We start from the raw sequence: 141,297 nt of genomic DNA on the forward strand, positions 1-141,297 counted from the left end.
CAGACTTCACATTTAACATGTGCGACTTCAAAAGGAAAACTGTACCTCTGGAATCTACACTTGTGGAATTGTGTGAAACAATGTAATCCTAAAAAGGCTTGGTGCAAAGGCTTTACCTTTGCACCAAGGATTCTGTGCCTTCTTCAGATTCATCAGGGGACCAAGAGCTTTTTGAACAGGTAATGTATATTTAAACACAACAGTTGTGTCTAAAGATTGGTCATGTCATAAAATATAATGTTCTAAAAGTCACATTTGAAATTTGTGGTCATAATGTACCAACTAAAATAAAAAAAGATTTTGTAAATATTATTTTTGAATGTACACCTTAGGCAAATGTGCAAAGACATATTTGTCTGTCTAAAATTGTTTATGATTGCACAATCTCATCAAGATCTATCTGGGTTTTTATTTTTATTTTTTTTATAAAGCCTCATAACAAAGACAGAACATCTACTCAACACAAAAGACTTTCTGTCCCTTTTGCTGAGACCTCAGCTTCAAAAAACACTTTCCAAGGCCCTACACCCGGAGAAGCAGGGCACTCAAGCACATTGCAGCACCTTTTGACAGATGATGAAGCCTCCTGGAGTCCACAACACCAAGCTTCACCAAATGTTGTAGAATATCAGGGTCCAGTGTATGTCCTTGATGAAGATGTTGCTTTTTTGTAACCAGGCTTACATTCAACACCTGATTGGGAACAACAGAGTATTACTATGTAGTTGACAACGCTGAAAACCCAGAAGACCCAATTCAAGATACCCAAACAATAATGTCGAACTTCATCAACATTGATAATCTGGATGACACCAAGGATTCTGGAGTGGTCCAAATAGGGCCAAGGTCAGATCATTATGATGACGATCTCGCATCTACTCTTCCATTGATGGACAGTCAGTCTGAGACAGATGATGAAAGCTTTTCAGAAGTTAGTTTCTTTTTTTGCAAAGTTCAAATGTATTTTGCCACTGCATAGGTTTCATTCCCATTTTGACATGGATATTTTACACTAATGAAATGTCAAAAGTTACTAATTGAGTAACTAAAAAAATTACTCAATCCATGTTTTGATATTCTTTCATAAACTCAAAATGTTTTGTGTGCAGTGACCCACATGGCCACACACTGTAACAGTCTACTCTATATTAACATAATGGAAAAGTTATGCACACACTGAAGCACCCTTTTAAAAATACTTTAGGATGTCTGATCTTTAAGCCAATGCTTTAAGCCAATGCTTTTAAGCCACTTTGGGGTGTTTTGGAGGAGCGAGTCAGGAAACGTTTTCCTCCACCAGTATCACGTAGTGACCTGGCCACTATCCTGCAAGAAGAATGGCTTAAAATCCCTCTGACCACTGTGCAGGACTTGTATATGTCATTCCCAAGACGAATTTACGCTGTATTGGCCGCAAAAGGAGGCCCTACACCATACTAATAAATGATTGTGGTCTAAAACCAGGTGTTTCAGTTTCCTTGTCCAACCCCTGTACATCTAGATGCCAGGGTATGGTTAGCCTGAAAGACACATTCATTTCTGCACAGCTGAATATGGTCATTTTGAACTGGTGCGAGGAAGTTTCTTGTATTGTAGAGTTCAGGCAGTGCATACATCACATTGGGCTGACCACTGGGAACTTGCATGTTTGTTTTCGGAGGGCCTGATGTGGTGTGTGTTCCAAACTTGTGCAGTGTCATCCAGCTCATCCTGTAACAGATTAAAAAAAGGAATAGACTAGGCAGAAAAATAATGTAATAAACGCAGTTGTTTTCCAGAGTCCAACTTTGCCAAATTTGTATGATTTTTTTCTGATTCATAAGGCATACTTCAGTTAAATCAATTACCCCTACCCCTTATGATGTACAATGAATCTTTGGTTACCTCTGCACATCCGAGGTGGGTTTTTTTCTAGTTTTTTTTACTATTCTTTCTTGGCCGGAGATGTGCGGTGATGTTTTGTGTTTTTTCTGGAAGTGGAACTCTTTGCTGTACTGTTTGATTATATTATTTTGAAAGGCAATCTTATATTAAAATATCTATTAGTGAAACCGGAAGTTGTATATATTGCTAGGCAACTTGGCAGTTAGTTGAGGGACTACATGTGCGCACAAGCCCTGACTGGAAGAATAAAGATTACATTAAATTGTTCCTGCATATGAGTGAGGACATTATTTTCTGACCTGGAAAACACAACATCTGCTTAAACACCTATTTCAGAGCATATTTATATTTGATCTGAAGGATGTAATATATGTTAGAAAATAATCTAGATTTAGACTTGCATGAGCTCCATTGAGTTAGCAGTGTTAATAATCTGAATCCAAAATAAAACTTATTAAGACAGGACTGAGAACTACATTTTCTCGCATTGAACTGAAAGTCCAGAGATTTTCACTATGAATAATAAAAAAACAATAATATTTACAGCACAGATCAGCGGACTAATGCTATTAATTATTTATTTTTGTTTTGTACTACTACTACTACTACAATAACATCGACAACAACAATAATAATAATAATAATAATACTAATACATTCAATTTAAGGCGCCTTTCAAGACACATAAATTACTAGTTCGAACTTACCCACCTGTATGAGTCCCATGCAGCAAAACAGCAGGATGCTTTTGTCCAGAAAGTAACCATCAAAGTATCTGTTGTCTCTAAAGTCAGCAAACAAGGACAGCCAGAACTCTATGCACTCTGTACGAAGAAAGCGCCACCAGTATTCTATTCGTTGATTTGCAGTGCCTGCTTTTTTCAGGTAACTGTCCGAAGGGTCGTTAGGTTGAGTGAGATGGAGCAAACCCTGGAAGTCTCTGACAGAAAGGTTTTCTGTACCTAAATCTCCTCAAACAACTCTCGGGCAATCTTCCAAATGCTGCACTGCATCAGTGTAATATCCACCAATCAACTTCGGATCACTGTTTGTTGTGTAAGATTTGCGCCAGATAATTTTCCTTGAAAATCCATCTATTCGTCCATGAATACAAATGCCATAGGGCTTCAGTTTATCATAAGAGTCAATGTGCCAAATTAAGTTCGGACTGTTTGAGAAGTAGTTCCTTCTTCTAAGACATCTTCCTTGCCTTAAGGACACTCCGGCTGGATCCAGTTCCCTCATGACCAGACCTACGTCCTCTTTTCTCACACAAAGTCCATGTTGCCTGCTTTTGGCGTACATCCAACGATAACCGTGAAGCTGTCTAGAAGACTGAAGTTCTCTCCTGACATATTCCACCACAATTGCCAAGTCAGAATAATCCTTGCGACGACTGTGGCCTTTTCCACTAAGTGTTATTTTTAAGTGTCACTCACTGATGTAACACACGTTGCAAGCACTGACAAAATATCCTCATATTTAAGGCCCATTTCAAAATAAAACTCAATAAACATCAAAAACCGGTGTGGTGTTTGTTCCATTGTATGTTGTTGCTGTTGTCTGGTTTGGAAACTATCCCACAAAGTATTGCGAGATAACTCAAGAATTATTGCGTGGGGATGCAAAAGAAAAAAATTCCCTCATGTCCCCTCATGGGCTCCGTAGTTTCATGATTGATAATTCACATTTGCATATGCTCCTCCCAGTATTTTACGCATTATTTTAACCAACATATATTCTGCATATTCATGAAGGGCGAACACACTGAATGGCCTGCTACCCTGCTCATGTGTCAGAAGCAATCGTCGGTGCGCCTGGTTAGCAGATCAGCTTTGCGCACTCTTTTTAGTGCATGTGTTTTTATACATGCAAACCTTTAATAGATCAGGCCCTATGTGTGAAAGAAAACTAACACTGCACCTCATCTTGAACACTACATAACCTCAATGACACTTTAATAGTGGCAGCATCATGCTGTGGGGGTGCTTTTTTTGACTGCTGGAGCTAAATACAGGGAAATCTAGGAAGAAAAGCTGTTTGAGGCTGCAAAAGTCTTAAACCTGGGGCAGAGGTTCTCTTACAGCAGGACAAAAATCCCCCTGACTGCATGTTTGGTGTCTTTACCAAACATGCAGCCAGGGGGATTTTTGTCAGTGAACATTCATGAGAGAAGGTGAATTTTGTATAATTTACAGTATTACACAGCCTTCTGCTGGCCACATGTAAAACAGTTCAAAGGGTATGAATAATTTTTGAAGGCACTGTATATGCATTGTCCCTGTGTTTTTATTAAGATCCTAGGGCATTGTTGGCAGCTTGTGAAAAGGTCTGTATATGAAAGCAAAGGTCAACGTTTGCCTTAGCCTAGCCAAGCCAACCCAACTTTATTTATACAGCACTTTAAAAACAGCAGACACTGACCAAAGTGCTGAACAACAAGAATGATTAAAATAAATGAACAAAACAATAACAAGAAAATATGACATAAACAGGAACAAATCAAACAGTCAAGGGGAAGATGTGGTTGTTAAGAGCAGATTTAAAGTGCTGTTGCTCAGAGAGGTAGGGAGAGGCAAGAGCATTTAAAGCCTATATAACAAACAAATAAGTTTTAAGATTATCTCTCCAATGGACAGGCAAAGAGTGCAGAGAGAACAAAACGGAAGTAACTGTGCTCTGAAGTAAAAAATCATGACTGGAGAACAAAAAAAAAAAAAAAACACTGCAATATTAAAGATTCAGCCAGATTTATTTTTCCTGCTTCAATACATTTAAAGAGCCACAGTCAGATGACAGTGAATAACCCCAACGTTTAAAAGAAAACAAATACTGAATACTAGTTTAAAGTTACTGTGTGGCTCTGTACCTTATTTACCATACAAAGATATAGCAAAAGTGAGAGAGCCGCATTCCAGACAGAGAAAGAGTGGGTTTGGTTGACGTAGCTGAGCTATAAATACAGTGTTCCAAAGGCCATATTGACATTTAGGTACTGATTTATCTGAGATCTCCACTCTGGTTTATGAGTTCTTCACCACTATTCAAAAGGCAGATGTGATGCTATTGAACCCTCCTTCAGCTGGAGTTGTGCGAAAGTATAGTTTAATTGGCAAAGGCTGCTTTTGTGTTTTTTTTTTTTTTCACTCATGGGTAAGAAGAACCAAAAGCTGTCTTTAAAGAGCACTTTAACAGTGATGCTAGCCAAAGGTGTTGTTATGAAGTACGGACTAGACATGCTGCACTTTTCTATTTTTTAACTATTTGAAACTGTGGGACACGTTAAGCAAAATTTTATCTAATTGAACAGTATAATTAGTTACTATTCAAATTTTATTGCATGCTTGCATTTTCAGTAGCAATATTGTCGATCACCTAAAACTCCACGTTTATATCCCTGCACCCTTTAGACAGCTATTTTGTGCATGTTGAAACTGAAAACGAATGGCTACAACTACAATCAGATTTAGTGTTTTCTTGTTATGAAAATAAAGTTGTTTTGCTGGTGACTGCAAAGAGCACAGTGCTCCCAAAATCCTTTCAGGTGGGTTCAACTTGATTCTGACATATTGTCTTCCCTGCATGTCTGCACACACAAAATAAAGTCCACTGTAGTCATTGTCAGCAAGGTCACGTATTTTTTTACTGAGAGAAGTTTGCATCCACTGCCTCCAGCCATGACTGCAGTGGCTCACACAGTGTTTGTGCTCTTTCTTCCCTCTTTCACTGGCTTGTCTTCATTATGCTGCCAAGGAGCATATGGCTCTGTGGTGACATAGTAATTATATACATTTCCACCCCGTCTTTTATGTTCTCTTGCAGCTCATTTTGTGTGTGCTGACTTGTGTTTAATCTGACATGAAAAGTATTCATGTTGCAAGTCTGTGTCAAAAACAATCTGACTACTTGAGAATAAAACTGCCTCAGGAGCAGCTGCATAAAAGCTTGGCTGCTGATTCTACTGAGGGTAATGTTCCATTTTTTTTAGTTTTTTTTTTTTACTTCATTAAAATAAATCATGAAGTCAATAAATCTCCAAACTCAGTGAACGGATTCCTTTTCTGAAACTATTATCTGTCTGTTATTGTAAATAAATTGCAGATTAAAATAGGATAAGTACTGTAACTTCTCAACAATTAACAGAACTTTAAATCATTATAGAGATACCAATACTGACATCATTCTTGGATTGGTTTTCAGGCTCAGGTCATTGGTCCTGTGTTGCTGAAGGGAGCAGCTGATTTTTCATAAACTGTACCTACACAGTTTTTTCTACACTGATCAGGCATACAGGTATGACCAGTAACAAGTTAAATGAATACTGATTATCTCGTCATAATATCTGTTAACATGTGGAAAATATAAAGTACCAAGTGAACATATTGTCCTCAACACTGATTTCTAGAAGCAGGAAAAATAGAAGATTTTAGCTAAACTGGCAAGGGTCAAATTGTGATGGCTAGCCAACTGGGTCAGAGAATCTCCAAAACTGCAGCTCTTGTTAAGTGTTCCCTGTCCACAGGGTCAGTATCTGTTGAAAGCAGTCAAAGGAAGGAACAGTGGTAAATCATCATGACTGACAATGTCTCATTTGATGCATGTGGGGAGCGAAGGCTGGTTTGTGTGGTTGGATGTGACACACAAGCTGCTTGAGCTGAAATTGCAGAGTAAATTAATGATGGTGCTGATAGAAAAGTTTCAGAATACATGGCATACAATATGCATACAGTTTTATGTAGACGAAGAAGAATTAAAATGGACAAACATAAGGTCCATCACTCAAGAGGATGGGAACTTAGGAGAGAGAGAATTGCTTTTAACCTGTTATAAGACTGAAAATGGTAAAGAATTTTTACAATCTTTCAAATAAACAGAAAGACCAGTGTCACAGTTAGCCATTCTAACCGTGCAAATTACAAAAATAATTATTAAAGACTATTGAATATGAAAATATCATTGTGTGTTCTTGAATATTTTATTGGGGTAGGTTGGTTTTACTATTCTTTATTTCTCTCCTACAAAAATGGTGTAATCTCAACTTTGCTCATAAATAATAATGACACTGTAAAGGCTCTTTAAACTGCACAATTTCCAAGTAATTTTGCTGCTGTATGCAGCAACATTTCAGATAGTTTTCATAATATTTCCCCTAAAAAAAGTTGTAAGCAGCAGCTTTTTGCACAAAGATACAGTTTTATTTATTGTGCCCCCACCTCACCACCTTTACAGCCACTAGTTTAGATTTAGCAGTCAATACAGGCTTCAAAGGGTCATTATGAAATGCTTGAAATGTACAGGTCCTTCTCAAAATATTAGCATATTGTGATAAAGTTCATTATTTTCCATAATGTCATGATGAAAATTTAACATTCATATATTTTAGATTCATTGCACACTAACTGAAATATTTCAGGTCTTTTATTGTCTTAATACGGATAATTTTGGCATACAGCTCATGAAAACCCAAAATTCCTATCTCACAAAATTAGCATATCATTAAAAGGGTCTCTAAACGAGCTATGAACCTAATCATCTGAATCAACGAGTTAACTCTAAACACCTGCAAAAGATTCCTGAGGCCTTTAAAACTCCCAGCCTGGTTCATCAATCAAAACCCCAATCATGGGTAAGACTGCCGACCTGACTGCTGTCCAGAAGGCCACTATTGACACCCTCAAGCAAGAGGGTAAGACACAGAAAGAAATTTCTGAACGAATAGGCTGTTCCCAGAGTGCTGTATCAAGGCACCTCAGTGGGAAGTCTGTGGGAAGGAAAAAGTGTGGCAGAAAACGCTGCACAACGAGAAGAGGTGACCGGACCCTGAGGAAGATTGTGGAGAAGGGCCGATTCCAGACCTTGGGGGACCTGCGGAAGCAGTGGACTGAGTCTGGAGTAGAAACATCCAGAGCCACCGTGCACAGGCGTGTGCAGGAAATGGGCTACAGGTGAACCAGAAACAGCGGCAGAAGCGCCTGACCTGGGCTACAGAGAAGCAGCACTGGACTGTTGCTCAGTGGTCCAAAGTACTTTTTTCGGATGAAAGCAAATTCTGCATGTCATTCGGAAATCAAGGTGCCAGAGTCTGGAGGAAGACTTGGGAGAAGGAAATGCCAAAATGCCAGAAGTCCAGTGTCAAGTACCCACAGTCAGTGATGGTCTGGGGTGCCGTGTCAGCTGCTGGTGTTGGTCCACTGTGTTTTATCAAGGGCAGGGTCAATGCAGCTAGCTATCAGGAGATTTTGGAGCACTTCATGCTTCCATCTGCTAAAAAGCTTTATGGAGATGAAGATTTCATTTTTCAGCACGACCTGGCACCTGCTCACAGTGCCAAAACCACTGGTAAATGGTTTACTGACCATGGTATCACTGTGCTCAATTGGCCTGCCAACTCTCCTGACCTGAACCCCATAGAGAATCTGTGGGATATTGTGAAGAGAACGTTGAGAGACTCAAGACCCAACACTCTGGATGAGCTAAAGGCCGCTATCGAAGCATCCTGGGCCTCCATAAGACCTCAGCAGTGCCACAGGCTGATTGTCTCCATGTCACGCCACATTGAAGCAGTCATTTCTGCCAAAGGATTCCCGACCAAGTATTGAGTGCATAACTGTACATGATTATTTGAAGGTTGACGTTTTTTGTATTAAAAACACTTTTCTTTTATTGGTCAGATGAAATATGCTAATTTAGTGAGATAGGAATTTTGGGTTTTCATGAGCTGTATGCCACAATCATCCGTATTAAGACAATAAAAGACCTGAAATATTTCAGTTAGTGTGCAATGAATCTAAAATATATGAATGTTAAATTTTCATCATGACATTATGGAAAATAATGAACTTTATCACAATATGCTAATATTTTGAGAAGGACCTGTAATTGTCAATATGGTATTTAAAAATAAAACTGAAGATTTGGTCAAAAAGTACAGCAGTATAGCTTATAGTGCCTGAAAGAGAATTCCAAATGTGGATTGAAAGAATTTCAGTAGTGGGAGATATCTAAATTTGGATATTGCGATCGGAACAAAAGTTAACAAATCGGGTCAAACGTATCTCCTCACCACATTCTACTGTATATGTAAATACAGCTCTGACAAAGCAAAAACTTTGTTACAGTGGATTCATTTATAAGGTGGTGAATTATTCACTCTTGAGTTGGCAGTAGGCCTTGATGATGAAAGTCTTGGCTTCCACCCTAGGATGGAAACAGCTTCAGGGATTCTGCTCTCCAACCCTCCAGGCAGCAGAAAAAAAGCTCAGAGTTGTCAGTGGTCAACAGCAGTTTGTTCATTAGCAGAGCCTTGCTAGGCGAAAACATCCAGTCAGTGTCAATTAGCTAGTGGCTGTGGAGCAGGTGGGACTGTTACTGCTGGACGTAGATAAATCATTAGGTGGAGACACAATTGCCAGGGAGTACAGCAGTTACTTCAAGGGTTAGGGACTGATAAAATGAGCTATGGTCTCAAGCCAATGTTCTGCCAAGGCATTTTGACTGAAAAAAACAGACTGCACTACTTCAGGGAATACCGATGACAAAGGCTGCAAGTAATTGCAAAACAATTTCAACTTAGCAATTTATTTTCTGGTTTAATACTGCTTGACTGAATAGATAGATGTTCTGCATATCGAATTAACTTTTTTTTTTTTTTTTTTGCATCTAAAAAGTCGTTGAAATCTATATGTCCTGCATGGTCATAAATGTATTCTACTTTGTTCAGAAGTAAGCTTGAAACTTGTGACTTTCACCCCTTTTATTAATATTGTACAATGATGAAAATTAGGGACTATAAGGTTGGGGTTGAGATACAGAATCTATTGATTGTAGGAGGGAGCTCTAACCTCAATGCTCAAATCAATACAACTGAAAACTGTAAACCCTGCTAAAATTCCATAAGGCACAAATTTGCGGCCCTCGGAATAATACTGTGTGGCCTCTGGACCACAATTTGAGAACGGCACAAATTTGGTTCACCAGTCCAGGTGGCTAATGCAGATGCTTTTTATGTTTAATTGTTTAAAGTTTTTGCAGGCCTGGTCTTTAAAAAAAAGATGCATCTTCCTAAAATGGAGAGAACATACTATTCATCTTTTACTAATGACGTTTTTTCGTACAACTTACTTTCAGAATAAATACAACCACAAACATCCTGTGACTTTTACTTAAAAGGAGACGTGAGTCCATAAACTCAGCTGAATAAAAGCAAGAGTTTTTGAAGAAAGACTGACCCATATCCTGTTCTTTTTACTGAGAATACACATTTTCTTTTGTCCTTTTTTATGTTTCAGATTTGCAATGAAAAAACTGACTACTTTGTTATATTGGGTATTTAGTTTATTGACAAGAATCAAAACCAAAAAATAATACATTAAAATTGTTTTTGCGTTTTTAAGAAATTAAAGACATTTTTGTAGCTGGCAACTACTTTCAACCTGACAGTTTTGGCCACAGTGGCAAAAAGTTTGGACACCTCCGTCTAAGAGAAACCAGTATTTGCCACGAACCAGGTAATGCATGAAAGGAATGAATAAAGTTTCAAAGTATCAGGTGGGATATAAGAAGATAAACTATATCCTTTCATGTGGTGTGTAGGTTGACAGCGGCAAAGTTCATTATGCCATATTGTCTGAACCAGATGGAGGACAGGTGAGTGGCATGGAGAATTGGTTCTGTGTTTTCTGTTACAAGTCATTGATTTCTGAAATCTGCCAGGGGTATGCATTTTGGGCTTAATTACGTACTTTTGTGGGGAGATTAAATGTTCCCTTTATGCATGAGTGACTTTTGTCTGGGTAATCCAGCTTCCTCTGTCCAAAAACATGAATGTTAGATGATGTTAGGTGATTTTAAATTGATGTTTGGAGTAAGTTTGGATGGCCGTTTGGCTTGTGTGTCTGTGTATTGGCCTCTTAACAAACTGGTGACAATATCTGACCCGATAGACTCCAGTCCCACTAGAAGCTTAGTCAAAGTATCATTAGACAAATCCCAAGTGATTCAATATTTAAATCTAAACTTGTTTGTGTATTTTTAAGGAGTCTGCAACAGCTGGATGAACACAGGCTCCCTTGACACTGACAGCTGTTTCTTGCAAATTGGAGCGTATCCATCGGTTTATCATCCCACACCCTCTTCTTATGTATACGCACTGCCTTTCACATCTGTGTTTGTGATTTTGTTTTGAATGGCACTTCTGCAAAGTGGAACTGGGTAAAAAGTGAAAGTTGCTTTTAATTTGCAAATACACAGAAAAATTGCATAAACTTCAAAGAGTATCCCTAACTGGCAAGCATCTCATGTTGATCTTTCATTGCTGTTGTTTTCTTCCTTTTGTTTACCTTATGTCAAGCATATGTGCTATATGTGCTAATTTTTAAAACATATCCGTGACCAATGATGAAGACATTGTCAGGAGAAATGTTGTCTGAGAGGCCATAGCTTGGATACCTTAAATCCCCCCTCCTAAGGGATTTAAATGTTCTCAATGGCAAGCCAGGTCTGCATGTAATTTGCCTCAGTGGAGAACAAGCGCTTATATTTTCTGATTCATTTCTGACCAGTATTGTTACCCTAATGTATATGGGCATGCACGCGCACTGTAATTTCTCCAAAAAACTGTCACCATTATACTGATATTAGCGAGCTGTGCAATGGTGGAATAGAAGCAGCTAAAAGTTTTCATTTTCTGCACAGAAGTGTTCATTTATTCTGAATGGTTCAACCGACTTCAGCAGCTTTCAGACCATTTTTTCAGACATTGTCTGGCACACCACTCAATCTGTGTAAGATCCTGTACAATTAATTGTCTCACAACAAGTTTTTGCCTAAAACGTCACTTCACGCTAATGAAACATGTAGTGATTAAAAGGGAGGTTAAAAGATTGATAAAATGGGGATGTTCTTGTGTGTCATTTCCTTTGATAGAATGAGTTATTATTAAAGGCAATTATCATGGGTAACATGCAGGATGAAAGAGGAGGCAGAGGAGACGGAGGTTATTGAATTAATTTATTTATATGGCCTGTAGATGTCAGCAAACATTTTGTACTGCCAGAAGATGCAAAAACAGTAAAACTACAGTTAACACATTTTTTACCTGAGAAACTTTATGGAGAAACTTTATGCTGACCAACACACCTGCAGTGAGCTCAATAACTGGCTGCTGGATCTGCTACAGCTATCTGTTGTTGCTGTGCCCTGAAATTTGATATGTCCCTCTTGGGTTGGCTCTTTAGTTGGGGGCACAATTCCAATTGTTTTACAATACTGATACCAAAAGAGACTGGAATGGGAAGACTGTTTTTGGTGGGTGAGGAGAAATCCACAATCCTGACTTTGATAAATTTCTATTTTAAGATTTTTCTGGCTCTAAGACAGGATATTTTCCTCTTACTAAGACTGTCTTTTCGTAGCCTTGAAATTTTTGAAAGTAAATTGTTTGGTCTTTAGGGAAAATCTTGTTTCAAACATGACATGTTTTAACTGTGCAGGAGAAAAAGGAGTAAAAATGCACACTGTTTCAATCAACTACTGCATCTTAATCCACTTGTACACATTCCATCCTTATGCTTGGTGTAAAATTCAAGGCATTTGCTAAAATATGTCTAACTACACTACATCTGTGTCATGCTATTGCAATCCAAAGGCTCTGAAGTATTTTGGTAATTCTTTGGGACACATTGAGCATATGGATGGAAAGACAGATGGGGATTAAGTGACAGAAGGCATTTGAGAAGTTTTGATTTTCATTTCTGTAAAGCTTGTCACCACGGGTATCTATGTATTACACATTTTGAAAGTACGACTTGTAGTTTACACTAGTATTTTATCTTGTGCTTCACTATGAGCCGTTTTTTCTATTTCTGTACACAAACAAAACAATCGTTGTGGAATGTATCATTCAGTAAATCTTTCCCACGCCCTATATTTGCACACATAGATACACACTAATCTTTACCAGCTGCATGTGATCTAATCATCACCAGAGAAAAATGCAGTTCACCTCCGCTGGCTTAGAGAAAACCTCCCTAAATAAGAACGTCCCCATAATGAGATTTTTTCTGATGGATCTTCATTGTTAAGATTGACCTTGTTCAGCACCTTACCCTCATTTAAACCACAAATCCATCTCCCTGGTCCGACCAGATGATTTTTAATTAAATGTGTGCATGAAAAATTGAAACACTTATCATGCTATTTTCCTTTATCTCATTTAAGCTGATTTCATTACCTTTGTTTCAAGAATGGTCTGGACATCAAGATTTCACCTAATACCTGAGAGATTTAATACTCTCCTTAGAACAACTGAATGCTTTAAAAATGGCGAATTGAAAAGCTCAGAGCGTCATGCTGTAATCCCCAAAGTGTAGCTAGAGTTAAACAAACTGAGCCCTTCTGGCCCTTGCGGAAGAAGTTTTTTTTAAATCACTGAACTAGAAGAAGGCACGAGTATGACATTTTCTACATTGTTAACAAACCTCACCACATACTATTGCCTTCAGCAAGATTTGTCCTTTGTTTCTACAAGGCCTGTGAACTGTAAATCTACTCCTGTATAACCCTTAATTTAGAACTATAGTGGTAAAGTGTTACTGGTGTTTGCATGAAAAATAAACTAACATTTCACAAACAAAGCTGGTTATGGTTTATATTATGCTGTCATTAAGTCTTGATGCTAAACTATTTAAATAAGTTACATATTTGTTGGTAAAATATCTCAGATTTATTACGATTCTAAAGTCAGTGGTTTTTCACCCCTGTCTTATTTTTATATCGTTTGCAATTTCTGTATAGTGAATGTAGACAATATATTTGACTTTCTTTATTTTGGGGATTTTCATCAGCAGATAAAATAATCAGTTCCCCATACACATAAAATCACATCCAGCACCACTCTCTAGGGAGTTTAGAACAATTTATGTGCCATTGCTAGCCATCTAATTCAATCAGTTGTGTTTGTTGATGTGGTTTCTACTTGTGTTCCCTGGCTTATCTAAATATGTTTTTCCTTGAAAACCTGCTTGTGTGTTTGTACTGTAAGTTCAGAGAAGGGTTGGACATTACATTTGAAGGTTCCACATAATCTGAAATTAATTCTAATTCATCCACATCATCTGGATTATGTTGATATATACACATGAAAGCCAAATATGCCTAACTTACTACCCACAAACCGGGCCGTAGCCAGACTTTAAAAAATACTGAGGTCCATCACTCATTATCCCCCTGCATATCAGTTACAATGAAGACCAAAACTTAATGAAAATGGAAGCATTTATTTAAAACATAAGTGACTTGAATGCAACATGTATTTGTGTGTGTGGTTGTGTGTGTGAATCCATGGGGAGTGACATCTTCTGAAGCAACAGGGATTCAGGGCACAACCATGATGACTCACTGAAATGACATCAATTAGTTTATATGAATGTTGATTGTTACTGCACAAACACATTCAAAACACAAGACTTTAGCGTACTTGTTACTTTGTATTCATACTCTCATCTGTCTCTCCTGACAAATCAAAAACAGACTAAAGTTATCCACCTGCCTTAGTCTGTCTTTATGTCTGAATTCATTTTAGATTACACTCACTGAAATATTTTTCTAACAGAACACAAATATAATATATATGCTTTGCTTTATTAAGTAATACACATAATTTATGATGAAACTAATTTGTACTGTATTCTTTGCAGTCCGATTTAGCCTGAATATCACTGTACTGTACTAACACATCCATCCATGGTTAGTAGTTGTCTAAAGTGAATGTACTAAAGGCCAGTCACTTTTTGTTTGTTTTGAACAACACAGGGACATGGGTCTCAGCAACACATTCTGGCTGGAGTGGATGGACAGCAGCCATCTATTTATCCTCTCTTACCTTCATCACTTCTTTGTCTTTTCATTACACTCTTCCCCTCAAAGCTGAGCTTTGAAAAAAACTCTGTCTTGATTTAATGCACAGAAACATTAGCTCTTGCAATAGAAACATTGTTAGTCTGTCACAGCTACTCACAAACAATGAGCCAACACAAATCAAACATCGTCGTCAATGGGCTGTAACAATTTTAACTAAACTTAAACAGTGTCATGAAGGGTGGAGACTAATGAACTGTTATTTGAAGAAGAATGAAATTGAAGTAGAATGTTTTTAGCAACTTACCGCTGTTACCTCTCACCGTCAGATGTAGTATTATTCTTCTGGTCTTTATTTTAGCAGTAGGGTATGCAAAGGTGCACTCATCTTTGTAGACATTGAGTTTGGCTGCCTTACACAGTCGCTGCGCCTCCTAAATTAGCCTGGTGGAGCTACTCAGAGAACCACGCCATTCGGAGGTATTGTTTTGATTAATTTTTTATTGTATACACAACAGAAAAATACTGAGGTCCAGACTTCGGTGTCCTGAATTGTAGCTACGGCCCTGAAACAAAAAGTTAGTCATATTTAGCTTTCGTGCAAAATTTATGGAAAACATAAAAAATTCATGCTACAGTGGTGTTATATCATAAATAGGGCTTTTAAGTAAAAGCATGCAATGGTGATTTCCTATGGCTTCACATTCCTGCCAGTAGGGATTGCATTTATTATAATATTGAATTCTTTAAACGGTATAATGGTACCTTATTTCGTGACAAAATCTTGATATGTCATTAATGAACCATTAGAGCTGAACAATTGATGAACTAAAAGTATATTGTGAGTAAACCAATTAGGGTAGAATAAGGATTTGTTTTTATATAAGATGTCTTTATTGTTCCATAAATACAGGTCCTTCTCAAAATATTAGCATATTGTGATAAAGTTCATTATTTTCCATAATGTCATGATGAAAATTTAACATTAATATATTTTAGATTCATTGCACACTAACTGAAATATTTCAGGTCTTTTATTGTCTTAATACGGATGATTTTGGCATACAGCTCATGAAAACCCAAAATTCCTATCTCACAAAATTAGCATATTATTAAAAGGGTCTCAAAACGAGCTATGAACCTAATCATCTGAATCAACGAGTTAACTCTAAACACCTGCAAAAGATTCCTGAGGCCTTTAAAACTCCCAGCCTGGTTCATCACTCAAAACCCCAATCATGGGTAAGACTGCCGACCTGACTGCTGTCCAGAAGGCCACTATTGACACCCTCAAGCAAGAGGGTAAGACACAGAATGAAATTTCTGAACGAATAGGCTGTTCCCAGAGTGCTGTATCAAGGCACCTCAGTGGGAAGTCTGTGGGAAGGAAAAAGTGTGGCAGAAAACGCTGCACAACGAGAAGAGGTGACCGGACCCTGAGGAAGATTGTGGAGAAGGGCTGATTCCAGACCTTGGGGGACCTGCGGAACCAGTGGACTGAGTCTGGAGTAGAAACATCCAGAGCCACCGTGCACAGGCGTGTGCAGGAAATGGGCTACAGGTGCCGCATTCCCCAGGTCAAGCCACTTTTGAACCAGAAACAGCGGCAGAAGCGCCTGACCAGGGCTACAGAGAAGCAGCACTGGACTGTTGCTCAGTGGTCCAAAGTACTTTTTTCGGATGAAAGCAAATTCTGCATGTCATTCGGAAATCAAGGTGCCAGAGTCTGGAGGAAGACTGGGGAGAAGGAAATGCCAAAATGCCAGAAGTCCAGTGTCAAGTACCCACAGTCAGTGATGGTCTGCTGCTGGTGTTGGTCCACTGTGTTTTATCAAGGGCAGGGTCAATGCAGCTAGCTATCAGGAGATTTTAGAGCACTTCATGCTTCCATCTGCTGAAAAGCTTTATGGAGATGAAGATTTCATTTTTCAGCACGACCTGGCACCTGCTCACAGTGCCAAAACCACTGGTAAATGGTTTACTGACCATGGTATCACTGTGCTCAATTGGCCTGCCAACTCTCCTGACCTGAACCCCATAGAGAATCTGTGGGATATTGTGAAGAGAACGTTGAGAGACTCAAGACCCAACACTCTGGATGAGCTAAAGGCAGCTATCGAAGCATCCTGGGCCTCCATAAGACCTCAGCAGTGCCACAGGCTGATTGCCTCCATGCCACGCCGCATTGAAGCAGTCATTTCTGCAAAAGGATTCCCGACCAAGTATTGAGTGCATAACTGTACATGATTATTTGAAGGTTGACGTTTTTTGTATTAAAAACACTTTTCTTTTATTGGTCGGATGAAATATGCTAATTTTGTGAGATAGGAACTTTGGGTTTTCATGAGCTGTATGCCAAAATCATCCGTATTAAGACAATAAAAGACCTGAAGTATTTCAGTTAGTGTGCAATGAATCTAAAATATATGAATGTTAAATTTTCATCATGACATTATGGAAAATAATGAACTTTATCACAATATGCTAATATTTTGAGAAGGACCTGTAGTATCTATGGGGGAAGAAATTATGCTTGTAGATCAGTGAACAAGAAAGAAGCATCTGCTTATGGAAACCAGATAATTTTGCGGGGATTTTTTCAACATTATAGTTGCAAAATAAGAGGATGTTAAGTCCTCAAAATTTAGAGAAAATAAGGTTTGGTATGAAATTCCAAATTTAATATGGGTTCCCGATGAATTGTTTTTTAAGGCAATGACCTGTGCCAGCTGCTACCGGATATGAGGTGAAAATCTGGCCAATCAGATCAATCACAAGAGTTTCTGCCCCCAACTGACAAATACCCCACTAAACAGAGCGAGAGAGCGTCATTTTTCTGCAAGAGCGAACAGATGGGTGCAGGGGCTGTGTTTTACTGCTTGCCGTGTTGCGTTCAAAGGCTCTCGAATAAAGGTGCACGCCCGCGATCAGTGCTATGTGCTCTCTCAATTAAAGGATGCGCTGTTGTGATTGCTTAATACGCTCCTCTGATTTTTAGCAGGAATGTGATGCCATAATTTCCTCATCTCAAAATATTTATTGAACAGTGGTGGGTATACCACAACACAAAATGTTTTTCAGTAACATATAATGTGCGCTTGAGCATCAATAACAGCTTGACAACAACGTCTCACGCTGTTCACAAGTCAACATATTGTCTGCTGAGCAATGACAACCCACTCTTCTTAAAGGGCGGCCCTCGGGTCATTTAGGTTTTGGGATACAGAGCTACGAGCCTCTAGACAGTGACTCAGCTGATCAACTAGGTTTGCTATGAGATTCAGATTTGCAGAAAGGGAAGGCTGCACCTTTCAAGGTACCCCAATTTCCAGCAGCCATTCTCTAAGGATGCAACCTCAATGAGCTGAAGCATTGTTGTCCATGAAGGTGAAATTAGGCTTGTGTTGATCATATAGGGGCACATTGACTGCATTAATGATGTTCTTCAAGTAGTGTAGGGCAGTTCTGTGTTGACTAGATTGCCTAAACTGTAACACCACTACCACCAAAGGCTCAACATGAATTGACTTTCATCAGAGAACATCACTGAGGCCAACTGGACCCTCATCCAGCGTAAATACTCCCTGGCTCATGCAATATGAAGATGCCTGTGCCTGGTGGTTACACCTGGTGGTCAGGTAACAAGTTAATTTCTCTATTGTGAGATCATTAAATGTCTATCTTAGGTACCCTTACTGGTCATCTAGCACACAGACCAAACTGATGTTAACAGTTTCGTATGGTCTGAGATGACATCTTGGTGCCTCTCTCCTTCCTTAAAAGTGCCTGGAATTGAGAGGCATTCAACACCCAATTTCGCAGGGTACTATTCATAAGGAAGCAGTCATTAGTGTGGGATGTGGCCAAAGGACATTCTTTAGTTCGAGTCTTTCTGTGACTCTTCCAGTTTCTCTGTATCTCTGATGCAACCTGCTGATGACATTCTAAGCTCAGTGGCCACTTCCAACTGAAAACATCCTATTTGAAGCCTCACAATGGTGAGGTATCGTTACTCAATTGTTACGTGTCTTATTGGTTTCATTATGTCAAAATGTGAACAGCAGGTTGATTACGACTGTTTAACTACCAATTTTCATAGAAACCTGGGCATTTATTGGTGGATTCGTGGATCAAATACCTGTTAGGAGTTTTGCCATTAAGCAAAAGAACAGCAAGTTGTGCAAAACTGAAACATTGAACAGTTGGAGATATGCATTCAAAAGTTTAGAGAAGGTCACATTGAGTTCACCCTTAAAGGTTTTAGTCCATTTTAAGTTCATCCTGAAATTTCGCCTGAAAGCCAAATGTCCCTAACTTTTTGTGAGTAGTTTATATGAGTTACACTCATTTGGAAAAGAAAGAAAACTCTGTTCCATTTTTCATTACAGAAGAAAAATTGGGCGGTCTTTACTAAAATCCCAAATGTGTTTAAATTTCACATCAAGGAAATACACAACACAATCTTCTCCATCATTAGTCATTAAGCAAAGAAGCAGCTATGATTAAAAAGTTGTGTAAAAAAACAAAGCACTTAACAATGACCAGAAGAAGTTGTTTTCTTTATGACTAAGCCAGTGTCTCACACTATGGTGAAAGAATTTTGGCCATTTATTTATTTAATAATTCAGGTAATTGAAGTTTATGATCTGCTTCTTTAAAAGCCCAACCACAGCATGTTAATGTAGACTCAGACTGGGTCATTCCAACTCCTTGATTCTTTTTTTTTTTCTTTTTCAGCCATTCTGTTTTAGATTTGTTGTTCTGCTTTGGGTTGTTGTCCCAGTTTGGCCGAGGCTTCAGCTATTGGACAGACGACCTCATATTTCACCTTAGAATGCTTTGGTATAACAAAGAAATTCAACTGTGGCTTGATGAGTACAAAGTGCCCAGGTCCACCACTGTGCTTGATAACTGTTAATTGTTGATAACTAATCATGTAATTAATCATAATTATATAATTAATTATATAATTTATGTTGATTAAACTGTTTTTGCTTCATTTCATGTGATTGAGGTGATTTTCATTTTGAAAAGATAGATTTGTCACAAGTGCTCCTGATGTACATAAAACAATGTTTATAGTGCATTATTTGCATTCTCTACTTAATGACTATAATGAGTAGGGCTTTTGGATGTGGTCTTTTTATCATACAATTATGCCCAAATGTTTCAGACCCATGCCAGATTTAGATTTTAAATTATTTGTAAAGAGGTAAAAAGTAACAGCTCCTTCCCAAAATATCAAAAATCAAAATAGAAGTGCTCAAAGACTGATGAAAGGGATTTTTGTGTCCCCTGTTATCAATGCTAGTAAAGGTTCGGCAAATTAGAAGAATGAAACATTCTGGTGGGAGTTATCTGGCTGTTTTTTTTTAGCAGGGGATAATCCAAGAGAGACAGTTTTAAGTTTCAAATGCCCCACGGCAGTGACCCAAATTTAATTGTTCCTTTTGTTACAGAGGGAGACCCCTGGAGACAGAAAGCGTAACATATGAAAAAATAATTCTGGGTAATTAAACAATTGTACAGCCCTTTTCAATGGATCAAGCCTGTGTTTGGGCATAGATCATGTGAGTTTAATGAAGGGGAGACCAGAGACTATGCACAAAAGAATTAGAGTGCTGATATACAGGAGTGCAGCTGATGCCACAAACACTCCCTCTAAACAGAGCAGATAGCAGCTCCAGAAAAGGAAATTTGTGTGTTTCAAGAACACAGCTTATTGTTTGGAGTTTTGTGGAGTTCTAGATCAATCAGGATAGATACAAATCCAAGTACATATAATGCAAAAATGAGGACTTTGAAAAAGAACAGAAAAGTGCTGGTGCTTGTAACATACTTATCTTTTGAGATAACATTAACCAGAAACAACCATCTTTTCAACAAGATTGATTAGGCAATAGACGTTGAGTTTAATCAAAACGCAGTCATGTAAGGTTAAATTCTCTTATCAGCCAGAACAAAAGCTTACAAGAGATACTCCCACAGGAGCCTAGGAACTATCTTTTGTACTTCAGGAACAACAAAAAAACCCAACAGATTGCTGCTACTTTGAAGACAGGTGCTTAGAAATGTATCATAGATCTATCCCTCTCTCTACCTCTCAATGTGTTGCCTTTGCATTCACTAATTACATTCTCTCACCATCACATCACCACATATGGTAAACAAAAAGAAGTGTTGACTGCATTGTTAATTTGCTTCTTTGCTTTTTATTTCATTAGAAAAGGAGTATGCCTAGTTTCTGTCATTCTTAGAGTGGTGGAAAAACAAACAAGCACAAACAAAGGGGACTTTTATTTGAAATATTTTATAAAACTGTCAATGATCCATTGCAAACAGGTAATGGGTGGTTGTAGGTCAAATTATCTGTGCACATAAATATGAGGGCATAAGAAAAAACTTACTTCACATATCACTAATACAATATAAACTGTCACACTAGTCACCAAACTAGACCAAATATAACATATTTTTTTCATTTATCAGAAGAAACTATAAGCCTTGTTATCACTTTTTTTTTTCTAATACTTGTTTCATTCTAGCCTAATGAGAGATGTTTGACTATATTCATTTTTTTGCTTTGGTTTGTTTTGACTGGCCACTGAGAAGCCATGATTTCCAGACAATAATATTAGTTGAACAAAATACATTACATCAGAATGTGAAAGCTGTTGAGAGGGAAATTAGTTGCATTCACTATTAATTAATTTATTTAATTCAAGCTGTTGTAATTATTATTATGATTATATTGTTTAATATTGAATTAAATATTAAATTGGCCGGTTAAGTGTCACAATGGGTTTTGGGGTGGACCGAAGCGCAGACAAGAGCTTGGAAGCAGCATCTTAAATAATCCTTATTTATTTGAAGGATCAAAAACGTAACAAAATCACTGCAGGTACAACCCAGAACCAGAATCCAAATCTTACTAAGCTGCGACACTGCAGGAACATGGCATGAACAAGGGTAGAAAGTGTGAGCGATGAGAAACCAGCAAAGAGCAATGAAACAAAACCAACTAATATACAGAGGGAGAACAAAGGCAGGTAATCAAAGAAACTAAGAACAGGTGAGACAAGGAGGCAGGGAGACAGAGGGAACTGGTGAACCTAATGAAACCAAAACATGAGAAAAGGGACTAAAGGCAATACCAAAACGAAGCTATAAACAAATAACCAAATGAAGCATGAGAGTAAAAAATAATCATGAACCGAGAAACTTGAGGGAACATAAGAAACACCATAGCCTAAGAACGAACAAGGAACCCATAAAGCAAACCAGATTACAGAGTAACAAAACCTAACACCACACAGACTGAACTGACAGGAAAGGAAGCAGAGAACATGAGGACTAGGATGTAAACAAACAAAATGTAAACAATAAGTAAACACAACCTAATCGGAGGGGCTGGAGAAATATGATAAACAGTAAACAAAACAAAACAGAAAGTCCAAAATGTCACATCCTGACATTAAGTGTTGTCCTGCCAAAAAGCCGGTGGTATTAGGACAATAGAGAAAAGGGTGAAACAAGCTCGGACATTACTAAACAGTAAACCTCTGCACACACATGGAATAAATTTACACAATTTCTTAAAATACTAGAATTTATTAATAAAAATAGGTCAACTCAAAGTCAAACATATTTTAATTACCAAAGTCTTTACTATCCTAGAACAATCCCAACTAAACTACCAAGCAAAATGAAAGAATAGGGAAGACCAATGAACTATATACAATATAAACAAGTGAATTAAAGAAGGTTGAAAGCCATGACCAATAGAGTGATGTAATGTTACCATTCAATGTTATTTATGTTTGAGAACCAAGGATTATCTTGAGAAAGCTGCAAGGTCTAGGTTAAATTAGTCTTGGAACTAACTTAAACAATTGGTATACCCTGGGGTGAAAGTAGTTTTAAATTCTTGCCGGTACTTAGGGGCGGAGCTGGAGGGGGGGCTGGGGAAGCACTGGGGGTAATATATATTCTAGGTTCTTCAGAGTAGCCATCTTTTGCTTTGATTACTGCTACGCCCACTCTTGGCATTCTGTTAATGAGCTTCAAGAGGTGGTCACCTGAAATGGTTTTCCAACAGTCTTGAAGGAGTTCCCAGAGATGCTTAGCACTTGTTGGCCCTTTTGCCTTCACTCTGCGGTCCAGCTCACCCCAAACCATCTTGAGTGGTTTCAGGTCCGGTGACTGTGGAGGCCGGGTCATCTGGCGCAGCACCACATCACTCTCCTTCTTGGTCAAATAGCCCTTACACAGCCTGGAGGTGTGTTTGGGGTCATTGTCCTGTTGAAAAATAAATGTTGGTCCAACTAAACGGAAACCGGATGGAATAGCATGCCGCTGCAAGATGCTGTTTTAGCCATGCTGGTTCAGTATGGCTTCAACTTTGAATAAATCCCCAACAGTGTCACCAGCAAAGCACCCCCACAACATCACACCTCCTCCTCCATGCTTCACGGTGGGAACCAGGCATGTAGAGTCCATCCGTTCACCTCTTCTGCGCCGCACAAAGACACGGTGGTTGGAACCAAAGATCTCAAACTTGGACTCATCAGACCAAAGCACAGATTTCCACTGGTCTAATGTCCATTCCTTGTGTTCTTTAGCCCAAACAAGTCTCTTCTGCTTGTTGCCTGTCCTCAGCAGTGGTTTCCTAGCAGCTATTTTACCATAAAGGCCTGATTCACACAGTCTCCTCTTAACAGTTGTTCTAGAGATGTGTCTGCTGCTAGAACTCTGTGTGGCATTGACCTGTTCTCTAATATGAGCTGCTGTTAACCTGCGATTTCTGAGGCTGGTGACTCGGATGAACTTATCGTCCGCAACAGAGGTGACTTTTGGTCTTCCTTTCCTGGGGCGGTCCTCATGTTGAACCAGTTTCTTTGTAGCGCTTGATGGGTTTTGCGACTGCACTTGGGGACACTTTCAAAGTTTTCCCAATTGTTCAGACTGACTGACCTTCATTTCTTAAAGTAATGATGACCACTTGTTTTTCTTTACTTAGGTGCTTTTTTCTTGCCATAATACAAATTCTAACAGCCTATTTAATAGGACTATCAGCTGTGTACTGTATCCACCTCCTGCACAACACAACTGATGATCCCAACCCCATTTATAAGACTTGAAATCCCACTTATTAAATCTGACAGGGCACACCTGTGAAGTGTAAACCATTTCAGGTGACTACTTCTTGAAGCTCATCAACAGAATGCCAAGAGTGTGCAGAGCAGTAATGAAAGCAAAAGGTGTCTACTTTGTAGAACTTAGAATATAAGACATATTTTCAGTTGTTTCACACTTTTTTGTTCAGTATATAATTCCACATGTGTTAATTCATAGTTTTAATTTCAGTTGTTTTATTTTGTTTTATTTTTTATTTAAGTCTGTAGATGGCAAGTGATTTTTTGTTCGTCATGTCAAGCGGTGGTCAAGCGGCGGTTTTTTGTCTGTGTACCACCTGTGTAAAATCTCCCAGTCTATTAAATCGAACGCACCGATCTCCTTGGCAACCGCTCTGTTTTGGAGGTAAGCGCACATGCGTTCTCGTGTAGCGTATGTGAAATCTCTGGTCATAAGCTGTGTTTTCGAGCTGTACTGTGTTGTTGTAATTCAGCAACATAACATGAAACACAACTAGTTTCTCTCCCTGTGCTTTTAACTGGGGTATTTAGCAGTGAGCAAACAGACATTAAACGTAGCGGTGCTCGTTTTAAAGGCTGGCCGTTCACAAATGCCTTGAGCTCCGAGGAGAGAGATGCAACGCAAGAGCATTGAGGCTCCAGCATAGCACGAACAGTTCAGAAACAATTTGGAATGAGGGGAAAAAAGCTATATTTATAAACAGATTAAGTCGTTTTTTAGACTGCCTATTGGTAGCGGATCTGATGTTCTTTGTGTGCTCGTGAATTTTTGCAGCCGTAACTGGTTCTGGATGACTGCTTCATAGCAGACCCGTTCTTCCCTCTTCCCGGTACTGCGTACAGGCGCAGAATCTTTTAGTGGTACGCAGTACCGGACTGTACCAGCTCACTTTCACCCCTGGGTATACCTTCAAACCACCATTCACAATGTATCAGATGAAACATAATTTTAAGAAAATAATAACAAATGAATTGCTGAATAAAAACCCAAACTTCTGGATGATTAATTCTCAATGGTGTTTAATTAGCTGCCTTATTTAGTGAAATATTATTAAGGAAATATTAAAATAATATTTAAGGAAATATTATTTTAAAGAAGAACTAACAACCTTTCTGGATACATTATTCTTAATGATGTTTAATTAGCTATCACATTTAGTAAAACAATACTTGGGGAGATGTTATTTCTTAGATTGGAGCAAACAACCTTTCTGGATTTTTAATGGACTCATAAGATGGCTGAGTCACGTGTTACTCCTGCCTTGAACGGTGCTAGCTGTTAGCAATTTCAGCTAACAAAGGAAAGCCTATATCTCCATTAAGAATGAACATGTACATGTACCATTAATAAAAGGATTAAAATGCATAAACATTGATGGCGTGTTATGGCTGATCTGTGTTTAAAACCACCCTTTAAATAAAGTTGTCTTAACCTTAAAAGACAGCACAGATCAAATCATTAGCTGAGCAGCTAGTCTGCTAGCACTTAAATAGCTGTGTTTCTCAACACAAACAAAAGATTATTTCATTCTAAAGTAATCTTCTCTGCACAAACAGTGCCTCTTACTTGAACCGTTTCTGATGAAACGCTAGTCCGAAGTGACTGTGTTGCAGTTACTGTCAGCAGCTATGGGGGGGTCGGCTGTTTAGCCAGTCTATAGCAACTGTGCAACAAAGGCACGTTGCGGTGACTTCATTGGTCATGGTGCAGCAGGGTAGCTCTTGCTACCTGGATGTGCATGCCGGAAGGCGTGCAATGCTGCTGTCCCGTTGTTTTCAAGAAAGGGAAAACCACTTCAATTAGAGCTGCTGTGGGGAGTTCTCTGGAACACACAATGCTTCTGTAGGCCTCAGAACAGAAGTCAAGCTTGTCTTAATTACCACCCTTTTATAAATTAATACTGGATTATGTGAGCAGCAGATCATTACTTAACTTTGTGTGCTAACAATCGTCAGAGATTCAACCGTAGTCACTGTGGATCCAAGTTAAAGCTTGCCAGCAAGAAGACATTTGCGCGTTGTGCCTCTCCTGTCTTGTTCTCACCTGAGACTAGCGAGAAAAGAGATCGCTATGTTGAAACACAGCATTTTTGTTCAGACAGTGATGTCACAGGGAGTAAGCTAAGACTCCTCCTCTTCCTGGGCTGGGTTAGGCGAAGTTAGTGTGATACCGAAAGGTGTAGAAAGGCTCATACCGGCCTTTGTGTACAGTTCAGAGCCCATGTTTATCCATGTTTTACTCCATGGCTGCGGTCCCACCAAAGCACACAAAGTATGTGCATATGTCCAGGCCTTAGAGGTGAAATTATAGCTTCTGGTCCACACCAGAGCCCACTCAACTGCAAACCCTCTGTAAAGTAAATTTCATCATTTCACCTGCTGGATGGTCCTTCAGGACTGCTGCCCGACACCTGCTTGCAGTCCAGTTCTTTGGACTGTGTGGGCAACTGCAAATAGGTTACTTCTGAAGGCAGTTGGTCGGGCTGGATTTTATTAAGGGATATACGATTAAATGGGGCTGAATACAAATGTTCAGACACTTGTGAAAATGTATTTTAAGAAATAAATCCTCTAGAATTTTTCCTTCCACTTCATAAATATGTTCTACTATGTGACTATGGCAACACATACCAACAAAATACATTGAGGTTTGTTCTTGAGCTGCCCTGTGACAAAATGTGACAAAATTCAAGGAATATAAACATTTGCAAGGTACAATACATCAAAGAAAAAAATATTTTTAGAACACAAGCTTGAACCAAATTTACATCACCGGGTACAATGTGCACTAACCCAAAAAATACATAAAAATAGAAAACTGGAAAAAGGTAAGAATATGATGTGAAACAACTGAATTTTTAGACTGTGAGCATGTGTGGAATACTAGGAAACTAGCAAAGCTTAACAAAAACAAACTAAAGTCTCTGTAATCAGGTCCTACGTTGATTTTTCTTAACCCCCAAAAATCATTCAAGACATTCAGTTTAATCAAAATATGCTCCTGTTATAAACTGGTTTATTTTGAGGAAAGAAGAGAAAATTAGTAGAAATATACTGTTGAATTATTCAATGACAAAAAGCCACAAAAATGTTAATCACAATTGTCAGATAAAGAGTAACAATTTCATTAAAAAAAAGTCAAAAGCAATCAGAGTGCAGCTAAATCAGCCAGTGTTATTGTTAGGAATTTAAAGTGATTGAGGTTGTGGTTAATACAGGTAGCTTATCCAATAATTTTATTGTAGCACACACTGACACTGGCTACACACAGTCTGAGATGTAAAAATAATTTTAATCCTCAGCCATCTGAATGGAAATCAGGGAGCTTTTGCTGGTGTTTCAAACACAGTACTTTTGTTTCCTCTCACTTCTCTAAAAAGAGCTTTCTAGAAACTAACATACTACATCTCAGTAGTCATATCCTCCCCTTCTTATTGCTCCTGTAATAACATTTTACCATCATTGAGAAAACAAATCTCCCCATTCCACATGTGCACACACACACACACACTCACACTATTTCATCAGATTTACCACACCAGTAGTTTCCACATGGCAACTACTGTGGGACAATTTTCCACCTTGTGTGTTTGTGTGAGTGCTTTAGTGGCCAAGGGACTCTTATTGCCTCTGAATATTACTCTTTTTTTAGGATCTCTCGTGGAAGCTGTAATGCACTATTGATTTGTTTAGCTAATACATTACTTTGACCTCACCCATCATTCTTATTCCGAAATGTTGCAGCGTGCCATCACATCTCGCATTTGAGCCACACCTTGGAGGCACAAAACCTCTCAGACACAGCAGGTGAAAATGAAACTGCTCGCTGAATTTCACCAGAGCTCAAAAGAAGTAGTATGTTTTCTGCAAAAGACATAATATTTAAGTTGTCAGTTTGTACAATCTTTGGATATGTTTATAAAAGCAAGAGTCTTGCTAATCATCATGGCCCAGTGCTGGTTTAGAAAATCTTGTAATAACAAATACAGAGCAGGATTCAAATATTAGATATTAGACCTTCAACATTAGTCCAAGTTTATTATTTTCCATAATGTAATGATGAAAATTTAACATTCATATATTTTAGATTCATTGCACACTAACTGAAATATTTCAGGTCTTTTATTGCCTTAATACGGATGATTTTGGCATACAGCTCATGAAAACCCAAGATTCCTGTCTCACAAAATTAGCATATTTCATCCGACCAATAAAAGAAAAGTGTTTTTAATACAAAAAACGTCAACCTTCAAATAATCATGTACAGTTATGCACTCAATACTTGGTCGGGAATCCTTTGGCAGAAATGACTGCTTCAATGCGGCGTGGAATGGAGTCAATCAGCCTGTGGCACTGCTGAGGTCTTATGGAGGCCCAGGATGCTTCGATAGCGGCCTTTAGCTCATCCAGAGTGTTGGGTCTTGAGTCTCTCAACGTTCTCTTCACAATATCCCACAGATTCTCTATGGGGTTCAGGTCAGGAGAGTTGGCAGGCCAATTGAGCACAGTGATACCATGGTCAGTAAACCATTTAGCAGTGGTTTTGGCACTGTGAGCAGGTGCCAGGTCGTGCTGAAAAATGAAATCTTCATCTCCATAAAGCTTTTCAGCAGTTGGAAGCATGAAGTGCTCCAAAATCTCCTGATAGCTAGCTACATTGACCCTGCCCTTGATAAAACACAGTGGACCAACACCAGCAACTGACACGGCACCCCAGACCATCACTGACTGTGGGTACTTGACACTGGACTTCTGGCATTTTGGCATTTCCTTCTCCCCAGTCTTCCTCCAAGCTCTGGCACCTTGATTTCCGAATGACATGCAGAATTTGCTTTCATCCGAAAAAAGTACTTTGGACCACTGAGCAACAGTCCAGTGCTGCTTCTCTGTAGCCCAGGTCAGGCGCTTCTGCCGCTGTTTCTGGTTCAAAAGTGGCTTGACCTGGGGAATGCGGCACCTGCAGCCCATTTCCTGCACACGCCTGTGCACGGTGGCTCTCGATGTTTCTACTCCAGACTCAGTCCACTGCTTCCGCAGGTCCCCCAAGGTCTGGAATCGGCCCTTCTCCACAATCTTCCTCAGGGTCCGGTCACCTCTTCTCGTTGTGCAGCGTTTTCTGCCACACTTTTTCCTTCCCACAGACTTCCCACTGAGGTGCCTTGATACAGCACTCTGGGAACAGCCTATTCGTTCAGAAATGTATTTCTGTGTCTTACCCTCTTGCTTGAGGGTGTCAATAGTGGCCTTCTGGGCAGCAGTCAGGTCGGCAGTCTTACCCATGATTGGGGTTTTGAGTGATGAACCAGGCTGGGAGTTTTAAAGGCCTCAGGAATCTTTTGCAGGTGTTTAGAGTTAACTCGTTGATTCAGATGATTAGGTTCATAGCTCGTTTAGAGACCCTTTTAATGATATGCTAATTTTGTGAGATAGGAATTTTGGGTTTTCATGAGCTGTATGCCAAAATCATCCATATTAAGACAATAAAAGACCTGCAATATTTCAATTAGTGTGCAATGAATCTAAAATATATGAATGTTAAATTTTCATCATGACATTATGGAAAATAATGAGCTTTATCACAATATGCTAATTTTTTGAGAAGGACCTGTATATCTGAGCTGCCGTTTATCAAAGAAAAGGTCAAACACATATTAAGAGGACATTAATCTCTGAATCAAACTTTGAGTGAAACAATTTGGTGAAATTGTTGTAACTGTGCCAGGATTTCCTCCATTATGTCCTCTTATTTTAGCAAATCAGTTTAGGATGCAGTTGAAGAGAACAGTGTGGGGAACCCTGGCTTAAACTATAATCTTCAGATAATGACTAGTGGTAGTGACACACTATTAAACAATTGAGAACTCATTACTACTCATATCTCCATATATATCTGAATTATACCAATTAGGAGAATAAAGCAAATCTAGACCATTCAAAGCACTACCAATGAATTAACATGGTCTGATTACAAAAAAGCATGTGGAATCTTTTTTCTCTACATATATAATATCAAGGTCAAAATGAAATGAATACCAGACAGTTTTGAAGCTATACTACTGTGATCATGGTGTGACAACTGTACTGTCAAACGCAAAGGTAAGATAAAAAAAAAGACTTTTATGATACCGCTACATTCATCATACAAATTATAAAAAATATATATTTTTCTTTTTAATATTAATTTATCTGCATATTACAATGCAATTCTTTATTTTGTTTTATGTAATAGGATGGCCCTCCCCTGTAAGAAAATAGTTCAAGAGTGTATTAAAAACCTATACTTTGGGTTGTTGTATGTACTCTTAGTAATTTAAAGACTTGGTTTTCTAAGACATATACGTATGGCTACATATTGTTCAACTCTGTTTAATTTTATTAACTTGAACAAATGTACTCCAAAGTGGTGAGGAACACATCTACTGGCTCAATGGGAAGTTGATGGTTCCTTTCCAGCTTCCTCTACTGCTCCATGTCCATGAACCCCTGGGCAAGGCACTGTTAATGTGGCTCTAGTTCAAAATACTTTGAGTGGTAAGAATGACTAGAAAAGGACTAAATGAATTCAGTCTATTTACCATTGAATTTAAATATGTGTAACAAACACAGGAGCACTCACTTACTTTTTATGCCCATTGAATTCTGTGTGTGAAAGGGGACTGGAGTCTATTCCTGCAGTCAATGGGCAAGTGGTGGGGCACATCAAGTAGAGGTCACTATTCCAGTACAGGGCCAACACAGAGACAACGGCCACACACCTAAGGTCAATGTAGTTTCCAAATTAACTTGGGTTGTAAAGACTGGCCCAGTCAAAAAAGCATTAAAAATGCTACCTCATTGTGTATGACGAACAGAATTATAAAAACTGCGTTCAAACTGTTTTAAAGATTCTCTGTTCATTGTAGCTATCTTGGTCAGGTTTGATCAGTATCTTAGATTTTAAACGAGATATACTTAAATGCAGTGCCTTCAATAAAAGCTGTGAAGCCCTTTAGAGCCAATAGGAAGCTGTCACAGGCTAAGTTTAGCATCCTAACAATTAGCCGCTTGTGGTGTTCTCCCACAAATCATTTGCGTCATTTTTGTAGTTCTTTCATTGTTCCTTTTTTCTACTTATAATAATAGCCTACACTTAGTTCATCAAACAGACACATACTGACAGCAACTGGATAGCTATTTAAGAGAAAGACTTAGATGTGAAATATCAGAGTATTTTATTATTATGAGATCTCATGCCATGAGATTCTGTAACAACCCCACAATCAGCTTTATATGCTATTCTCTGGTCTGATATAGGGAATCATAGTACCTGACTTAAACCTGCACATTCATGGATAGAACATGCAAATTTCACATAGGCAGGACCAAAGGTGTAATCAAACGTTGACAACTTTCATATCAGAGCTGTCAAAAGACTGACCATTAATAACTACTTAGGTGGTAATAAGTTCACACATTTACAGCAGGTATTAAGCTGGGTTGAAGTATGGTTACTGTTAAGTCAATTTTACACTATTCATGTTATTTGTCAAGAATTAATTGAATCAATGATGTTGACCTCTTGCATTTCAACCAGAATGAATCATTTAATTAAATGAATAATATCTAGAAATACATTTAACTTGATAGAAGCACTGATTTGAAAAAAGCAAAACAAAAAACATGCTTTGATTATGCATACAACTTTCTGCATACCTAAACATTTAGATTAATTTAGTTTTATTTTAACTCTAAGGCAGATCTCAGATTGTTTATGCTATTGCCACATATGCTGGAAAAGGTGTGATATGTGGGTCTGAATGTGAAGAAATTAAGTGCATTTTGTGAAATATCACATCTTGTCATGTCTTTGAAGTACATGTGTTGCTTCTAATGGTCCACCATTTCATAATGTGTGTTTGTATTGGGATGAAGGAGGATAAATTCACAATGTTGTACTGTGTCAGGAATATGTTGCTTTTGTCATGTGCCGGGTGTCTGCAAAGTCAGTCAGTCATTTTCTACCTCTTCTTCCATAGTGGGTCGTGGGGAAGCTGGTGCCTATCTCCAGCAGTTTATGGGCAAAAAGTGGGGCACACCCTGGACAGGTCACCAGTCCATTGCAGGGCAACACACAAACAAGCATGCACACTCATTCACACACCTAAGGGCAATTTAGAGAGACCAATTAACCTAACAATCATGTTTTTGGACTGTTGGAGGAAGCCAGAGTACCCAGTGAGAACACACACATGCATGAGGAGAACATGCAAACTCCTTGCAGAAAGACCCCTGGCCAGGAATCAAACCAGGACCTTCTTGCTACAAGGCAGCAGTGCTACCAACTGTGCCACCATAAACATACTGGGTCATTGCTGCAGCATTTGTGTAGCATTTGTCCACAGTAGAGGCTCCGACTGGAGCTTTTCTGACATTTAAAGAAAGCAGAGCTGCAGTCATCATCACAGAACTGCATCAGCTGTCAATCAAAATACGCATTAGTGTCCCACGTCATGACCAACCTGAGTACCAAAATTTTAGTAAAATAAAACAGAACAAGAAAAATGAATTTCTTGTCTAGCTTACATCAGTAGCTAGCTTACATCAGTAGCTAGACTATGTCACGGGAAAGAAAACGCAGCTACAACAAAGACTGGGAAACGGCTTATAACTGGGTGAGGCCAGTGAAAGGTGATATCTGACAGATTTTTATGAAGTTTGCCAAAGCAATTTTTCAATTTCACACGGAGGGGAGCATGATGTGAAGCAGTAATGGTAAAGTGAAAAATGCAAGAAACGCACAGCTAAAAAATATGCCTGCTGATCTATGGACTCATTTTTACTTAAACCCAGAGATGACTGCCAAACAGACAAGCTAACAGCAGCTGAGAGAACCAGTGTTAAACATTAAGAGCTTGTAAATTTTTTTCCAAATTTGTGCTAATTCATTGTTGTGCACTAACAGGCAAAGCAAAAATTTATGAATGTAATGTGAGATCTTTGTTAAATAAAAAGTTATGACGTCATTACAGAGTTGATCATTTTTCCCACAATGTCCTTCATAAGCATCCTTGTTGTCCCGCATTCAGTTTTTTAATATCTGGTCACTGCAGCTCATATTGACATTAACCTGATAGGATAATAAAGTCATCAAAGACCTTCAAGCAGGCCTGTGTGATGGCTCAAGAGTAGTGAAGAGGTTGACAGGAGAGTGCAGGGAAATGCCGATCAGTGTTGAGTGGCCTGCTGACCTTTATTAGCGAGCCTTTGTGAGTCATACAAAGCGGCACGTTGTATTATGGCTCCTCTGTGCCTCCACAGCATGAAGTGAGGGAACTGTAACAAACTAGGTAGAGAAAAAGGATAGGGTTGTCTTAAGAGATTTAAAAGCCAAACTAGTAAAATTTTAAAATTTACTAAGGAAAACAAGTCCCATTGAAACATTACAGTAATATGTGTTATTCAGTTGATTAGCAAGTCATTTAAATGGTAAGATAGCCTCTATCAAGGTACCTTAATGTACACAAGTGGCTTAAATTGAAAGGAAACAGCTTTGATTAGCTTTGCTGTCACAGAAGGCTGTGATGAAAGAAGTGTCTGTGTGACTGAATGCGTTAAACAGTCGGTATGTCCAAGAATGCAAGATCCTTTAGCAGTAATTCCTAATATGTGCTAAGCAAGTTCAACAATGTTTTTTATGTTGTAACAAGTGTGTAAGGCAGAATTGAATTTAAAGGGTTAGTTTCTTTAAAAGTCAGCTTTTGTGAAGTTCTTATCAGTCATAGTTCTCTTAACTCTAGTATAGACATGTCACATCCCTGTGAGCTTGTTTAGAAAAGTAGATATATTTTCAGCTATAGACGTACACAATCTGTTTCAGATGGCATTAGTATTTTAAAACATCTCAAACTGAAAATGTACATATCAGTGGGATAGAACACTATGTTGGTGGATATTAATAGTCTGAACATTTCATTTCATTTTCAGGTCTTTTAGCCTACTTCATGTTGTTGGACAGGCTGTATTTCAGTGGTTTCTGGATTCATCAGATCTGGTAGTTATTTGGTTTGGGTGTGACTGGTGAAACTTAAACAATATAATGTGATTAATCATAGGTAAATCTAACAAAGGGGTATATCTATACTTTCACATGGGGCTCGGTTGGCTTAAATAGACAGTATTCCTTAATAAATGAAATCAACATTTTAACAATTTTTTTAATTCTCTGAAATCTAAATGTGACTAAAAAGCAAAAATAAAAGTAATCTTTAGGGTGGCAATACTTTTTCAAGGCATTGTATATTGAAACCATGCTTAGCTTTGTTCATTTTGACCATGCAGCACATATAGGACAACAGCTGCTAAAAAGCTGTGCAAATCCCCACCAATACTTATAAATAAAATAATAAATATGTCCAAAAACAAATCCCAAGATGCAAAGTATGAAATAATGGTTTATGAATATATAATTGTAATAAGTAAGATAATAATAATTATAAGTAAGAGAATGTTGCTGACTTTAGTGTGGATAAAAAAAAAAGTTTCTGGGCATGTGTGTACCTGTGAAAATATTACAGACACACATAGGGCTGCAGAAAAAGAAAAAACTAAGAGAAACCCACGTCAAGGTTGTGCCAAAGCTCCCGCTGACACTAGATATCTGATGGAGCCTGGCCAACAGCCTTGGCTTCCCCACAGCCTCTTTGCCAACTGACAGAACTCTGATCAGAGCCTTTGAGCCAAGAAACAAAGAGATGTCTTCCACTGATTATGGGTACAACATTTTTTTTTTTCTTTTTAAAGCCAATTTTCATCAAGCTCGTTGAGATTCCTTTCGGTATGAACTCTGATCAAGCAATGAGGGTTTTTTTTTTTTAAACCAACTCTCCTGGATGTGAAAAAACTCATGTAAGTCCTTTATAAACTATTAAAATTATGACAAATAAAGAGCATCCAAATGGTTGGGATCTTGACAAGCAGCCCTATTTGAAAAACAATGCGCACCTGCAGAGCAATACATGACTTTCACCTTCTGCCTGACTGTCAAACCAGTATTCATCTCATGCTTAGTCTTAATTTCCATTAAGAAATCATGAACCATCTGCCTGCTTGACTGAAACTGCACATGATGTGAGGAATGTCTCCCATGTTATGTTTAATTAATGAAGTACTGTATTCTAGCCAAGGAATCCAAAATACACCGAAATATAACCTGATGCAAATGTTCCCTGTTTCTGTGAAATGGGATGTTTGGAACCATAACAGAGTACTAATTTTGCATGGACAGGAGGCCTGATTTGTTTTTAATCAGCGTTTTTGAAGATATAGACGAGCTATGATGTTCAAAAGCTGCAAATGTTTTATTTAGACATTTTGTATGACAGGCTTTGACTCATGACATGCTGGAATATGACAGTGAATGACACAACAATTTAGTTGAAACAAACATTGTGAAAAGGGGAGATAGATTTGTTCTCCTAACCACAAATATAAGTTTTCAAAACAGAAACTGACCTGCTTAATAAACCAGTCAATCACATTTGATTAACCCAATGAGAAATATGAACTGTATCATCCAGGAAGTCATAGGAGACACATTTACAAAACATTTTTAAAACAAATTTTATTTTTAAGAATAGACTCAGAAATTAATATTTACATAACACAAGAGCCATTAGATGATAAAACACATCAATATCAATATCAGGTCCAGCACCAATGCTGTGTCCAACCAATACAAACTTCGACAAAATGACACAATTTTACTAAATCAACTGCAAAAGTATAGAAGAAATTATACATCAACTAAGCTCCTCCTGCTGCTATCTGGATATTTTAACCACAGCTTTCTTTTAGGAAGTATTGCCTGTTATAGCGTCTGATTTGATTCAAATAATAAACTCATCCATGTCGTAAAGTGTTTTCCCCCAGGCCCTAAAAATAGCAATTATCAATCCACTGTTAAAAAAGAACAATCAGGACAAGGTGCTATTGCAAAATTACAGGCCCATCTCAAATCTCCAGTTTATCAGTAAGATTATTGAAAAAGCTCTGTTTCAACAGTTTAAAACATGTTTAACAATGACCAGCCACGTCTTCCAGTCAGATTTCCGTGCTCACCACAATACCGAGACAGCCCTTGTCAAGGTGTTCAATGACATCAGCATAAATGCACATTATAGAAGAACCGTAGGACTGCTATTATTTGACCTTAGCCATGCATTCAGCACTGTTGACCATGGTATATTACCAGAGCGAATGGAGAATTGGGTCAGGCTTTTTGGTGCAGCACTCGGCTGTTGTCAGTCTTACTTAATGGACAGGGACTTTTTTGTGTCAATAGGTAACTTATAATCAGAGTTGACAAAAATTACATGGAAAGTTCCTTACGGTTCAATCATGGGACCCATCCTATTCAGTATTTATCTGCTCCCCCTAGCTCAGATCACAACAAACAACAAAATAAGTTGCCATAAGTATGCAGATGATACTACATTACAATGTCACCAGGTGACAATGAACCTATTCAAGCATTGGCTAGATGCATAGAACAAATCAATGTGTGGATGGGCCATAATTTTCATCAGTTGAAAAAAAAAAAAACTGAAGTAAATATTTCTACAGGTAGAAACCACAGATCTCGTCTGAAATCTGGGTGTTGTGATGGACTCAGTCCTGAACCTTTAGATACGCATAAAGACAAATACTAAGTCAGCCTTTTATCACATGAAGAACATATCCAGGATTAAACGACTGTCATGCAGGATCCTGGAAAAGCTCATCCATTCCATTATCTTTAGTCGAATTGTTTACTGCAAGAGTATCTTCACAGGTCTGTCTAAAAACGAAATCAGAAAGCTGCAGCTGATTCAGAACACTGCTGCCTGCGTCCTCACTAAAACTAAGAAAGTAGATCACATTACTCCAGTTTTAAAGTCACCGGCTACCTGTATCTCAGAGAATATACTTTAAAATACTTATTTTAGTTTATAAATCACTATATGTCTAACCACCAAAATACATTAAAGCTATGTTGTCGTTGTATCAGCCTTCCAGTCCACTCAGGACTTCTGGATCAAGTCTACTCTGCATCCCTAGAATCAGAACCAAACATGGAGAAGCAGCATTCAGTTCTTATTCTCCACAAATTTGGAACAAACTTCCAGAAAAATGCAAAAATGCTGAATCCGAGTTTTTTAAATCAAGATTAAAAACCTATTTTTTTAGACTGGCTTTTGACTGTTCTATTATAAAAGTTTAATAGCTCTTGCTTATCAGACTAAAAACTTTAAATTATAATGCAGGTAACGACTGGGGACTAAGGTAATTTGGGATTTTCTAACTTAGAACTGGGCAGGGCGGTGAACAGTAGTTCACTGGCAAAGACACATCCCTTCGGTGGTTGAGTGAGGCTGTCCTGAGAAGATGTATTTTCTAGGAGGAACGTGATTACAGTGCCAGAAAGCTCTAAACTCCTGTGGAAACATCGGCAGGTGTCAAAGGAATATTCCCCCCATTACCCAGACGTTTAAGGGGATATAGGTAAAGTTCTGTCAGAGTTTTGAAATGGGACAGAAGCAGAGTTCTAAGGAACTGCCTTCTTACCAGGGAGAAACAACTGACTATATGGTAATACATATGTACCAAAAAGCACAGAGTGTATCAACGAATGGGTTAAGGCATAACATTTTTTCGACAGGGGTGGTCGTTCAGCCCTAAAATATTACAAAGGGTTGAGAAAGTACCAAAAACCGCCAAGTGCATCAATGAATGGTTTAAAACTGAAATGTTCTGTCAAGGGGTTCGTTCATCCACAAAATATTAAAATTAATAAATTTTTGTCCTTTATCATGGCACTGCATTTGTACTTTTTATGTTCTTTTTTGTTACTGAAGAGTACTTTTTTTTTATCATATAAAGCACTTTGAAGTGTCTTGTTATAAAAAAGTTATAAAAAAATCGTTGTCATCAATCATCATTGCTTTGCCCATCACTTTGGCACTTAACACAGGTTTCTTAGGGTTAAATACATACTTGTACTACATTACTAACACGTTGGCAGAACAGGTATACAAGTGCTGTGAAAAAGTATTTCCCCTTCTCAAATTACCTCTGTTTTTGCATTTCTGTCAACTTATTTATTTCAGATTAGACACTTTTTAATATCAGACAATCACACACCCTCTTGTTAAATTGTGATCCAATTGTGATCAGCACTATATAGTATGCCCCTTTTCCACAGACTCTTTTTAGGTGGCGTTGCTCTACTCCACTTGGACTCGCTCTACTCTGCACAGAACCTATTTCCTTTGGCTCACTGATGGCCAGAGCTATGGCCCGAAGCCCCGCCTCCACCAATCAGTGTAGTGCGCTGTGCGGCTATTAGGAAGTATCAAATTTCCGAATCAAACATGTTGTTTCATGGTAGTATGGTTTTGTGTGTTTTGGGGCAAATGTTTGTGCATCTGAACACCTGATTTCATGTGTGATCAGCTGGTTTAGGATGTTATTAATTACAGCTCCCTGCCTGCGTGTAATTAAGAAAAGCTGACATGGTGTCCTTTTCTTTTCTCTCAGCCTTTGGTTTGGCATGGTTTATGATTTATAAATAGTAAAACTATATTTTGATTTAACCCACTTCAGCCATCATGGTCCTTCACATTATTGTAGTCACTCTTGAGTTTTATTAACTTTTTCCTGCACTACGTCTTTGAAAGCCTTCAGTGAACAGCAGTCAGTTACTGTCACATGTAGTCCCTACTCAGCCATGATCATACCTGTCAGGAGCAGGGACGAAAAAAGTAGGTACGGAAAAAGCAGTTATGGAAATACTCGCAAAGCCGACCAAGTGGAGTGGCCTAAATAGAGCCAGTGGAAAAGGGGCATATGTTACTGTAGTTACAAGAAGTTAGACATCTATAGAGATTGGTTTGGTAAAACCCTAAACTCCTCTTGAATATCAGTAAACTTGGAGATGGTGTTTAATAGTTTTTAACATCAATGAAGGAAACTTAATTCTCATAATGTGCCTGTGTCTAAAGAGTAAACATGGCAAGGATATACTCAGTTAAATACATTTAAGGGACTTAACTGGATACATACTAGCCAAATACTAGTGTACTATTGAATTGTTCCTCTGTACCTTGGGATGTAACTTCCCTTTAGTCAAGTCAAGTCAAGTTTATTTACATAGCGCTTTTCAGCAGCAAGGCACTCAAGGCACTGTACATCTGGAAAAATAATACAATGATACAGAAAATCAAACAACAGAGGTCATTAAAAAAAAATAAAAAATAAAAATAAAGAGAATTGAATGATGGATAAGAAAATGAAAGGTGGTTTTCTAGTGAAAACCACTCTTCTTCACAGGAACAGGCATATAGTTTAGATAATATGGTCTTTTAACCCTAACAGACAGAGCACTGACTAGTCAAGCAGATGAGTGAAAACTATATATTGTGCAGTTCCTGTAGCCAGGAGGAAGTAGGTGATTGTATTTTGTCCTTGATGAGCTTTGTTAAAGATGCGAGAGGAGCTGGTCTCATTGCCAGTTGGCCATTTGGCAGGAACCTAGTAACAAGAAACAACAGAAACTGAGGGGGAAAAGGTTACACTCACTGACATGTAGACGCTGCTGCATGTAACATCCCCTCCCATAAAATCCCAAATGAACATTTAAAAAACAAAAACACTGGTTTGGCAAAGTTAGCCATACACATGAGACAAGGCATCTACAATGACATTTTCACAGAAGAGCAAGTGACGTGATCTTCTGTTACTGCAAAGTATTTTACCGAGGATGGGTCAGTCCTAATAAGTGCACTAATATGTGCTTCACAAATTAAAGGTACTGAAGTCTCAGCAGAAGAGAACCACTTCCCATTCCCCACTTCCTTTAATTTAATTTAATTTAATTTAATTTGCAAAGCACCATCTACAGCAGTAGCTGAGGCAAATACTGAGTCCTAATGGTGAACCTCCCGGTCGTGCTTTTGGGCCTGAGATCTAGTTACTGCACTGACCTTAGATGCCTCCAGAAAAATCTCAGCCAAGTCATCTGGCTCTGACCCAGAAACATCTGAGTTCACATCTAGCTGCATGACATATGAATTGAAATGATGAATGTTATGTATCTTTAATATCATTTGTCTGTTTTCTTTGTTGCATAACGCTAACAGATTCTAATAACGATGTAGTAAAGAACAATTGGTATTTGTGTCTCCCTTTTCTTGTCACTGCACTGTTAGGTAATAATACTTGTGTATGATGCTGAGTATTTGGTTTTTCTCACAGCCTTTGAAAAGTGTTAATTTAAATTTTCTTTGTTCCAAGGTTTGGTGAAGGCCCAGCTGTTTGTTTTGCCTTATCAACCGATTTAGAGTTTTGAATTAAATTCCTGTATCACAATTTCCTGACTATTTTTCCATTCACTCTCCTGTTTATTGTCACAATCCTCATCCCCTTTGGATAATCAGCAAATGTAACAGCTTCACTCTGGACTGCAATGATAAGCAGCTGAAGGGATCCTATCTACAAAAAAAAAGAAAAGCAGAGAACCACTGAACTGAGTCAAGCCGGCTTAGTTTGCAAAGGACCAATGGCCTTATTTCTGACAATCATATCACCTAAAACTTTCCTGTAGTCCTTAACATAGAGCTTTTCCAAACTACAACGTCATTGTCACTAAACAGTGATCTACTAGAGGTGCATATAAAAAAAATAGAATATTATGAAAAGCTCAATATTTTTGTCACTCATTTCAGAAGTTCTTGTAATTTTGATGATTATGTTGTAAAATGTTGTAAAAAAGTTTAACTTGTGGAAACTCATGGTGTCACACCACGATCAGCTAATTAACTCAAACTGCCTGCAAATGTTTTCTGACCCTCCAAATTGTCTCCCAGCCTGGGTCAGTATAGGTGACACAATCCTGTGGAAGACTGCTGACTGGACATATGTCTAGCGGATAGTCACCGACTCCCTCCACAAGGAGGGTAAGCCACAAATGTTCATTGCTAAAGAAGCTGGTAGTTCAAAGAAAGGTTATTCATAGAAAGGTTAGTGGAAGGAAAAATGTGTGGTAGGAAAAGGTGCACCAAAAAACGATAACTACAGCTTTGAAAGGATTGTCAAGCAAAATCCTCTTAGGCTTAGGCTGGAGTCAGTGCATCAAGAACCACTACCCACAGACAAATCTCAAGAACACAACTGATATTCATTATTCCAAAGTCTTCTTTCAGATGAAAGCAAAATTTCCATTTCATTTGAAAAATCAAAGTCCCAGAATCTGGAGGAAGACTGGAAAGTCATAGAATGTAGAAATAATGTTTTTCATTTATCTTATGAAATTTTCGAATTTTCTGAGGCACTGAATTTTGGTTTTTCATGTGTAAGCCATACTCATCAACAATTCAAGAGATAAAAGGCTTGAAACATTTGCCTCTATGTGTAATGATTCTAAGGATGAGTTTTACTTTCTGAAATAAGTGACAACTTTTTCACATTTTCTTCTAATTATTTCGATTTACCTGTGTGTCAGATACAGTGCCTTGTAAAAGTCACACCCATTGAGCCTTTTTGAAAAAAATGTACTACCACAAACTAGTAGATTATTGAGATTTTGGATTGTAGTTAAACAGAAAAAGTACATATTTATGAAGTAGGCAGAGAATTATACATGGTTTTCAAATGAAATAAAAATTCTGAAGCATCTAAAACCCAGTGGGGTTGATTGCCTTTAGATGTCTACTAATTAGTAAATAGAGTCCATCTTTGAAATGTAATCTTATTATAAATACAGGTGTTCTGTTAAGGCCACAAATTTCACATACCCAAAAAGAATTGCAGGTATAACAGTGGTTCTACAAATTATTAACGAGGGGACTGAATGCAAATCAGTTATCAAAATGTTATTTCTGAAAAAGTAAATCTTGCAACCTTTTTCTCCCACTTCTCAATAGTGTTCTACTTGGTGCTTTTCAACAACACAAAATCTATAAAGATGCATTGAAGTTTGTGGTTAAAAAGCAACAAGATGTAAAAAATTTCAAGGTTTAAGAATACTTTTGCAAGGCACTGGAAATGTCATTTTCTAGATATTACAAACATTTGTACAATAATACAAGCATGATCATCTTTATTGGTTCTACTACCATGGTATTTGATTAAAAACAGCAAACAAAGAGGATATTTGGCAATCTAAACAGTCTAACATCATACCAGTCACTGCACCTAATTAAAACAAAGACAGAGAAAAATTCTTTAACAGTTAAATCCTAAATGGCTTTATTTAAAAAGCTGCTGGAATTTCAGTGAACAGAGAGAAAAATTTGCTAAGAGGATAACAGTACAGAAGTGGTGGCCTAGTGGTTAGAAAGCAGTCAATTTGTCTACCGGTGAGGCCACCCAGGTTCGAATCCCACAGCCTGCCACTCTGGCTCCCTGAGCAAGACCCTTAGCCCTTGAATGCTCCCTGGGCACAATGGCAACCCACTGCTCCCTAAGGGATGGGTTAAATGCAGAGGACAATATCTCCATTGTGACATCAGTAAAGTTTATATTATTATTATTATACAGTGTAGCCAAGAAGTTGACAGAAGTAACTACCTGAAAAGTGAGAGAAAAACGTTTTTAGGTCAATTGAAATAAACAGGTTCAAAGAGACCCCTTCTCTCCTTTGAGACCTCAGTGCGAACACTCACAGACAATCAGATTTCCTCCCACATACTGTATACGCACATCCATGCAGACACACATCAAGTTACCACTGACTGCAATGAGCCTCTGAGGAAAGAAATAGTCAGTTTGGTGAGAAGCGATTAGATCCTCCTTTGGTCGCCATAGAGCTACAGATGATTGATGTGATTAATAAAGCTGTTGTCATGGCGCCCTCTACTCTTCTGACTGTCGGCTGAAAGACACAGGGAGGAAGAGGAATCATCAGATAGGGAGACTCAATGGTACTGGTGTATGTAAGGACATGTGATTTATTATTTTAACAACTCTGAGAAAAAACTGACTTGTCAGATTATTATTTTACACACATCACCTTGTCACACCATATGCATATATAATTGTCTTCCCTACTCAGATAAGCCATAACTCTGTCACTGATGCTCTTGAAATCAGCTTTAGTTAATTTATTAGACGATCTCTCACAAAAAGAAATGGTTTGTTTTGTCTGTAATATCCAAAAATGGCGCGTTCAACAAAGATGTTTTAACACACGAAAAGGGTAAAAGGTACTATAAATATTCTGGCACTGAGTCTTTGCTGCTTGCTGTTTTGTAAAAATAATTTTGATATTTGGTAATAAATTCTGGATTAGAAGACCAGCACAAAGAGTTCACAAAGTTGCATCTAAATAGAATAGAATAGTATAGTATGTAATTTAAAATTTTATTTGTTTTAGCATTCAATGTTAAAAGTGATATTATATATTATATAAATTAATAACACAGTAATATATATTTTAAAGATTTGTGTCTGGACTGCAGAGACAGAGCCTCAAAAGTCACCACAGTCAGACATATCGGGGACAAAGGTTACAACTTTTGTATTGACCATGCAAGGCTATATATTTGACAGCTAAAGCTTGATCCAAACTGGGTTTGGTCTCTCAACTGAGCCACCCAGCGTCCCCGTACACAACTTTACCCTGTTGGCTGCATCTTCGTTTAATTAAATATTGACATGGAAAATGTTAAATGTTTTTGGGGCACTTGAGTTTAAATTTAAATAATCATGTCAGTCAACTGAAAGAGTGTGTAGTTTCCTTATACTATGAAGGTATTAACAAAGACTTTCATGGTACAAATATTGTAAATGTAAGAACAAAAACGTTAATAGATTCCTTAATATTGGGATGTAATATCAGTATTATATAATATTACATAACTGTAGATCTAATGAAGTAAAAAAAAATACATTTATGGGATTCATTTGAAAGGGACAACAACAGTAAATTTATTGTTTTATTTTTTGAGTTCTTCTGTACATGCGTCTTTGTTAGTTACTGCTGGCATAATCTACTAAATTTCCAATAGCAGACTTACTTCTACCATCCAGAGAGTGGAGAGTGATCACTCAGAGACCCAGAGATCAGGACACGCTGCTAGCATTGAATCTGTTTGATTATCATTCCATACACTTGCTATGAATTATAATGGACATTTTGTTCTGCATGGCCATTTACCAACTTTTAGCACTTGCCTTTTTAAAGTTCTTTGTACAATTTGTGTAAATGGTGCAAAACAATCTTGAACCACATAAAACTAACAAATAACATAAATAAACATGTTTTTTAAGAATATTGTCATGATTCCAGCCCTTCAGCTCTACCTTGACTGTGCTGATTACTCATTGCCTTCACCTGCACTGGGAAGCTCCTATTTAAACAGCTGCTCGTCACCAGCTCAGTGCGAGATTGTCTGTTGCCTCTGTCACAGCTTTCAAGCCTTGATTCATGTTTCAAGAGAGTTTTTCTGGTTATCTGATCCTGCCTGTTTTTTGACCACAGATTTCTGCCAAGTCCTTCTGCTGTTCGGAAAAGTCCTGACCTCCCGTTGCTGAAACCTGCTTGTCTCTGACTCTGTTTCTGGATTACTGGACTACCCCTGCTTGAAACACTCCAGTGCTTTACCTTGGATTGTCTCACGCCTCTGCATCTGGTTGGTGGAAATATTCTCTGTCCCCTGTTTGTTCCCGGATCCCCCAAGACCTCCTGTTGTCCACTTCCCCTTCCTCCCCGGCTGGATTTCAGTTCCCTGTGAAACCTCCATTCCTGTCCTTCCAGTCTGACCACTTACTGTGGAACCCCATCTGCCCAATTATTATTTTTATAATAAATCATTTGGTTAACCATTCTCTTGTCTGGCTGCGTTTTGGGTTCTGGCTGATTTGCTTCATCGTTACAAATATAAATCCATTTTAAACCTCTTTGTTTTCATAGAGAAGATATTTGAAAATAAATCCTCTTATAAGCAAGAATAATTAATATTATTCTTTTAACAGTCTTTGAACAGACATATTTAATGTACTGCACATCTATTTGTTTCTTGATGTTATAGTGATTGTTTTAGCATAATTTCTGCTCTTCGTACTATTTTTTTTAAACACCTCTACACTAGCTTTCTTATATTATTGATTAACATACCTTTTAAGCTTCTTTACCTCTAAGGGGTGCTTGCTTTGATTATTGTTCAACAATTTAAACACTACAGTTACTTCAATCAGGGAGAAAGGTCTGAAAGTAAATAAAATGTCTTACTTGACTGAACACAGTGAAATTGGAGTGTTTTTCAATTTGCATCGTATGATCTTTGACATTTCAAAAACTGAACAGTGTGCTTTTTTGTTAGCTGCACCTTAAACAACTTGGAATACCTTAGACTTTTTGGTTTGAGAGGCTGGATAGTATATCTCTTTGGTTTGATCAATATTAATTCCTCTATTTGCCTCAGTCGAGGGAGATGGAGGCATGCAGTCGGAAGTCAGAATTTACCTTTAGGTCTGCTTGCACCTGATGGAACTGAAAAGCTCAGAAAATGACAGAGTTCAGCTAATTGGTCAAGTGTTAAGACAAGTAAGACTGGTAGAGCTGAGATAATTTTCTTCATTTTTTTTGTAGTGGTGTTTGTTTTAATCGATGATTGATCAGGCATTGCTTTCAAGGGGATGGTTACAACTTTCTGAAGGGAGGTTTAGTAGGTCATAATAGCTTACATGTTTATTTTAGAATTGTGCCAATCAAGGTGGCATTATGATGGAGTTGCTCTATTATATTGATTCTGTAACATGGATTTCTTCTTTAAAGGTTGAATCCTTGCCTTTTGGATGATTACTGCTTCTGGTTTTGGATGTTGTGCAGCTGGAAGGATCATTGTAGATACTTTGTTACCTTTGGACATTTGTTTGATGCATAACCACATAACATAGCATAACCACAGCAACAAGGCAGTTCTGTACAATCAGGAGCAGCTCAAAAGCTCAAATAATATTTTAGCTACAGTCCCATATTCCCATAAAGGAGGCATCATGGATGCAGAGAAACAACAAAAGCTAAAATAGAAGTTGTAATAAAACAGAAATTATGCTCAACCAGAAGATACGCTATGTGACGGATGTTTTGCTAATATACAATGTATGCCAAAATTTAACGCCTCAGACTTTGAAGACAGACCCCTTTATACTTTAAGTGCAAATCCCACTCTAAAGTCCTTTAATCTGAAACTTTCTCTTGGTCAAGAATGACGTTACATCTAGTTAGCGCATTTACAGAGGAAACCCCATCCTAGAGCAGTGGACACAACTAAGAAAGGAGGAGTTGTACAAGTTGGTGATGTGAAGAAGCAGTCAAGTCATCGCAGAAGCAATTAAGTAAGTTAAACAATGATGTTGGATAATGTTTAGTAATGTTGGTATGTGCAATTATGAATGGGCAATGTTTTCACTATGCTGAATTTTGGGGTTGACACGGGGATGATACAGGGTTCTTATATCAAACCGCTTTTTATACAACTAATTATACGTCAGGCAATTATTCTGCCAGGAAATGCTTTACATGTTTTGTTCCCTGTTGGTGTTTCACAAACGGAAACGACATTGTAGGGCTACACTTGTTTTAAGCCAGTAGAAATACTCTTTGGTTAGTCCCCCTCTGATACTTGCTTTCTGGTTCACACTTTTGTGACCAACAAATCCAAATTCTCCCTTTAAAACGATCATTTTGATAATTTTAAGTGAGGTTTTGACAAGATGTTTTCAGTTTTTGTCAAATGACATGCAGTATAAAGATGTCATATATTGAATTTGTAGAAAGGTGAAGAAATCCTCCAAGGAGTCCAAGCAGCTGATCAGGTTGATAAATGCAGTTGCAGCCTTGGCAAGCATAATGTTAGCATAACATGGAATTTGTTTGGTCGAGAAAAAGCTAAACTTCACAATAGTCTCCTGTGCAATTGTAAACATTTGATATCAACTAATGCAGCTTTATGATCCATGCTTATAAAAACATTTTAGTTTTAATTGTTAAAAAAAAGTAACACGGAGGCACAGTTGGTAACACTGTGGACTTGCAGCAAGAAGGTCCTGGGTTTGACTCCTGGCCAGGGGTCTTTCTGCATGGAGTTTTCATGTTCTCCCCATGCATGCATTGGTTCTCTCCAGTTACTCCAGCTTCCTCCCACTGTCCAAAAACATGACTGTTAGGTTAGTTGGTTTCTCTAAGTTGCCCTTAGGCGTGAATGAGTGTGTGCGTGTGTGTTGGTCCTGTGTGTGTTGTGTTGACCTGTGATGGACTGGCGACCTGTCCAGGGTCTACCCTGCCTCCCGTCCATAGCCTGCTGGAGATAGGCACCAGCTTCTCCACGACCCACTATAGAATAAGTGTAGAAAATAACTGGCTGACTGACTAAAATTGCTCAAAACAGCTAAAACTGGATTCAGTCTGAATAATCGTTTGCCTTACACTGAACTTTAATTCAAACTTCCCTTGATATCAGCAATTAAGAGCTTTTCCTTCCTTCCCAGTATTTATCTAGAGCCTTTTTCTTCTTTTATTTCTGCAGGATTGATAAGAACATGTTACAAACACATTGAGAAATAATTTTGACCACACAGTTTGATATCATTTTGTGATTTGTTGGATTTGTTACTTGTTGGCTGGAAAATTAAGGAAGGTGTACATTTTATAGTGTGTGTAGATTTTATATAGTACTGTGGAAGCATGTAATGCCTCTTAACATGGCATCTGTCATCACAGTCTACACTGTGACAAAAGAAAATACAAGATGTGGAAATAAATTTGAACATCTTGTTAAATAGAACCTGAAGTAAATCACTGCTCCATTCTAAGCTCAGATGGGTTCATGGTAGCCTTTCTATGAATGCACTCTGATATCAGAGGCTTTTTTTTTATTACCATGGTAACAATAACTCTGCAGAGCTTAAGAAGTAGAAAAAATTCATAACAAATGTGACACAAACCAAATAAGATGTGACCCTCAGGGAGAGATTGCGAGGCCTGAGGTCAACCTGTCTGTGAATGTAGGCCACTGGGTGAGAAATAGGGATGCTCTCTAAGCACCCTCATTCTCCCCATGCTAGGAAGCAGTCCTAACTGTCGGCAGTTATTGCATGATAGGCTCTGCTCCTCTGCTCTGGGATGTTAATATTACATGAAACTGTTAAGGATGACAATGAGCCTGAGGCAAAAAGCAGACATTAAGGTTTTCTCTCTCTCTCTCTCACTCTGCAAGATTATTTTTTGTGTTGCCCCCCAATCCTTCCCGGTGACTTTAAATAACTCATGGCCTCATTTTCCAAATAGGCAAGGGGGGAAGCACACATGAACATATAATTAATTCAGATTTTGGTCAGTTTAGTTCATATTCTGTTAACACAGATTTCTACATTAATACCTCTTACCTAATGTTTTTGGAAAATGTGTAGTTTTCCAGTAGTGTTTATCTGTTGGTGTTGGTTAGATTATGTGTGGAAGGTATACAGACCTGTACAGAACCAGCAGAGGCAATAGTGAGCATTTATAGTATGTTATTGCTTTTGCATTATTCTCCCACAGCACATTCAAAACAACAAAGATGGAAATTTGACTCTGCAACTTAGACTAGGCTCACAATTAAATCACAAAAATAAACATTTTAGACTTGACTCACACTTGTACTCTAAAGACTCAGGGCTGGACTTGGACTGGAGGTGTGGGACTCCAGTCTCATGAACAGTTTTTATCTGATGTAATTGGTTGACAATGCACAAGCATTTGTAGCTCATTTGAGTAAACGATTAACAGCATTCTCTCCATAGTGTATACAAGTGGCTGGTTGTCTATGTGTACGTGGCAGTAAAAGGTGGCGGCTTTTAAGTGTCTGTTTTTCTTTAGTGCTACCAGCAAGCAAACATTTAATACCATCGTATTACCTCCAACATTTTATTGTCTTCCTATCAAGATAACGTTATTATAAAGACACTTCCAGCTTTTAGAAGTAACCGACTTCGAAAAGCTTACAAAACTTGTAAGTATGTCACTTACAAAATGACCAGGTACAGGAACACAGGCAGGGGTTAGACATTAGCAGGAGGATAACAGGAGCACAGGATCAAAGAACATGGAGCCAGGCAGCAAACAGGGTAGTGACCAGGGTAATTTCCAGGAGGAACCAGTGGAGAATAATGACAAAAAGGGAGTATAAGTACCGAGGGTGAGTGGAGAATGGATCAATGAATACAGCGAGATAATCAGAGGGGAATCAGGATCAGTTGGTGCAGAACATGGCAGTACAGAAAAAGTAAACAAAACACAAACTCAAAATCCTAAACACAGGCAGATTATGACACTTACAGACTTAATACTTGACTAGGACTTGGCGGTTAAAGACTTGAGAACGGACTGATATAAAAAAATAAATATATACTTGTAAACATCTCTGTAAAACGTTTAGTTGCTCCAAAGCTTAGTATTCCTCTGTGTTACATTTCTTAAATTAAAAAAAACCCACAAGCATTATGGGCAGGCGTGGTTTGACATAGATTGAAAACAGAGGTTTATATCTGGCCTTCAAATAAGAAGGTGCTTCAAGATTTGTGCTGTCTTTTGCAAAGTCAACAACAATCTGTTGCTTTAACATGTTAGATATAGCCATCATAATCTAAATCCTCCTCTGCCTCCTACAACAATCAGGATTTCATACTTTTAAAGCACCTCTATTTTCCCCTGCTGCTTTATTTGCTGTATCTTCTGCATAATCTCCTCCGTTTTCCCCCACCTCCCTCTTTTTTCTCCTGAAATCTCTTCATTCCTCCAAGGACACATTCACCGAGTCATTATCTTCCTCCTGCTGGCATAAATTTGGAACATGTATAAACAGACGGCTTTATGGCCCAAATCCAGAAAGGCGATCTTATTTGGCCAAGGGCAACTGTTTTGATGAAGTCAAGTGGAGATAATCTGATGGTCATTGTTTGTCTCATAACGGGATAGCCTCTTTCACGAAACTGGAATGATAATTCAAATGTGCCATTTTCACTCACCTGAGGCAACCTACAAAGTGGCAGATAGAAGGGGGGCTGAGCACCGTGGTCAGAGTGGGGGCCTGTGACAGTGACACAAATACACTGGTGTTCAGTGAAGAGTGTTGTATTGTATGTTTGCTGCTGCTGCATTGGCTTGCTGCTGAGCTGAAGTTACCATGGCAACAGGCTGCTGGGAGACTGAGGAGTGAAAGTCAGGAGGACTGAGTCGGTGGGGCTTCAGCTTTTGATCACCACAAGAGATTAGCTTGAAGTAAAACCTTACAGATGCTATACAGATGTGATTGGCTGAAGAAAGTAAAATGTGCTAGCATAGTAAAGTTTTTCATGGAAACCTATTTAAGACATATTTAAGATTTGTTTCCTAAGTCCAGCATTCATGGCAGATCATTACGGGGAATCCATGCATTGTGCACCAGTTAATGTAAAGCTAATAGTTGTGGTGAATTTCAGCAACTTTTCACAGCCAGATGAACTCCAATTAATCATCTAATGGCATCTAATGAGTGTCATGGTAAAATAAAATTAAAATAATACACCAACAAAGAGATAAAAGAAGCAAAGTGTTGCTTATGTAACAAGGGCAAGACGAGCGCAGGCTCAGAGAGCTGCAGGAGGAACAGGCACCAGAGTGAGAAACAAGTACAACTAAATCGATAAAAGGAAATAGACAAGAGGTGGGAAAATGAGAGATAAATAGTGATTTCTGAAATTCATGGTGTAAAAACAAGCTGTGGACCATTAGATATCTAATCCTTCAGAGTGCTTTTAGCCTAATATCAGGGGTGGGGGGTGCAGTAAAATATGAGATCATCATGAAAAAAATTAGCAGAACTCCACAGGGTATTGTGGTAAATACAAAAGTTAGAATTAATCACTTACTTGCCATGTTATGAAATGAACATAAGGAATTATCAGAGGGATTGTTTCAACTCCCTCTTAATCCACCAACTCAAGCAGAACATGATATGGTCCCCCTGTCTCCCAGAGCCATCTCCACTTTATGCAATCTCTGCTGGGACAAAACCAACTCCTCATAACTGGGGGTAAATGCTATTCATGCTTTTAGTGTTGCTTTTCCATTCTTTACTTTCTACATTAAACAGATAACAGAAAAACAAGATGGATTATTGACTGCTGCAAATCCACTTGCCGCAAGTACATCTGCAAGTCTTTTTTTGCTTGCCATTTCCATAGCAACAAATCCAGCTGTAAGTGCTGATGGTGTTGGCAGCAAGCCTAATTCAGGGCTGCAGTCTGTGGTTCATATCTGAGCTAAAAACCTAAGCAATAATGGACGTAGTAGGGACTAAGCTAATACAGCAGTGGGTTGCCATGGAGATTGGATGCAGGCTGGAGAAGAGATGTTGTTAATCATGAAGTCACACTGGCTGTATGGCCAGTGTTCCTGCTGATTTAGGATCAAGCTGTGTGACAAGTGTTGCTCTTTTCTTTGGCACTTGTTGTCTTCGAAATCTGAAGCAAGACTTCTCTCCATCACTAACCTCTAAATAAGAGAAATGCAATTTTGTTTTACATTACAGTTTTGAGATGAAAGTAAATTAATTCTTCTATTTACTTAAGCAGACATCTGATTGAGTTATTTTCCTGACCTCAAGTGCTCCTGATGAATGATAAAATTCTGCACTTCTGTCGACATGTTGTATCACTCCTGTGACCTTTACCTTTAAACAAGTTGTCATGGGAAGATTTACTAACCTGGTGTGAAACCTTGTCCCACATGTGCTTTTCAGAGTTAACACTTCAAACGCTCAGCAAACTCTAAGTGATTTGATCTCCTCCAAGATGATGGGGTACCAGATGCTACACAGTGTGAGCACATTTATTTTTTTAAAGGAATAAGTACTGAACTTTTTTCAACCCTGAATTACGACTAGAGATGCACAGAGAAGTCTTCTGATTTTCAGCTTGACCAGCTGTGATTGGTGATCAACTGGCCAGAAAAAAAAAAAATGTGATCTATTTCTGATTACACAAATATCTTGGCAATTCTACCTAATGCTAATGAAATTAATGCAAACCTCTGAATTACAAGTAAGTAAAAAAATATATTATTTTGTTATAGTGGCATTTAGCAAATAGAAACATATTAGATAATCCTAACAACTCACACAAGTTATCGAACTCCCCAATTCTGGTTCATGCTTGGGTACAATCTCCAGATGCCTAAAGGTGCCATGTTTATGTGTTCACAGTTATATGGAAATAAAACAATCTGGGAATGTCATTCATCAAACTATCCAGGAAAGAGGCAGATCTACAGTAGTTCCCACAGGTGAACATGTTTTGGTGCAAAATATCAGCCCCTGAACCAAAGCAAAAGACCTTATGAAGATGCTGACTGGAATGGATAAAGTAGATTCAATATCCATGGTGAAACGAGTCCTCTACCTACCGGGGCTGAAAGGCCACTCAGAGAAAAAGAAGTCATTACTCCACCAGCAAAATAAAAAGTGAGATTGCAGTTTGCAAATGAACTGAAAGACAGAAATTTTTGAGACATGCCTTGTGGCATGATGAAACTAAAATTGGAGTGTTTGGCTATAACGTCCACCACAACATCTGGAGTAAAACAAGGAGTGGCTAATCCTAAGCATACCGCCAAATTCTTTTGTAGTGTAGCATAACAAAGTCAGTGTTTTGGAGTGGTCATTACAAAGCACTGGTCCTAGTTCCACAGAATGGGCAGAGCTAAAACAGTATGCGAGCAAGGCAGCCTGCAAACCTGATTCCATTACATAAATTTTGTTTGGTGAAATGGACCAGAATTCCTGATAACTATTGTGAGAAACTTGTGAAAGTATACTCAAAACATCTGACCCAAGTCATACAACTACTTTAAAGAAATACTAAAGAAATGTTGGTAAACGTCTGAATTTGAGGAAAGTGTTCAGAAAAAGAAATTCTCTCTTATTATTTTGCACATATAAATATTTAAATATAATCCTTAATGACCTAAAACAGGAAAGTGTCACGGTGTGGTTTTGGATTGGACCAAAGTGCAGTCAAGAGCTTGGCAGGATCATCTTTGTAATTCAAAGATTTATTTTACAAGGTCAAAAAACGTAGCAAAATCACCGCAGGTTTTCCAAGGCAAGACGTGGCAAAAAACAAAGCATAATCATGGACGAGAACGAGGTGTGACGAACACAAGGAACCAGCACTAAACAAAGACACAAAACCAACTTATATACTGTGAGAGAACAAAGGCAGATAATCAATGGAACAGGGAACAGGTGTGACAAGGAGGCAGGGAAGCAGAAGGAACAGGTGAAACAGATACAAAGGCTGAGGATGGGCAAAGTAACTAATAAACAATAAACAGAAACACCAAGCAAACCTATAGACAAAGATAAATAAGAAAACTAGAATAATCATGACTAAAGTAAACAGAGAAACTAGAGGGAACATAGGAACAACAATAACAACTTGAGAACAAACAAAGAACCCATAAAGAAAACCTGAATACAAAAGTAAACAAGCCTAACCATACTGACTGAATTAACTGGAAAGGAAACAGAAAATAAACTAGTAAACAAGAAGAGTGCAAAGGAACAAATAAAACACAATTAACCACAAAGATACTAAAGAGAAATAAAACTAGAGAATCCAGGGAAGACCAAGAACTATAATTACAATAATAATAGTAATAATATTAAACCATACAAAGTAATTAGAAAACAACCATTGAAGAACTTAAGTAGTAAACACTAGGAGGCGGAAGAGGGAGAAAAGAAAAACATGATACAAAACCCAAAATAGAAAAATCTAAGCAAAAGGTAAACAAACACAAAGCCACAAACAGAGCCAGAAAATGTCACTCAGTGACAGAAAGGTTAACTCTAACTTAATTTCAGACAGTAGTAAACAAGATTATGAGTCTTTTTATACAGCACATGTAAATATCTTGTTTAAACATTTTTACTTTCCCTCACATTAAATGTTGTTTTCGATCCTCTTTGATCATTGTGCCCTCACAGCTTAGCACAGAACAAAGTAATAAAACTCTGATAAAACAAAGTGTCCATGACATAAACTTTTTTTGGTCCAGTAGCAGGTCTGCCATGATTTTACTTGGAAGATAATGATGCTGGTGTGGAATTTTAGTAACAAAGTAGACATTTTTCACCATAATACCTCTGTGCAATCACTCAACAATGGAACAATGGCTTTGATTAGACGTGCTGTATGAACCCATACACACACACACACACACACACACACTATTCCACTATACTTTGAACATCTCTCCACTGGGGATGCCAGAGGCCCTACCTACAGGCAGGAAAACTAAAGAAGGTCTCTCTGGCTCTATAGCCTGGAGCTGGAACTGTTTCAAGCATTTCAAAACAGTGATTGCACTTATCCTACCTGAAAACTTCAAGCCAATGCAGTATGTATAAACTATTACGTAAAAAAGAAGAAAAAAATAAAACATCAAACCACCCCAAGAAAGCTAGACCTCGTTGAGATCAAACTTTAAACTAATACTTTTTTCATCATTAAACAGGAGCGTTCAGTAACATGTTACACAAACACATAAAGCAATGTGTAAATATCTGTCAACCCTGTAATTACTTATGCTAATTTCTAAATGCTTTCCTAAGCATTGATTTAGTAATTTAAAACTGCCTTCGCTAATGGTCCCACTTCTTTTTCCCTTTCCCCTGTTTCAAGTCTAGCAGAGTTTTAATTGCCAGGTTTTTGCAAACTCTGGAACAGTCCAGCCCCTAGAGAGCCGTACTTTCTTTTTTCCAAGTATCAATCCCTAGAATAAGATTATCCCATTAACAGAGCTTTAATAGGCCTAATCACTGAGGCGGGAGATGAATAGTGAATCAATTAAACCAATTTATGTAAGACCAGGCACTGATGTAACCTTACATTTTATTCAGGATGATTTCTAAAAATGATTGACAGTCTTTTGTTCTTCCTGAAGGTGTGCAATTTTAATTCCCTATGAGCTAATGAAAATTTCACCATATGTAAAAAGCAACCATGTTGTAAGTCCATAATGCCGTCTGGAAATATACTTTTACAAACTGAACAAAAGTGGTAAACACCTATCTTAAATATGTCACTGTATTTATAATTGAGCAGAGGAACAAACCAGTTAATAAGAAAAATCATTAGTCCAATTCCCCTGACCTGACTTGTATAGGTGGCCTAGGATTTTGTGACCTAGCTGCCTGGTGCCAAAAATAAAAAAAAGAAAGAGTAATGTGAGTGCAACCACAAGCAGCAGCAGAAGAACATAAAAGAGGCTTGTTTTAGCAAGATGCTTTATCAGGAGACTCACTGTTATCCAATTTGGGCACTAAAGGACCACTTAGACAAAAGGATTACATGAAATTATGAAGAAAAATCACTTAATTACAATACCATGCAAAGATGCTCATGACTCGATTGAATGGCAGCCCCATGGTTTTTCCTGCCTTAGTGGACTTGACGGTGATGGTGTTTAGCAACAGTCATGCACCAGAAGTTAAAATGCAAGAATCGTTGATAAGAGGTGATTTTTCCAGCTGCACATACTGCATTCAGGTCCAGCTGGGACACTAGGTTGTCGAAATAACAAAACGGATTTAGATATGTTTTTTTCCCAAATATGGGCACAGTCTTATTCAAATATTTATAAACAACAACACTGAGAGGTTTCAAGTGTTTATATTGTTGTATAATCTATCCATCCAGCCACTGGCTATGCTTATACTAAGGTATTCACTGAAAAAATCCAATCGCCAGTCAGTTCTATACATTTAGTTTTCTTTTTTTTTTTTTACTTTTTAAGACCATAATAAAATCAAATGAATTACATTTTTTTGTTTACTGATGAACAACTTAAAATTAAATAATACATTTTGTTGTTTGCTGTTTTTCTTGTTTGAAGTCTATGGAAAACAAACCGTCATTTTTAAAACCCACATACATACCAACTATGATATTTGTATATCATTACTAATTAGTAAACAAAGTCTACCTGTATGTAATTAAATGTTTCTATAAATACAGGTGTTTTGTGAACTCAGAGGATTATTAGAGAACATAAGTGTCATAGTGTTACATATGGCTCTGACCCACATGCAGAATCACACTCAAGGGAAACAGGTACAAGTTTGAAAAGGGTTTATTGAAGAAGAATGGATCGGTTATGTGTGCAGGAACAACTGTAAGGAAAAACAACAGGTAAGTGGCACAGTAAACGAAACCGGAACTTAAATGTGAAATGTCTCTTACTAGGAGGGAGTAGGCAATCCGCCAGGAGGAGAGGGACTCGGACTGGAGAAGAAGTGAATATGGAGGCAATGGTAAGTCCGATGATTTCTTAGTTACTTGGGTTAGAGCTTGGAGTGCAGGCAAAGCGTCAGCGGAGAGGTGGAGGGTGGACAGGTTAGTTTGAATGGTCTCTGGAGAATCCGAGTCCAGAAGCAGCCAGCCGGGAGATCCTAGGAGCGAGGCTAGTGCGAAACGAAGCCACCAGAGCCAGCCTGGGTAACCTCCAGGTAGTCGCCGGTTCAGTTCACGAAGAAGAACAAAGAACAAGTTAAACGTTGTCGAAGGCAAAGTACACATAAACTTAATTAATACGAGGCTGGCTGAGTAGCTACTACAGAGGCTAATACTCGAGCGACGTGATGCAGGCTGCTTCCTGCTTAAGTACTCCAGAATTCAATCACCGAGATGGAAAACACCTGTCTCCACCACTGCTGAGCAGTAGCGCCTACTAGGAGTCAAAAAACACAGACAAATACATACAACAGAAACTCCAGCCCCGACAATAAGTGAACAAACAATTTTGTCATTCTATTAAACCTTCCAGTAGCAGAGTCAAATTTACTTTCTGTCATGGGTGACAATTTTCTGGACATGGATTTCAAAGGGATGTCTTTGGAGGATAGCCAAACCTTCTGTCCGGGTAGATACTGAGGAGTTGGTGACGAAGCGCTTTACCAGTTAACAGCCCTAAAATGAATGCTATCTTAGCATCATCATGGGGAAAAGACTGTGGGGAATGGTTAAACACCAATGAACACTGTAACAAAAATCCTCCACAACTACTGATCTCACCGGAGAACTTTTCCGGGTTTGGGGAGGTTACGTCACGGGAGTACGGAAGTTGTTGTGAGACTGGAGGAGAAACTGTTGACTCGGCGGCTCCCTCTGGTGTCTGGGACATCCGGATGTTCAGGGCGTGTTGCAGGAGTGAAGCCATCTGATCTAGCTGTTGACTTGAATGTCGTTGTTGTTCCAGGAGGGTCTGAAGTGTGGATCCGTGTGATTATATCTGGAGGCTGTGTTCGGCTAAAGTCCTCCTGAGTGTCTCTGCTGGGTCAGATTGGCCTGAGTGTTCTGTCATGGTTTTCTTTACAGATTTGACCTACATGCAGAATGACACTCAGGAGGCAGGAGACAAGTTTAACAAGTTTATTTTGACAGGTAATGGATGTTGAACTGGAACCGGGACTCGAGGCAAAGCACTGTATGGGAAAGGAGGACAGGTAAGTTCTCTGGAGACAAAATGGGGGCTACTGGGAACTGGAGCAAGATCTTTTGCTTACTGTTTGATGAAAGGTGGTTGGAGTGGAAGAATGATGCGGAGCCTGGGAGGACTGAACAGACGCTGCTGCGGAAACGGTGAGTAATCCAGGATGACGGTGAGTACTCTGCTGAGGCTTTGGGTGAGTATTTGGCAGTTGAATAATCCAGATCAATTTTACTGAGAAAAGGTTACCTGGTGAGGTTTTTTTGGTGAACAATTGGTGGAGGGTGAGCAGGGTTCACTTGCCTGGCGGAGTTGGTATTGAGCTGTCAGCTTGAGCTTGAACCAAAATGGGTTTCTTCTGAGGCTTCAATTCTTAGGCTGAGGCAGGATCCACAATGAGTACTTAGAGCCAGAGCAGATGGTCGCAGGGACATGAGACCAGGACTTGAGGTTTCCTAGAAAGGAGCACAAAAAAGGTAAGAGACTATGAACGGTAAATTTAGGCTGAGAACTCATAGCTTGGCCAGTAGGAGTTACCACAGAGGTTAACACTCAGGCACTGGAGTGCTGACAGCTCCACCTTCTTATACTCCTCCAGGTTGAATGAAAGGAGAAACACCTGCTACCCTCCACACCAGAGGATCTTGGCGGCATCTAGTGGTGAGTAAGTGTTAGCAGCCTGCAAAAAACAATACGTGAAAACTCCCAGACTCCGACACTTTCTATGTCCCATTTTAATGGGACTACTTAAGAAGACAACATAAAAAATATCAACTGAAAGTCGCAGATGAAAAACTATATTATCAGTACAAACTACAGACTGATAATACTTATAATATTCTTGTTGGGGGTTCAATAACTATTTGCATCTGGCCACTGTCACTGCTGAATGCATAGTCTCTTTCTTTTCTATGTAAAACTCATTGTGTATTTACTAGTTTTTTCAAGAGGTTTTACCTGCATCACCTGTCTAAGAGAAAGACAATTTAACATTTGTTAACATGAGTATTTTTGGCTTAAAGTTTATTCTTGATTCTGTGAAAGTTGTATATGTGCATGTGTAACTATATATTGTATAGATCTTTTTACAATCATATACCTTTAAAAGTAATATACTGTGAGTTTTCAAATTACACATTTTCAGGTTTACTGTATTTTTGTATTTATATAAATATCCAAAATAGTGAAACGTCATGCTTTTGTGTGGTCAAAAATCCCTGGTCATCACTGCACAGCTACTTGTCTCAGCTGACAACTTCACCTGCATGGCTTTGGTATAGTTTTCTGCTTGGCCATGAGTGGAAGGGGAAGGACAGAAAAACAGGGTGCAGAGGCAGCTGATGCATATTTCATCAAGGCATTGTGGACACTGCAGATAGGCTGCAGAACGAGGTGGGGGAGCACTCACAACCAAATGTTAGTGCTTCCCTTCTCATCTTGCCACCGTTTATTTTTGAAAAAATACAGGTCCTTCTAAAAATATTAGCATATTGTGATGAAGTTCATTATTTTCCATAATGTAATGATGAAAATTTAACATTCATATATTTTAGATTCATTGCACACTAACTGAAATATTTCAGGTCTTTTATTGTCTTAATACGGATGATTGTGGCATACAGCTCATGAAAACCCAAAATTCCTATCTCACAAAATTAGCATATCATTAAAAGGGTCTCTAAACGAGCTATGAACCTAATCATCTGAATCAACGAGTTAACTCTAAACACCCGCAAAAGATTCCTGAGGCCTTTAAAACTCCCAGCCTGGTTCATCACTCAAAACCACAATCATGGGTAAGACTGCCGACCTGACTGCTGTCCAGAAGGCCACTATTGACACCCTCAAGCAAGAGGGTAAGACACAGAAAGACATTTCTGAACGAATAGGCTGTTCCCAGAGTGCTGTATCAAGGCACCTCAGTGGGAAGTCTGTGGGAAGGAAAAAGTGTGGCAGAAAACGCTGCACAACGAGAAGAGGTGACCGGACACTGAGGAAGATTGTGGAGAAGGGCTGATTCCAAATCTTGGGGGACCTGCGGAAGCAGTGGACTGAGTCTGGAGTAGAAACATCCAGAGCCACCGTGCACAGGCGTGTGCAGGAAATGGGCTACAGGTGCCGCATTCCCCAGGTCAAGCCACTTTTGAACCAGAAACAGCGGCAGAAGCGCCTGACCTGGGCTACAGAGAAGCAGCACTGGACTGTTGCTCAGTGGTCCAAAGTACTTTTTTCGGATGAAAGCAAATTCTGCATGTCATTCGGAAATCAAGGTGCCAGAGTCTGGAGGAAGACTGTGGAGAAGGAAATGCCAAAATGCCAGAGGTCCAGTGTCAAGTACCCACAGTCAGTGATGGTCTGGGGTGCCGTGTCAGCTGCTGGTGTTGGTCCACTGTGTTTTATCAAGGGCAGGGTCAATGCAGCTAGCTATCAGGAGATTTTGGAGCACTTCATGCTTCCATCTGCTGAAAAGCTTTATGGAGATGAAGATTTTATTTTTCAGCACGACCTGGCACCTGCTCACAGTGCCAAAACCACTGGTAAATGGTTTACTGACCATGGTATCACTGTGCTCAATTGGCCTGCCAACTCTCCTGACCTGAACCCCATAGAGAATCTGTGGGATATTGTGAAGAGAACGTTGAGAGACTCAAGACCCAACACACTGGATGAGCTAAAGGCCGCTATCGAAGCATCCTGGGCCTCCATAAGACCTCAGCAGTGCCACAAGCTGATTGCCTCCATGCCACGCCGCATTGAAGCAGTCATTTCTGCCAAAGGATTCCCGACCAAGTATTGAGTGCATAACTGTACATGATTATTTGAAGGTTGACGTTTTTTGTATTAAAAACACTTTTCTTTTATTGGTCGGATGAAATATGCTAATTTTGTGAGATAGGAATTTTGGGTTTTCATGAGCTTTATGCCAAAATCATCCGTATTAAGACAATAAAAGACCTGAAATATTTCAGTTAGTGTGCAATGAATCTAAAATATATGAATGTTAAATTTTCATCATGACATTATGGAACATAATGAACTTTATCACAATATGCTAATATTTTGAGAAGGACCTGTATAACTAAAATGTTTTGTTTCTCCAGTTTTAGTACACATTTATTAGGAAGATTAAAATAAAGAAAGCACAACCAAAAATAATTTGGATTTACAGGCCCTACAGACTTTGTACGAGACCAGTCATTTCTTTATGTTGGCTCACTGGCTAAACTTTTTACCAGATCTAGTCACAGTTTGTGTTGTCCAAGTAGCGATTTTCCCCTGCCCTTTTAAGGAAGACTATTTACAAGCTCTATTTCCAAAAGACTCCAGTGAGTGTGTATGTTTTCTTGTTTTCTTACTGGTGTGTTTCTTCCCACACACCAGTAAGGCATCACATACTATTCTTGGCCTGGCACAACTCAGCGATGCTCTTAAACATTAAGATGTGGTATGGTAATGCTGTGTCCACGGGTATCACTTGTGCTTTAGGGGATGTCTTGGAAGGAATACCTCAGTCCACCAGCAATTTTAGCTGGGCTGTGGGGGAGAAAACACCAGCATTTTCACCAATTTATCTACAGCCTGAGTGAACAGTAGTGGTGCACATTGCCATGTATGCCATCCAATATGCTGCACCCAAACTTAAATATGCTTTTGCCTACTGCTCTGTGCACTCTGTGCCATTACCTTGGTAGGTGCAATAGAAATTATGTCTACAGAATCCAAACTCTCCGTGTGCATGTGCACCAATCACTATGAAGTTATTCCTGCCCCATAGGTGGAAGTTCTATTTTTTTTAATAATTTGATTTACATTGCATTTATTAAAAACTATATAATGAGTATAAACCACATGTTGTGCTTTTCCCTTTCACATTGGTGAAAACATTATGTTGTTTGTTCTTTGACGTTCTGACGGAGGTAAGGAGCATCAAAACTGCATGCTGAAAATCTTGCTACTGTCTCTAAGTCAACAGCACAGCCGAGGTTAAATGTACTTTATGTTATGTGCACGTTTCCCCACCTGAAATCCCTACTCTAATAGGGAGTACAATGCACAGGAATGTCTGTACAAGAAGCCTGAATGTGACCTGGTACAAGTTAGCATGGTGAGTGCGGATTGTTCATTACAGCCTTCCTGTGAGGTCATTTTAATGGTTGCTAAAGTGGTGGTAGAAAGCTGTTGCACCACTTGTAGTGTGCTGTAACTTATGTGGAACGTTGAAGTAAACAAGCCATAAGCATGTATGCCAGCCTGGCTTCATGGATGCACTACTGCTTTTCTAAAAGTTGAGAACCAACACTGTACCATTTGGTCCTTACAGGCTTGACATGTTTTCCCGGCAGCCAGATAAACTTAGTCAGGTTGAGACTTGTCCAGGAAGATACAGCTTAAATGACAAAATGTTAAATTAACACACAGTCAAGCCTCAAAATGCCCATTAGAAACTTTCTGAAATGCTCTTGATACAGCACTTCTGTTTCCTACAGGGTATGGAGTGTAGGTACAATATGGTTTTATTTACTGCTTAAGTTCCTCTTTGCATACTGTGTTCAAAGGACTCTAGTGTAAGTGAACCTCTGGCATTTCTCAGCACAGGATAAGGGCAGCTACATCTCTGTGCCACTGAGCAGCCGAGAGCCTGTGTTCTGGTTCGCAGACTCTGTCCACTGCTCCTCGGTGGGATTATGATCGCTTTGTGAGATGTCGACAGGAGTTAATGAATATCTTCTTTTACAAAGACCGGGTAATCCTTCCAACAAAATGCCTCTCTCATTGATAAGATCTACCTTCATACAAGGAGGAAGATCACTGGCATCTAGCTCTCAACCAAAGTGGGGTTTTTCACGCTTTGAATCATCAGTGTTGCACAACTACTTTTTCCTTTTTTTTGTGCAACACTGATGCAATTGGGTGCACTTATTATTAGGGGATTAGTTGCTGTTGGTGACAATAAAACTCTCTACCTCATGTCTAATCTACCCTCCAGTCTGCTTACACTGCTTTTGTCTCTTTTTATCACAGTTGCTCTCTCACAATGTGTCCCCCCCCCTTACATTTTCTGTTCTTCTCTGCTGCTCATCTCTGCCAAGGTTTGAACAAGTAATTGGCTGATATCCGTCAAATAATCCCCTTGCACTTGGAAAATTCAATGACATTTTATTTTTTAGTACAACACTTTGATTTACATTTTAAAACCCTGATCACATTTTCCAGAACGTTGAGGCAGATTCTTATTCAGATTTACACAACTTTAGTGAAGAGCTTGTTTCTAAAAGACTGGCACTTTTTTTTTTTTTATTCTGTTGGTAGCAGCCCTGCACAGTGATGGCCCCCACCTGGTGACTAATTATAGATGTTCAAACAGACACAATGTTGGGTGTCAATGGGGATTCAAAAGAAGTGACATGCCTGCAGGAGTATGATCAGAGTTGCAGGACAAAAAGCTGTTTTTAGATGATGAAAGCAGATTGCCTGGAAACTGCATGATGAACAGCTGCAGGCAAAAAAAAAAAGTTGCTTATATGTTGGAAATAAAACTTAAATTAGCAGTTCAAAGATCAAAGAGCTAACAATACTATTGATAACAATCAAATCATGGTAAAATGAAGGTGAACTCTTCATCAGTTCTAACATGTCCTAACATACTGTCATTACTAGGTTGTAAATATTATAATGATAAACACCACAGATATCACCACCTTTATTAAACAAAGATGATAAAAACTAAATATAGCACCAGACATTAAATACATCAAAAATAACATCTTATAATTTAAGAAGGGTGCAGTGTTGCTATTTAAACTCTGAGTGAATATTTTATTATACAGGTCCTTCTCAAAAAATTAGCATATTGTGATAAAGTTAATTATTTTCCATAATGTCATGATGAAAATTTAACATTCATATATTTTAGATTCATTGCACACTAACTGAAATATTTCAGGTCTTTTATTGTCTTAATACGGATGATTTTGGCATGCAGCTCATGAAAACCCAAAATTCCTATCTCACAAAATTAGCATATCATTAAAAGGCTCTCTAAACGAGCTATGAACCTAATCATCTGAATCAACGAGTTAACTCTAAACATCTGCAAAAGATTCCTGAGGCCTTTAAAACTCCCAGCCTGGTACATCACTCAAAACCCCAATCATGGGTAAGACTGCCGACCTGACTGCTATCCAGAAGGCCACTATTGACACCCTCAAGCAAGAGGGTAAGACACAGAAAGAAATTTCTGAACGAATAGGCTGTTCCCAGAGTGCTGTATCAAGGCACCTCAGTGGGAAGTCTGTGGGAAGGAAAAAGTGTGGCAGAAAACGCTGCACAACGAGAATAGGTGACCGGACCCTGAGGAAGATTGTGGAGAAGGGCTGATTCCAGACCTTGGGGGACCTGCGGAACCAGTGGACTGAGTCTGGAGTAGAAACATCCAGAGCCACCGTGCACAGGCGTGTGCAGGAAATGGGCTACAGGTGCCACATTCCCCAGTCCTGGGCTACAGAGAAGCAGCACTGGACTGTTGCTCAGGGGTCCAAAGTACTTTTTTCGGATGAAAGCAAATTCTGCAAGTCATTCGGAAATCAAGGTGCCAGAGTCTGGAGGAAGACTGGGGAGAAGGAAATGCCAAAATGCCAGAAGTCCAGTGTCAAGTACCCACAGTCAGTGATGGTCTGGGGTGCCATGTCAGCTGCTGGTGTTGGTCCACTGTGTTTTATCAAGGGCAGGGTCAATGCAGCTAGCTATCAGGAGATTTTGGAGCACTTCATGCTTCCATCTGCTGAAAAGCTTTATGGAGATGAAGATTTTATTTTTCAGCACGACCTGGCACCTGCTCACAGTGCCAAAACCACTGGTAAATGGTTTACTGACCATGGTATCAGTGTGCTCAATTGGCCTGCCAACTCTCCTGACCTGAACCCCATAGAGAATCTGTGGGATATTGTGAAGAGAACGTTGAGAGACTCAAGACCCAACACTCTGGATGAGCTAAAGGCCGCTATCGAAGCATCCTGGGTCTCCATAAGACCTCAGTGCCACAGGCTGATTGCCTCCATGCCACGCCGCATTGAAGCAGTCATTTCTGCAAAAGGATTCCAGATCAAGTATTGAGTGCATAACTGTACATGATTATTTGAAGGTTGACGTTTTTTGTATTAAAAACACTTTTCTTTTATTGGTCGGATGAAATATGCTAATTTTGTGAGACAGGAATTTTGGGTTTTCATGAGCTGTATGCCAAAATCATCCGTATTAAGACAATGAAATACCTAAAATATTTCAGTTAGTGTGCAATGAATCTAAAATATATGAATGTTAAATTTTTATCATTACATTATAGAAAATAATGAACTTTATCACAATATGCTAATTTTTTGAGAAGGACCTGTATATTGCATCATGTCTTCCACTAATGTGCTGTAGTTGTTTCTTTCTCATTCAGGCTGTAGTTTATAAACTGTGTACTTGACATATTAGGTATATCTATAATTAGTCTAGCTTTTGTCACGTTCTGGGTTAGGATCGGACCAATACGCATACAAGAACTTGGGAGCCGCATGATTACATGCATTAAGAGGTTTATTAAGTGATTTCCAGGTGAAGCAAAAAGTCACTTCAGGTATCACAAGAGTCCAGACAAAAACTCACATGAGAGTTCACTGCTGCAGGCACGTAGAAAAACACAAGACTAAACCAGGGTGTGACGAGGAATAGTGACGGAAGAACCAGTGGGTAACAAAGAACACAGACCAACTAATATACAGGGAGAAAACAAAGGCAGGTAATCACAGGAACTAAGAACAGGTGTGGCAAGGAGACATGGAGGCATAAGGGAGAGGTGGAACTAATTAACAATAATGGAAAACATAGACCTAAGCACAGTTAACACAAAAACACAAACCAAGTCCAAGGATGTCATACCATGACATAACCCCCCCTCAAGGTCGGATCCCAGACGACCAGTAGAAAACACAAAGTCCAAAACACAAAAATACTCCAACCAAGGTGGGCGGAGGGGGGCCTCGGAAGGAGGGCCAGAAACAAAAAACAACCCAACCAGGGTGGGTGGCGGAGGTCTGCGGCAAAGTAGCCAGCAAAGAAGCTGATGATCCGGAGGTCTGCGGCGACAGAAATGCAGGCGTCTAGGAGCCCGGCAGCAACAGAGATGCAGGCTTCTAGGAGATCTGCGATGCAGCAGCCAGCGGTGAGGATTTAGGCTGCCCAGAGGCCGGCAGCAGAGATGCCCGGGAAGCCCACAAAGCGAGGAGTCAGGTGGTCTGCGACGTGGAAACAGGTGCCTCGGAGGTCTGCAGCAAAGCCAGAACCGCAGCGAAGACTTGGGCCTACGCTGGGCCCACAGAGGCTTGGGCCTGGCGTCCAGCTTTGGTGTGTCTACCTGTGGCGTGTCTGGCCCTGGGTCAGTCGTAGTGTCAGTCTGGCCGGGAGCACAGTAGGTCAGCTCGGGAGAACAGTCAGTGGGTCCTGGAGCCAAGATCTGAGGCGGTCCGTCCTCGGACCCCTCAGGAAACTCAGGAACTAGAATGAGAAGCGGTCCGTCCTCGGACCCCTCGGGAAACTCAGGAACTAGGATGAGAGGCGGTCCGTCTTCGGACCCCTCTGAAAACTCAGGAACTAGGATGAGAGGCGGTCTGTCCTCGGAGCCCTCAGGAAACTCAGGAACTAGGATGAGAGGCGGTCTGTCCTCGGACCCCTCAGGAAACTCAGGAACTAGGATGAGAGGCGGTCCGTCTTCGGACCCCTCTGAAAACTCAGGAACTAGGATGAGAGGCAGTCTGTCCTCAGAGCCCTCAGGAAACTCAGGAACTAGGATGAGAGGCGGTCTGTTCTCGGAGCCCTCAGGAAACTCAGGAACTAGGATGAGAGGCGGTCTGTTCTCGGAGCCCTCAGGAAACTCAGGAACTAGTATGAGAGGCCGCTCTCCATTGAACCCCTCTCTGGACTCTGGGATCTGTGGCTTGGATGCATGCTGAGGGTCTTGTAGCTTGGCAGCATGCTGAGGGTCTTGTAGCTTGGCTGCAGGCTGAAGGTCTTGTAGCTTGGCTGCAAGCTGATGGTCTTGTAGCTTGGCTGCAGGCTGAAGGTCTTGTAGCTTGGCTGCAGGCTGAAGGTCTTGTGGCTTGGCTGCAGGCTGAAGCTCCTTTAGCTTGGCTGCAGGCTGAAGCTCTTGTAACTTGCCTGCAGGCTGAAGCTCTTGTAGATTGGCTGCTGGCTGAGGCTCTTGTAGCTTGGCTGCTGGCTGAGGCTCTTGTAGCTTGGCTGCAAGTTGTGAGTCCAGGGGCTTGGCTGCATGCTGTGAGTTCAGAGGCTTGGCTGTATGCTGTGGCTCATGAAGCTTGGCTGCATGCTGGGGCTCATGAAGCTTGGCTGCATGCTGGGGCTCATGAAGCTTGACGGCGGTTGGCTGTGGCTCAGAATCCTTGGAGCTCTGTGCTGCTCTAACGGCCACAAGAAGAGGGTCGAAAGGACCTCCAGCAGAAAGAGGAGCTGGAGCATCGAACCATCTCTCCGCAATGAATTCGGCCTGTAGAACAGAGTGCACCAGATTCAGGTCCTCTGGATGATCCATTAAGTTAAGTACGAAATCACAGCAACGTCCCTTCATGAAATCCTCTTTCATTTTCTCCAGCCTGTTTTGAACCCAATTCAGGGCTGGAGGCTGCACCGGCAGCTGGAGAACTGCAGAGGGCCCTGGACGACCCCCCACCAACTCCGGGGAAGATAGCCGCTAGGAGGCCATGGTGGATGGACCCTCCGTAGAAGTGTTGGAAGCGCCCATCCGAACCTCCCCAATGGCGACTGTTCTGCGGCGACAATGTCGTCCAGGGCTGGAGCCAAAACCAGCGGGGAATTCAACCGCAGGTTGAGCTCGTCTGGAGCTGCTGCAGCTGGGGTGGAGCGCTTGCGGCGAGGGCGACGTCGCCTGGAGGGGGAACAAGCTGGAGAGGTATGATTCCGATCCGGTACTACATCCACGGAGGCCCGGTCAGATACACCGAAACACTCCATCTCTTCCAGCAACAAAGGCGAGGGTAAAATCTCAACCCCCTCTCCATACATAGCCTGTAGCGTCTCCTCTTGCTGCTTTATCTACATTTTAAGTTGACTGTTAAGGTGACTGTGGAGGCCAGGTCATCTGGCGCAGCACCCCATCACTCTCCTTCTTGGTCAAATAGACCTTACACAGCCTGGAGGTGTGTTTGGGGTCATTGTCCTGTTGAAAAATAAATGATGGTCCAACTAAACACAAACCAGATGGAATAGCATGCCGCTGCAAGATGCTGTGGTAGCCGTGGTGCTTCAGTATGCCTTCAATTTTGAATAAATCCCAACAGTGTCACCAGCAACGCAACCCCACACCATACCAGACACGGTGGTTGGAAACAAAGATCTCAAACTTGGACTCATCAAAGGCGAGAGGAGGCAGTGAGGACCAAAATGGACTTTGGAGGAGTCCAGACGGACATCCAATCCTGCCACCAGGGCTCACTACAGCAGCCCTGGAGGAAGCCCATGGCATGGGGCATGTGGGAACCACACAGATGCTGAAAAATCTCGAACATTGGTGGCATCCTTATTTAAAAACCAATGGCAGTGCATTGGATAAACCCATGTGAAATTTGCAGACAGTTCAATGTCAAACCTACCTTGAAGTGAGTTATGTGGCCGGCTGGTCTGGGCCAGGGTGGAACCCCACTGAAGAATATGTCCCTCGTGACATCCAAGGAAAGGTTTGTATCCAACGGAACGCGTTACGATCCACGAAAGGAGGGAAGGGAGTAAATCCTCTCCTCTCTCTATAAGGTATTAATCGCCGATACTGGACCCCAAGCAATGACTATCTGACACTAGGGGTTTGGAAATCAGGGCCAGATGCACAAGAAATTATCAAAATCAATTGGAAAACGCAAACCGTGCAATCCACCCCGGGCACCTCTTCCACGCAGTCCTCTGCTGGAAGTAAACCCACTGTGGAACCTCCAACCTACCCGAGAGTAGTTAAAATAGATTATTCCATTCTAAAACCCATAGAAATTACAGGATATACTGAAGATAACCTCTGGATCCAATGGATAGCTCAGACTGCCAAAGAACAAAGTAAATCAGATTGAGTGGCATGCGCGGCGGCAAGACCACATTTAACTACCGATCCTGCTCCTCTGTACCCAGAGGACGCTTGGGGTTATAATTGCATGCTTAAGCTGACCACCGAGGCATCTCCAGCTAACTGCACCACCTTAGTAAGCATCTTCCCTCCTATCCCTAACAATACCAAAACAAGACCATTCTTACCCAATAAAGGTAATGGCACGTATACATGTTTTAACTTTACATCAATCTCGCCCAAAATTAATGTAGGACAGATCCCGTCAGATTGGTGTAATATTACTACACCAGGTAGTGTTATTGGTCCTTGGGCCAGATCTGGACCAAGGTCCAGATCTTGGTCCATGGTGGACATAGATTACTTACCAACATACCTAAGAATACCATAGGGGTGTGTGCAATGGTGAGATTACAGGCTCCCCTTATTCTTTTGGGTAAGGACCTTAAACGTCTATCCACTAAACATGCCCAACAAACATCTCTCACCCGCAGAAGGCGACGGCATATTATGAAACGAAGCGCTGCTGGATTTGATTTAAGTCAGGGTTCCCCCACCTATATAGATGCTATAGGTGTCCCTAGGGGAGTGCCAAATGAATATAAATTGGCTGACCAAATTTCCGCAGGATTTGAGAATATACCAATCATTGCTGCCCTTTTCCCTGTGACCCCTAACAAGAATGTCGACCGCATCAATTATATTCATTACAATATCCTACGCCTCGCAAACTTAACTCGAGATGCAGTTGAGGGACTCTGATCAAACAGGACCTACTTCCCTTATGTCAGTACAAAATATAATGGTGCTGAATATGCTTCTAGCAGAAAAGGGGGGCATATGGGAAATGTTTGGTGATATGTGTTGCACATTTATTCCAAACAATACAGCACCAGACGGATCGGTGTAGAAAGCCTTAGCAGGCCTCAAAACGCTATCTGCCACCATGCATGAACATTCAGGTATTGATAACCCATTTGAGGATTGGATGATTGGTATGTTTGGACATTGGACAGGTTTAATCGTGTCTTTGTTTATTTCCATAGCAGTATTTGTTGCTATTATGGTGACGTGTGGATGTTGTTGTGTACCATGTATTAGATCTTTGATTGTGCGCTTTATTACTGCAACTATTGAAGGCAAGGCAACCACACCCCCTCATATGATGCCTTTGTTGTCTATCCCTGATGACGACGAGGAGCCTAAAGGGGTGTTGAGAATTTGATTCAAGTCCGCTGTCCTTAGGCTTCTGGTATAGACGTTTACTTTTTGTATTCTTTTAGTGAAGTCTTAACAGACTTCAAAAGGGGGAATTGTGGAAATATAAATGCCTTATCATTAGTAGCAAAATCTAAGATATATTTGGGATTTGCTGCTTATAGATTGATTATTATTAGGAGTTTTTAGTTATGCTTTTGAGAGTTAGAAAAATCCTTAATCATTAGCTTCTAGTGTGGTCACACAATGAGTGTTTATTATTCAAGGTTAAAGCTTGCAGGTGTTTTCTGTCTGTATCGTGAGAAGCTGGCAGTGTATTAGGGAGGCATGGTACTCCTCTCCCTGAAGATTCCTGAAGATGTGTGAGAAACTGACCATCAGCAAAAGAATGTGTGAGAAACTGACTTCAGCAAAAGAATGTGTGAGAAAACTGAGAAGACGGTGCACAACAAATGTAAAATGTATATTTCCTGTAGTATGTGTGTGTTCAATAAAAGAACGGTGCAGGGGAGAAAAAAAGCAGAAGTGTTCCTGACTACACAGAGACAGCACCTCTCTCCCTGGCCGGGTGAATCAGCTTCAACCTCTAGTCCGTGTTTTGTTTTCTTAGACATTTAAGTTTAGTTTTTCCCGCGCAGAATTAAGATGCTTTGACCAAATAAACGAATATGCAGGAGTTTAGAAGGACAACTCCAACACCACCTTATGAAGCACATGGAGAGAATACCAGCTGAGCAAAGCAGTCATCAAAGCAAATGAAGGGGGGTATTTTGAAGAATCTAAAATATAAAAATGTTAAGAGTTATCTTGCACATTCCTTTTCATGTGTTCATTCACAGCTTCTTCATAGCCTTTGGTGCGAATCTACAATTTAAATAGTCTTGAAAATAAAGAGACCCATTAAGTGAAAAAGTGTGTCTAAAACGTTTGACCAGTAGTGCATATATATTTATATACCAGTAAACTTGTCCTAGGCATTTTGAGCGTTCAGCTTCAAATTAGGTCAGCATCCCCTTAAGGCATGGGTTATTAAAAGTTATCAGTTATCAAGTTGTTTTCAAACATTTCAAGGGGGTGTGGCCAGGCCTCACATTTCCCATCTCCAAAAACTTAAAAACACTGTAACTTTCACATAGAAAGACAGAGTTATATCAAAGTTGGTGTGATAGATCCATATTTGGTGTGCAACAATACTATGTGATCATACACTGACTCATCTAAGCCCCATCCCCTGAGAACAGGTAGTCACTTTTTTCACTTGTAAAGGTCCTTTTCTGAACCACTTGACCTAATCCCCTTGAAATTGTGTCAGAAGAGAGATAACAACTAGATCTCACTTGGTTTCAAATACAGACTTTTTGCTGGAAGGTGTGACCATGGCGGCATGGCAAAGTCTGACGTCAAGCCTTGGCCAAATGTTTGGATTGTTTTTCCACATACAATACTCTCTATTTGGCTTTCTGGTTAAATTTATGGAAAATGTAAAATTCACGCTACAGTGATATTATAAAAAGAAAGTAAAGCATTTAAGTAGAAAGATACAATGGTAATTTCCTCATTTAAAACAATTTATTGAAACAAAGGCCCTCAGATCATTGAGCTTCACACCTGCATTATCCAATTATCTCCAAACTGGATATGATTACCTTTGTCAGCCTGCAAACAGGTCAATGGGATTAGGCTTACGCTGCATCAAAGCATGTGGGCGTAGCCAAGCCTCAATATTTGACTTCTCACCATAAAAGACGAAGATCTACTTACTTCCACACACGAGGTGGGAGCAGTTCCAAAACTCTCTGTGTGTCATCACAGAGCAGCACTCAACACATTCACATGCTCATTTGCTAATATCACTTTAGCTCCACCCATCTAGAACAGGAAGTGACTTGTTTCATTAGTGGATGTCCTCCTTTTACACTCACACAGGTTTCACACTGTGTCTGATGACACAGAACAAGGTGATGTTGAATCCAACTCACAACAGTGACTGTTGGCTGGACCGTGTGAGTGTGGTAGAGTGGCATTTTCAATATCTCATCATCTGGATACTAAATCAAACATGCCTAATCCGATTTGCTCCAAACTGGATGTGAATAATCTTTGTCAACCCACAAACAGCTCAATTGGATTATATTGGAATTTGAATCAACTGCGCCCCCTAGAATATTACAAGCAGCTATATCTTCCCCATGCATTATCAGCTGCGTCTTCGTGGACTGTTCAACACATTGGTATGGCAAATTGAAGACATTGTGTTAGCTCTGCCCAATGGGAACAAAGTCCCAGATTCATGTGGTGAATGATCCTTAATGATGGTCTGTAGAAGTTTCAACAACAATTAACAATTTCAAACAACATTTTTAAATCACTACAGGAAGCTTTCATTACTGCTTTGCCACCAAACAGCACATGACCAGAACTTCAGGAAGGTTGTATTATGGCTGAATTTGGAAGACTTCTCACCAGAGCAGAAGTCTGTGTGACTTAGGCTAATATTAGCTTGCTTATGGTACCACCTAATGGCAACGTGGGAAGTGAACGGTGGCTTCTCGGATTACCAGAGGTATGGACCCAAGTCACGTGACTTCAAAATTGATTCAGACTTTAGCCTTGACTTGATTTAATCAAAAGCAAAAAAGAAAAAGCTGTGAGTTGCATCGCCCAAACAATACATAGGCTACTATGGAGCACTCTTTACAACAGGGATCCCCAATCAAAATAACAGGAGGTCCACTCCCTCCCTCATCGAAATACTTTGGGGTCCAAACATTTTAAATCAAGAGACAAAAAAAAAATTCTGTCATGTTTATTTAACATTTAATTAACACTAGTTTGTTTTTTAACTACTGATCAATTTTTCATATGCCCATGAAATCATATGCTGAACAGAGAAGAGCAATCCAATTTAAGTACTAATATTAAACACACTTTGAATGCCACGGTCGAGATGGGTCCGTGTAACTTGGTTTAATTCTGCTCTCCTTGTTGTGCTTGTGACAGGCATGGCAATTTGCATTTTCCTTAAGTTGTTGTCCTTCTTTTCCATCTTAAAGTGTTTCTGCCAAAGCTTCCAGGCACTCTTTGATCACTTCCCAGTCTGTGAAAGGCTTTTTGTGTTTTCCCAAAATCCACTGTACTTACAGTGAACACTCTATGCTCACTGTTGTGCTGTAAGTGACTGTATGCTTCTGTCCATTCATCTTTAAATTTGTGATTTTTCACAGTCCACTTTACATATGTTTGGTGAAGCCATCATTTTTTACTCACTCATCTGTGCACCAAGTCATTGTACTATTAGCAAGCATGAGCTCCCAATCTAGCAACTTAGCAACCTGCGTTGAAGGGCATTGCTTCTCCTTTGTCGTTTTCTGGTGGTTGGCGTACAAAAATGTGGTGCATTACTCCCACCAGCTGGCTTGGAGTGTGGACCAGAATGTCGCTGACCTACATAGCTGTCTGTCTACATGCCTTTTCAAAAGTCAGACGCAGCAGCCAGCAAGAATAAAATCTTTATATCTACATAGTAAATGAGAAAATGCTTTGCGGTTAGGATAGAAGCAGCAGCCCTGACTGAAACAGCTCATTGCCTGACTTCCCGTGCAGCCCGGGGCCAGACGCTCCACAGGGCTATATCATATTAACAGGAGATACAGCGCAAGTGAAGTTAGACACTGTTGGACAACATGCAGTAATATATAAATGTTTAAAATCAGGTTGGGTCCAGATTGAACAGCACGTGTGTTCGGATCCCTGGTCAGCTAATCCGTGATCTGCTTTACAATGATGTTAAGGCACTTTCAAAGCGGATAAAATCATGTATGTGATGCTGGAGATAGTGATAAGTGAGCCGTCAGTGGCTGTATCGATGGGATGGCAGAGCTACCACAAATGTTTGGGTATTGTGTTGGGTGATCAACCCTTAGAAAAAATGAAATAAAACAAAACATATTTTGCAATATCCTCACCTTTATACGGCGCACGGGAACTGACATGGGGGAAAAAATATATAGTGTGCACACGAAATACTAATTCGTTCCCACAAGATACTAATTTGTCCCCACAAAATACAAATTCCCACAGAGTAGGCATCAAGTGACCTGTGTTGTAGGAGATGTGTAACTCATAAGTGATGGAGCTCAGTGTACGGGGGTGTGTGTAAATGTGTATGTGTGCATACGTGCAGTGGCGCTGTGCACTGTCAGACTGGGACCACGAAGAAGGGTGCAGAGAGAGAAGAGTGTGCCTGCGGTTGTGTGTTTTGGCAGTATGCACGATGGCGACCAGGGAGGATGCAGTATGCACGACCTTTGGCAGTATGCACGATGGCGACCAGGGAGGAAGTTCAGATGGCCATGGTACATTTAGCGTGCAATCAGTGTGCAGTCATTAAAAACTTTGCTGCTTCAGCAATCCGGTCCCTTGATTATTATAGAAGTCTCACCCCCCCGTGACACGCAAGTACAGGGAATTAATCCCGAAGTGAACAACCATTTCAGCCCTGGAGGAAGCATCTCCCCTGTGTTTCCCGACCACAGTAAGGAAACAGAAGCAGGAAGAGTTAACACCTGGCTCTCAATATTAGGGTTAATGTATTATTTGATAATACATTAAATCTAGAGTGAATATATTATTTGATATTTATTATTAAATAATAATTTGGCCTGTTAAGTGTTGTTCAGTGAATACCAGCCCAAGAAGGCGGCGCTATTAGGACAATAGTGAAAGGGCTGAGACAAGCTGTGACATTACTGACATTACTGAACATCAAAACGCATAGCTTGGAAAATTTGTTGCAATCACTTTTATTTTGTTTATTTAATTCAAGCTGTTGTAATTATTATTATAATAATATTATTTAATATTTTATTAAATATGAATTTGGTCTGTTAATTAGGACCATAGGGAAAAGGGTGAAACAAGCTCTGACATTACTGATCAGCAAAACCCTGCACACACATGTAATAAATTCACACAATTTCTTAAAATGCAAGAACTTATTAACAAAAATAACTCAAAGACTAACATATTTTAATCAAACTCTTTACTACAATAGAACAATCTAACTAAACTGCCAAGCAAAATAAGAGAATAAGGAAGACCAGCAATACACAATATGAACAAGTGAAGCAAAGATGGTTGAAAACTATGAACAATAAAGTGATTGTTGTGATTACGAATCTGAGAATATTATTTACTATTTAATATTAATATTTTAATATTTTATCAAATAATATTTCGGTCTGTTAAGGTTTGTCCTGTGAATACCAGCCCAGTAAGGCGACGGTATTAGGACAAAATAGAAAGATGTGAAACCAGCTCTGACATTATTGAACAGCAAAACTCTGTACACACATGGAATGAATTCACACAATTTCTTAAAATACAAGAATTTATCAACAAAAATAGGTCAACTCAAAGTCAAACATATTTCAATCAACAAGCTCTTTACTATGCTAAAACAACCCAACTAAACTACCAAGCAGAATTAAAGAATAAGGAAGACTAATGGGCTATGTACAATATAAACAAGTTGATTAAAAAGATGATTGAAAACCATGACCAAAAGAGTGATGCAACATTACCATGCATTTGAGAACCAAGGATTATCTTGAAGAATCTGGAAATGAAGTTAAGTTAGTCTTGGAACCAACTTAGGGAATAATCAGCAAACGTTTAGACAATCATTCACAAAGCAAGATCAGATAAAATATTATTTTAATAAAATAATGTAATGATCTGCTGAATAAAACCAACCTTCTGGATGACCATTTCTCAACGGTGTCTAATTAGCTGCCTTTATTTATTAAAATAATATTTAAAGAAATATTATTAAGGGAGTATTTTGGAAAGAGCCAAATCTTTCTGGAGAAATGGGGCTTAATGCTGTTTACTTAGTTATCAAATTTAGTAAAATGATGTTTAGGGACTATTATTCACTAACTTGAATCCTAACAACCTTTCTGTTAAATACTCTTTAGTAGCAAGCACGTGTTCTTACCGGTTAGCAGTTGAGCTAACAAAAGAAGCTGATAGCTTAGCACCAGAATCAAACACATACCTTTAAAATACCAGGGTTAAGAAAAAGGTTAAAATGCATAAGCACGTTATGATCAATCTTCTTTTTACAATCACCCATTAAATAAAGTTTATCTTAACTTTAAAAACACACAAACAAAGAACACAACCTGAACGCGTGTGCTGCAGATATTCTGTTAGCACCAAGATAGCTGAGTTCAACACAACCAAAACCAAACTTCATAAAATGAAAAACGTTTAGATCATTTCAATCTAAATCTTTCTATTATTGTTCTGCCCAAACCTAACCTCTGACCATGCTGAGGAAAAGCTGTCCGGGGTGGCGAAGTTTGAAGAAAGCATCCACAGCGAACAATGGTGAGCTACAGCTAACCTCCTTAGCTGCGGAGGGGTTTGAAGGTGCGGCCGCTCTGTCTGCTGACCACACTGCACGTTAACTGCCGTAATGCGATATTCGTTGTCCTTCCTTGGGAAACTGCTGCACTTGGCGTCGTGCTGGGAACTCTCTGGAAACAGTTCTCTTCTGCAGATCTCAGAGAGAACAGTCAAGCAATGCTTGTACCTTGATTACCCCGTTCATGAATGAAAATCACCGGATACGCACACAGTGATTTATTTCTACTTATCTTGTGCATATGATTGCGAGATCGAATGACACCCTTGGATCCAGTTGAAGAGTTTATGTCTGTTCCTCTTGCTAGTTGTTCTGCTGGATAAAAACACCTTTGAAATCATTTCTAAATCTCAAAAGCATTATTACTCTCATCAAATTACATAATTGATCAAATGGCTTGTTTAAGGCTTGAAATTAAAAGTTTAAGACTTTACCTTAACTTAACTGTTGACTCAACTTAGAACGTTTTTGCCTTTGCTTAGGAGTTGACTTTAGACTTGAGAGTTACTTGTGACTTGCATGACGGTAACTTATTCCCACCTCTGGTGATTACTTATGGTTACTTATGATTACTTATACTTAGGATACTTATGGATCCTTTTTACAATATAATCATTTTATTAACAAAAAGTGTTCATTTTGGGATACTTAAAATAAATATATATATATCCATGAAATACTCCACTCATTCCTTCAATAAAGTGTGCATGTTTGCAATCTTGACTCCCTGACAAAAGAAAATATGACTGGTAAAAATGTGTTCAATGAGACTGGTATCAATTTTGATACCCTGATATAGTTGGCTACAGTTAATGATCCACTGTTTGTGAGACTTATCACTTTACTCCATGTGAATGCTACCTATGCATTGTGTGTAAGCTTAGAGAGATTGTATCCATAATAATTTACTGCAGTAATCAACTAGAGTCAGCAAGGTAGGTATTGTATTGTTCTGACTAATTTCTGGTCAACTCATAGAACAGTTTTGTTTTTGCCTTTTTGAGTAGAGAGGATTGCAAAAGCTCTTCTTCTGACATGTTTGCCATGTTACAGGAGTTTTGATCTTTCAGTAGCAGCTCATCTTGTTGGTTCTCAGCCATTAGCTTAGCTGCTGCCACAGAAGCAAAGGGCTAAATGTCTGTGTGTGCAACATTGCTGTGTGAAGTTGTGTGCACACTTAGGTAGATGAAAATGGCAATAGTTTGTATAGATGTTGACACAAATGGTTATCTTCAGATTTTGTCCCTATTAAATAATTAATTTCAAAGGTTATGTTTTTTTAAAAAGGTTCCATGTGAAATTATATTTTTTTCTACAATAATGTTTAATTGCCACTACAATAAAATACATTTTTACCATAATTGCCAGCAAATTTATCTTAAACACCATACGTACTCATTTAAGAATCAATAAATAAGCCTAAGAGTAAGATTGTGATGCAAATTGTTTTGTTTTACTTAAATTATGTGTTTTTTGCACAGCTGTATGCTGTTTTGATAGAGCAATATTACATTTGCAAACATTATACTCAACACACTTAAGACAAACCCTAATGATAGGTGCACTTTATAGAAGAAATATGTCAAACTAGGAAGTTGGACAGGTTTTAAAGATCATCGGGTCAGGCTCAGTTCTAGTAGATCCTTAAGCCCTGATCGTCTTACATTTCACTTTATGCTTATGTAAGAAGAAGACAACCAGTGCTCCAATATACTGATCCTAGGACTATGATTTGTCCTTTAAGTGTCATTTTGTCATGACATCGACGTAATTGTAGTCATTGAGATAACACAGGCAGGCACCTTTTGAAACCTTAAAGTCAATATAATTTTTCCTGGGAGACATCAAGACTTCTCTTGTCTGGATAAACCCATCTAAACGCATTGGTTTTTAAGCTTTCAGTAAGGGAACAGATTTCTTTTTTTTAGAGTTGCAGCAGGCCTTTGGAATTATTGGTGCCCAATTCCCCTGATGTCTAATTTGATAATGTCTCTAGATTAAACGATGTGAACATAAATTTACTTCTTTTGTTTTAACAAAGAAAGATGCATGACCCTTCACTGTTTTTAGCACATAATCAGTAATGTGTAATTAGCGTAATCAATATTGGTGAAATGAATCCTCCCTGTGCGGGGCCTGTAGGCCCTCTAAGCAATAACAAGGTTTAAAAAACAACATAGCACTTAGCTGTTTCCTCGCTGACAGAGATGAAAAAAATACATTCTCGACTGTGGTAAACTTCAAAAGACTCGAGCATTAATCCCGTTTTATTTTCCATGAGAAAAGCTCTGCATTTCTTAATAACGTCTGCACTATTTACACTCTACAACAATGCATGCTTTCATCTCATCCTAAATAGGACACAAGCTTGTCATATTTAAAACCAGTTGTCATCACTGTGTGCTTCCTGTCATTGCTGAAAACAGTGGGAGTGATCCAACTTGAGAATTGTCTGATCTGGCGTAGGCTGGTTTCCATCTGTGAGTGACTGCGAATAATAAGATAAAAAAATTCAGACCTCTCCCCTGTTGTATCCAGTGATAATATATTGGCAGTTTGATTCAAAACATCTAAGCATAAATTGTGTGCTGGCTTGGACTTTCACCTTCTGAATTCTGGGTTTTAAAATGTTGGAGGAATCTGTTTTTTAAAAGGAAGCTGTGTCCTCTTGTCTTGTCTTGTTTTACTTTTACTTGCTTTTCTTGTTAACATTGTTTGCGCCTAATGCAGCAGTTTGTAATATACACTGAGCAAGGTAAGGCAGCTGCACAGGCAAATGGGCTGTGGGATGTGTGGATGCGTGGCAAATGCTAGGAATCTCCTGTTGAATTTCACATGCAAAACCTACATGAGAGGAAAGACAAGTACCGTATTTTGCGCACTATAAGGCGCACCGGATTATAAGGCGCACCTTCAATGAATGGCCTATTTTAGAACTTTTTTCATATATAGGGCGCACCGGATTATAAGGCGCATAGAATAGAAGCTACTGCAGTCAAACGTTTGACTGGAGTTGCGTTATGCATCCACTAGATGGAGCTGTGCTAAAGAGAATGTCAACAAAACAGTCAGATAAGTCAGTCAGTCAAACTTTATTAATACACTACAAACCAGCGTTCTGATAACTCCATTCACTCTCATGGTAAGGTCTCCTCTACATAGAATTCTATTGAATAGAGCCAACCGCACGTTAGGAACGCATTGGAGTCTATGAAGATGAAATCAAACGTTAGTTAAAACGTGAAAGGGAACTTTTCCCTGATTCAGTAAACACGTAAAAGAAACAGTTTGATGCACTAAATCAAACGTTAGTACTGTTAACCTTTCCTGTTTCTGTCCCCTGACCGTAGTCTGATGACACAGGGGAGACGCTTTCTCCAGGGCCGAAGTTACTAGTTTCCTCGGGGTTAACTCCCTCACTCATACGTTGCTGAGTTGAGCATGAAGAAACAGCATCAAAACACTGAGTTGTTGACGAGATTCGGGGTTCTTTTTAATGACTTTGCAGCACGTAAAAACACAGGGCTTACAGACTCATACACTGCTGCTCCGGTCGCCGTCTCTACCCACCCCACACACACAATAATACCGACGTCACTCCTTCACTCTTGATTCTCAGCTACGGCAGCACACAGCGCCACCTCTGTCCGGAGGAGTAATGTCAACATCTTCCATACACACACACGAAACATACACCCCACACACTGAGCTTCTAATCACATATAGTTCAGGCAATTCCTGCAACAGTACATTCAAACGTTATACACACACAAGTGGTGTTGGACTAGGAGTAAGCACAGTACAGGTGTTTACCGCTATTACTTCGGCGACACCCCTGACTACGGTAGCCGTAATGCTGCAAGCGGTGCGGCTTTGTAGTTTACCAGTCGTACTGAAACATTTTGACAGAGCGCGTGTACAACCAGTATGGATCAACCAATTAACCAATTGATCCATATATAAGGTGCTCCGGATTACAAGGCGCACTGTCATTTTTTGAAAAAATTAAATATATAGTGCGGAAAATACGGTAAGTTCAAGTATCTCATACTGTCTGCCTGGTCTTGTGATAAAGCACATGAATGATGAGCCAAGTCTTATGTCTACATGTTATTCCATTTTTCGTATCTCGCTGTAATCTTATATACTGTTATGGCACTGACCAAGAAAGAATTGTAATTTTGTGTTTTTCATAAACTCCATTCTAAGAAATGAAATATAATTCAGTTCAGTTTGACCAGTGTAAGAAATTTTGATTTTGACCTATGAATAGGAAGTTGCAAATAGATTGCTAACTTTAGCCACGTCAGTTAGATTTTTTACTGTGTGTATAGTACATTCTTGTCTGGTCTGTCACACTCTGGGTTATTTTATCTGCCATATACTATAATGCTGCCAAATTATTTAAAAGGAGTGGGGGTTTCTTTAAAGCCAAACAGATTTTAATCTCAAAAGAACCACAGTAGATCTTGTTGTAAAAATAATTAACAAACCCCCAGCTGTGCCACTACCCCAGTGAGCATATTTCTTTTTAAAATTTGTCTAAACTATGTCTTACTGCTCCATAAATCAGGCCTAGGCTAAAATGCATCATGTTTAATGCTATTAGATGTTTTTAGAGGTCTAAATTTAGACCTGTTTTGGACTGACTAACAAAAGATAAAGAGGAGAACAAGAGGGCTCAAGACCTCTTGATTACTGAAAAGGCACCCTTATCAGGTCAGCTATACAATCACACTTTTCACAATGTGGAAATAATAACTAATTTCAGGACTCTTGATATACCAGCTGTGGTTTGTTTAAGTTGAAAAAGTGAGAGAATAGTGATAAATATGAAAATATATTTACATATTTGTATTATACTAACCTACCCAAGTCTGGTTTATCCTTAGGCACAATTTACAGATCCCTAAAGGTGACACGACAATTTGTTTAAACAATTATATGCATAAACACCATATAGTATTCAGCCATCATACTGGTTAGGAAGGAGACCGGTTCTGTGAACATGTTTTAGTGCAAAATGTCAAATCTACAACGGTGAGCTTGCAAGCCTAAAAACACTATACATGAAACACGGGGGAGGCAGAATCATGTGGATATCTGGTTTCATCTGTACTTTCAGGTAGAATTGATCTCTGGTCATCTTTTTGTTTAAGTTTAGGTTTAGTTGAAGTTACTTTCTCTGGTCAGTGGCATTTGCACAAATAACAGAAAAGAGTTACAACACTGTAGCACAGTTTTACCCTTTTCCTGACTATTGGATGAGTAATTGTAGTGGTGTAAAATCACAGCAGTAAAGGACACTAAAGTCTGGCCAAAGTAACGTACTATTTTTCCACATTGGCATGGGATCATGTTGGTACTTAGCACTCTAATGAAGACTTGCAAAATTCTCTCATTTATACATCTCTTATGTAACAAAAAGTGTTGCTGTTCTTGGAGTACTCACAGGCATAGCTGCTAAGGCATTCTGAAAAAAGACGTGTTATACCTTTATCTGGCAGCATGAGCAGTAGACAGGTCACACTTCCTTCACACTAAACTAACTGACTGTAAAAACCCTTTATCAGGCAGCAGACCTTCTGGATAGAAACCCAACTTACAAAGCTAGACTTAAAGATATCTGTGCATCAGCCTGAGAAAAAAGTAAGAATATTTCCCTCAAGCATTACTGAGGTATAGAGGACAACTGCAATATATATGGGTAGAAAAAGACAAAAAATACTTGTACCATAGTGTTTTTAAAACCGTCTTTAGCTTAACTTAATTAATTATAAAGTGTGCCAGTTGGAACGGAAATAACCAACTATTTTCAGTGCAAACCTGCACATTTTATACAAGTTTGATTACAAACACTTTATACTGGCCAAGCAATTTTTAAGCTAAATTAAATTAAATGAACAAGATATGTAAATACTTGTTGTTATATAACTAAACATAAAGGAAAAAATTGTGCAATCTATAAATCCTGGCATTAAGATGTAAAGTTTATTTCTGACTGTAATAAATTGAGGGGAAACTCAAATCAGTTTTTTTTTTTCTTGTCTTCTCTGAGTTTAATTTTCTTCTATAATTTAGGTACATTTAATACAGATCAATCACATTTTGCATTGGCTCCTTAAGGCAAATATTTCTAATAAATATTTAGCATCTGATACAGACAAGTACATATAACAGCACGACAAAAGGTAAAAACTGAGCTCAGAGGGCACACATATTATTTTAGTGTGTGTTTTCTGTTTATGCATATGTGGACAGGATTTGGTCTCTTTGCTAAAAATGAAAAGCATAGACTCACCAGCAAATCCGTCTGACACTTTGCCTCATTTCATTAGTAGCTGTTTGTCTTTGTATAACCCTCTGGCTAAATTTACCTATGGGAGTCCGAAGTGAAAACGAGCCTAACACAGCACAGATGGCTGAGACTGAAAGAAGAAAAATAGCTTTCAGCAGGTTGTTGACAGAGATGTTTTGATTCATTACCACATACACAGTTAAATATATGTAAAAATGTTCAATTTGTGAATTGCTCTGACCATTGTGCAATAACGGAGGAGAAAGTATAATAATCATTGTTTTCTGCATTAGGGTTGATCATGTTAAACAATGCCACAAACACCGAAGAATAGACTACTGTTGTAATAGCTAAAAATCCTGCTTGGCTTTTGTCTGTAAGTCAGTGAAAAATTGGAAGCTGTGCAATTACATTTTTATGTGCTTAAAATGACATACCCCAATCAGAAAACAAGCTGGGATGGCTTGGAGACATTTTTTTTTTACATTTTGAACTACTTCTTGTTTGAGCATTTAGGTGCCTGGCAGAAAGAAAGGTTAACTATAACAGAATGATAGAAAAGACATAAAAAAAGTTTAGAAGCATTGCACTAATATACTGCCATATACCTTGTCATTATAGGAGGGCTTTATTTGGCACAGCAGAGAAGGCTACTAGACTTAAAACCTTTAAAAAATCTAGATGATCAGTTCATGAAGTAGAATTAACATTTCGTTTGGTAACTTGGTGCACATACGGCAGACATCACATAGAAAGTATGTTTCGAGCCAAACTATTAAAACTCATATCAAAACATAAAGGACCCACAGCTAGATTCAGCCTACTACATTATCAAACTCCTGAACATGAAAACATTGTCAACAGGAGTGATGTGAGATTTTTACATCCATTAGCTATATGTGTTGAGACAACATTATATTTGGAGACTGAGTCAAACAGAACAACGTAATACAATTTAATGCAGTCCCATTAAATTTGGTCCGTTTTCAGCTGTCCAAAAGTTAATTAGTAACCATATGATCAGACAGTTTTGGTTGAACACATGTGTTTATGTTCTTACCATCAAAGGTTGATGTGACAGAGGACCCAAATGCAAGCAAGAGTTCAGGAGGATGAGGATTAGGTAAATAACAGCAAGTCCAGATATTTTTGACATCAGCAGTTTAAATGGAAAACCAACCAAATAATCCAACATAGTGAGCAACATAATATCCAGAAAGAATCTAACAAGGCATGACTGAAAGAGAAAGACTTAAATACTGTGAGCAATTGAAACACCTGAAAATAATATTATTATATTGTTATACTTATTTATTTTGTGGTAAGGGTATTTATATTGTTTTTTTCAGATTTTTTTGTATTTATTTATTTTTGTATTTAACTTTATGAAGTTTATAAATTGCATGACATTATCTCACAAAGTAAAGACAGTTGTAAAAACAATGCTATTTGATTTTTATTTAGGTGTATGCAAACCATCGATTGAGGGGGGGCCCATATAAAATCTGTCCTAGGATGTCACATTGGGTAGGGCCGGCTCTGTTTAGGAACTATATCTCCCTTGTGGTCTGGGAAAATCTTGTGATCACATAATAATTGCTGGACTGGTTATGTCTGTTACCGGATGGATGGATGGATGGATGGATGGATGGATGGATGGATGGATGGATGGAGAAGCAACATCCTGAAATACTGTTGAAAATGATATTAAATGATGGAGGGTCTACGTCCAGAGCCAAAACATCAAATTTAATATACAACAAATAGTAACTTTTTTCACATAACCTGAGGTTTTGACAATAATGAGATTCACGCCAAAGGTCTATTATTTAAATATATTTATCTGGATTTTTTAATCTTACATCTGATATAATGTATCCTTGGAAGACCATGGGAAACACTGTAAATATTGTGGGTAACTATTGTCAACTCTGTCATAAATACACCAGGTAAACATTCCTAATTTTGCAGTTTACTTCAACAGTCACACGCACTCTATATTCCCCAATCACTGCTTTAATACTCAAGAAACGGAGCTTTCATTACTCACAGAAGTTCGTCCTCACACTTTTCCTGCTCAGTCTATCCTTCGGCTGCACCGCCAAAGCCATTGCTTGTTCTACCTCTGCTCTCCAACTCTTTCACTTTTCCATCACTCCATCTCACTCCCCACTCCTCCTCACCTCTATCTGTATGAAGCTGTTCCAGCATGTGATCAAAGGCACAGTGAGCTTGAGTTCTTTCCTCCCTCTGTCAGAAGCACAGAGATGAGGGAAACAAAGGCCCCACAGTAGTCTACCACAAATAACCTCTTCACAGCACAACGCTTCCTCATAGACACTCAAACGTGCATGTACCAACACAGCCCTTGGCATTGGTAGGAAAAGTGAGGGTGACAGATCTGTCTGACGGTGCTAAGTCTATCCTGCCACTTGTTGGGTCTCTACAGTGATCCCCAGCATAAAAGGATGCAGCTTCTAATTATCTCCCATTCACAACCGACTCACACAACACTCAGAGAATGACTTGACTGAGAGGGGAGTTGACTGCCTGCTTTGTGGTGCAGAACGGCAGTTTAAAAATGTTTTGCAGACTAAATGACAGCACATTCTGCTTAGAATATATGGCTACATTCAGACTGGAAAGGAGCCCAGTCCTGTATTTTGACAATGGCTATTGTCATTTGCTCACTTATTCTGTATTATCACATGGCCATTAAGGGTCACCGTGAATTACATTTTACTTTCCACTAGACAGGTTCCACAGACGCCTTTTGTGTAAGGCATTTAAAGTAGACACACTTTACTAAATAAATGCAAAACAGACAGGACTATCTTCTGTACATTTTGGTTGTTGTGGAGCAATTTTCTGTCTGTCTCTACAGAAACATCCACCTGCACTGCATTTGCTCTTGACAAAACTGTCTAAAGTCCACTTTCAACTACAAACGTCCAATGCTTTGCATTATGCAATAGTATTGCATTCATCTGCAGCCAGATTCAGGCTTTCAGATCACAGGCTGGTATCCAGCTGAAACCTGCAGATACAAAGCCTCTGAAAAGGAGGTATAAATTGTTCCAATTTGGCACCAGTTGCAAAGGAGCTTAATAAGACCTGTGGATGTATAAATAAAGTGGACTGTATTGGGGCATAGTGTATTTTGGTTGGAGCTTGTAAGAAAGTGATGAAGGCACAAGAAATTGGAGATCAAACTAAAAATCAGCTGAATCACAAAGTAGCCAATTTAACAATGATCAAACACAGTTCTGGTCACCCAGAGCTATGGTATCCCAGTGTGGAGACTGTCAGAGAGTGTGGCACTGTCACTGCATGTTCAATGTCTGTTGGCCACTGGGTAAACAGTGCGACTCATTACCCTTCATTAGGGTTTTTTGGCAGAATCAGTGTGGTGCCAACGTCTGGCTGTATAATGGCTGAAATCACAGCAACCAGCCTCACGGAGCAGGTGGTGCTCGAACACAAACCGTACTACCCTCAGCATCACTGCCAGGACTGCGGCATACAGAGTGATACAGATTGACAGCATACCAACTCATGCAAGTCTCTTTACAGCAACAGAAAAAGTTAGCAAAAATGACAAATCTGTACACAAAAAAGAATACCATTGTTAAAGGAAAGCTATAAGAAGTCGTTTTTTTATTTTTGACAATAGCTACACTGAGGATACAACTAACATTTGAAAGAAGGTACTTAGGTCATATGAAACCAAAACTGAATTTAACTACATGCAAAACACTTATATGTGGTGAAAAACTAACTCTGCACATCAACCTGAACACACCTCTCCCACCGTGAAACATGAATATGGTAGCATAATTGTGTAAAACCTCTTCCTATATTTCTTATTGCTCCCTGATGTGGTATTTTATGCTGTTCGGACATGTACGCTTTATACAAAGGATACTTTGAAATGATTCCTTCTGCACCGTCAGCGGTAGCACTCGGACCATTCTTTAGTTTTAGAAACATTTTGTGACTCTAGTTTCTACTTTATGTCTACAATTAACTTTGTAAATTCATAGGTGGCAGTTTTTATTTGCGTCCTCACTTTGTGTATCACACTTTACTGACATCAACAGATGGGCCAGTTTTTTTCTCAGTTCAAATCCCCTTATTGCAAGACAATAAACAACTCAGAGCTCTCTTGCCCATCCTCACAACTTCAACATTGGAGATTTAGCTCCATTAACCTTCTCAGATTTTTTAATGTCAAAAAATTGTTTACATGCTGGGGACTGATCTCCTGTTTTGTTCATAATTGTTGTCAACTCAACCATATCTGATTGAGCAGCTATTTGGAATTGTGTACATATCTGGTTTAAACAGAGGTTGTTTGTTTGGATGGAATACAACAGCGGCCACTGTTTAAAGCTGAGCTAACTCAAAATTAGTCAATTACATTTAATATACTTCTGGATTTTTGTAAGACCTGATGTTTATTCAACCTTTGTGACTTTCCTGAAGTTGTCTTGAATGTTGTTAGTTTTTCAGAAAACATAAACTAATAAACTAAAACAAAACCATTTGAAGGCACATTTACAGATGACCCCATTTGGGAGGAGGAACCATCTCAGCCAATGTGAGCTGTAGCTTTTACACCTTAAACACACAATTACATATCTGCATTGTGTCAAAATTGTATAAAAATGTCAACATCCTTGAGTAAATAACCCTACACCAATGCACCATTGCCTTTCAATGCATCTGATACTGTAGCATCTATAATTTGATATCATACTAAGCTAATTTTAACTTGACTAGAAAGCAAAGTATTACTGTGAGTATCAAAAGACAGTGAACCATTGAGCCGGATTCCTAAATACTTAAATATAACTAACAAGTTCTAATGCTACATCATCCAGAAAGAAAGATATTAAGAGGACAGACAGTCTGAGGTAAATTATGAATAAATATCATGAGTTTGGTTTTGATTGTGCTAAGACCAATCTGGAGCTTGGAGACGGCATGTAGAAGACTCTTGAGGCTGCATTGTAAGGTAGTCGGGGCAGTGTTCGGAGTAGCACTAGATGTGTACAGAAGTAGATGTTTCTAGTGTTACCTTAACTTATTTTGAAATCATAAGAATAATGAAAATATTCCAATAATAAATGGCACACCTATTCAAGAAACCAATCAAATATAACCAGTTCATTGTACCCAAACGGATGAAATGCCTTAGGTTTCCCACATGTCATTTTAATAGTTATCTAGCTTGGAACAGTCATTAAAACACACAACATGTTGCTTTAGGATAACTGACAATGATATCAAATGCACTACTACAGAATCCATTAAACTTCATGTTTACATTTTTTTATGATTCTAAAGGAAATTAAAAATATCATGTATTCTAATTATACACTGAAAAACATCTATCTATCTATCTATCTATCTATCTATCTATCTATCTATCTATCTATCTATCTATCTATCTATCTATCTATCTATCTATCTATCTATCTATCTATCTATCTATCTATCTATCTATCTATCTATCTATCTATCTATCTATCTATCTATCTATCTATCTATCTATCTATCTATCTATCTATCTATCTATCTATCTATCTATCTATCTATCTATCTATCTATCTATCTATCTATCTATCTATCTATCTATCTATCTATCTATCTATCTATCTATCTATCTATCTATCTATCTATCTATCTATCTATCTATCTATCTATATAATCGTTCAGCTTACCATGGAATAATTAATATTGATCCTTAGATTAAATATTATATTTCCCCTTCATTTCATATGTTTAAGCTTCCTGAAAACAGAGTTTACCTTTCAGACAGATCGATTTAAAGATTTAAGACGTATACAAAAAATTATTATTATCTAATGATACTCATAAGATTTTTAACATTTAATTATGCCACCCATGCATCCAGCTTTAGAAACATTATTCTATCCATTCCCTACACACACATAGGCATAGGAAAGAGTCATGTTGGTAGCAATGTGTGCAACTCATGGTTCATTTATAGAGATGCACCAGAAAATTAGTAGTGACCAGGGTTGATCAATTTTAAGCTTGGCTGATCCTGATCGATGAATGGGTGGTGATAAACCAAAAATCTGACTTTTTTACCAATCAGGGAACACAGCATATCTACCTGAATTTCAGTCATAAGAGGCACACAATCTAAGAAGCTTAAAGTATGGAGGCTTGTTGGCTTAGACATCGATAACTGGACTTCAGCAAGTTATTGTAAAATTGAGCATATTATAGCCATGTTTCTGGGTGTTATCATTTCAACTACTACTACTTGTCTTTGATATATAACCTGTTGGATTTGGTAAATGTTGGCAGCTTTTTTGAAGCTCACAGTTAAGTGATGGGTTAAAATGTGAATTCTGTCCTCATTTTGTCTATTTTGAAATATTTTTGAAATCCCGTTCATCTCTTCATCTCTTTCACACATGGTGTGAGGAGGCCTCTACATAATTACTGACTGATCAAAGCAGAAGGGCTACTTAGGGCTCTGTTTAGTTAGAATGAGTGACTTAAAAATGTAACATTGAACAATTAAACAGCTTTTTTTTGCCTCAAATATTAAGTTGGACAAGATGATTTATTTTGAATGTTTGGTGAGATAGTCTGTTTTATAAAGGAAATATGCTGTAAATTGTTAATATGTACTGATGCCTCTACCCTGTAAGATGGATGTTTTACTATATTTCTTGTAGTATTTTCCTTGATGAAGAGAAACAAAAACAGCTGTGTAGCTCTGTGTATTTCTCTTTTTTAATAATTGTTTTATGTTATTATAATAATTTTATTGGCTTTCATCGGATAAAAAAATCTCTGATTGGTGCACCGTGAGTCATTTGGTATGTGTAATTATTTGTTAGCATTATTTAGTGATAATTACTTTGCACAGAAATAGTCTAGATATATTTTAACCTCAAAAACTAGTTTGTTGAGTAATTATTTACACAGTTTACATATAAGAACACCTCTCTTGTGAATAGTGTAGGTTTCTCCACACTACAAAATTAGATTCACTTCTGGACTTGTAGAAGTAATCTTTCACAATCAAAGTCATTCAGGATCAGTTACCATTTTTTGTTTAGTCCTTATGTAAGCTCTGTTAGTTTAAATGTCAAACTTCTTTCAAAAGTAAAATTTAAGCAAGGCCCAAAAGTCCACTGGATCTATTGTGATAAGAAATAGACTGTTTTAGTTCATTCATTTGTAATCATCCAGGGGAATAGCAGTTTTACCAAATTTTAATAAAATGTTTTTAGCAAATGGCAACCTGTTGAGTTTAACATGATCAACAGTTTCTAGCATGAACCCTGCCAGTCTTATCATTTTCATACTGCTTATTGTAAGAAAGGAAATCCTGAAAGGTGTAATAACTAAGCAGGTATTGGCCAAGTAAAGCATCAACTTGTTATTTTTCATTTGTAGAAAACCTGTGACTAAAGCGAAACTCAGAATATTCAATTACACTCCATCATCCGGCGAAGTGGAAGTGTAGCCAACAGTTTATTGCTTTACAGCTTTGTCAGTGTGGCAAAACACCAATCCATTGTGGTACATCCCTCTCCGTGTTGATCATAGGCTTGTAAATGTACAGACCGCTGCCCTGTGTAAAGGCTCGGGCTGAGATATGTTCAGCAGCTCAGCCATCTAAGCACTACAAATGACCCACAATATGCCAGAGTGCCCACAGGGTAAATAAGGCTTCCAGACACGAGACTCCATCATCACTGCGTTCAAGTGAGGCAAGTAGTGGGGCAGAGAGCATTTAACCATGCCTGCTTTGCTGGCCTCCCATGTCTTGTTAAAAGCCAATGGCCACTTATGACAGAAAGGATAACTAAGATGATGAAATATAATGGGCCCGGAGGAAAGGGGCTTGGCTGTGGAAGGCTGTGGAATGCTGGGGAAGTGGGAAGGAGGAAGACACAGGAGCAGATCGGAAATCTGAATGGTCTCAACATAAAGAGGAAGCATTTCTTAACTCAGACTGAGCCAGTGGTGATTTTTAGTTTTTTAGCAGAGTTCTAAATTATTAGTTTATGGTAACACAAATTCAACCTTATATTTAAGATGATTAAAGGGTGAAGGTTGAATTTGAAATGAGGGGTTTAGCATTCATTTTAGATGGTTAGGTTATAGCTATGGTCTTAACAAAAATATGTGAGCAAATATATGTAAGCAGAGATACAGATGCATCTCAGTATATCAGAATATAATTTCAGATCAATTTATTTCAGTAATTATACTCAAAAACTTGAACTCATATATAAAAGAGAGTCATTTCATACAAAGCATTTATTTCTGTAAATGTTGATGATTATGGCGCACCGTAAATGGAAACCACAAATTTACTGCTGACTTGACAGTTTTCCAGCACTCATTTTCACACAGACCAAGTAATAAGTGCATTTACTGTGCAGTACATGGATATACAGTACAGACCAAACGTTTGGACACACCTTCTCATTCAAATAGTTTTCTTTATTTTCATGACAATGAATATTGTAGCTTCACACTGAAGGCATCAAAACTATGAATTAACACATGTGGAATTATATACTGAACAAAAAAGTGTGAAACAACTGAAAATATGTCTTATATTCTAGGTTCTTCAAAGTAACCACCTTTTGCTTTGATTACTGCTCCACACTCTTGGCATTCTGTTGATGAGCTTCAAGAGGTAGTCAGCCGAAATGGTTTTCCAACAGTCTTGAAGGAGTTCCCAGAGATGCTTAGCACTTGTTGGCCCTTTTGCCTTCACTCTGCGGTCCAGCTCACCCCAAACCATCTTGATTGGGTTCAGGTCCGGTGAGTGTGGAGGCCAGGTCATCTGGCACAGCACCCCATCATTCTCCTTCTTGGTCAAATAGACCTTACACAGCCTGGAGGTGTGTTTGGGTCATTGTCCTGTTGAAAAATAAATGATGGTCCAACTAAACGCAAACCGGATGGAATAGCATGCCGCTGCAAGATGCTGTGGTAGCCTTGCTGGTTCAGTATGTCTTCAATTTTGAATAAATCCCCAACAGTGTCACCAGCAAAGCACCCCCGCACCATCACACCTCCTCCTCCATGCTTCACAGTGGGAACCAGGCATGTAGAGTCCATCCGTTCACCTCTTCTGCACCGCACAAAGACACGGTGGTTGGAACCAAAGATCTCAAACTTGGACTCATCAGACCAAAGCACAGATTTGCACTGCTCTAATGTCCATTCCTTGTGTTCTTTAGCTCAAACAAGTCTCTTCTGCTTGTTGCCTGTCCTCAGCAGTGGTTTCCTAGCAGCTATTTTACCATGAAGGCCTGATTCACACAGTCTCCTCTTAACAGTTGTTCTAGAGATGTGTCTGCTGCTAGAACTCTGTGTGGCATTGACCTGTTCTCTAATCTGAGCTGCTGTTAACCTGCGATTTCTGAGGCTGGTGACTCGGATGAACTTATTGTCCGCAGCAGAGGTGACTCTTGGTCTTCCTTTCCTGGGGCGGTCCTCATGTGAGCCAGTTTCTTTGTAGCGTTTGATGGGTTTTGCGACTGCACTTGGGGACACTTTCAAAGTTTTCCCAATTGTTCAGACTGACCGACCTTCATTTCTTAAAGTTATGATGGCCACTCATTTTTCTTTACTTAGCTGCTTTTTTCTTGCCATAATATAAATGTTAACAGTCTATTCAGTAGGACTATCAGCTGTGTACTGTATCCACCTCCTGCACAACACAACTGATGGTCCCAACCCCATTTATAAGGCTTGAAATCCCACCTGACACCTGTGAAGTGAAAACCATTTCAGGTGACTACCTCTTGAAGCTCATCAACAAAATGCCGAGAGTGTGCGGAGCAGTAATCCAAGCAAAAGGTGGATACTTTGAAGAACCTAGAATATAACACATATTTTCTGTTGTTTCACACTTTTTTGTTCAGTATATAATTCCACATGTGCTAATTCTTTGTTTTGATGCATTCAGTGTGAAGCTACAATATTCATAGTCATGAAAATAAAGAAAACTCTTTGAATGAGAAGGTGTGTCCAAACCTTTGGTCTGTACTGTAGTTCTCAATAGACTGACCCCTCTTTTGTACATAGCCCCCTCTCCGGAGGTGGAAGGGGGTTGTTGGGGACTGGGTTCGGGGCGGGGGCACCTGGGTCTGGGCGGTGCCGACGCTGTCTGCCTGTCTCTGCCCCAGGAGGGAAGGGGTCCACCTCCTGGATCTGGGGGATGGTTGCCCCTAGGGGGTACCGGCGGCTGGACCTGAGAGTATAGAATATGCATGGGGAGTGTGAGTGAGAGTATGACGCCCATTGTTGTTTGTCTTGTTTGGGTGCGAGTGATTTTATGTATATGCATGAGGATGGGATTGGGTGATTGTGTGCCCATATGCTGTGGGGTGGGGATTCATGGCGTTTGGGTTCGGGATCATGCGTTCGATATCTGTGTCCTGGTTGGGGGTGCTCAGGTTGGGTCTTGAGCTGTTCCCTCTCCTGGATCAGTTTAGGCCCCCCATCAAATGTGGGGCCTATTCCCTCCCCGCCACACTACCTGCCGGTGGTTGGAGTATCTGCCCGCTGGTGTACTTGTGGTTTTTGGTGTCCGGGGCCGGGGCCGGGTGCTTTGGTGTGTGCTGGCTCATTCCCGGTGGCTGCTTGCCGGGGCCAGAATTTTTGTGTTCATTAGTTGTAAGCTAATTAAAAAATAACCTAAAAGTCCTTTTATAATATATCACTCTTCCTTGAATAAACCTAAACAACAAACAATATTCACTTATAGAACTGAATTACTGAAATAAATTAACTTTCTTATAATATTGGGATTCATTTGTTTACAAAGCTTTAGCACCAATGAATTCCTTTATAGCTTTTTCGACCCTTCGGTGGAGGAAATCTAAAGTCTTACAGGCACAGGAAACAGGTTTGCAGTAAAGTGGCAAGAAGCACAAATGGAAAACGCTTGTGGGCTATTGGTGTGTGAACAAGGACATTACATTTGTACTGCAGGTTACCTTCTGCCAAATGGGTACTTATTATAGATAAATGTGCCTAAATAAGTATTATGTTTTGAGCTTTGTCAAATGTTGGTGCTTTTGTGTCAAACAGCAAAAGTAGTGGTAAAAGTTACAAACTGAGCACAAAAGAGAACTTGGACCAGGACCCTGAGACAAGTCTGGAAGGTGTTGGAAAATGGTGCTCTACATTTAATTATATTTGTGTTTTAAACATCCGATCAATCTAAAGAATAGTTTAGCTGATTAACCTGCCTCAAATGTACCAGTAATCAATCTTAAGAGTAAATTATTTTACTTATTCAGTGAGCCCTGTGTAATACAAATGAATTAGATGTGAAATTAATGTTTTATAAAATATATTCGTTTAGAGAATCACCATAATCAAAAATTCAATTGAAATTGAATTTGAGAAGACTGAGCCAAATATTATGTCTTTGGATGTGCAGTTTTGTTGAGGCATACCCTAATGGAAGGGGCGCTGAAAACAAATACACCCACAACAATGTGAAAACCATGTATTCCTTACCTTTCATTTAACAAATATGTCCTACTTTGTGTTAACAAAAGTTGTGAAGGTTGTGGTCATACAATGACAAAATGTGAAAACATAACGTTCAAAGGATATGAATAGTTGTGCTGGCCACTATATATGCTCTTTGCACACTCTATGACAGTGAATTTCAATAATTTGGAACAATATAAAGTAAAAAAAATGAGGATAGTTTCACATTCACAAAGTAACCTCTGGGATTATCTATCTCTATCTGGTTCATCAGAAAACATATTAGAATTAATCTGACTTTGTCTACTGACTGTCTCATATATCATGTTAAAGTTGAAAGCCCACTGTAGACAGAACTGTTTCCCATCATCTTCAAGATGGTTCCCTACATTCAGACTGTAGCGTACATCTGTTGGCAGGGCCTTGCCTCTTCCCTGCTGCTCGAAGGTCAACTCCTTACTGCTACAAAGACCTGCACAGTCTACTCTGGAAACAGTCCTGCACTTATCAACATCATTCAAAGCAACCATTTGGACAGGAATAATTATCTGGTGAGACACCCTGACCAGTAATTCCCTATCTTTATCATTTAAAAACATTGAAAGATGATGGGAGAGAGAGAAGCACCACCTGAGCCTAAGTACATATAATTGCAGTCTTGAATATGTAACAACAAACACAGCATACAGTGTATTATAGAGTCCTGTATCATCATTCTTTCTTGAGTGTTACTAGTGTTATGGATTCAGAATAAAAATGACACTGGGGAAATAAGAAATGTCTTTTAGAGTAACATCTTTGGCCTTTGGCTGACCTGAGCTCATAAGAGTTCAGACAGCTATATCTGTACATTTATTTTGTCTCATACTTTCAGGAAATGCTCAAGATACAGATGTTTGAAGAGAAAACTTGGATGTTTCTCATGTGGTTGATGGTGATATAGGATCTAAGGAACTAAAATTGAAAAGATTTGAGATTTACAGACAGATTCACTATAATAGACTCTTGAGAATACAAACACAATGAAAATCTGAGCTGCTTACACAAAATACAAAACAGCTCGCTCGGGCAATATTAAATAGCATTACAAGAGTGAAGAGGTTCTACTAACAGAGAGATGTTACAGAGAATGATAAAGAGAAACTTGGAGGGCTGGATCTGACTACTGTATACTCACACACACTAAGGCTGTACATACACATATCTGTTCATTGTAGGGACCCATTATTGACAGTATATATGACTCTTTCCTTGTTAAAAAGTTAACTATAAAAAAGAAGGCTTATGTTTCGGGCATTAAACTTATGAATAATAATGAGTTGTGTCTCCACCCCTGGTTCTGTTGCTTAGGTTTTGGGCATTAAACGTATGGATAATAGAGAGTTGTGTCCCCGCTCCTGGTTCTGTTGGTGACCTGAAGGAGCCTGCTCCTGACTGACAAAGACCTGTACCCGTCATCAGGGTTGGGGTATCTAAGGTTTTTCTATCTTCTACCTCTAAAATTTTCATCATCACGCCTTTCCTGCAACATTTAAGTTTTCATATCATGATAATCTCATAGCAGCCCATGCCTTGGCCACCCAACCACATTAAATAAAAACTGAACTAACAACACCAACAAAACATCCTTAATTACAATATGAATCAGGTTACATCATGGCCCACAACACTGACTTAGTACAGTAATAGCTTTATAAAGAATGGTGTATTCTACATTTATTCAACCATTGATTTTAGAATAGTTTGGAAGCATTCAGTTTTGAGTACCGTAGTACCGTTAATTTCTGCCTTATTGAAGTACTTTTCTGTAAGCTGTCTCAAATGATACTTGTCAAATTGTTGCTTTCGGTGTTTTCGGAAATTCAACTAAAAACTTGAGAATATGATCATTTATTCACAAATGTGCACATTAAGTACTGAAGATTTGTGATATCTTTATTATTTAGTGTTTCAATAAAATATGTATGTTAGCTGTAGCCTCCAGCACTGTTACGTCTTGCCGTGTCACATCTTACTCTTAACTCCCATGAGAATTTCTGCCATTTTTCCGTTAAAGCAGAGTGCTCAGGGACTCATAATCTGTGTTCAGCTGTCAAAATGATTTATCCAGGCAGGTGAAAAAAAACATGTGGACATGTCTGCATGTGTGTGTGTGAGAGCATTGGTTTGTGCCTTCTTTGCTGCATCTTTCCACATTGTATGCCTGTGGAGTATAAGCCAACGCAAAGGAGGCTGGTGCTGGTGGTGTCACCGAAAACATTTTTCCCTCAGTGTAATTTCAAGCCTCTCAAGAGTTGTCGTGTGGAGCATTCATTGGGCAGAGATAACAGGCTGGAGCAAACGCATGCATACCAGTTCCATTCAGTCTCCCTGTGCAGCTCCCCTTCGCGTGTGTGTCATGTCCACATGTTCAGAGACAGCAAAAAAGAGGCTCACATATAAAGAAGAGCTTATGGTGGTGAATGTTTTATGCATGGCAAATAATGACGTATCTCAACTCACTAGTGGGTACCTCCTGCCACATCTTCTGTGGGTACGCATGCAGATACCTGCCATACCCACAGCAAAGCCAGCTAAGCTTTGTGCCCTTGCTCCCAAAGAAAAAACTCTTAAAGCTTGAATGACACATTGGGCACATTCAGACCACACACACACACACACACACACACACACACACACACACACACACACAGTACTTTATTGTCTGCAAGGCAAGATTTAAGATGCTGATAGACTTCTACTAAAGTTGACTGAATGCAGAAATTAAATCAGCACGTGGTTCAACTGAAAATTTGTCTTTTTGTTTTTTTTACCGTGTCCTGTCTGGTAGAGTAGCACTCAGAATTGTTGTCTGAGTGCCAAGAAGAAGCCCAACAGATTTACTTTCACAAGTGGAGCATTACAGCTAACGCTTTAAAGCTCTGCTTGTTATTTATAAAAATAAACTTTATTAGAAACTGCTTTCGGATTATTTACATTTTTACAGACACGGAGACAGAAATGAAAAGGAAAAAAAAAAGAAGCACGAAAGAGAAAGAGGTGGGGCAAAAAGGAAAAGGGCTGAGAAGGAGAAAAGAATGGAGGAAAGAAAGAAGGATGAAGAGAATACAAGATAACACCCTGCTTGCTTCTACTCCTGCAGAAATGTTCATATTACCAGCTTTTCTACCGAAAAGTGGATGGTATTTCTCAATGCAAGATGTATTTAGTGGTAAATGCGGCTCAATATAGAACATTTGTGTATCTGTTAACACCTGAATCCAAACACCTGTGGGTCTGAGTGTGAGCACACTTGTGTATACAAGGTTTCTCCATAAAAATATGCAATAGTGAGTGTGAGGAGCCACAGACCTGCCCCCCTGGACCTGGGACAGATACGTAGGAGATTCGAGCCACAGACATCCTAAGGCCCCCCAGAGCACAAGAACCCCAGGTGAAACACCGCCAGGACTAGCGCAACCCCCCCAGAGAAGAGCAGGATAGAGTCCCAGGGGAATAACCCAGCAGCTACAGTGCAGAAGCCCCAGGGAGCTGCAGCGACAAGCCCACAGGCCCCGCCGGCAGCCGTCTACGCCTGAGCAGATCCAGCCATGGACCCAGAGACCCGAGACCCCGGGACATATCACTCCCCAAGCAGAGGCCCGATAGAGCCCAGGGGTCCAGGCCCCAGCAAGCAGCCACCGGGAGTGAGCCAGCACACACCAAAGCACCCAGCCCCGGAGACTGAGAACCACAAGAACACTAGCGGGCAGAGACACCAACCACTGGCAGGTAGTGTGGTGGGGAGGAAACAGGCCCCACATTTGATGGGGGGACTAAACTGATCCAGGAGAGGGAGCAGCCCAAGACCCAACCTGAGCACCCCCAACCAGGACACAGATATCAAATGCATGCCCGCGAACCCAAACGCCATGAATCCCCTCCCCACAACATATGGGTACATCCCCACAGGTGAGCTTCATCCCCGAAAAGCCGACGAAGCAACACCCACACAGCACAAGCTCCACACACTCTAAGCACCCCTGCCGCCTCCCACCCCCACCACACAGCGCGCTGCGGCGGCAAGGCAAGGGCCACACACAACGCTACCCCAGCCACTGCCCACAGGCGCAACAGGGCAGACACCATCGCAGACACCAAGCTCACAACGGAACCCCTGACCCCACACCAAAACGGGACAAACTCACCCGGCAAGAGGTCCCCAGCCAGCAGCAAGCACTCGAGGCCGGCGTCCCCCACCATGGCCCCACAACCACACAGACACACCGCATCACTGCCACTACAACGATAGCCCAGGTAGAAACATTATCCAGCTCAGCTCTACCACCGCCGCTCAGCCGATCCAGATGCTGGTAACCCCACATCCAAAAAGAGGACACAACCCCCCCATCCCACATGCTGTCGCCAACCATGCCACCCTATAGCCCGCTGCCTCTACCCACCCCCAGACACAACTGAAAATTAGTATAAGAGCGACCCATTGTGCAACAAGGTTGTTGCAGATGCCATTATGTTTTATATTTTTGCCTTTAAATGGTTCCTTTTGTGTTTTAATTGAATTGAAGAGAGAAAACCCAAGTTAAATGTCACATTATAAAAGATAAAAGAACAGTTTGTAGGTAAAAGCAGACATCTTTATCTGTAGCTTGTAGTTGCCATGAAAGGTGCATCTCTTGCTGAATATTAGCTATAACACAGCAGAAACCTTTGAATGACACTGTTAAATTCAAATGGACAGTAGCTTAAAGAACAGGCTATGCTATATTCCAACTGCAGATCTTCATCCATTCAATAAAAAATTATAAATATGGTCTTTACATTATTTGCATATAATGATTTTTACGGTACAAAGCTTAATCTACAGCCATAAAAGCACCTATCTAACGTCTTCATCCTGATATATCCAGACAAGACATTTATTGTTTAAGTGCCCATGAAATTATTACATTTGGTGTGAAGGAGTGGAAAAAAACATGTTAAAAAAGAACAAATTGAAGCAGAACCAAAAGATTGTTATTGCTCCCTCTATCTTATGTATGTATTTTGTATATTGTTTTCTCCTATTTTGATTTGACTTCCTTCAAGTTAACATCTGTTCTTTAGGCTCATGCCCACCATGTAGCTATCATTTTAATGTGTTCTGGGAAAATGCTGAAATAAAAATACATATATCCAGTTCTAGGCCTGCTGTTCAATAATTTCAGGTCCCATCCCAGCAACTTCCAGTAAAAGTATATTTTCTTAAATAACACCCGTTTCACTTTAATAGCACGCTTGATCCAACACTAACTGAGGCAGAAAATAAACACACACTCATAGAAAGCTGAAGCAAACAGCGGTTGGTTGATGACATTGAAATAGGTCTCCATAGGAGTCACTCACAACTCCAAACAAGGAAAATGCTTCACTTGTAAGAATGTGACAAAACTCTCTAAGTCATGACTCCACTTGATCTACAGGTCCTTCTCAAAAAATTAGCATATTGTGATAAAGTTCATTATTTTCCATAATGTCATGATGAAAATTTAACATTCATATATTTTAGATTCATTGCACACTAACTGAAATATTTCAGGTCTTTTATTGTCTTAATACGGATGATTTTGGCATACAGCTCATGAAAACCCAAAATTCCTATCTCACAAAATTAGCATATCATTAAAAGGGTCTCTAAACGAGCTATGAACTTAATCATCTGAATCAACGAGTTAACTCTAAACACCTGCAAAAGATTCCTGAGGCCTTTAAAACTCCCAGCCTGGTTCATCACTCAAAACCCCAATCATGGGTAAGACTGCCGACTTGACTGCTGTCCAGAAGGCCACTATTGACACCCTCAAGCAAGAGGGTAAGACAAAGAAAGAAATTTCTGAATGAATAGGCTGTTCCCAGAGTGCTGTATCAAGGCGCCTCAGTAGGAAGTCTGTGGGAAGGAAAAAGTGTGGCAGAAAATGCTGCACAACAAGAAGAGGTGACCAGACCCTGAGGAAGATTGTGGAGAAGGGCCGATTCCAGACCTTGGGGGACCTGCGGAAGCAGTGGACTGAGTCGGGAGTAGAAACATCCAGAGCCACCGTGCACAGGCGTGTGCAGGAAATGGGCTACAGGTGCCGCATTCCCCAGACCTGGGCTACAGAGAAGCAGCACTGGACTGTTGCTCAGTGGTCCAAAGTACTTTTTTCGGATGAAAGCAAATTCTGCATGTCATTCGGAAATCAAGGTGCCAGAGTCTGGAGGAAGACTGGGGAGAAGGAAATGCCAAAATGCCAGAAGTCCAGTGTCAAGTACCCACAGTCAGTGATGGTCTGGGGTGCCGTGTCAGCTGCTGGTGTTGGTCCACTGTGTTTTATCAAGGGCAGGGTCAATGCAGCTAGCTATCAGGAGATTTTGGAACACTTCATGCTTCCATCTGCTGAAAAGCTTTATGGAGATGAAGATTTCATTTTTCAGCACGACCTGGCACCTGCTCACAGTGCCAAAACCACTGGTAAATGGTTTACTGACCATGGTATCACTGTGCTCAATTGGCCTGCCAACTCTCCTGACCTGAACCCCATAGAGAATCTGTGGGATATTGTGAAGAGAACGTTGAGAGACTCAAGACCCAACACTCTGGATGAGCTAAAGGCCGCTATCGAAGCATCCTGGGCCTCCATAAGACCTCAGCAGTGCCACAGGCTGATTGCCTCCATGTCACGCCACATTGAAGCAGTCATTTCTGCAAAAGGATTCCCGACCAAGTATTGAGTGCATAACTGTACATGATTATTTGAAGGTTGATGTTTTTTGTATTAAAAACACTTTTCTTTTATTGGTCTGATGAAAAATGCTAATTTTGTGAGATAGGAATTTTGGGTTTTCATGAGCTGTATGCCACAATCATCCGTATTAAGACAATAAAAGACCTGAAATATTTCAGTTAGTGTGCAATGAATCTAAAATATATGAATATTAAATTTTCATCATTACATTATAGAAAATAATGAACTTTATCACAATATGCTAATTTTTTGAGAAGGACCTGTACTTAGATCATGTGTTGATCAGTAACTCTGGGTGGGTCTGAGTGAACATTTAAATGAACCCAAACAGGGCATTTTAAAAGATGAGCTGCACCTCTGATGTCTTGAACCTTGTGGTTATGAAACAATGTGCACCTTCCCTCGTCCATTCATGAGAAGCTGATCTCTCTGATACAAGATTCCCATGGGTGCTCTTTAAACCTGATGAAATACTAAGCAGCAAGCTACTCACAGAGCTCAACATAGTTAAGATCAAACTGTCGATAGAACATCAGTATTATTCTAGATATCAATAATCCCTAAATGGATAGCATTGTGCTGTCTCTTCTTGGAGAATCTTTGACTAAGATTCTTCTCTGCCCAAGCTCAAACAGCCAGTTTCAGGCGGCTAGTCTTATTTTCGGCTGGAGAACAGTCACCAGATACACAAACTGCAGACCATACTTTACTTTGGATCCAAGGTTCATTCACTTCTCAATGCAGCCTGTGGAAAGATGTGGACAAAGCGAAAAAAAATGTTGCTGTGTGCAACATTTTGTAGCTCTAGGACATCATGGGGATACCAGCTTTGACTTATCTTTCCTCAGAACTGACTTAAAATGGGAAAATACTGTGCATTCTTGGATTCAGAGTTTTTACTAGTCTCTTTTGTATCCTCCCATGGCTGGGCCCAACAGTAAAAATATTAGCGATTTTTAAGGTGTGACCTACATCTGATCTTTAATTAAGGCTATCTGAGTTAAAAGAGTATCAAAGTATAATACAATGCCATCTAAAATGTTAAATAATATTAAAGTTCATGACAGAACAGTTAGAAAAAGACTAAACAAGTATGGCTCTTTTGAAAGATTTAACATGCGAAAGTCTATCATCTGGCTTATGGAGCAATGTCCTTTGGACACTGAATTCTGCTCTCTACCAAAAAATCCTGAAGGACAATGTCCGGCCATCAATTCATGACCTTAGGCTCAGGGGCATTTGGGTTATGCAGCAAGCCAATTAACCGAAGCACACCAGCAAATCCTTCCTTTTATGGCTAAAAAAATTAAATTTTGGAGTGATTAAGTCAAACTTTAAACTTCAGCCCGGCTGGAATTGTGCAATGTGGCTTTAAATAGGCCATTCATGTTTGAAAACCCTCCAGACTAGCTGAATTAAAATACTTCTGCAGAGAAGAGTGGGCCAAGGTTTTTGCCACCACAACCAGCTATTAGGTTTTGAATGCGACTAGCTTTTCCTATTGGGCCAGTTTGGTTTGGATAACTTATTTTGTTAATAAATCAAACCACATTGGGAAACTGGATTTTGCATTGTGCTCTGGTTATCTTTGTCTGAAATAATTAAGTGTTACAAAAATGCCAAAACAGAAAAAATCTATATGGGGTCAAACACTTTTTCATGGCCCAGTATATTCAGCATTTAACTTATGTGTACAGAGAGTTAGTATGATTATGATTATATGACAGAGAACCTATACAACACATGTGTTATCATGTAATTGCTTTGAGATTTCAGATCCTGGGAATGAGTCAGTGAGGTCATCGATACGAGAGCAGATGGGAAACCTATGAGGAGGGAATAATGACCCATGTTATGGGCAAAGCTCAGATTTGCACCCTCTAGCATTTTATAGAGAAAACACCACTAATCAAACCAGAGTAGGTCATGTCAAGAATGTGCACACACATTCAGGCAAGCACACAGACACAGAGGTTCTACACTACACAAGCCCACGCACAGCTTACTCATAGCTTTGGCAAAGGTGCACAGGCTGCTCAAACTTTGGCAAAATGACATGCTCAGGCATGAAATGATGGGGGAGAGTGTTGGAAGAGGAGGGGAATTTATCAGAGGAACATTTAGGAACATCTGGGTTCACAATCAGTATCCCCCTCCTTTCTAATTAACTTCCCCTGCATCCCCATTTTCCCCCTGCATCCTGTCCTCTCCATCTTGTGCTTTTCTTTCAAACGGAAGATCTCCCTTATTCTGCACACCATTTATTCACCAAAACACTACAAACCCTCACATCTTTTCCCCCAGTTTGTGTTAATGGAAGCAAATGCAAAACATCGAAAACACACCCATACACACATACAAACACTTCAAGAAGACGCAGATATACATGCACACATGGTTTGATGCAAGGTTGGATTCTAATGCCATCGTCATGGCAACACTCCCTCGCTTCTTTGTTTGCACAAACGAACAGCACACACATCCCAGGAATCTGTGAGGATTCTTATGTAACTACACAACCCCACGCACAAATGAAGAGACACACAGAAAGACAGACACATAGATAGGCAGACAGGAATGAGTCAATGCTACAGCACATATTGAGAGCATCTGTAATCAATGTTATACCTTTCACTATGGCAAGAACAGTATGTACCGCTGTTTTACTTCAGACTCATTATCACACATATTCCTAACAAACTAACTGACACACACATAAGAAGCTTCTTCAGTGCTTTGGTATGAAGCAAGTGGTGGAAATAGCTGTTAAACTAGTTATGGCAACACCACTCTTGTATCAGCATACTAATTACGTTGTTGTCCCCACAATGGCACTCGTGGCTTTGGGTGAGAGGAGAGAGGAGTGCTGGACAAATGAGAGTGGGGTCAGCAGATGTATAGCTATAGATATAATGAAAGTAGCAGTAATTTGTTCATGCTGGAAGAAAATTCTGTCCAAAACAGAACGGAGAGATTACACCTTGCACTGACCTTTTTTTATTGTAATGTATTGTTTGGAGTGGGGTGGAATGAGCAGAAGGCAATTTGAAAGCATATGCAATTCAGGAAGAGAAGAAGCATTTGAGGACTTTTGTCTAAAGGAGCATTGTCTGTTGTCGCCTTGATGATAACATATTCCATTCGTGACTCTAACAGAACCCTTTGATGATGAGAAATAGTGCAAAACTATGCAAAGTCTCCCTGCCATTTATTTTTTCTTAGTTTTCCCACAGTTTGTGTACAGGCAAAATGATTCTGTTTTGGAAAAAAAAAAAAAAAAAAACACTTGTTGTGTCCTTGGATAAGACATTTAATCCGCCTTGCATGCTGATGGTGGTCAGAGGACTTGGTGGTGCCAGTTGTGTTGCAGCCTTGCTACAGTGTAGCTTGCCACTGTCAGTGTATGAATGTGTGTATGAATAGGTGGATGACAGATTGTAGTGTGAAGCACTTTGTGGTCCACCGACTAGATAAAGCGCTACACTAGTGCAGGCTATTTTTTACCGTTCATACTCCTTAAACCTTATCATCTTTTGTCACATTAATGAACCACAAGCATTAGTGTATTTCAGTGTGAGTTTGTGTGATAGACCAACACAAACTAGTGCATAATGGTGACGTGGAAGGAAGAGAAAACATAGCATTCTGAACAAGAGTTGTTATGCAGCCTCCTGTACTCATATACCCCTACATAATATGTGGTGCAACGAACTATCTTCTGAAATTACAACATTTTAAAATGTGTGCAATTTCATTATAGTATCAATTCAGCTGTTCTGTCAAGGCCTGGATTTTTTCAACAGGGGTGCCATGAGGGTTGAGTTGTTGTTTTTTTTCTCCACACTATTAGCATACTACTTTATATAATATTTCTTGACATTACCAAAGCCCACTACAACTTATGTGAAGCATATTAGTCAAAAGATACTCCTTCATCAGTGCACAGTCTTCTGCTGGCCAGACAGCACACAGAGTGCACAGCTCAGTTTAAAAAGCACCCAGCAGCAGCCAGACCAACAGACAGTGACGCTGCTGACACTAACCATGGACTAACCAGCCGGCCACGGTCATCACTACACAGCATATTTACAGCGAGCACGATAAACTGACATGTCAAAAAGGCCAAAGCTCTTGGGTGCTCTGGGAAAAAAGAGAAAAAAAGAGGGGGCAAAACAGGAAAAAACACACAGGTAATTGATGTCTGTTGAAAATCAATAATAATGTTCTCTTGCTAGCTAGCTTACTTGGAGTAGAAGGTGGAGTGAGCATAATGTTACATGCAGCAAGATTAGCTAAAACTAATTCACTTTGGAGGACAACAGAGTAAACATTGCTAATTAAAAAAATAATAGCAAGAGTTTCCATCAGTGACTCCCACCTTAGAGGAAGTTGGAAAGAATTCAAGTGTAGGAATGCTCAACACTTTTTTCCTATGTCCTACTGGATAGATCACCACCAGGTAGAATGTTACGTTTTTATTGACCAGTAGACATCCAACTTCCAACTTTAGACCAGAATCCATAATCATATCTCATTTGAAGCTGGGGGTGAAGTAGCCTGTCATCCTCATGTTATAAGCACTTTCATTGAAATAAGACTATGATCAAAATTTAAAAAAAACCTTTCGTTGCCAAGTTAAAGTTGATAATGCAACATATTTATATTTAATATCAGTGATGTGGATATAGCAGTGGATAAGGTAACTAATATGAATAAAACTACTAGGACAGTCTGGCAATTACGGTCAGATCCACAGTGACTGTGTGCAGGTTTTGTGTGTGTTCTGTGTTTTTCCCTCTGCTCAGGGTGTGACTGGCAGGTAATCAGCTTGGCTTCATAAAGAGCTGGAACCTGGAAGGAGGCGTCAGCTCTTTGTCTCAACCAGCATGGTAAACTGACCGTGATCTGCAGTTCTCCTGAAACCTTTACTGATCGCCTTGTTTTTCCCTGCCTTGCAGATCTGAATCTGTGGAGACAGTTTTGGATTCCTGAGTGCCTGTTTTCTTCGTGCCATGCTCAGACAAGCATCTGTACCCAAGCCCCGTCGATCTAGCCGTGAGTCTCCATTCCACACCAAGCTCCACCCCAGCTGCTCAAGAACCTCCTCATGGGAACACCTGACTCTTGCTCACCTGCCTGTCCACCCTCCAAAACCGCCTACCCGAACACAGCGGAGCTACCCAAGAAACACATCGGGAACAAAAGAATCTCACCACTCTGTTCCTCACTCTCTGCCAACCTCAGCCACTGTGTAAAAGACTTATTGTTCCCCAGCAAGTCTCCAGCCTCGTCATCCGTAAGTCAGCCTTAGAACCTCTCTGCTCTATTCGCCATATCTTCCCTGGAGCCTCAGTAACCTCTCTCCTCTCCTCCCTCAGTGGCAATCATGAAGTACATAAAATGACACAACTTTATTGTAGTCTAATGTAGCCTTTAAATCTTAGAAAAGACAACACTTAGGCATATGCTATATCACAATATTATCATATTCAACATCTATGACTACATCTAGTCTTAACTCACAATATCAATATATTGCCCGCCGTACTTATAACAGTCAATGAAAATGCTTACATTTTTTAATTAAAATGCAATTTAAGCTGTAACAATTTACCCCAGTCTACTCTTGCAGTTTGTTTTTAGACTGATACAGGACAAGCTTAATGTGGTTTATTGTCAGTTATACTTATATCTATTCATCTCTTTTCAGATGCACTTCTTAAGTATCTTGGACCTGCATCTTCAAAACCCTGACCACTTGCAGACAACTCTACGTCAGACTCCAGAGATGTAACAATGGGTCCTGTCCCCTCTACCTCATCTGCCTCATGTGATGCAATAACTATTATAACTGTCCCTTCAACCTCAACATAACACAGTGAGGTAAACGCTGCACCATTAGATCCTCATGACTGGCCATCTGGTTTAACCAATGGGGTAAGAACGGAATTTGTTCTTAGAGGACCATATCAAATACATAAAACTTTCACATTTCCTAAACAAAAAGATGGAAGAAGACGTCAACATGACTACTTCCATCGAGTCTTAGTCAATGGAGAGACAATTTTAAAAAAAAGCTGGCTCATGTACTCAGAGAAGAATGACAGTTTGCACTGCTTCTGCTGCAAAATGTTTTCTCAGAGAGATTTTAAATTGAACAGAGAAGGACAAAAAGATTGGGAAAATGCAAGTCATCCTACCCTTGAGGACAGCCAAGAGCACAAAACACACAGGGCAACGTGGAAGGAGTTGGAGGTCCGTCTTGCGAAGGGGCGAACAGTAGACAAGCAAGAAATGGCTGAGGTTGAGAGAAATGGATGTCGTAAAGTTCTCATTCGATTCGTGACAATAATTCAGTCATTAGCTGAAAGACACATGGCTTTAAGGGGCTCCACAGACACTTTCAACAAACCAGACAATGGCAATTTTCTCAAAGAGGTAAGAAGCGGCATGTTCATAGAGTGGAAAGTGGAATTGGCAATCACAAACATTACCCGGGCAAAATAATCCAAAATGAACTGATCAACTGTATCAGTGCAAAAATAGTGAAGGAAATGATTAAAGAGATCAAAACATCAAAGTATTACTCCATTAATTTAGATTGCACCCCTGATCAGTCATAAGGGACAGCTATCTGTTGTTGTCAGAACTGTGTCACTGGCAAACATGCTTCAAATTAAAGAACATTTCATGCGCTTTCTTGTGGCAGAGGTGTCAACAGGGTAAAGTTTGTCATCCTCAAAAAGCTCGAGGAGCTGAACATCCCCTTTGACGACTGCAGAGGACAGTCTTATGACAACGGTGCCAACATGAAGGGAAAAAATAAAGATGTTCCGGCAAGGCTGCTTCAACAGAATTCCAGAGCCTTTTTTGTCCCATGTGGTACCCACACTTTGAATATTGGGGTAGATGATGCTGCTAAGAGCTCACCTGATGCCATTAGCTACTTTGGATATTTAACTAAGTTATTCAAACTTTTCTCAGCCTCAATCTATAGATGGGAAATCCTCAGTTAAAACATATCAAAATCACCCTAAAATCATGGTCAGAGACCAGGTGGTAAAGCAGAATAAAAAGTGTTCAGGAAGTGAGGTACCAGACAAGGTAAGTCAGAGAAGCTCTTCTGGAAGTGAAGGAAACTACTACAGATCCTGTGGTGAGAGTAGAGGCCCAGTCTTTGACTGAGGAGGTCGGATACTACCGGTCCTTTATTTGTCATACGCATAACAGTAGACAGTAGCACTGGATTTTCTGAAGCACAGACAAATGCAAAGGAGATGTGTGAGGAGATGAATGTAGAGGCAGTTCTCAAATAAAAATGACTGAGAACCACAAAAAGTCATTTTTGTTATAAGTCTGATGAGCCTATTGGTGATCCACTTAGAAGAATGGAAACCACATTTTTTAATGTGGTAGTGGATACAGCCCTCTCCTCACTTAATGAAAGATTTCAGAACCTGGGAGAGGTGAATGACACATTTGGAGTGCTCCTCAACTACCCCACATGCCCAAAGAAGAACTGCTGGAGCAGTGTCAAAAACCTGAGCACTGCTCTCATCCATAAGGGACAGCAAGTTATTGATGGCAGGGTCTTGCTCAGGAAATGAAAAAATGTCCACATTTACCTTCAAAAATAACAAAAATGATGCAACTCCTCACCCTCTTACAAGACAAGAACCTCACAGAAATTGACCCAAATATGTGGGTAGCTCTGAGAATCCCTGCCACTCTGCCAGTTACAGTTGCTGCTGCTGAAAGGAGCTTCTCAAAGCTCAAACTCATTAAAAGCTACCGGAGAACTACTATGGTGCAAGAATGTCTCAGTGTACTTTACATCATAAGTATAAATCATGTAGTCTCAGATGCCTTTTCTGCAAAAATGCAAGATAAGCGAGGCCGTAGATTTAAGGTACCAAGTCAACTTGGTACCTTCGGACAATGTCATGAGTCACTCATTTGCCTCAATTGACATTCGTAACCATGTTGTCTCCAGGATATTTTGTTCGTATAAGAGCCGTGTTTAATGTAGGACATTGCTACGTTATGCATATTATTGCACATTGTTTATTTGATCGATTCAATTTTTTGTTATATTTATATTTTGTTGGTGTCTACATTAGGTTCTGTTATATTTTATTTTGTGCAATAAGTATATTACTTATATTCATTTTGTGTAAATTTTGCATGTTCCTTAATCGTGTTGTATTTTATAGTATTTATTTTTGATTATTGCCTTGATATTTTTTTTGTTTGGTATCTAAGTGTGAAATAAAGTACAATTGGACTGATATTGAATTGTGCCACTTGTTTATTAAAACTGTTTTAATTGTTGTATTAATTAATTAGGTATTTCATTGCATTCAACATGGAGCTGTATTTACTCATGTGTAAACCATACTGAAGTTTCTCTAATATGCTTAGATGGGGGTGCAGGGGTCGGTAGAAGGGCACCACACATAATTTTGCCTAGGGTGCCCAAATGGCTAGGGCCAGTTGTGACTGCTGTTGGACCACTTGTTTGCTGAGTATTGGACTATCTGCACGTTGTTGGACGTCACTGTGCCTCTCCAATGGCATCGGCCATTTTGTATCCAGGACAGCCCGCTCCTACATATCCCGTCAAGCATTGCGACTGATATGACGGGACGCCCCAAGTCTGACGTCACAGGGCGGCATATATGGAGGCATCCATGTTGAACACGCCGCCTTCTGCTGGAGACCGGACTAGCAACTGAAGTGCGCCACTTCAAGAAAGGAGGTCCTTGCGGAGTTCATTTATTCTCTCTGGTTGGACAACGAACAATTCCTAACTGAGGTTTCTGGAATGAGAAGGCCAGAAATTTCACTTTGCCGATCGAACACGGAGTTTCGAGGAGTCGAACCGCTACCGTGTTTCATCCCAAGTCGACTTTGATGGTCAAGGGGGTGATGCTCGCTCGACCCCCCCCCCCCCGGTTAAACGGAAGACAACAACAAGTAACCCATCCTTTATTTTTATTTCTGTATTAGAAGGCTGGGGCAGGGTCAGAGGTTGTAGTGCGATGAGAATCGCTAGTTACAGGGGTAACTCATTGATTAAAAAAAATAAAAAAACTGAGGTTCATAAGTACAAAAATATTTTGGACAGGGTTGTATGAAGGGGTGGGATTATATAAGTTATTTACTTCTACCCAATCCTATTCGGATGTATTTTTGTCTATTTTGTGCATTGGAGCAATGAATGTACAGGGGTTGGACAATGAAACTCAAACACCTGTCATTTTAGTGTGGGAGGTTTCAAGGCTAAATTGGACCAGCCTGGTAGCCAGTCTTCATTGATTGCACATTGCACCAGTAAGAGCAGAGTGCGAAGGTTCAATTAGCAGGGTAAGAGCACAGTTTTGCTCAAAATATTGAAATGCACACAACATTATGGGTGACATACCAGAGTTCAAAAGAGGACAAATTGTTTGTGCACGTCTTGCTTGCGCATCTGTGACCAAGACAACAAGTCTTTGTGATGTATCAAGAGCCACGGTATCCAGGGTAATGTCAGCATACCACCAAGAAGGACGAACCACATCCAACAAGATTAACTATGGACGCAAGAGGAAGCTGTCTGAAAGGGATGTTCGGGTGCTAATCCGGATTGTATCCAAAAAACATAAAACCACGGCTGCCCAAATCACGGCAGAATTAAATGTGCACCTCAACTCTCCTGTTTCCACCAGAACTGTCCGTTGGGAGCTTCACAGGGTCAATATACACGGCCGGGCTGCTATAGCCAAACCTTTGGTCACTCATGCCAATGCCAAACGTCGGTTTCAATGGTGCAAGGAGCGCAAATCTTGGGCTGAGGACAATGTGAAACATGTATCGTTCTCTGATGAGTCCACCTTTACTGTTTTCCCCCACATCCAGGAAAGTTATGGTGTGGAGAAGCCCCAAAGAAGCGTACCACCCAGACTGTTGCATGCCCAGAGTGAAGCATGGGAGTGGATTAGTGATGGTTTGGGCTGCCCTATCATGGCATTCCTTTGGCCCAATACTTGTGCTAGATGGGCGCGTCACTGCCAAGGACTACCAAACCATTCTTGAGGATCATGTGCATCCAATGGTTCAAACATTGTATCCTGAAGGCGGTGCCGTGTATCAGGATGACAATGCACCAATACACACAGCAAGACTGGTGAAAGATTGGTTTGATGAACATGAAAGTGAAGTTGAACATCTCCCATGGCCTGCACAGTCACCAGATCTAAATATTATTGAGCCACTTTGGGGTGTTTTGGAGGAGCGAGTCAGGAAACGTTTTCCTCCACCACTATCACATAGTGACCTGGCCACTTTCCTGCAAGAAGAATGGCTTAAAATCCCTCTGACCACTGTGCAGGACTTGTATATGTCATTCCCAAGACGAATTGACGCTGTATTGGCTGCAAAAGGAGGCCCTACACCATACTAATAAATTATTGTGGCCTAAAACCAGGTGTTTCAGTTTCATTGTCCAACCCCTGTAGAATCTAATGTGTTCTGAATGATATGTGCATGTAACCTTGCTTATTGAAACTTTGATGTGTTGTGCTGATGTCTGAAGCTGCTGCACTCCCAACTCTGTGTGTGTTTTACCACCTGAGAGTCAGCGCAGGTGCGCTGTGAGACTGGACTGCTGAAATAACCTCATGGTGAAATTCCCCATTTTTCTTTGTCTCCAACCTCACTGCTGGCTAGCTTGCCGCCAAAAAGTTTTATAACTTTGTCTGCTCAGGCGTTGGGGGAGGTTTTATGAGTCAGTATAACTGAGTTACAGTTGGAGCTGCCCCCCACCCTCCACTCACCCCCACACCCCTTCATCATATTCTCATTTTTGCCATAACTGCTGGTTGATTCAATACACACCCACTGACGTTTTCTTTATTTTGCTTAGTTAGATAATTTACCCCTTTTATGTAGAACTTTGCATGTTGAGTAGGTGATTTAATAAATATTCACATAGATGATAACAGAAGGCGTTCTGTGTTTATTTTGTGCAAGAGTTATTCGTCAGTCAAGATAAGGTTAAAATTCCACACGTTTCGGCAGAAACGGTCGATTAAACAGTGACATCTCCGGTAATAGTTATTAATTATTACGGAGTATTTAACGTTAGTAATTGTCAAAGGCGTTGAGCCACAATTACAACACCAGAAACATCTCTGGTCTCGATTCATAAATGAGGATTTTGGTTAAGAAATTGATTCTGTCAAATTATGATTTTTAATTATAATTATTGATCAAGATTAATCAATCAATAATCATAACCCCCAACACTGCAAACCTACCAAGATATGGCAGCCCAAATTAACTGACAGGAAGGGCAAGAGGAGCATTAAGAGGAGCATGCCAAAACACTGTTTGGTGGTAAATTACCCTAGATATCACCCGGCACACATTGAAACATTGGAGTGGCAGCATCATGCTGTGGGGAAGCTACAGGGATAATAAGGTTGGACAAAGTTGATGGCAGGATGGATGGAGCTAAATACAGGACAGACAGAAGAAAAACTGCTATAGGCTGCAGAAGACTGAGGTGCCAACCACAACTTTAAACTGCTGCTCACAGACTGTTTACTTTCAATCTGACTGATCCTAAGCTATATGGGAAAGAAGAAAGGCCAAGCATTAAATCTCTAAATGTGCAATGCTCGTAAAGACATACCCCTAAAGAATTTCAGCTGTATTTGCATCAAAGGTGACTCTACAATGTAGTTACTCAGGGTGCCTGAATAAATATGTACAACACACCTTTCGGGTAAAAAAAATGAAGTTTTGAAAACGATAAATCCTTTTTGCCCTATTTAGCAATTATGCTCTACTCTTTTTTTGGTATATTGCATAAAATCCCGAAAAAGCATGATGAAGTTTGAGGTCTTAATATATCAAAAAATTGAAAAAGTTTAAGGGGGATGAATACCTGCATTGTTTACAATCACTGCAGCTGTTGGAAAAATGAAACTTGAGAATGACAAAAATTGTTTGGGTAGCAAGAGCTGCTTGTGTGGTCCCCCATGTAAAGATTGTACTGCCTGCAGAGATGAATCACTGCAGAAACTGAGCACCAACAAAGCCTTTTCCTTTGCAAACAGAGATGACATCTCTTTTCTACAGGGCAAGGAAAAATAAATATTGTGACTGCAAAAAGCAAGCTGGAACAATGAATCAAGAAACACCTTCCATCTTACCTTGAAGTGATACATACTGTGCAACATTGTGAATTCAATTACAACTTGTTACAGTCTTTTTATTGTCCATCCAAATATGGTTTTCAGGTAAAACCATAGTTAATAGGTAGGAAAATCCAGTGCTGGACTACAAATAAAAAAGTAGTAGTAGTTTAAACTGTAAGTGCAGTAACCAATAGCCCCAACCTAGATGGAGACAAAGAGAGCAGCTCCTCTGTCAAGGCCAATACCCTCTTTTGCCTTTTTCATAAAAACATTTCTGGAGCCGTGTAAAATTTTAATGGATTCTTCCGTCATTGTTTGAAGTGAGGGGCTGCTCTTGGTGGAGCCCGTACTTTGCGCTGATTAAAGGATATAGAAATCTGACTCAACAGTTAATTCACAATAAATCACGTCATTTATAAGTAAAGAAGTTAAATAAGATATTGTTAGCTATGGATTTGTTATTGGGGAGGACAAAAAAAAAAAAAAAACACAGCTTAATGGGAATTTTTTATTTTACCCTGTTTAAAAACAAACTATGGTTAGGACTACAGCACAGCTGGTCACAACAGGAGGTTAGAAAAGCAGCAGTTTCAATCCCCAATTAGTCATTGTTTAAAATTTCTGTGAGTTTTATTACAACTGTTTAAGAAAGTTAATGTTGTGGTGAGTGTATTCTGTAGTTTGCATTAGTGTAATTTTAGTGATTTAGACAATTCATGATAAGTAATTCCAGCAATGAGTCATATTCTGACAGTTCCTTTATGCTTAGCAGGTTTAATGAAGGTAATAAAAAAATGTAATTTCATTAATGTACACACAAAGAGCAAAGGTATATAGAAAACTGTTGTTACCAATTTACCATTAGTTAGCATTATTTTATTAATTAGAGATTATTGCCTCTTAGCAGGACGATGCCTATGGACAATAGAACAAAAACAGAATACAAAAAGAACAACATTACACATTTTACTTTGCATACCTTTACAACCTCATCATTGCCCATCATAAAAAGCTTCATGACTGTTAATATTTCAAGGACTAAAAGTTATAAAGTGCAAAACATGTCTTGCTTACTCAGCTATGGATTAGATTTTATTGCATACCTGACATGACCCTAACACAGTTTTCCACATTTCTTAAAAGCAGACAGGCAGGAACTTTTTCCTGAATGAAGGCCTGATAAGGTAATCACCTGCCCCCACCAGATAGTGTGTTGACACTGCAACTATGTTTTTTGAATGGCACTTTACTGTCACATCTGCTAACGGATACTGGCATACCTGTTGTAGAATTACAGTATTTCCTAATTTAATGTTTGCCATGTAATACTTTGTGCATATATTTTTTTTTTATTCTGAACTTATTAATGGAAACTGTTTCAACTTAATACAAAGCAATCCTGAAAGAAAACTGACTAGAGTTGAGACTTGAGACTGGGGCAGATGTTTAGCTTCCAGTGGGATAATAACCCTCAAAATCCAGAATAGAGCTAAAGAGATTCGATAAAAGCATATTCATGTGTTATGGTGGCCCAGCCAAATTACAGACCTAGATCTAATTTAAAATTTGTGGCAAGAATTGAAAACTGCTGTTCACTGATTGTCTCCATTCAATCTGACTAAGCTTGATCTATTGTCCAAAGAAGAATAGGCAAAAAATTGGTAAAGATATACCTCCAAAACTTGTAGTACTGACTCTGGGACAATGAACACACAATTGTTAGAACCTTTAAATTTGGCTTAAAATAAACCAGCAGGAGAAATATGCTTAAGTAACTACAGAATCAAATCTACAACACAGTTTAGAAAACTAAAAAAAATATCATCTCCTATTCTAGAAAATAACAGGGAAAAATAATAAAATGCAAACTGACAGGCTGACTGAGCTCCTGTTTCCAACATACAGCAAGAATATCCGGGTATTCTTCTAGTTCCTGTTACTGAGGAAGTAAATCGACGAGCTGTTCAATCCTCCGTTAACACCTGGTTCAAGGTGATCAGGTGAGGAGGTGTAGTAATTGGTGGCCAGTACACAATGGGCTCCTGGAGATTGCTGCATCTGAAAAAGCCTCCTAAAGGAACTGGGGGCCAATCATCATCTCTACATCTCCAAGACAAAGTGTGTGTGTGTGTTTGTGGCATTGCCCATGGTGCATGAAATCTGACAATCAAGGTTTGCTGAAGTACCTGCCTGCAAGACGCACACCGACGCATTCATGCACACGGACAAACACATGCCGTAACTCGTAATTGGGCTCCAAAGCCAAAGGAAAAGAAGAAGAGAAAAAAACCCTCTTTGTGTTGTGTGTGAGTGTGTGTGTGTAAGTGCTTTTCTGTGTTTCAGTTCAAATGCCCTGGCACACCGTCAGCTTCGTAAAACCAGGCAATTTCCTGTGAAGCCATCCAAGTGTGACAGCTGTATGTGCCTAATGGGCAAGGCTTAGGAAACGAGGCATTACCACAATCCAGCGAACTCAATTGTATTAATCCTTAAGATTAACAGCTTTAATTCTCAACATGTTTCCTGTGAAAAAGTCTTGTTTTCTTGTTTAAAACGAGAGTAGGATGTGAGGTGAATATCCAAATACAGTGATTTGCAAATGCATGCTCCAAGATGTTTTTTACAATTTGTCACTTTAAAACCACAAAATTCCTTGCATTTTGTTGGGATTTTATGTGACAGATCATCACAATGTTGATTATAATTCCAGATTATAAGCCGCTACTTTTTTCACACACTTTGAACACTGCGGCCTGTACAACTGTGCAGCTAATGCATGTTTTTTTTTTCATGCTGCCAAAAACATTTTGCCTGGTAACAGTAGACCAATCACATTGATGAGTAGTTCAAAGCGGTCCAATGAACTTGTGCGATAAATCAAGAGCATTTTCACAATTCAATTACCGGTATTGTAAATCAGACATTTATATTCACCCTCAACATGGAAAATCACCAACGGGTTTCGAAAGGCTGGACTGCTGCGTGATTAAGGGGACCGTGTGCGCTCAAGTGAGAGCGTCAACAAAGAGGCTGAAGTGAGTGACGAGATCCTGAGGCTGTTCAATTCGGACACTGAAGAACAGGACTTTGATGGTTTCAGTGTGCAGGAAGAAGATTATGGAAGCAAATTGTTACCATATTTCAAATGAAAAAGCATTCTGTCAGACCTCTTAGATGCTGTAAAAAGCTTGAGACAGGGGTGAGGTTCACTGTCCAGCAGGATTAACCTAGCCATGCAGCCAGAGCTACACTGTAATGATCTAATAATAATAATAATATGTCCTAGATCCAAATCTGATTGAGAATCTGCAGCGATACTTGAGATTTTCTTTTAGACACATTGGCCGAAAGGCTTGCAACTGTAAATGGAATAAAAAGTGGTTCTGTGGAGCTGAATTGTTTTGCAAATATAAACAAATGCATTTTGCAAATGCTTTTTTTTCGAAGAGTGGCTAACACAGCTAACTTTATATATATGTACGTTATCAGTAACACACAAATTTCATTGCTTATGCTTTTTTACTGAACAGTGCACGAACAACATTACAATATCTCCTACCTGATATACACTGCAGCCAACCAGGTCAAAAGTCATTGATCACCTCCTTCATCTTCTATTCCCTTCACCTTTTCTGTTCACTCGAAACAGCTTTCCTTTCCACAGGGACTCAACTACCTACTTTGTGAGGGGTGCGCAGACATGCAGGCGCCCCCATGCACTTTTTTTTGTTATGTCCATTTGTATAAACCTTATTTATTATTTATTTATTTAATCTGAACAACAATTTTGTTCTATATGTAAGAATGTCAACACAAAATTGTTACATGTTGCGCCTTTTGCTCACGCTTAAAATGACATAGAGTGTGCCACACTGTTTTCAATATAGTTCACTGCTAACTGGGTCAAGTGATCATTGCTCATACTCCATTGAAGGCATGTTTGGAAATGCTTCAACTTATTAAATGATCTCTCAGCAGATGCAACCATCAGAGGCATGGTAGGAGTACCTCGCCCCTTGCCTGTGTTCTTCTCCCCTTTAAGTCATTTGTTCAAACAAGCATTATTTAACAGCTTTGAATATTTTATTTTTAAATTACACATCCTGCTAATGCACTTTTCAGTATAAATAATATTAAAAATTAATCACTTGGTATTAAGAGGCTGTTCCTACGTTTCCACCTACTATCATACCAACCTGTCGCCTTCCCTTGTATGTCCTGGTTATTTCTTTCCATCCTCAAAGCTGAATGACATGAACTTTGTGTGAAGGAGGTTTCAAAAATACTGCAGTCAAATCACATATAAAAAACAAAAACCTTTTTAAACGTAATCCTTGTTGGATATCAGCTACTGATTGGATGCTGCATCCGATAAGACCAGTTATATAACACTACAGCACTGTAGTGTTATATCCAAGTGAAGACATTTAAATTCAATTGTATCAATCCCAAGCTCTATAATTTATCTGTTTTATGATTCAGTATCTAGTTAAACAAATGATTACTGTCTAAACAAAAAAAGACCACAAACAAGTCTCTTTATTTTTCTTGTCATGATCTGTTATATTGTAAAAACTGATCAGCATACAACTGCAAGACAGCAGTAACCTGTCATTTTACTAGTAGTAGCTTTACCTAACCTGAATATGTACAAGCCTCTTGATACACTGACATAATTTACCTGCTGTTGTTGGGATTATGATTATTGATTAATTAATAATGATCAATAATTATAATTAAAAATAATAATTAAAATGTTTTATTTCTTAACCAAAAATCCTCGTTTATGAATCGAAACCAGATATATCTTCTGGTGTTGTAATTGTGGCTCAACGCCTTTGATAATTACAACCGTTAAATACTCAGTAATAATTGATAACTATTTCCAGAGATGTCACTGTTTAACCAAGCGTTTCTGCCGAAACGTGGGGAACTTTAACGTTATTTTGACTGACAAATCACTCTTGCACAAAATAGACACAAACGACTTCTCTTTATCTACGTGAATCTTTATTGAATCAACCGCCTGACCCACCTCGCTATTCCGATTCAATAATCTTCACCTAATCAAACATGCAAAGTTCTACACAGAAGGGTAAAATATCTAACAACACAAAATAAAAACAGCAGTGAGTGTGTATGAGATCAAACCAGCAATTATGGCAGTTATGGAAAAATACAAGGAATATGGTTGAACGAAGCTTTGGGAGCGCAGCCCGCCAGAAAGTGTAGCTCAATGAGATACAGGCAGTCATAAAACATCCCCCACTGCTGGCGATGTTCGAGAACACAAAGGGTTATAAAACTTTTGGCAGCAATTCATAAAACATGAAGTTGAAGACAAAGAAAATGGTTGATTTTCACCATAAGGTTATTATAGCAGTCCAGTTTCACAGCGCACCTGCTCTTAGGTGTTCACACGGTGAAAACATAATCTTGCGAGACTCGGCGGCCTCAGAAAACAACAGTAATCACGTTTCGCACATACAATTCAGAACACATTCGACTCTAAGTGGCGATTCTACATCGCACTAAAACCTCCTCTACCCTGCCCAAGCTATTCCTAATAAAGAAATGAAAATAAAAGGGTGGATTTTACTTGTTGAAGTCTTCCTTCTGGGGCAGCGAGTGAGAGAGGAAAGGGGGGTGAAGAGTTTCTGCGCGTCCGCAGTTAAACTCCAAGAAAGTGGTCAGTCTCCGTCCTTTGGCCTCCTTGGCGAAAAGGAAAAATATGATCTGACCGTCAGCAGTCGACTGGAACAAACAAGGTGGCGAGCCGTCTCCTTGAAACCACTGTGAGGGTTTTTTCTTCTGTTACGTGTTAAACTCACGTCTTCAATCGGCAAAGTGAAATTTCTGGCCTTCTTATTCCAGAAACCTCTTTCATGAATTTTTTGTTAGCCAACGAAGGAGAATAAATGAAGAATCAACGTGGGACCTCTTCTTCTCCAGAGAGATGCTTCAGTTGCATGGTAACCGTGTCGAGGTCCCAAGCTGAAGGCAAAGTGTGGGCCGTCTCATAGTCCGCTTATATTGTTCAGTGGGGCATCAGAACTGGGACGCCCCGTCTTATCAGCCGCAGTGGCCACTGGGATTTGTAGGACAGACTATCCTGCGGTACAAAATGGCCGATGACGTTGGAAAGGCAAAGTGGCATCCAGCAATGTGCAAATGGTCCAATATTCAGCAAACAAGTGGTCCAACACGTCTTTCAATCACTTTGAAAAGCTGTTTTTCATCCCTACAACGTCTTTATCCTTCTCCCTCTTACGTTTTCTGTTTACACAAAGGGAGTTGAAGGAGCAGAGGGGTGCACAATCAGTGATATCCCTCTGTTATTGATAAAATCATTTACACATGCTTTAACAGCTGTTAAATACAGAAAATGCCAACTAAAAATAATTTTCCCAGCATCACTTTGCCCGAAGGTGCCACATATAGTCCACACCCACTTTTAGTGCCACTGCCTATCCGTGCTGAAGAAAAGCATCCCATAACATGATGCTGCCACCACCGTGTTTCACTATGGAAATTGTGCATTCATGGAGATGTGTTTTTCTTCACACATAAAATAATTAATGTAGACTGAAAAGGTTACATTTGGTCACAACTGACCAGAGCATCATTCTGTTGTGTCTCTACAAACTTTAAATATGAGTTTCATATCCTTTTAACAATGGTTTTCTGTTTGCTTTTCTTCCATAAGAAATCTCACTAAAATACACTGAAATATGTGGTTGTAATGTAAAAATATGCAAAGACATTTAAGGCTTTTAAACACTTTTGCAAAGCACTGAATGATGTAGAAAAAGGATTAGTAACAGGTTTGGTTAACTGTTGTATTTGGCTATATTTTGCCACAAATCTGTGACTAATATGTGCTTTAAAAGATGTGCCTTTTATATTCTGTTTTATCTAACACATATCGGATGGGCTTTATTGTAGTTAATCAATGCCATCAATCCTTTGCTGACACCTACTGTCTTAACCTCCCTCTACTCCTTTCCCCAAGAGACAACTAAACACTGTCAGTTTTAATCTGTATCCAAAGCACCATACACACACACCCACACACATACACACACACACATACACACACAGACACATATAAAGGTTTCAAATAAGGGATTTAGATTATAGTGAACACTGCTATAGTCCCACGATGATATAGTGTGTGTACTCTGAGGGTGAGCCTTATTGGAATTCATATGATGTTTGTTGACTTCCTTCATATAAACAGGTGGCTGTGTGGAGATAACGTTCCGCATATTGTGCCGACGATGATACTGCCGAACGATGCTGCCCAGACGTATGCAGTCATCTAGGGTTGTGTCATGAGATTGTGTGTTTTTTTCCCCTTTAATCCTAAAGCAGTCAGAGGGAAATTTATTAATCTTTCTGTTTCAAAAGGAGAATGACAAAGCCTTTCAGGTGCATGAGCCGAGGATTCCTCAAAGGGTATCTCCACGCATTCGCTCGACGATTAGCTGCAGCAACACAACAAAATTAGCTTTTTTTTCTGCCAACACTGCAGAAGGTTCCACAAAAAACAAGTCCCTGGATGCTATTCCTCATTCCCCAACCTCCTGTGCTTCCATATATTTGCTTCAAGTATGTTATCATGGATCGATTTTGCCTACTCAGAAGGCATATGAGAAGCTTGGTTGTGGCTGGTATATTAATACAGGTCCTTCTCAAAATATTAGCATATTGTGATAAAGTTCATTATTTTCCATAATGTCATGATGAAAATTTAACATTCATATATTTTAGATTCATTACACACTAACTGAAATATTTCAGGTCTTTTATTATCTTAATACGGATGATTATGGCATACAGCTCATGAAAACCCAAAATTCCTATCTCACAAAATTAGCATATTTCATCCGACCAATAAAAGAAAAGTGTTTTTAATACAAAAAACATCAACCTTCAAATAATCATGTACAGTTATGCACTCAATACTGGGTCGGGAATCCTTTGGTGGAAATGACTGATTCAATGCGGCGTGGCATGGAGGCAATCAGCCTGTGGCACTGCTGAGGTCTTATGGAGGCCCAGGATGCTTCGATTGCGGCCTTTAGCTCATCCAGAGTGTTGGGTCTTGAGTCTCTCAACGTTCTCTTCACAATATCCCACAGATTCTCTATGGGGTTCAGGTGAGGAGAGTTGGCAGGCCAATTGAGCACAGTGATACCATGGTCAGTAAACCATTTACCAGTGGTTTTGGCACTGTGAGCAGGTGCCAGGTCGTGCTGAAAAATGAAATCTTTATCTCCATAAAGCTTTTCAGCAGATGGAAGCATGAAGTGCTCCAAAATCTCCTGATAGCTAGCTGCATTGACCCTGCCCTTGATAAAACACAGTGGACCAACACCAGCAGCTGACACGGCACCCCAGACCATCACTGACTGTGGGTACTTGACACTGGACTTCTGGCATTTTGGCATTTCCTTCTCCCCAGTCTTCCTCCAGACTCTGGCACCTTGATTTCCGAATGACATGCAGAATTTGCTTTCATCCGAAAAAGGTACTTTGGACCACTGAGCAACAGTCCAGTGCTGCTTCTCTGTAGCCCAGGTCAGGTGCTTCTGCCGCTGTTTCTGGTTCAAAAGTGGCTTGACCTGGGGAATGCGGCACCTGTAGCCCATTTCCTGCACATGCCTGTGCACGGTGGCTCTGGATGTTTCTACTCCAGACACAGTCCACTTCTTCCGCAGGTCCCCCAAGGTCTGGAATCGGCCCTTCTCCACAATCTTTCTCAGGGTCCGGTCACCTCTTCTCGTTGTGCAGCGTTTTCTGCCACACTTTTTCCTTCCCACAGACTTCCCACTGAGGTGCCTTGATACAGCACTCTGGGACAGCCTATTCGTTCAGAAATTTCTTTCTGTGTCTTACCCTCTTGCTTGAGGGTGTCAATAGTGGCCTTCTGGACAGCAGTCAGGTCGGCAGTCTTACCCATGATTGGGGTTTTGAGTGATGAACCAGGCTGGGAGTTTTAAAGGCCTCAGGAATCTTTTGCAGGTGTTTAGAGTTAACTCGTTGATTCAGATGATTAGGTTCATAGCTCGTTTAGAGACCCTTTTAATGATATGCTAATTTTGTGAGATAGGAATTTTGGGTTTTCATGAGCTGTATGCCAAAATCATTCGTATTAAGACAATAAAAGACCTGAAATATTTCAGTTAGTGTGCAATGAATCTAAAATATATGAATGTTAAATTTTCATCATGACATTATGGAAAATAATGAACTTTATCACAATATGCTAATATTTTGAGAAGGACCTGTAATTTCTGAAGAGGAACGAAAAAGAGGGGTGTTTTTTTATTTCAGACGCACGTGGCATCATCCACCCAAAAATCCTTTATTCAGCTCAGTGTTGTCAACATTACAAGAAGCTGAGCCGCTACCTCATTGATCCATAATTCTTTTCTTCATAAACTGTGAAATTAAAACAGAAGCACTGTGTGTGTTTGCCACTGGGCAAAAGTGTGTGTGCAGAATATGTCCTGTCTTTGATCCTAATGTAAGATTTTTCCTCTCCTCTGCTGATGTCTTGGCTGGCTTGACTAAACCTGCATCTCTAAATGCAGACCTTGTCACTTCTGCACGTTGGCAGACAAACCTCTTTATTGATCTCTTGTTTCAAAAGCCCTGAAACACAAGCTGACAAAGCTGAAGGAGGCAAAACAAATTATTAAGAGGAAATACACATATATAAATAATTAGGTCTGCAGCTGAATGTTTTAAACTGATTATCATATATTATTTAAATAATGTTTCCAAAATATCTCATTGATAAAAAAAAATAAAAAAACTGAGGTTCATAAGTACAAAAATATTTTGGACAGGGTTGTATGAAGGGGTGGGATTATATGAGTTATTTACTTCTACCCAATCCTATTCGGATGTATTTTTGTCTATTTTGTGCATTGGAGTGTGAAGGTTCAATTAGCAGGGTAAGAGCACAGTTTTGCTCAAAATATTGAAATGCACACAACATTATGAGTGACATACCAGAGTTCAAAAGAGGACAAATTGTTGGTGCACGTCTTGCTGGCGCATCTGTGACCAAGACAGCAAGTCTTTGTGATGTATCAAGAGCCACGGTATCCAGGGTAATGTCAGCATACCACCAAGAAGGACGAACCACATCCAACAGGATTAACTGTGGACGCAAGAGGAAGCTGTCTGAAAGGGATGTTTGGGTACTAACCCGGATTGTATCCAAAAAACATAAAGCCACGGCTGCCCAAATCATGGCAGAATGAAATGTGCACCTCACCTCTCCTGTTTCCACCAGAACTGTCTGTCAGGAGCTCCACATGGTCAATATACACGGCCGGGCTGCTATAGCCAAACCTTTGGTCACTCATGCCAATGCCAAACGTCGGTTTCAATGGTGCAAGGAGTGCAAATCTTGGGCTGTGGACAATGTGAAACATGTATTGTTCTCTGATGAGTCCACCTTTACTGTTTTCCCCACATCCGGGAGAGTTACGGTGTGGAGAAGCCCCAAAGAAGCGTACCACCCAGACTGTTGCATGCCCAGAGTGAAGCATGGGGGTGGATCAGTGATGGTTTGGGCTGCCATATCATGGCATTCCCTTGGCCCAATACTTGTGCTAGATGGGCGCATCACTGCCAAGGACTACCAAACCATTCTTGAGGATCATGTGCATCTAATGGTTCAAACATTGTATCCTGTATCCACCAATACACACAGCAAGACTGGTGAAAGATTGGTTTGATGAACATGAAAGTGAAGTTGAACATCTCCCATGTCCTGCACAGTCACCAGATCTAAATATTATTGAGCCACTTAGGGGTGTTTTGGAGGAGCGAGTCAGGAAACGTTTTCCTCCACCAGTATCACGTAGTGACCTGGCCACTATCCTGCAAGAAGAATGGCTTAAAATCCCTCTGACCACTGTGCAGGACTTGTATATGTCATTCCCAAGACCAATTGACGCTGTATTGGCTGCAAAAGGAGGCCCAACACCATACTAATAAATTATTGTGGTCTAAAACCAGGTGTTTCAGTTTGATTGTCCAACCCCTGTATGTATGTTATTAATATCCAAATAACTAAACTAAACTAATTTATACATTCTCTTCTCTTTCATAATTGCAATCATATTTTATAAAGTTTGACTAGGTACTAATGTAAAGTTTATTCATAAGGCTCCATCCTATGTTATCCACTGTGAATCTCACTAATCATGTTAAAGTGTCAGGGCACGGAGTTAAGTGCAGGTTTGGAGAGCTTGGAGGAGGTACGGATTGTTTACTTTGCCAAGTGGTAATCTGGTCAGCAAACCCTGCTCTGTTCTTGCCCTTGTCCTGATGTGTTGGTCTTTCTAACCAGCTCTGATTTACCTTTCAGGTTCTGCCTCAATCTCTGCTGGCTGCCAGCAAACCCTCGCCCAGGATAACCCGTCGTGGTTCAGTCTCTTACCAAACTAGTAAATACTTTAATGAATTTACCCAGTACATGGATCTTCCTAGACTCACCGGATCGAACAGTAGAATACTTCCTCGCTCCACCTGCCCTGCCTGTCCACCCTCCAACACCATTCACCAACTGGAGGAGCCCGCTCACACAGCCTGCCAATCTGCCAACCTTAGCTTCTGTGGTTTGCTCACTTCTCCCAGCTTCAACAGACTCATCAAAAGTAAGCTCTGCTTCTTTCTCTGCATAACATAAATCTTCCTTCAGTTTCTTAATCATCATCTCTTCCTTAGTGAGCCGTTTCCTGAAACCTGACGACTACAGAATCCCAACGCTGCCAGACAACATAATTTTAATAAATCTGTTTAAACATAAACTACTCATTATGACATAAAGTATTTCTTTTAAAATTGGAAAAGACAAGATGAGCTCAATTTTTGAAGGAAATAAAATCTGAATGAAGAGTGTTTTAATCAGCTCTTTTAGAGCAGGTAGAGTCATCAGAAAGAAGTCATGCACTTATGTCACTTTTTATGCTCCCCCTAACATGCTTTTTCATTTTGTCGGTTTTATTATACTTTCTACAAACCCAGATAAATAAGTTTGATTTGCAGTTATTTCGCTTCTTTTATAAATTAACACACATTTGACTGTGACAGTTTGCATTCAATACAAGACTTTCCTCACTCTCTTTTTCCAAGTGTAAGAAATTACTGCTTGCTAAAAATGAAAATAACAAAAAAGCACCCTGAGAACAAATGTGCCCACTCTGGAATATTGTGGACACATGCCGTTAAAAAACAAAATTGCTCCATCTGTAGATGATCACAGCTATTTGTAAAACAATAAAATCACAGCTTATATTTTCTTTCATACTTGAATTATTGAAAACCTAGTTATATGAAATTATACTCCACCAATCAATCAATAGATCTTTATTTTTGAAGCACCTTATGTATAAAGAAAGAGCTACACAAAGTGTAAGATAGAAACAATGAAAGTTAAATATTGAGCAATGACATAAAACTAAGCTAAGTATAGGCAAACATGAAAAAAATGGAATCTAACGAGATGTGAAGAAATTTGTAATTGGAGCACTAAGACACACAACTGTGTTGGTAAAGACGACCATACACTAGAGGCACATAAATCAATTCTAAAAAGTTCTGATTCTAAACTCTTCATAAGACTATTAAAACTAAGATAAAAAATAAAAAGAATAATTAAACGGACATCGACATTTAATACAAACAACTGATTAAAAAGGTGTATTAATCAAATTTACTAAACAAATGTATAGGTACAGATAACAAGATAATGTAAAATCAAAATAAAGTATGAACCACAACAGCTACGAGCAGCCTGGGGACTAGTGAATGCTGTGTTGTGTATCACTTGTTTTAGCTTTGTTGTTATGGGATATGGAATCATAATTCTGTACATTTTAGGGAGGGACATTTATTTTCTGTGGTGGTTTTATGTTTTGAAGGACTTTACTACAATTTTGTTTGATTGTTGACATTTCCTGGCATATGTTTATGTAAACAAACAAAATAGGGTGGCTGTCAAAGTGGTGCTATAGTTTCTTTGTCAAATAATAGGACAGAATAATAGGATTGTAAACAAATGTACTTGATAACATAGCTGTTTGCCAGGCGTAACATAGTGTCCAGAACAAATTTTGTGACTCTGGGTCAAATCCTCCATTTTGCCCTTTCTGCTGTTCTCAGGAAAATAGAATGGATTGCAAGTATGCTTGCAGCATGTTCATAAGTGCAATATGGATTTGTGGTGCTTCCAGAGCTAAAGCTGCCATTCACAATGGATGGCTGCTACTTTGGCATGAAACTGCTTAGTTAATAAAAATTTACACAATCAGATGTTTTCTCGAAATTCGGAAACAAACTTTTGACATTCTGAAGTACAAAAATAATCAAGCAAGCAAACAAAAACACTTAGTTTTAGATGCTAATGAAAATAAATTGTGAGTCCTTCACACATCGCCATGCGCTAGGAAAGAAGGTCTCGTCATTCCACCGTTTCACTTTCCATATATGCCAGGAATGACCGTTATCACCATCTGGTCAAAATATAAATTGAGAAAATTTGACATACAAATCTAAGTTTAAACTTGTCAAAAATTTGATATTTGTTTATTTTAGTTGTTTTTTTCTGTTTATATATATATTTGTATTATGGTGAAAAATTGTTTGGACATAACCTTTAAATTAAAATAAGATTAAATTAGTAAACGGAGTGTAATAAATGTATTATACTGTAACTTTGCTGTAGATCCCCTGGAAACTAAACTTCACTTGCTGAGCTGTGTTAAAAACTGTGACAAGAGGGTATTTCAGTTTCTTAATCATCAACGCATATTTATACAACAACTTAGAAATAACCTGGTTTGTGTTTGACACAATATTCCATGAAAAGCCACTCTGACTCACTCAGCCCACACAGCAGTAATCTGAACAACAGTGAGCACTAAAAGCTATTTTACTGTAAAGGGGTCACAAAGGGACTACATCATCGTCTGGCTACTGAGAGAAGAATCCTCATGGACATGACAGCGGAGCACCAATAACATCTCCTATTTGATTACTTAGAAAAAGTAGCTAGAATCCTTTTAGCACTTTCACGGTTATAATAGAAATAGGGCTTAAAAACAAAATCTGACAACTCATATCTAAAAAACAGCTGGCCTTGTCAGGTTATTTCTTTGGAAGTGACTTTCATCAGCCTCCAGCACAAATTTCAAACTTTTGAGCAAGCAGTAAATTACTTTGTAAGTAATACACAGATCTCAGAAGGAATCTGAGAACAGTAAAAGCGATCAATGCTTTTTGCACGCATCGTGTCTTTTGGAGAATTCTTTCTCAAACCCAGAATTAGTTTTGTTTTCAGTGGCTTGACCCCCTGAGACACTATCTAATGTTCTGCTTCAAAGACTGTAGCACAATCTGTGCTGAATAATGCAAAGGCTCAATACATGTAGACCACAAGTGAACTCATTTCAATACTTACAGTTAGCTGAGTGGATTTTAACATTTCCCATCTTGCCTTTAGCCAGAATTAAAATACAGTGCCTTGCAAAAGTATCCATTCCCCCAACAAACATTTTTCACAAAGTTACAACTACAACCTTTGGTGCATTTCTGGAGGGATTCAAATGAGACAGTCCAAAACAAAGAACTGCATAATTGGGAAGTGAAAGAAAATGATTTAAAATCTTATTTTAAAATGTTTTCATGAATAAAAGTCTGAAAATTGTGGTGCACATTTGTATTTCCCCCCTTTTACTCTGATACCCCTTAAGAGGTTATCTAATTAGAAAATAGAGCTCAACTGTGTGTAAGTTAATCTCATTTTAAATGTTAGTGAAGTTAGGCATAATTGAGCATAAATCTGACCACTAGATAAAGACAAATTGCTTTCATTATGGTATGTGTAGAATGTGCATCAACTGGCATTATTGGGAGACATACACTCCACCCTGCATAAAAGCAGGATTAGCCTAGAAAACAATATCTGGTGGTTATAGCATCTCACAAGGTGCAGTTTAGTCCTACATCTGAAAACAAATAGACTGTGCTGCAACTCCAAACCCTGCTAGATTTGCACAGCTCAGATAGGCGAATTTGTTCACAGGACAAACCTATAGGTGTGCAGTTCAAAAATCTGACCTTTATGGATGTGAGACAAGACTGTTTAATTGTTGAATAAAAGCATGTCTGCATTTTACCACAAGCAATGTCGGGAACACAACAAATGTAAAAGTTGGCGCTCTGCTCAGATGGAACCAAAGTTCCATCTGCCCTACAAGCCAAATACCAGATCCCTCGCTCAGCATAACATACCAACCTTGAAACATTGAGATGGCAGAAAAATGCAGCAAGGATGTAGCCAGCTGCTAACTTGATGATGATAGGTCACAAAAATCTCCAGATGTACAAACATTTTATGATAATAAATAAAGCTTAATCTGTTCAGTTAGACATCTTACATGAATTTAAACAAATTATGGGAGAAGAAATGTTGTTGTGCAGCACTTGCTTCTGAATAGTCTAGCCCACACCATCAATCTAATTTAGAAGATACAAAAGATGAATATATTAATATGTATTCCTCTATTTTACTATGGATTTCTTCAAATCTCCAATTCTAAATACACGTGACTAAACAACCATAGATAGTGGCACACAAAAGACATGATTCAGCGTCTATCATTGTTCTCCCATTTGATCGACATCCACCTTTTTTCGATTTTTTAAGATTGGCATGAATTCTGATCATATCCACTAAGGTGTACACATAAACAATATGTAATGAGTTTCCAGCTGGTGATGAAAATGATGAAATTTTAGCTCCCTCTTCTGTTCATTTGCATGGTACCTTTCAATATCATTTGTTATTCATTTGTCCAGTAAATGTACTTTTACTGTGAGCACACTACCTTGGATTTGTATTCTCCGTTGGATATATCACTATATATATATATATATATTAAAGACAGACTCAAATTAGTATTATGCTTATAGATGCTATCTTGGAAAGTATAAATATAAAATTATATGGGATCCAAATTAGAGGATTAGTTTTCACGTGGAGTATCAAGTCTTCAGGAAAACTCAAGACTGAATGTAAAAGCAATCTCTACAATAAAGTATATTGCTCCACAATTTTGTGGAGGTGTGTAGTTTATTGGCAGGTCAGATAATCTGACAGAATATACTTAGTTTAGTTTGACATATTTATAAAGGCATTGTATAAATAAATACAAAATTGCAACCTGTTTGGGGAATATCACACAAATGTTGGTGCCCCTGTTTTCAATACTTTGTACAACCCTATATTGTGCTTAAGATGACATTTAGCTTTCTTCTACAATATTCTACAGGGTTGGAGCATGCAAAAAGACAGATCTTGGACCATTCCACTTTCCACCTTCCTTCCAGATTATCCAGGGTCTTCTCTTAGAACTCCTCTCTTCAGCTCACCACACAAGTTACCCATGAGAGTATATTTGATTTTTGTTTTGAAATTTAAAAAATGAAATTCAGGTATGAGGCGTTTTTGCTTTTGTGGCCCAAAACAGATGTGGAGATTTTTTACATTTGGTTTTAAAATGTCTGGCTCAGAGAAATGAGGAAATGAAGCCTACTTTCATCATTCTGAAAGAAGGTACCTAACTCTTCAATCAATTATACATTGTGAATCAGGTGGGCGCTTTTTCTTCTCCACACCTTGGCTTTCCCCTTTCGAGGAATGTGTGAATGTTTAAACATTTATTTGTATAAAAAGAGTAAATGTAACGATTGAAACGATTGATGCAGAGCATCAGTCCACTTCACCCAGAAACACAGATCCATCGGACTATCACAACATGTAAAAGAAACAATTATGTAACCTTTAATTAATTTCCTGAACAGTATTAACACAGCAACTTTAAATAAATATATCAGTTACAGCATCAACCTTGAACTGAAATGTTCGCAGTTACAACCATCCTCTGAAATAAATGTAATGGAGACCCCAGTAACTCCGGTGAATTATGACCTGAATGTAAATGTTAAAATGGTAAATGAACTACACTTGTATAGCACTTTATCAAGTCCGAGGACATTGTAGTGCTTTACACTACAATCAGTCATCCACCCATTCATACACTGACGGTGGTAGACTACATTGTGGCCACAGCTTCCCTGGGGCAAACTAATAGAAGTGAGGCTGCCATACAATCGGCGCCACCGGGCCCTCTGACCACCATCAGCAGGAAAGGCGGTTAAAGTGTCGAGCCCAAGCACACAACAACTGAGACAGAGAGAATGGGGATTTGAATCAGCAACCCACCGTTTACATACAGGATAAACCCCTACCACTGTCGCCACCACCACCCTTAATGCAAGCAAAATGTCAATGTTCAAAACAAATTACTTGATGTCACTTCTCATACATTAGAGGATGTATGAAAAACATTCATGACTGACATCAGAAGTAGGACTGCAACACTGACACTCACATAATGTGTTATCTGAGAAGTGAAGGAATTTATACTGTCTCTCTTACTCTACAGAGAGACAGGAGAGTCAAATATATAGACGGCTAAGGTCTAAACTGTTTTTGAGGTGCATATATGTTCATATTTTCTGATAACAACCATCAGCATATCTGCAGTCTACAGACTTCTTATGTAAGCATTAAATAGGTTGTATAAAAGCATTTAAAATAAACCACAATAATATGTATGACAGCGGTTTTATTTTATAGTGAGTATAAATATAGGCAGAAATAGGGACAGATGGGGATAAGTTGAAATCACAGGAACTGGTCTCTGTCTTTAGATTGATGCTCTGTATCCTTATTAGTCTCATAGCAAACCTATGTGTAGTCTGGTATAATATTATCTTGTTCAATTCTGAATGAGGCTTTAATAATTAAAAAAAGCAATATGTTCACAAACTGCTTTCCTTACACACTGTGAAAGCCTTGCTTATTTGGGCTTATGGACATAGTGAACTGACAAATGCTTTACTGTATTTACACTTTAAACAAACCAGCTCTATGGTACATATTGGCCAAGATGTGCCTCCTGAAGTCACAATATGCTAGTAGAATCCGGTGCCTGTCTAGAAATATGAAAAACAAATGGTCATTTTTACTTTTTCTGAGTTAAAGATTTGGTGTTTTTTTTTAACATAAAACAAAAATTAAACTAATTGTAAAATTTTCCTAATCCTTTATTCAGCCAGACAACTCAGAACATCTCAAATTTCATTTTCACATCAGCAGTTTAAAATAAAAATCAAATAACTACTCCCCTTTTTTTTTTTTTTTTTTTTGCCTGTGGTTTTTAATGACAAAATCCAATTAACAAAACATACGCAGAGCCAGCAACCTCCCTTTTGCTGTCTCTGAGACAACAGCTTACCTTTAAAACCCTTGCTTCCAGTACAATATGAGCAAACTTGTTGAGTTGTGTTTAATTTACTGATGGAAGGATTTAAGAAACTAATCATTGATTTAATTTACTCCATACCGTTGTTTAACGTGTGAATAAGCTGAGGATGAGAGAGAATATCGACAGTGAGGATGTTTTCTTTGTTGAATTTGCTAACAAACCCTAAACCGATTTCACTTAATTTTCCAGCAAGACTAATAGAATACAACCACAAATACAACCAAGGAAAAAAAAATCAACATACTGACATCCCCCCCCCCCTTTTTCCTGATAGGATCTATAAAAAACAAGTTGTCTGTATCAATGCTACAACCTGTGGAAGATCTAATCTGTATTTCTGTTCTCCTCCTTCCTCATCTCTTTCTCTATCTTCTGTCCTCCCTCTTCTTTTTTTCCATCTCTGTCACTGTCCTCAAGCTGGTTAAGTGAGATAACTCCTCCACACCGAGATACTCGTAGCTCATTGGCTGGATGATGGAACATAGAGCTCCAATCAGACTCTGCATCATCAGTTGTAAAGATCATGAGCCTGAGTAAAGACTGCTTATCTCGTTTTACTGAGCCTGCATTGTCCTCATGCATCAAAGTCCCTTAAAAAACTCGCTGTCAGCTCAGCACTCTATGGCGGACAAAGTTAAAAAAGGAAAAATGTTTTAAGGCCTTGGCCTTGCTTATGTGCATGTGGTAAGCACACTGCAGTCGCGGCTTTTATTTTATAATCATGCTAGCTTTTTTTGTTATCAGGTAAAAATGGCAGAAAATTAGCCATTCTGTTTTGAGCACTTAACATCACTGTCCATCTGCTCGGATGATGACGAACGTCCTCTGTTTCTCAGTGAGCCAGCTGCATTTCTTTGTCCAATCGACCAAAGAAGAGAAACAAGAAGTGCACCAAGTGCGTCTTCAAGGGCAAATAGGCTTTTCTTTTTCTTTGTAATTTCTGAGAAAGATAAGACTCACCCCGCTCCAGTGACAGTTTATAAATACTCAGCTGCATGAGGAGTATGTTGAAAAAGAGAAAATGTTCTTAAAACAAAGGTACCAACCAATGAATGTGACAACTACATTTTTTATACTGTTTGTACTTTTGGCTTCCAGCTCCCTCCACATTTTGGCACTCATGAAGATATGAAAAAAGCCTTTAATTTAATTCTGTTTTCATCGCAGCTGTATATTTTTTACACTAAAGTACGTAGCTAGAAAAGCAGTGCATTAAGGAATTCAGGGGAAAAACAAAACATCAAAAATAAAGAATCTATTGCTTTAAAAAAAGAAATCAGCTGTGGTACGTTTATTATCAATCCCAATTTCAAAAAGTAAATGTAACTGTCATGATTTGGGGTTGTTTGGTTTTTGGTTTCGGGTTTTTTCCTTATGTTTTTCACTGTTCAAGTTTTGAATCATGTTTCTGTTTATGTTTCTGGTCATGCTTTTGTTTTGTCATCTTGTTCATGTTTTGTCAAGTTTGGTTTTCGGATCTGGTTATGCTTTTGCTTCATGTTTTTCTAGTTTGTGTTCAAGAGTCTCTGTTTTGCTCCAATCACGTTTTGTTCTGTTAATTAAGTTTATTCGGTTCACCTGCTTCAAGTTAATCTGTCTCCTTGCTCCGCCTGGTTTTCACGCCATATATTCACACCTGTTCTGTTAGTCGTGGTGGAGACATCTCTCATGCTCATGTCTAGTTCTCTAACCAAGTCTTGTCTTTTTGATCATGCCATGCCTGTCTTGCCTGCCCGTTTGTTTTGTTCCTGCCTCCTGCTGAGTGTGAGTTTTTGTTATTAAACCTTTTCTTCACTTGCCATCACGCTGCCTGCTCGTCTGCATTCTGCGGTCCAATATCAAGTAAACCGTGGCAGTAACTGAATATTTTTTGTTCCTAAACTTAAAAATATCATGTGACACAGAAACCCATTTCGCTTTGTCACTCATTAAATGGGAAAGACAACAGAACATGATAATCAAGTAGGATGCATGTTGAACTATTTGATAATAATGATAAATAAGAATTCAAGATATTTTAGACATTTTTTACCAGGGTTCCCAGTAATTATGAAGGTACAGCACCTACTTACCTAAGCTTAGCACAAGTACTGAGAGCAAGACACTGTTTGCCAAATTCTATCGAACTGTAAAAAGCTTATTTTAAAATTGTGAGGGAACCAGAAAGGAGGTTTTAGAGCAGCATCAATAGTTTCCGCACTCACTTTGATCATTTTGAAAATACACTACTCAAAAAAATAAAGGGAATAGTTAAACAACACAATATAACTCAAAGTAAATCAAACTTCTGTGAAATCAAACTGTCCACTTAGGAAGCAACACTGATTGACAATCAATTTCACAGCTGCTGTGCAAATGAAATAGACAACAGGGGAAAATCTTTGGTGATTAGCAAGACACACTCAATAAAGGAGTGGTTCTGCAGGTGGGGACCACAGACCACTTCTCAGTACCTATGCTTTCTGGCTGATGTTTTGGTCACTTTTGAATGTTGGTGGTGCTTTCACACTCGTGGTAGCATGAGACGGACTCTACAACCCACACAAGTGGCTCAGTTAATGCAGCTCATCCAGGATGGCACATCAATGCGGGCTGTGGCAAGAAGGTTTGCTGTGTCTGTCAGCGTACTGTCCAGAGCCTGGAGGCGCTACCAGGAGACAGGCCAGTACACCAGGAGACGTGGAGGAGGCCGTAGGAGGGCAACAACCCAGCAGCAGGACCGCTACCTCCGCTTTTGTGCAAGGAGAAACAGGAGGAGCACTGCCAGAGCTCTGCAAAATGACCACAATGAGGCCACAAATGTGCATGTGTCTGCACAAATGGTTAGAAGCCGACTCCATGAGGATGGTATGAGGGCCAGATGTCCACAAATGGGGGTTGTGCTCACAGCCCAACACCGTGCAGGATGCCTGGCATTTGCCAGAGAACACCAGGATTGGCAAATTCGCCACTAGCGCCCTGTGCTCTTCACAGATGAAAGCAGGTTCACACTGAGCACATGTGACAGACGTGACAGAGTCTGGAGACACCGTGGAGAGAAATCTGCTGCCTGCAACATCCTTCAGCATGACCGGTTTGACTGGTTTGGCAGTGGGTCTGTAATGGTGTGGGGTGGCATTTCTTTGGAGGACCGCATGGCCCTCCATGTGCTCGCCAGAGGTAGCCTGACTATTGAAGCCATGGACTGGCTTGCCCGTTCCCCAGACCTGAATCCGATTGAGCACATCTGGGACATCATGTCTCGCTCCATCCGCCAACGTCCCGTTGCACCACAGACTGTCCAGGAGTTGGTGGATGCTTTAGTCCAGCTCTGGAAGGAGATCCCTCAGGAGACCATCCGCCATCTCATCAGGAGCATGCCCAGGTGTTGTAGGGAGGTCATACAGGCAGGTGGAGGCCACACACAATACTGAGCCTCATTTTGACTTGTTTTAAGGACATTACATCAAAGTTGGATCAGCCTGTAGTCTGTTTTTTCCACTTTAATTTTGTGTGTGACTCCAAATCCAGGCCTCTATTGGTTAATAAATTTGATTTCCATTGATGACTTTTGTTGTCAGCACATTCAACTTTGTACAGAACAAAGTACTCAATGAGAATATTTAATTCATTCAGATCTAGGATGTGTTATTTGAGTGTTCCCTTTATTTTTTTGAAGGAAATGCAAAAATGCCAGAAGTCCAGTGTCAAGTACCCACAGTCAGTGATGGTCTGGGGTGCCGTGTCAGCTGCTGGTGTTGGTCCACTGTGTTTTATCAAGGGCAGGGTCAATGCAGCTAGCTATCAGTACAGGTCCTTCTCAAATATTAGCATATTGTGATAAAGTTCATTATTTTCCATAATGTCATGATGAAAATTTAACATTCATATATTTTAGATTCATTGCACACTAACTGAAATATTTCAGGTCTTTTATTGTTTTAATACAGATAATTTTGGCATACAGCTCATGAAAACCCAAAATTCCTATCTCACAAATTAGCATATTTCATCCGACCAATAAAGAAAAAGTGTTTTTAATACAAAAAACGTCAACCTTCAAATAATCATGTACAGTTATGCACTCAATACTTGGTCAGGAATCCTTTGGCAGAAGTGACTGCTTCAATGCGGCGTGACATGGAGGCAATCAGCCTGTGGCACTGCTGAGGTCTTATGGAGGCCCACGATGCTTCGATAGCGGCCTTTAGCTCATCCAGAGTGTTGGGTCTTGAGTCTCTCAATGTTCTCTTCACAATATCCCACAGATTCTCTATGGGGTTCAGGTCAGGAGAGTTGGCAGGCCAATTGAGCACAGTGTACCATGGTCAGTAAAACCAGTTACCAGTGGTTTGGCACTGTGAGCAGGTGCCAGGTCGTGCTGAAAATGAAATCTTCATCTCCATAAAGCTTTTCAGCAGATGGAAGCATGAAGTGCTCCAAAATCTCCTGATAGCTAGCTGCATTGACCCTGCCCTTGATAAAACACAGTGGACCAACACCAGCAGCTGACACGGCACCCCAGACCATCACTGACTGTGGGTACTTGACACTGGACTTCTGGCATTTTGGCATTTCCTTCTCCCCAGTCTTCCTCCAGACTCTGGCACCTTGATTTCTGAATGACATGCAGAATTTGCTTTCATCCGAAAAAAGTACTTTGGACCACTGAGCAACAGTCCAGTGCTGCTTCTCTGTAGCCCAGGTCTGGGGAATGCGGCACCTGTAGCCCATTTCCTGCACACGCCTGTGCACGGTGGCTCTGGATGTTTCTACTCCAGACTCAGTCCACTGCTTCCGCAGGTCCCCAAGGTCTGGAATCGGGCCCCTTCTCCACAATCTTCCTCAGGGTCCGGTCACCTCTTCTCGTTGTGCAGCGTTTTCTGCCACACTTTTTCCTTCCCACAGACTTCCACTGAGGTGCCTTGATACAGCACTCTGGGAACAGCCTATTCGTTCAGAAATTTCTTTCTGTGTCTTACCCTCTTGCTTGAGGGTGTCAATAGTGGCCTTCTGGACAGCAGTCAGGTCGGCAGTCTTACCCATGATTGGGGTTTTGAGTGATGAACCAGGCCTGGGAGTTTTAAAGGCCCCAGGAATCTTTGCAGGTGTTTAGAGTTAACTCGTTGATTCAGATGATTAGGTCATAGCTCGTTTAGAGACCCTTTTAATGATATGCTAATTTTGTGAGATAGGAATTTTGGGTTTTCATGAGCTGTATGCCAAAATCATCCGTATTAAGACAATAAAAGACCTGAAATATTTCAGTTAGTGTGCAATGAATCTAAAATATATGAATGTTAAATTTTCATCATGACATTATGGAAAATAATGAACTTTATCACAATATGCTAATATTTTGAGAAGGACCTGTATGTATGTTGCGAGGGTTTTTTTCTTCTATGTTCTGCTGCCAGCTATCAACAAACTGTCCCTTGAGGATAAAAAGCATGCCTTGAATTCTTTTTTGGTTTTAGCAGTTAAGTTTTATGTCATTTGTTCATCTATCCCTATTTTCTCTCCAGCCACATGTTCCAAAAAACCTGGGCCAGTAGAGCTGATATGTCCTGTAACACTTAAAATAGATTATAGGATGAACAAATAAATTTTTTAGATGTTGTTTTGCCCCATTTTTTTATGCAAACATATTTCCAAAGTGTGAAAAGGCACTGGATGAAGATCACAGTTTTTTACACAACATTTAAACATTTCCTACAAGAGGCAAGTCAGGTCTGAAGATAGGTCAGTCTTGTGATCTCTTCTTTTGCAGCCATGCTTGTAAATTTTGTGCAGAATGTGATTTGTTTTTGCTGAAAAATGGTAGATGTCATTGAACTCATGTGTTGCTCATTTTTTCCTATTACAGGAGTGTAAATTGCCTTTTTTCACAGATAAAATTGCATACCATAACAGAAAAATTCCTCTGAGACTTGGAGTTTTGATTAAGCAGTCCACAAATCTGGCCTCATAATATAGTAGCAAGACAAAAGTCATAAGAACACTGCACATCACTGCACACCAAAGTAAAAATATGGTGGTGGCAGCATCATGCTGTGAGGGTGGGACAGTGAAGCTGCTCAGGTGATGGATGAAAAGAAGGATGAAACAGATTGTGGGGCAATCTTAGAATAAAAATGTACCTTTGCAACAGCACAGCCCTATACATCAGAGCTACAGTGGAATTTATATCAAAGCACACTTGTGTTGGATCAGCCCAGTTACCAGTCCAGACCAAAATTCAAACCTAAATCCAAGTAGAAATATGTGGCAAGACTTGTAAAACAATGTTCACAGATGCTCTTCATCCATCTGAGTGATTTTGGGATCATCTGCAAAGAAAAATTGGCAAATATATGGCCTCTAGACGTGCATAGCTAAAAGACGAAACCCAATAAAACTTGTAGCAGCTAAAGGTGTTTATATACACTATTGATTCGGTGTAGCTTAACACAAATATACACAAAACTTTTCATATTTCTATTGGTAAAAGCTGGAACTTGAATCCTTTCCTTCCACTTCTCAATAGTGCACTGCATCATGTTGGTCTACCACACAGAATCAAAATGAAATCCATTGAAATTTGTGGGTGTAACATGAAAATATGTGAAAACTTTAAAGTGGTAGGGACACTTTATGAAGCCACTGAATAAGATATGTATATAAGTAGGATACAAAAATAACGATGTTCATGTTCCATACCATCCATACTGTCAGATTTAGACTTGTGCTAAAAGAAATAAATATCTGTCATATTTATGACACTGAATGATGCTTAAGTGAGTAAAGCTTCACTGCTGAACTGATATTCTTCAAGTCCCCTCTCCTTATGTGTCTCATAGAGTCACACTGAAACCACTAATTTTTCAGGGATCAAACTCTGCATACTTTGAAAAGACAAGTTTGGGCTATACTGCACTTGACAAAGTGTCAGGACTTTTTTCAAGTCACATTAGTGACAGTAGGATTTAGGCTGTTGGGTAGAATTAGATAGGAGTGCACTCTGGTGGACCTTGAGTTTGTGGAAAGCTCTGAGTTTAAACAGTCTTGTGCTGCCCTCCTGTGTTGAGTTTACAGCCGGACATGTCTGATACTGTTTTTACCTAACTTTTGCAAAGCTGCCATCCCCTGGCTGCTGTATTCCTGTTGAACTTCGGTATGTTGATCTCTGTCAATGTCATTCATCTAGACATAGTCAAACAGCCCCTAGAACTGTTTGATGCATGAAAAGGTTTGCTAGGGCATCGTCCACCCCGCAACATACAGTGGTTTGTCAGATTTTCCTGACAGGTCATTTGGCTCTGAGTCTGACCTTTGTCAGGGAGCATCCCATCTCTGAACTTCAGATGTGATAACATTTCAAACAGAAAGGTTAATAGGAGAACCTGGGCAAGTCAGAGAAGGTCAAAGATGTTTTCCTCTCCACTGTATCTGAAATAAACAAACTGTTCAGTGGAAACATGAACAGTGTGTAATATAAAAAGCTTCGAAATGCAAGGAACACCAAAGGCCAATTGCATTAGGAGATCATCTCAGTGCTGTATGTGACATTATCTTAAACTGTGACAAGACTGCAGGTTATTCTAATTATTATTACTATTCCTCAACTTACATCAGTAAGCCTGAAATTCTCCTTTGTGAAGCTATTCTGCTGAATTGCCAGTAGATGGTGCTGCAGTATATTTATTAGATCTCTTGTAATTTTCACTTAAACATCATGGTGCTGACGTAATCTCCAAAAATGCACAGTCATCCAGTGATATGATGTCACGCAGAGTGCAGAGAGCTTGACCTTGTTTGTCATCTCATATGGATTCATAACGAAACAGCTAAGAGATATATATCCAGAAAATTTCAAAAGCTCATGCTCAATTTTATCATTTAAAATTATGTACTTTTTTGTTTTCACTTTCTGATATTTTATAAAGCAAAACATATGAAATTATTTCGAAAGTACACAATCATATGAAACACTGAAATGCTGTTTCTGATGATAGTTTAAATGGATAAAACTCTTTATCGAAGCTGAGGGTGTATGGGTGGAACATGAGATGAAAGGAGAGTGTTTTATATGAACCATCTGATCATTTCTGAGTGCCTGAGGTCATGTTGACTCATGCTGTTGTGAGATGAGCAGTCTTTTCTAAGCCACATTTTCTCAGCAGCTATGGTCAGCAAGCTGTAACCAGACCTCAGGGAAGATTAAAGGCTTAAAGAGCAGCAGGTTTCAGTGATGTAAGCAGAGCACAGTGAGCTCCTCACGTCAGGGCTTTAGTAGTGTGTGATGTGATCGAGAAGTACTTCATAAGCTGCAAAACTAAAGAATGAGAGAGATCGCACAAATAATAATCTGATGAATATCATTTCATTTGCCTATTATGGACATGAGGTTTAATGTTTTTTAGGAATTTCTTTTAATTTTACCAAACACACATCTAAAAAAACTTGAATCTTAAAAAAGCTGTTTTTGTAGCTTAATCTTAAGGTTTAAGATGTTGCAAATTATTATAATAACAACTTTTAGTCTCTAGCTGAAACATTAATGAACTAAGAAGATAAGAAAATTCTAAACCAGTCTAAATGAAAAGTGCTTCTGCATTTTGAAAATGAAATTGTATGATGAATAGTTTATCTTCTAAAGTTTCCTTTACTATAATGCAGTCCATGATTGCATATGGTAAAATGAAATGGTAAATGGACTGAACTTATATAGCACATGTCCAATTATACAGACCACTCAAAGCTGGAATTGAACCCACAACCTTCTGATTGCAAGACAACTACTCTTCCTACTGAACCACAGTCACCATATCAGTACTGATGCAATCAGTGAAGTGAATGATTCTTAAAGACTATTGTTACATATTGTGATGTGTATTGAGCTATTTTAAAGTATCCGTCCCAACATAAGTTGGCAAAATTCTGTTTTATATGTATATTTTTAACCAGCATTACTCATACAAATAATGTTAAATCTCTTCAAATACTGTATTTCTCTAGAAACGAAAAAAAGTTTCTTATTTCAAGTGCTATCAGTATAAAGTTCTAAAGTACAGTGTGGCATGTTTAAGCTTTCATAAATTATATCAATGTTCATAAAATACTTAATTTTATAGCTATAACAAACAAACCAAGTGAAGATAAATTATTTTCCTATTCATTGAGTGATCTCAATAGCAAGTAAAAAAGCAAAGATATTTCTGTATTTAGTTAAGATTTATTTTGAATCAACACAACAATGGATGCTTAACCAGTGTAATAAGTAATTAATTTGTTATTAATTAAACTAAGATCAACTATTAATGATTGCATTTGGCTAAAGTGTCACAAACAAATTTCTTTCTGGTAATGTACACAACTCTTATGACTTTGGAAGCTAACTTAGAACTGCCCTCTAGTGGCTTCATTGCCTGACAACCATGCCAATGAGATGAACACACGAGGCAGTGCTACTTGACAACTTTGGAAATGGGTGGACCTATTTATGTGCATAAAGGAAGCATAACTGTGCCTTTACACATAAATAGACAGATGTACCTTAGTAAATGATGTAAACAAAGACATGTATTGCCAGGGTTGTTCTCTTTTGAAGTGCCAAGACTTGTTGATGGGTTCTTTCTCACTAAAACCCCTGTACTCCATTCTTTTCTTGGCAGCATGTAGTTCCAGGAGATGAGTTGCCTCAAGGAGCTCTTCAACAAGTCAGAGGCAGAATTGGGGTTATATATGCTCATTCTTATAAGAAAAAAAAACGTTGACAGTGTTACAGGCCTTCACACATTTTTTTTTCTATGAGCATAGCAATTGTTAAAGGTCAAATGAAATGAAATATCATGGGGATTCCAGGATGCCACTTGTGTGTAGGAATTCCAGATACACCTAAAAGTGCAGCTAGAACATTTTAAAGAGACCTTGAGAAAAGCAGGTAATGCAGGGGAAAGGTCA

General features: G+C 39.3%; 2 long non-coding RNA genes across 3 annotated transcripts; one reads left to right on the forward strand and one right to left on the reverse strand.

The window, feature by feature from the left end:
* Nucleotides 1-4,916: 4,916 nt before the first annotated feature.
* On the forward strand, nt 4,917-13,520 carry LOC124860765. Its single transcript, XR_007036433.1, has 5 exons — nt 4,917-5,037; nt 6,085-6,177; nt 10,278-10,391; nt 10,477-10,530; nt 10,920-13,520. It is a non-coding gene; the product is annotated as an uncharacterized LOC124860765 (long non-coding RNA).
* Nucleotides 13,521-13,925: 405 nt separating this feature from the next.
* On the reverse strand, nt 13,926-84,672 carry LOC124860852. Of its 2 annotated transcripts, XR_007036465.1 has the most exons (4): nt 84,542-84,657; nt 57,958-58,099; nt 57,497-57,875; nt 56,669-57,415 (listed from the first exon to the last, which is right to left on the reverse strand). It is a non-coding gene; the product is annotated as an uncharacterized LOC124860852 (long non-coding RNA). The 2 variants fall into 2 exon arrangements; XR_007036464.1 differs by lacking the exons at nt 56,669-57,415; nt 57,497-57,875; nt 57,958-58,099 and adding exons at nt 13,926-14,280; nt 15,047-15,305 and having other exon boundaries at nt 84,542-84,672.
* Between the last annotated feature and the right edge of the window lie 56,625 nt (nt 84,673-141,297).

The sequence above is a fragment of the Girardinichthys multiradiatus genome, chromosome 23, assembly GCF_021462225.1.
Source record: "Girardinichthys multiradiatus isolate DD_20200921_A chromosome 23, DD_fGirMul_XY1, whole genome shotgun sequence".
Taxonomy (NCBI): domain Eukaryota; kingdom Metazoa; phylum Chordata; class Actinopteri; order Cyprinodontiformes; family Goodeidae; genus Girardinichthys; species Girardinichthys multiradiatus.